At 32.5% G+C, this 131,081-nt stretch overlaps 6 protein-coding genes and 3 pseudogenes across 18 annotated transcripts; 7 read left to right on the top strand and 2 right to left on the bottom strand.

The window, feature by feature from the left end:
* Positions 1 to 3,819: 3,819 nt before the first annotated feature.
* On the top strand, positions 3,820 to 28,312 carry DEK1 (calpain-type cysteine protease family). Of its 2 annotated transcripts, none has more exons than XM_089723759.1 (32): positions 3,820 to 4,159; positions 4,462 to 4,605; positions 6,830 to 7,080; positions 9,197 to 9,379; positions 9,555 to 9,690; positions 10,190 to 10,320; positions 10,428 to 10,542; positions 10,635 to 11,661; positions 11,798 to 11,908; positions 12,605 to 12,663; positions 16,437 to 16,599; positions 16,822 to 17,095; positions 17,231 to 17,381; positions 17,548 to 17,659; positions 17,749 to 17,914; positions 18,056 to 18,126; positions 18,258 to 18,349; positions 18,498 to 18,660; positions 18,850 to 18,921; positions 20,260 to 20,634; positions 20,727 to 20,842; positions 20,953 to 21,250; positions 22,654 to 22,973; positions 23,191 to 23,542; positions 23,630 to 23,947; positions 24,030 to 24,134; positions 24,270 to 24,398; positions 25,895 to 26,275; positions 26,362 to 26,499; positions 26,600 to 26,836; positions 26,940 to 27,408; positions 27,879 to 28,312. In XM_089723759.1, the coding sequence occupies exons 2-31, from the start codon at positions 4,481 to 4,483 to the stop codon at positions 27,243 to 27,245; spliced, it is 6,477 nt and encodes a 2,158-aa protein (XP_089579885.1). In that variant the 5' UTR covers positions 3,820 to 4,159; positions 4,462 to 4,480; the 3' UTR covers positions 27,246 to 27,408; positions 27,879 to 28,312. The 2 variants fall into 2 exon arrangements, with proteins under 2 accessions (XP_089579885.1, XP_089579886.1); XM_089723760.1 differs by having other exon boundaries at positions 26,940 to 27,395.
* Positions 28,313 to 30,010: 1,698 nt separating this feature from the next.
* On the top strand, positions 30,011 to 31,000 carry LOC149494515 (uncharacterized; annotated as a pseudogene).
* On the top strand, positions 30,735 to 34,304 carry LOC149494516 (uncharacterized; annotated as a pseudogene).
* A 20,830-nt stretch (positions 34,305 to 55,134) lies between these two features.
* LOC149494517 (zinc finger BED domain-containing protein RICESLEEPER 2-like) lies at positions 55,135 to 57,827 on the top strand (annotated as a pseudogene).
* Positions 57,828 to 62,568: 4,741 nt separating this feature from the next.
* On the top strand, positions 62,569 to 70,159 carry LOC105641037 (uncharacterized). Of its 6 annotated transcripts, none has more exons than XM_012225480.4 (11): positions 62,569 to 62,688; positions 64,316 to 64,434; positions 64,535 to 64,914; positions 65,050 to 65,294; positions 66,801 to 66,885; positions 67,034 to 67,219; positions 67,293 to 67,460; positions 67,587 to 67,805; positions 69,024 to 69,195; positions 69,320 to 69,491; positions 69,578 to 70,159. In XM_012225480.4, the coding sequence occupies exons 3-11, from the start codon at positions 64,573 to 64,575 to the stop codon at positions 69,669 to 69,671; spliced, it is 1,683 nt and encodes a 560-aa protein (XP_012080870.1). In that variant the 5' UTR covers positions 62,569 to 62,688; positions 64,316 to 64,434; positions 64,535 to 64,572; the 3' UTR covers positions 69,672 to 70,159. The 6 variants fall into 6 exon arrangements, with proteins under 6 accessions (XP_012080870.1, XP_012080875.1, XP_012080872.1 ...); XM_012225482.4 differs by having other exon boundaries at positions 62,602 to 62,688; positions 64,370 to 64,434; XM_012225481.4 differs by lacking the exon at positions 62,569 to 62,688 and adding an exon at positions 63,174 to 63,551.
* Positions 70,160 to 72,163: 2,004 nt separating this feature from the next.
* On the top strand, positions 72,164 to 79,861 carry LOC105641038 (calcium-transporting ATPase 4, plasma membrane-type). 3 transcript variants are annotated; one of them, XM_012225486.4, is made up of 7 exons: positions 72,168 to 72,482; positions 72,909 to 72,963; positions 73,477 to 75,401; positions 75,501 to 75,659; positions 77,213 to 77,384; positions 77,529 to 77,827; positions 79,032 to 79,861. In XM_012225486.4, the coding sequence occupies exons 1-7, from the start codon at positions 72,276 to 72,278 to the stop codon at positions 79,347 to 79,349; spliced, it is 3,135 nt and encodes a 1,044-aa protein (XP_012080876.1). In that variant the 5' UTR covers positions 72,168 to 72,275; the 3' UTR covers positions 79,350 to 79,861. The 3 variants fall into 3 exon arrangements, with proteins under 3 accessions (XP_037491919.1, XP_012080876.1, XP_012080877.1); XM_037635991.2 differs by lacking the exon at positions 75,501 to 75,659 and having other exon boundaries at positions 72,164 to 72,482; XM_012225487.4 differs by lacking the exon at positions 72,909 to 72,963 and having other exon boundaries at positions 72,342 to 72,482.
* Positions 79,862 to 83,121: 3,260 nt separating this feature from the next.
* On the top strand, positions 83,122 to 87,142 carry LOC105641039 (putative disease resistance RPP13-like protein 3). The gene is made up of 2 exons (XM_012225488.4): positions 83,122 to 86,010; positions 86,717 to 87,142. The coding sequence occupies exon 1, from the start codon at positions 83,336 to 83,338 to the stop codon at positions 85,970 to 85,972; it is 2,637 nt and encodes an 878-aa protein (XP_012080878.1). The 5' UTR covers positions 83,122 to 83,335; the 3' UTR covers positions 85,973 to 86,010; positions 86,717 to 87,142.
* A 2,257-nt stretch (positions 87,143 to 89,399) lies between these two features.
* LOC105641040 (disease resistance RPP13-like protein 4) lies at positions 89,400 to 93,083 on the bottom strand. Its single transcript, XM_012225489.3, has 2 exons — positions 92,926 to 93,083; positions 89,400 to 92,149 (listed from the first exon to the last, which is right to left on the bottom strand). The coding sequence occupies exons 1-2, from the start codon at positions 93,065 to 93,067 to the stop codon at positions 89,553 to 89,555; spliced, it is 2,739 nt and encodes a 912-aa protein (XP_012080879.2). The 5' UTR covers positions 93,068 to 93,083; the 3' UTR covers positions 89,400 to 89,552.
* A 16,392-nt stretch (positions 93,084 to 109,475) lies between these two features.
* Positions 109,476 to 119,428, bottom strand: LOC105641041 (putative LRR receptor-like serine/threonine-protein kinase At1g53440). 5 transcript variants are annotated; one of them, XM_020682071.3, is made up of 26 exons: positions 119,254 to 119,427; positions 118,696 to 118,852; positions 118,406 to 118,447; positions 117,782 to 117,853; positions 117,596 to 117,667; positions 117,317 to 117,388; positions 116,444 to 116,515; positions 115,935 to 116,006; positions 115,767 to 115,838; positions 115,419 to 115,490; positions 115,247 to 115,318; positions 115,094 to 115,165; positions 114,914 to 114,985; positions 114,754 to 114,831; positions 114,600 to 114,671; positions 114,444 to 114,512; positions 114,146 to 114,223; positions 113,488 to 113,537; positions 112,937 to 113,265; positions 111,859 to 112,051; positions 111,648 to 111,773; positions 111,436 to 111,551; positions 110,978 to 111,188; positions 110,598 to 110,829; positions 110,328 to 110,478; positions 109,476 to 110,253 (listed from the first exon to the last, which is right to left on the bottom strand). In XM_020682071.3, the coding sequence occupies exons 1-26, from the start codon at positions 119,345 to 119,347 to the stop codon at positions 110,062 to 110,064; spliced, it is 2,910 nt and encodes a 969-aa protein (XP_020537730.1). In that variant the 5' UTR covers positions 119,348 to 119,427; the 3' UTR covers positions 109,476 to 110,061. The 5 variants fall into 5 exon arrangements, with proteins under 5 accessions (XP_020537730.1, XP_020537732.1, XP_020537731.1 ...); XM_020682073.3 differs by lacking the exon at positions 114,754 to 114,831 and having other exon boundaries at positions 119,254 to 119,428; XM_020682072.3 differs by lacking the exon at positions 114,444 to 114,512 and having other exon boundaries at positions 119,254 to 119,428.
* Positions 119,429 to 131,081: the final 11,653 nt, after the last annotated feature.

The following is a 131,081-nucleotide window of genomic DNA, read 5'->3' on the forward strand; positions in this document are numbered from 1 at the left end:
AAAAGTACTTAAAATAATCAACGAGGTGTTGGTTATGCTGGAAAGCAACTTTAATCCCCATAACGGTAATAATACAAAGTTCGATATCTGAGAAGCTCAATTCTCTAAAAAAGCAAAAAATTTTTACGTTTTACGGTCCGAGAAGATTACACTTTCCAAAAGAATTGCCTAAAATTATATTAAAAATTATAAGTAAATGACTTCGTATTTATTTATTTTGAAAGTATATTTTAATTAAATAAAATACTATAGTATCATTGTACATTTTAAAAATGTCTGCGTTGTCCTCTTTTTTAAAACATTTGTTTTAGTAATTTCAATACATTAAATTATTGCTAAGTACTTATTAACTAAATACTTAAACAAACTTTTAAATAGTTTTATCAAACAATTAACTACTTATTTTTAAATTGACTTATGAATTTAAAAATCTCCATCAATTCGATTAAATTTGATAGTTTTTTTTATTTTTTATTCATTAAGATGACACTTTTAGAAAATTAAAACAATATTATTTCAATTTTATTCTAGAAGTGATGTGATTCAATTATTTTTTTTAATTTTTATGAAAAATAAAAAAATGTCAAATTTAATTAATAAAATGGAGGGAGTACAATTTAAGACAAAAGTTAAAAGTAAGCAGCGGAAACACATACTCTCTTGAAAAAAGTTTTTAAAAAAAAAAAAAAAAAACATCTTTTGCAGGAAATTTCTACACTCAAATCCTTAAAAAAAATATTTTGATCCGGCAAAGAATAAAGGACTAAAAAGGTATTTTATTTTAATTAATTAGAATCATAAAGAAAGAAAGAGAGAAACATTAGATTTTTTTTTTTATTTATTAAATTCTTTGTGTTGTGAACATCATCATAAGAGAGAAAACAAATGATTTAAATACTACAAGTGAAGGAACCAATAATTTTGTACATATTGAAAATTTAAAGCAATGCACAGTCTTGAAAACTTAAATGGCATTTACAGAATTACAAATGGAAGTCATTTTGGTGAAAGAAGTAGAAGAATCAATTCAATGGAAGCATTGAAGAATGCATTTTTCATTTGAACTTCAAGATTGTGAATTTTTGGTGGGCTAGTTGATATGTTCTTTATTGCAATTTATTACTTTACCACAAATCATAATGGAGGTATTGTTTATAGTTTTGTACTACTCGTCCCAAAAAAAAAAAAAAAAAAAAAGTCCATCTTTCCTTTTTTATTTGTTTCAAAATATAGTCCATTTTCTTTTTTTGCATTATAATCAATTTTTAAATTATCTACTATACTCTTATTAGATTTTATCTTATTTTCTATAATCCTTATTAATTCTTACTTCTTTTTTCAATATAATAATTGGTCATGTATTATTTAAGACGTACATAATAGAAAAGTTATATGAATAAAATTATACTTTAACTATAATAATTGATATTTCTTAATCTATGTGAAAATAGAAAATATAGTATTTTTTTGGGACGGAGAGAGTAATGTTTAGTTTAATGCATCTCCTTCCTTCTTTTCCTTTCGCAGGTTAATATGAATATTGGTATGGTTTTATATTTAACTAGCAACATGCATGTGCTATGCACAGTAAATATCTTTATTTATAATTTTAGAGATATTATGATAACACTTTAAAATATAAAATTTAATTAAGAAAAAATTTCTAATTTAAATTATTTTTAATTTTATATTTGTTAATTTTGTTGAAAATTATTTAAATTAAAGAACATCTATTTCAAATTCAAAACATTAGACTAAATAATATAAAAATTAATGTCTATAATAAAATTTAAAGAAAAGGAAATATATATTAAAAATCATTGATTTTAATTTATTTTTGAATTAATAAACTTTCTTAGACGATATTAAAAATAATAAAATAAATAAATTAAAATGGACAATAGAAATTTCATCGTAAATGTATACATATAATTTTTAATAATAATTTCATATAAACCGTTTTCTCTTATGATTTATCAAAATTTTCCTAATTAGAGTAATAGAAACTAGAAGAGAAAAAAATATCAATGTTGAAAAGAAATTGTATAAGAATTATTGAAATTACAAAGAAAAAAAATGATCTTACCAAACCTTAAAGAGCTCTCTCTATTTATAGTATAGTAATATGCAATTAATGACAATTCAATATATTATCATTATAACTAATAAATTAAACTATATATTGCAATTTTAAGACAAATAAATATTGAAACGTTTGGTATTCATTATTAATAAAACTATTAATAAATATTTTCACCATTAACCTTCTCTATCATTCTTTTAAATATAAAATTTTTATTTTCATTCATAATATTAAATGATAACAATAATTGATTATAATGATATCCAATGTCAATATTATAATAATGTTAATTTAAAAGATAAGTTATAATACATATTAATATGATAAGCGACATCAAAATTATGATAATTTTTAATTAAAAAATAGATTATAATATTATAATAATTTAATTATTTAATACATATTAATATGATAATTGAATGACAATTAAGACCAATATTATGTAATTTTCATTGAGAAAGATAGGTTACAACAATATAATAATTATAATTATTTACTAACATGTATTAATTATGATAATTAAATAATAATTAATATCAATATTTATATAATAATATAAGTAATAATTAAATTCTATTTGACACTGTTAAAATTTAAGAGTCATATGTGACATTATAATTCATTTAAAAAGTGTAATATGCCAACTTATTGGGAATTGCTTTATGTATATATACTTGTGTGTTTTTTTTTTTTTTTTGAGTATTGGTCGAGTCTAATCTATTGCTAGATTTTATATGTACTTATTACCAAACTATGTCTTTGTGTTCAAAACAGAGAAAGTATTAACTTGCTCATGAATAATGAATTGATAGTTGCTCATGAAACTGGCTTTGTTACAGAGCAATTTTACACTTTATTTGGGAGAAAAAAAAGGGAAGAAATAAAGAAGAAAAATAAAATTAAAAAATATTTTCCTTTCTCTTTGTTTTTTTTAGAGATGAAATATACATATTATTAAATCAAATTAAATTGGATTATATCATTGAGAAGTAAAGGGGAATAAATATGTCATTTTTTTATTAATTGGACTTTGATTAAAAAAATAAATAAATTTAAACATGCTATCCTATAATTTTACATGTGGCTCAATTACTGTCTCAATCTAGTAAGATTGATAAGTTAAGTTGGACATATTTTGATAAATAACATTATTGGTGGAGTATGTATTATTAACATGATGTAATGTGTATATGATAAATAAAGAAATATTATAACAAAAATAATAGCAATTTGGGGAATAGGGTTTCACATGAGTTGTGATGCCTGCTTAACTAATAAACTGTAATTAGTGACCAATTTGGTTGCAAGTCATTTTCTAGCAAGAATTAAAAACCAATCTCCCAAAATTCTTTACCTAATTAAATAAACTGATTGTTTTAAGACACAAATTCTTTAACTACTGAAACAAGAAATTACACTTATTTGCATTCTCCAAATTCACACATTAGACTGACATTTCTTTGCACAAATTTAGGTTAATTGTTTGAAAAATCTCCCACTCTCACTGAAGAGCAAGTGCTACTAACTTATCCACTTACTGAACTCTCATAGGAAAGTGAGTTTCACTTGCTAATGGTGAGAGTGGGTGTAGATGAATATCAGACACAGATGTAGCTGTTGTTTTTTTTATAACCACTCTGCTGTTTCTTTTCTTTTCTCATGTCTCACTTTCTCTTTCTTTTAATTAAAAAAAAAAAAAAAGAAAACTTTTTTACTTCACACTTCACAGTTCACACATTTGCAAGCATTAGGGTTTTATTTTTTACTTTACTTTTTCTCTCTCTTTGGAGCTGAGAAATTATCAAAGAAGATAGAACCAAGTCAATCAAACACCAGACAAACAAAACAAACCCTAAGCAGCTAATTTTTTGCACTTGTTCATCTTCTTCTTTAGCTCCATACAACCAACAGAAACCTAGCTTCCTCTATGTGAGGAGCTCAGTTATTTGGTTTCAGGTGTCATAACCCATTTCCAAAATATGCCCTTTATGCTCTAGTTTTAAACCCTAAATGAGCTATCTTTGCTAAATTCAGACCAAAATGTTATTGCCCATCAGGCGTACTTCACTTTTGTAGGTAAAATTTCGTTCTATCGTTCACTGCATTACTTTTTTTTTTTTTTTTTTTCTATCTGGGTTTCATTTTTTTGGTTAATTTTTCTTTTATGTATTTCAATATTGTGGAAGTGTTGTTGATTTTGATGTTTTATGTTTAAGTATTAAAAAAACAATTCCTGGTTTCCTTCATTTCTGTTCTTCATTTGGGATATTTTTGTTACATTCTTGAATCTTACAATTTTTTTTGCTCGTCTTACATTTTTTTATATATTACTATATATTCTAAAATTGATTTTTATTATGATGCATGTGGGTATTTAGGAGGTTAGAGAGAGCAGCCATGGAAGGAGATGAGCATAGTATTGTATTGGCCTGCGCAATTTCAGGGACCCTCTTCACAGTTTTGGGTTTAGCATCGTTTTGGATTCTATGGGCGGTGAATTGGAGACCTTGGAGGATTTATAGGTAATCCACTCTTGGCTTTTCTGCAAATTTTTAGATTAACTAGTTTTCATACTTTACAGTGTCACTGGAATTCATAGATTCAGTTTTTGGATTAATGGTATCTTTAATATTGTTGGTTTCATGATTTGGATTTGAGGTTTCATTACTGCATATTGCACATTGCCTTCAACTTTAATGTAGTCTAAAATATGATTTATTGGCTTTCCTTTATGGCTTAAATTTGTGATTAATTGAAAGTCACTGGTTTATATAAAAAATCGAAGAACATAATTTCTTTTAATTGAGAATAGGTGGCAGATCATTTTAGACAAAATTCCTTTTAAAAGTCAGTTTCCATCTAAAAAGCCTGTATCTTTGTCGATGTTTAATTATCAATTCAATGGATTTCTACAAATTCTACAACATTATGGAGCTGCTTTTGTTGTGCTTAGTGATTGTTTTGCATACAAGATGGTTGGGTTTGTAAAATGAATTGGCTTTTTATGTCCTCACACATGTTATGTGCATAACAAATGGTGAAATCTGAAATTGCATACAGTTAAGGTACAGTTACCATTTCTGTTTGCATTGTTTTACCAAACTTGAAAGTTGCAGCAAAATGGAATTTTAATTTTCTCTGCAACTCAGTAATACTTACCTGAATGGTATTCAAATTGTGTTTCCTGCTTCTTTCCGATGCTTGCTAATGTTTTTCTGGATACTAAATGAAGTTTTCTCATCTTCTGGTATAACCCTGAATGACAAGCATTTATATTATTGGGCTTCTTGATGCACATTGTCTTAAATTGGAACCAATAGTGGAAAGTTCAACATATTGTACCAACCGTGAAGCATGAAAACAAAAGTATGTTCCATAAGAATATTGATTAGCATATCCTGGAGAAATCTCATAAACCATCTATGATGGATAAAGGTATTCTTAGGGGGAGATTGATATGAAATCTTGGCCTTCATGTAATATTATTAACCATTTTGGGGTCTGTTGGGTGGAAAGTTTCCATGAAATGTTATTCAACTGATTGGTTGTTTGGTAAAAGTGTGTTTCTCACATATTCTAATGGCAAGAAACTTTAGTTGGAAGAGAGAAAGTTGTTATTAGTTCATGCGATGCGTGTAAAGTACACAGAGGGATGTCTGATCATTTACTGCTTTCTGCAAGATTGCAGGAGACTTGTGCTTGATTTCCACCTTGCTATTTTCTGTTCATGGTTATTGCTAGTGTTGATTGATATTTGACTTGTTGCAGAGGTTATGCATGAGTGAGTGAGTGGTTTGATGGAAGATGGTTCCCCTATAGTGTGGAATATTTGGAAAGAGTGGAAGTTTAGAACTTCTATGGGATTTTGGAATTCAGTGAATGAGTTTAGATGGGTTTTGAGAGGGACTAAATTATTTGCTGCCTGTTTTCTTCTTTTCTTGAGCTTTTTGGTTCTCTTCTAGGAGTTTCGTTGATGCTTTTGATTTCAGGGACGAGCCTCTCCGTCTATTTTCTTTCTTTCCCCCTTTGTTTTTGGTGCTCTTTCATATTTTTCTTGTGCTTGTGTTGTGCTTATCTAAAGCATTTGTTGTATGTGAAAAAAGAGGAAAATGGTTAATCGAATTTCGTGCATATGTAAAGGGCCTGAAAGAGATATGAGTTTGATCTGAAGCAGATGCATATAGTCACAAATTGAGACCAGATAATTTGCAATAGCATTTGTAGGGGAAGAGAAAATAAACAGAGAGCCCCCCGGGGTTCGAAGGGAGATAAAAGGATTGCTTGGATCTTAGGACTGCTTTTAAATGAAAGATACCCTGAATTGTACTTTCAGTCTTTTCTATAATTTCCCTTTCGATGCACCGTTTAGTAATTTTGTAGCAGTAGCATGCATTTTCTAGACGGGTAGATGCTGGGAAATTTCTTACAGTAGTTGAAGAATCACGAGTTGTCAGTATATAGGCTTGTTCTCTCTGTTCCCCACGTGAAAGGTAACAAGATAATCTGGAATGAGACTTGCAATTGTTATGAAGTTAACTCATCCTTTTCTTTATCTTTGGTTATTTTGCACTTTATTTATTTCATATTCCAACATACTTCTAATGTTGTTATTGAAAATGAGGTCTAATTATATTTTTGTGTAATAAGACTGAGGTTGTTTCTAGCTGCCTAGTGCAACTTCATATGTGTTGTATGAACCTGTAATTGGTTTTGATCTTTTCATCCTTGGTGCTTTTCTCCTTTCAGCTGGATCTTTGCTAGAAAATGGCCATATATTTTACAAGGACCTCAGCTGGGTGTACTGTGTCGTTTTCTATCTCTATTGGCATGGACGATTGTTGTATCTCCAATTCTTGTTCTTATCATGTGGGGCTCCTGGTTGATTGTAATATTGGGTCGAGATATAATTGGTTTGGCTGTAATAATGGCTGGTACTGCTCTTCTATTAGCATTCTATTCAATCATGCTTTGGTCGAGAACGCAATGGCAAAGTTCAAGTATGTATTTCCTTGACCTCATTGTCATTAATGATTTGTGTTATTTTCCCCCAGAAAGATGCAAACTTTTTTCTTTACAATTCTTTTTTGGGAATTTTTTTTAATGTATCATTCATGTCGTTTTGGAACTTGCTAAGATAATATGGTCCAGCTGCCTGATCGACTTTTTACTTCTTCTCTACATTGTGTTGAGGTTTTCATTTCAGTACTAATATTCCCTATCACATACATGTACAAGTTTTGAAGTAGGCATGTCTAAAGTGAACATGGCACATGGAAATGAAACAAATGAGCAGTTGACATTGCCTTAATCACGCTTGTGTCATAATTGTGCTGATGTGATTTTGACATGAGATAATCGTGGCTAATCATGGATAGAATCATTTTATGAAGTTTGGATGCATATTACATGGTTAACTTTATATATATAGAGAGAGTTACAAATTGAAGTTTTAAAAATATCAAGGAAAATTTTGCAAATTCTAGAAATAAAAATTATGGCAATCAAGTGTATAGATATGCTAGAGTCTTATGGCTTATGTTCATTTTATCTCATGACAATAACCTGGAATTCATTGTGAAGTGACTTGAAAGTTGCCATTGGTTGAGCCTAAGAGTTGGACAATGAGCAGAATGGCAACTAACCAAGCTGCTTATGTAGGTTTTGACTGTTGAGTGTTGAAACAGTATAGTGCTGAACCTTTCAGTCTATGTTGCAATAAAGTTGTAACATAAGAAACAGAAAATATGAATGTGAAAAAGTTCCCAAGGCATATGGTGTGGAGAATGAACAAGAAGTTGCAAAAGAAGCAACAGACCTAAAAGTGGGCAATGGAAAGATGTAAAAGTGTGCTAACGGCAAAGGAGGAGCATTTAGTAGTATTATAAGCTACCTTTTGTTTGGATGTGCACAATTGTAATACAAATATGAGATTGATGATGAAAATATATTAGTGCTGATTAAAAAATTTTGTATGTGCTTGTACATGTGACTTTGCTGTTCTCTATTCTAAGAACAGCCTTAGAATATAATGAATGAGATTTTTTGTTATTAGATGGCTTAAGTATATGGTGCTGTCTTCAACTTGTTAAACGAAGTGTTGTGTATCATTATGGATTTATTTTTATTGTTTTTCAGATTTGAAAATTTAAGTAGAACAGTGAGATTAGCTGCTGGTTCAGTAAAAGTTGATATGAGGAGGTCTATTCAAGACTTAATATTTTTTACCTTAGCAGAAGTACTAAAAAACTAATTCTGATTGAGAAATTGAATGAGGTATGAGAACAAAGCATGAAGAACCAACCCTGGAAATTGCATGGTCTAGTAAGGTACTTCCTATGCCAAGGAGGGAAAAAGTTCATTCTTGACTAAGAGTGTAAAATTTCTCAAGAAATAACTGTTAAACTTAAATCTCAAACCCAATCCTAAAACTGTTGATCTACTCTTTAAAACCTGAATACTTTCTCTTCTACCGTTTGTACTGTTTGAGTTAAAGCCTGACAAAATTCAGTCATCACCCACTGTTTCAGTGATTTACTTTCTGCGTTATAAATATGGAATCATCTCATATTTAATTTCCCATTACATGTTAAACAAGAATTTGATAGACCCTGGCACGTGGCATTAGAACTTCAATAATGTGTTAACAATATTGTTTTGTAAAGCTTTTTTCTTCTGAAAGCTGCTTTATATATTATTGTTGCCTTAATGTCACTTTTGTTGCCAGAAATAGAAGTCTGACATTGCTTTTTGGTTTTGAATACAATTTTTATTTGGTAATTTGGATTCTCTTTTCAATTGCATTGATTGTATGTTTGAGCTGCCCATTACTGAGCATCCATTTCAATACATTCTAATGGGCTTATATGTCATGAAGAAGGTGTGTTCAGAGTGGCAAAGCGCACATTGTTATAATTATTGATATTATCATAAGCAGAATTTCATTTTATTTTATGTTTCTTGTTTATTTGAAACTTGACATGCTGTCCTTCGATTAATTGAATTTAGCTTCTATCAGTGTATAATTTGACTTTTCACATTATTGGGATACATTTTCCTCTGGTTTCTCCTAGGTTCTCAGTATTGCACTGATTTTCTTCATTTGATACCTAACAGGGGTGGTTGCTGTTCTTCTCTTTCTGGTTGTTGCTCTACTTTGTGCATATGAACTCTGTGCTGTGTATGTTACAGCTGGTAAAAATGCATCAGAGCGTTATTCACCCTCTGGTTTCTTTTTTGGTGTTTCGGCAATTGCTTTGGCAATCAACATGCTCTTTATTTGTCGAATGGTCTTTAATGGTAAGATTTTCTGTATTTGTCACAGTAACTGCCTGTATTGCTTCCCTTGTTACAGATATGTAATCACATTCTGATAATACTATTTCATGATTTCCAAGTATGTAATCAGTTGTATTTATTTCTCTCAGTTTTTTGATATAATTAATGCTTTTGCCTTTGTTATTGATACCTACAGGGAATGGCTTAGATGTGGATGAGTATGTGCGCAGGGCATATAAATTTGCTTATAGTGATTGTATAGAAATGGGTCCCATGGCTTCTTTACCTGAACCGCCTGCTCCCAATGAATTGTATCCTCGGCAATCTAGCAGGTAAGCCTTGTTGATAATGTGTTGTGGGCATGACCAAAGTGCGCACACTCTTTCTGTTGATTATTGGTTTCTAATTCTTCTTCTACTTCTTGGTTTATGATAATCATACTAGTGGATGTGTCTAAATGTAGATGATTGCTTTAAGGGCCTGTTTAGCATTGAGTTTGAAACTGCTTTTTGGAAAAACATCATTTTAGATGCTATTGAGAAAAGCAGCTTTGAAGTGCGGTTTAACTACTTTGAAGCCTTCATGATCAGGACATGTGAAATTCGCCTTAACCAATTTTAATGACCTCTAATCAAATTCTGGAACATTTTGCTTTTTATCAACAAAAACTCAAACAGACTCTAAGTCTGTCAAAAATCTTCTAGATTTAACATTATTTAATACTTTTGCTCAGTTACATGATATGTTAGGTGTTCTGCTTCTGAATGGATTATTTCTTTTTTTCTGTTTTTCAGTTCTCCACAGTCTGCTAATTGTGCTTTATATTTATAGGGCTTCACATCTTGGCCTCCTCTACCTTGGCTCACTTGTGGTTCTTCTTGTCTACTCCATTTTATATGGTTTAACAGCAAAAGAATCACGTTGGCTTGGAGCCATTACATCAGCTGCTGTTATCATCCTTGGTATCTCACTTACAGCTGCATTTACACATATTTTTCTATTTGCATTGCTTTCATGCCAATTACATAGGTTTCCTCGGATATTAATTAGTTCATTTAATGCTATTTAGATTGGAACATGGGGGCATGCTTGTATGGGTTTCAGCTTCTTCAAAGTCGTATTGTAGCACTCTTTGTTGCCGGCACAACCAGGGTGTTTCTCATTTGCTTTGGCGTGCATTACTGGTTTGTGTAGACTTTTGTTAAGCATAACTGTAGCTTACCTGTTTTGGTTGCTATTAAATGTCATTGTTGCTATCCTTTTTCTTTTTATTCAGGTACTTGGGGCACTGTATTAGTTATGCGGTTGTCGCATCTGTGCTTTTAGGTGCTGCTGTTTCTCGCCATTTTTCGGTGACAAACCCGTTGGCTGCTAGAAGAGATGCCTTACAGAGCACCGTTATTCGCCTAAGAGAGGGATTTCGCAGAAAGGAACAGAACACTTCATCTAGCTCTTCAGAAGGCTGTGGCTCAAGTTTAAAACGTAGTAGTAGTGTTGAAGCAGGTAACCTTGGTAATATTGTTGAATCTGGTAGCCAGGGTATGGCACAATGCACAGTTGATGCTAACAACTGGAACAATGCTGTTCTATGTCGAACTGTGAGTTCCCATGAGGGGATAAATAGTGATAAAAGCATAGACAGTGGAAGGCCAAGTTTAGTACTTCGTAGCAGTTCCTGTCGTTCAGTGGTCCAAGAACCAGAAGCTGGGACATCTGGGGATAAACATTTTGATCATAATAACTCCCTAATGGTTTGCTCTAGCAGTGGTCTCGATAGTCAAGGATGTGAGTCCAGCGTATCTACATCTGCTAATCAACAACTTTTAGATTTAAATCTTGCTCTTGCACTTCAAGACAGGCTGAATGATCCCAGGATTACATCTATACTTAAGAAGAAGGCCAGGCAAGGTGATAGAGAACTAACTAGTTTATTGCAGGACAAAGGATTGGATCCAAATTTTGCTATGATGTTGAAGGAGAAAAATTTAGATCCAACAATCCTGGCTTTACTCCAGAGGAGTAGTTTGGATGCAGATAGAGATCATCGGGACAATACTGACATCACAATTGTTGACTCAAATAGTGTTGACAATATTATGCCTAACCAAATTTCTCTTTCAGAAGAACTAAGACTTCATGGGCTCGAAAAGTGGCTTCAGTTGTCTAGATTTGTGCTGCATCACATTGCAGGTACCCCAGAGCGAGCGTGGGTTCTATTTAGTTTCATCTTCATCCTTGAAACGATTATTGTTGCGATATTTCGTCCCAAGACAATAAAAATAGTGAATGCTACACACCAGCAGGTGAATACAGATTCTATCTCGTTCTCTAAATTTATGCCCATATTAGATTTCCTCATTTTGGAGTAAGGGACACATTTGTTTAGCTCAAGTAAATAAAGCTTATGGAAACTTTTGACACATTGAAATGTTTTTGCAGTTTGAGTTTGGCTTTGCAGTGTTGCTATTATCTCCTGTTGTCTGCTCAATTATGGCATTTCTTCGATCGCTTCAAGCGGAAGAAATGGCCATGACATCAAAACCTCGCAAGGTAGTGCATTGTTTATTGCAAATTTTAACTTCAGAAATGGGTGAATTTGAATGATGTTATAGTTTTGGGTTTACTTGAAATGCCATTGGCACACTTCAGATATTATGTTTAGAAGTGATTTTACTATTTCAAACTACCAGGCATCATTACCTTCTGGTGTTATGTTAGGATTCAATGTTGCCAGATGTTCTAAACTTGTAAAATGTGTTGGAAGCTAGATGTGGATGTTAAAATGATAAATCTGACACTGCATTGTCTCCCTGCTTCCTTTCTTTTTCTTATATTTTAAATGTTGAACTTAACAAGTTCAAACTTTATGGGAAAAACCATTATGATGTATTGCACCTACTTGAAATTGCTGAACCACGGGCATTGGGAATTTAAGGACTTAGAATATGGGATTCTCTGGTGATCTGTAAAGGAAAGTGGTTAATTTCTCTTCATCGTGGAAGATTTTTTAGCCTTTTTTTTGTTCATTTTATTTTATTTATTTTGGTTTTGTGTATGAGTATGGTGGGGGTACTCTGTCCCAATTTGCTTGTTCTCCTTAGAGAAAAATGTATTTGTGTTGTACCTATCTGCTCTCCTCCATTTGACTTTCTTTATGTAATTTTGTTTTCCCATTTTGTGAATTCATGGAATTTTTAATGGAACTATTAGTTGTCTCACCTCTTCCAAAATTTCTTTGTTTTTCAGTATGGTTTTATCGCCTGGTTGCTCAGCACGTGTGTAGGGTTGCTGCTTTCCTTTTTGGGGTATGATACACTTTTGTACATATACACTTGAACTCGGTATATCTTTTATTTTATATCAAGAAATCAAATGCATTTTATATTCACTGTTGTCATTTTATACTTTTCTTTTGGGGAACTTTCTTACATTGGATATGCATATTGTGCTTCATGAAGCATACTCTGGTGTGTACTAACTGTTACACATTCAATTGAAAACTTGACCATGTGTACCATGCTTGCTTTCTGCGCAGAGTATTAGTATGTGATTTTCCCTATGATTGGTATTGAATTCTACAAATTCTTTCGTTCATATGCCTTTTAGTGGTTGTTAGTTTAGTGGTGCAAGCACTTTTCTTCCAAATCAATAATTTATGCACCTATTTGCTTTCCACCTTGGCGCCACATTATCGTGGGCACATTGCCACATACTCATGTGAAAATGAAAAGAAAGTGATTCAAAGTGACTTATATGAGCTCTTCATGCTCAAGTTTGGTTACATGACATTTGAAAGTGTATCGGGCAACTCATATCATTGCCAATATGGTGCGTCTCTTTGTAAAATTCTCTTTTTCCTCTAAATGAGACATTATTAAATACGTATGTCATTTATGTTATCAAACAATGGCAAATTACTATTTTAGTCCTTGTATTTTTCTTATAAAATCCAATGAAATGTTGATTTTACCCTCAAAGGGTGCTGCAAATTTTGTTCTAGCTACCATTACCATATCAACCCTTTCTATTCATCAACATAAATGAGTTTCTGCAATTTTTCTTTTTTTGTTGGTTTTTCACTCTTGTCATATCTGTCTCTCCATTTGTTCTCTGTTACCTCCCAAACCTTGTCAAAATAATATTCTTAATTTGAGAGAAAAAAACACAATAAAATAAATAAATGATCTCCCAGAATACTCTAGGCAGACAGTTCATTACAATTGTTAATAGAAAAATATTGTAGTTGTATCTCTTGTATATCATCAATCGATTACATAGGTCTATATATAAGGAATTCCTACGCTACCTAGCTGTTTAGGAATACAAATCATAAACTAATTAGGAATATGTGTACTATACTGATTTTCCTTAATACTCCCCCTCAAGTTGGAGCATGGATGTTACTCATGCTCAACTTGTTACAAACTACTACTTTCAGCAAAACACAATACCATACTCAGCAACTGTACCCACTTCATTATAGCAATAAAGAATCCCAAACCAAATAGTAGTAGCAGAATCAAGACAACACACTTAGGTTGTCGAAACAAATCTCACTGAACCAGAAAACAACTCACAGGGCTGTTTCAAGCTTCCATAATCAATGCCTCAAAGAGGAAGCCCCGTAGCGCAGATATTCAGAAACGCAGCAAAGGAAACTCTGGCAAACGGAGCGCACCACTGAAGGCCAAGAACACAATGCAACTCACTGGGGTTGCACTGCACTCGACAAAGGAGAAGGTTCAAAAGCAGAATACCCATAACTGCAGCAAAGGTGCAGTACCAAACCCTAATGCAATAGGGAATCACTAGAAAATCACCGAAAATTACCTAAAACAATTGTCACAACAAAGGAAAAAATAGGTTTCCTCAGCAAATTAAAGCAACAACAGTAGCAGAAGACTGCCCGACACAGCTGCAACAGAATCGCAGCAAACAAACCTATTGAATAAGCCCAAGAATGACGATGCAACTCACTGGGTTGCACGTCTCTCTTCAAGTCAACACCAGAGAGAGGAACCGGAGTGAAAAAGACCACTGAACATGCGCTAGCACATGAACCAGAGCAGGAAGAAAGAGATACCCAAAATCAAATAGCCTTTCAACGCAAACAGGAGAAAAAAGTAACTTGAAACGCCACATTGACAAAACTGAGAACGTCCCTATCAAAACTTCGCTGGATCGGAAAAACAACCTGAGTAGAGTGGAAACGAAACCAGAGGACTATTTCCGATCGCCGAAAACAGCTGGATGCGCCGCCACGCGCCGGCCCGTGTTACTGTCGCAGAAAACAGAATCGGTGCGTGAGGCCCACGTGCAGGGAATCCGGTGGCCGGATTTGGAGGGAACGCCGTTTGGCAGCTGGAGAACATCCCGAGGTCGGTGGTGAGACAAAATACTAACCCTAGAAAGGCTTCCTAGGGTGGCAATGGCTTCTCGCAAGGGAATTTTTGGGAAATCTCTTTCTTTTTTTTTTTTGTTTTTTTTTTTTTAATGGAAGGCTCCGATACCATGTTAATAGAAAAATATTGTAGTTATATTTCTTGTATATCATCAATCGATTACATAGGTAAGGAATTCCTACGCTACCTAGCTATTTAGGAATACAAATCATAAACTAATTAGGAATACGTGTACTATGTTGATTTTCCTTAATAACAATTAATAGCAACAATCTATAAATTAACTAGACTAGTTTTTGAAAAACCTTGTTTAAAAAAAAATAAAAATTCAAACAATGCATTTGATCCTAAGTCTTAAATCTATCAAGTTGTTAATAATCAAAACTCATATTATTTCTATGACTAAATCAAAACATTTTGCACAAAGAAAAACCACATCATCAGATGCCATAGGATTACAAATGTAGTTTGAAATGTTAACAATATTGCTTTTTTGTTCATTTGCTTCACACATATCTTGGCTTGATTTGCAACATTGTACGGCTTTATTACGGTCATGTGGTGACCATGAAGCAAAAGAACTAGAAGGAAGAGGAGAAAGATCAAGTTTCTAAATCTGCGGTTCACAGCTGAATCTATGGTGACCTTGGATGGCCAGAGCTCCAATCTCCTTTGCTTTGAAGCTTGTGACTTTACTCAGCTACTGGAGCAGGCGCCTCAGTTTCACCAATAACTCCATAGCAAATTCCACCCATAACTTTCACCTTTCCAATTTGAAAACCAATTAACAGTTACCAAAACTCAAGGGATAAATCTTCAAATCCCAATTATATTTCAAGTAGATTTATTGTCCAAAACAGAAAACTCATTTCAGGATCCATAAATATCAACATTGATCTTGCGCGAAATAAGTATGTGGTCTTATTGCAAGGACATCAATTAGAGAGGGAATGATAATTTAGTATTGAAATGTTAGCTTTATTCATATTTTTGGTGTTTTTAGATTGAATTTCTTTTGACTTGCAGAAAAATGGCTTAAACCTTAATAGGATTTAAAATCTGGATGGAGTTAAAATAGAGGAATTACTAATTTGTTTTTTTTCCCCCTTGGATTTCTTAACCAGTATTGCTGCACTAGGGTATGAGATTAATCTTGTTTCGAGGTTCGTGGCTGCCCTTCCCATAAAGAGAATACTAAATTAATTTTTAAAAATGAAGGTCTTGACTAGTGTATTTCATTATAATAAACAAACTACATAATAATTAACCCATTAAAAGAGTCAACCTGAAGGATTGCATATGTAAAATGTTGTTGAAGACACAATAAGAATGCTTTAGATTGTGTAAAAAATGGTATTCATTTGAGATTGTTATAATATCACTTATTGGCTTGGTGAAGTCTTGGTCTGTTGAAAATTTTTGATAATCTTAGATATTTTAGAATGAATAATGCTTTATCTACACTCCGTATGTTTTCTATGATTGGAATTTTACATTTGTGCGACCGATAAGTTTATTATGCAAACTTTTTTTTCTTTTTTTTCTTTTTTCTGTCTACCATGATAAGTATATGAATCGTATCCTTTTCAATATGGGGGACTTATTCCGTCTTGCTAATTATGTGGAAGTGCACTAATTTGCTTCGTCATCCATTAATTTACGTGCTTGTTCTGCAGCAAATCGTCAGTTCTCTTGGGATTATCCTTAACTGTGCCGCTCATGGTGGCATGTCTTTCTGTCGCAATTCCTATTTGGATTCATAATGGTTACCAGTTTTGGGTTCCTCGAGTACAATCTACAGGTCCTGCTGGAAATCATCGCCCTTCTGGAACAAAGGAGGTTTGTTTCTTCCTTTCTTTCCCCTTTACCACCTTTCTCCTTTATGTTTATGTAATGTTTAAAGAACTTATAAGATCCATCAAGGTGGAAGTCTATGGTGATACCTGGCATTTCTCACTTTTTAGTCATTTATTTTTATGATTATGCGCTTTCATTGTCTGTGGTGGATGCTTTCTGACATTAATCCTTTGTTTGATCTAATTATATTTTTCTCACTGTCAGGGCATTGTTCTGGTAATTTGTATGATAGTATTTACTGGATCTGTATTGGCTCTGGGTGCAATAGTGTCTGCGAAGCCTTTAGATGAGTTAGAATACAAGGGATGGGCTAGTGACCCAAGAAGTTTTAGCTCTCCTTATGCATCATCAGTGTACCTTGGTTGGGCGATGGCATCTGCAATTGCCTTAGTGGTTACCGGTGTGCTGCCAATTGTTTCGTGGTTTGCCACATATCGGTTTTCCCTATCTTCTGCTGTATGTACTGGTATATTTGCAGGTAATTTATCTGTTGCTGGGTCTTGACTTGTGATTATACTTGAAAATTTTAATGTTTGCAATTGAGGTATCATTTTTGCTTATAAGTTGTGTGGAATAAACATGTGTCATTTTGCTTGCTGTTGCTGTTTGGCAGTTGTTCTTGTGGCATTTTGTGGTGCATCCTATTTGGAAGTTGTCAAATCTAGGGATGACCAGGTTCCAACAAAGGCTGATTTTCTAGCTGCCTTGCTTCCTCTTGTGTGCATTCCGGCATTGCTGTCACTTTGCTCTGGATTGCTTAAGTGGTGAGAGTAAATTTTATTTCATTAATTAAAGTTAGTCCAAATGTATGACTGAAATTTTTTCATTAATGTATGGCTGAAATTTTTTCATACATCTTCAGATGTTAAGACTTCACATTGTAGTGGATGCTTGTCCAGCTTTTGATCTGATGTTAGAAATTCTTTGCAGGAAAGATGATGGTTGGAAACTCTCTCGAGGTGTATATATATTTGTTACAATTGGTCTTCTTCTTCTGCTTGGTGCAATCTCTGCTGTTATTGTTGTAATTCAGCCATGGGCTGTAAGTTACTTTTATTTTGTTCTCCTTGAATTATCACACCCTTTAGCTTATTAGGCCTTGCTAACTGGACTTTTCCATCATTGCTGCAGAAAGGAGTAGCATTCCTTTTAGTTCTTCTCCTGATCGTGCTGGCGATTGGTGTTATCCACCACTGGGCTTCAAACAATTTCTATTTGACCAGGATGCAGATGCTTTTTGTTTGTTTCCTTGCTTTTCTTTTGGGCTTGGCGGCATTTGTTGTTGGATGGTCACAAGGTGACGACAACAATTTCATAAGCTAACTTGTATAACTTGCTTGATCCATTAATCTTGGATTGGCCTCAGTCAGAGCTTCAAGCTACAAATACATCTCCTTTTACTGCTAATAAGGTTATTCTCATTACTTTTCTTTATCAGGTAAAGCATTTGTTGGAGCATCTGTTGGTTACTTTTCATTTTTGTTCCTTCTCGCTGGACGAGCTTTGACAGTAAGTTAGATTGCATTTGCTTCATTGAAGTTAGATCCTTTTGATAGGGTTTCTTCTCTTTTTGTTCTTAAACTGGTGTTAGAAATGAACCTTTTCTGGTGTGTATGTGTATGTGCTTGCATCTCCTGTAGGTCCTCCTCTCACCACCAATTGTAGTTTATTCTCCTCGAGTACTGCCTGTATATGTATATGATGCTCATGCAGATTGTGGCAAGAATGTCAGGTTTGCTTTTCTATTCTGTTTCTTCATTTCCTCTCATTTCTTCGTTGTTTCTATATTTTTCCATATCAATTTTTATTATCTTTTGATTTATGATATTGACAAAGATGCTTCATTTGTTGTTCACGTCTAATGTAATCCCCCTGAACAGCGTTGCATTTCTTGTGCTTTATGGGGTTGCTTTGGCAACTGAGGGCTGGGGTGTCGTTGCTAGTTTGATAATTTATCCACCATTTGCTGGTGCTGCTGTATCTGCAATTACACTTGTTGTAGCTTTTGGGTTTGCTGTTTCTCGTCCATGTTTGACTCTTGAGGTTAGTAAGCTTTTTTTATTTTATTTATTTATTTATTTATGATTTTTCAATTATCATGCTGCTTTATTATGTTGAATACCTATAAAAAATTTCTACTTGTGCTGGTTTTAGATGAGGTTTTTGTGTTGCCTAACATCTTTTAACAGAATGTCATCTGTTTAAGTTGCTGACATCTGCTTTAATCTCCAGACCATGGAAGATGCAGTTCACTTTCTCAGTAAGGACACCATTGTTCAAGCGATAGCACGATCTGCCACTAAGGTGGGTGTTTGATTTGGCTTCAATCTATATGTTTGTAAGACATTTCCTTTGTGATGGTCTTAATATAATATATGTTGTACTAGAATTCTAGGCATTGTGAACTGTCATACTCATATTATATTTTTCTCTGCATAGTCTCTGATTCTGTAATATGTCAATTATTCTGATGTTTATTTTGTTGTTTTTTTCTGTTTTGCTTTTTAGATACTCCAACAATACCATTATGTCTTGTGCTTTTATTGAAGAAAGACAAATGTGTTAGAACTTGCCTGAGGAGCCCTGGGGAGTAGCTTCATGGGCCTTGTCAGGAGCCACACCCATGGGCTTGAAAATGCATTAACTTAAAACCTTAAGGCAATGGGTCTGTAGGCCCTTCTTACCTATATGTCCCTCACTTGGCCCATCCCACCTACACTTGTGTACTTTCTGTTCCAGTAATATTGGATGCTTGCCTATGGCCGGTGTAGGTGTTCTGGGGGTCAAAAGAAAGCATACTTAGGATTCTTAGAATTTTGTAACCCTAAACAAAATAGAACGGAGTAAAGGTGTCTATAACATTAACACAACTAAATTGAGACTGAGGATTAGTTGAGTGTATCTTTATGTCTATATTACTATTTAATATTTATCCAAATATTATGGATATCTGTATATGCATGCTCCATTGAAGAAACCTTTTTGAGTCTTGCTTTCATTTTCTCTATCTTCAATTAATTCCTGCTGGAATGACCTTATCTTAATCTCTACTGGAAAATTTGTGGATAATTGATTCAGACAAGCACATTGTGGTTATGTTTCTTTCAATCTTTTCTACCTATTATTTGATTTGCTTCAGTCATGGTATGACTTATAAGAGAGTTATTTATGGGGAAAAGTCATTTGTACAGAGAATGAAAACAAAGGATGCAAAAATAGGCTTGGTCTTGATGACTTGATAACATATCTAATTGATACTAGCAACTTACTGCAAATCCCTAACTGCTTTGTGAAGGTCATGGATATTGTTTAGGGGAAAAAAAGTATTATGTTGAATGTTGCACTATGAACTTGGCCACTAATGGAAGAAGTTTAATCACGATGTCACTATGTGCTTTTGTATTCTGTATTGTCAATAGTGTTGAGGATATTAACACTTAAATTATAGCTATATCCATGTTTTGATCAGCATTTGCTGTAAAAGATAATACATACCCTCATAGATATATCCTCCCACCTCCCTGTGGTTCTGTTTCTAATCATTTTGAAATTTAACTAGAGGTTGAAATCTTTTATTTTTATAGAATTGGTTTATTATTGTTTCTCGTGTATAATGTGGAAGGTATTATCTTCATCATGCAGACAAGAAATGCTTTATCTGGAACTTATTCAGCGCCACAGAGATCTGCTAGTTCAACAGCTCTTTTGGTTGGAGACCCTACTGCTGCACGGGATAAGGCAGGAAACCTTGTGCTTCCTAGAGATGATGTGATGAAATTGAGAGATCGTCTGAGAAATGAGGAACTAATTGTAGGATCATTCTTCTGTAGAATGAGATACAGGACATTTTGCCGTGAATCAGCCAGTGATTTTGATCACAGAAGGGAAATGTGTGCGCATGCACGAATTTTGGCTTTGGAAGAGGCAATTGACACTGAATGGGTATACATGTGGGATCGTTTTGGTGGTTATTTATTACTACTGCTTGGGTTGACTGCTAAAGCAGAACGAGTGCAGGTACATGAGGATGTGTCTGCTAATTTCTTTCCATGCATATATGTATGCTTTATAGTTCCAATAACAATGTGATTGTACTCTTGATGGATTAGGATGAGGTACGCTTGAGGCTTTTCCTTGATAGCATAGGGTTCTCAGACCTAAGTGCCAAGAAAATTAAGAAATGGTTGCCAGAGGACCGCAGACAATTTGAAATTATTCAAGAAAGGTAGCCACTTTGTTGTATATTTTTGCTCTTTTTTTTTTTTTTTTTTAAGTTCAACATTCAAGTCTTTTCCCTTTGTGTCTAAATTTCCGTTGTGATGAACTACTTTGTAGCTATTTGAGAGAAAAGGAAATGGAAGAAGAACTCTTAATGCAAAGACGTGAAGAGGAGGGCAGAGGAAAAGAAAGAAGGAAGGCTCTTCTAGAGAAGGAAGAACGAAAATGGAAGGAGATTGAAGCTTCTCTGATTTCCTCTATTCCTAATGCTGGTAGCAGGGAGGCAGCTGCTATGGCAGCTGCAGTGCGTGCTGTAGGAGGTGATTCTGTTCTCAGTGATTCCTTTGCACGAGAAAGGGTTTCAAGCATTGCACGTCGGATACGCTTGGCTCAATTAGCTCGTCGAGCTCTTCAGGTTGGTTTTTCATATTTTAGTTATTTTAGTTCTTATGAGAATATTGCCAGCTGTTTCTGCAGAATGACAGTGACAATATGTTTTCTGTATATGGCTTCTCCTGAGTTCTTTTTTTGGTGCTCCTTTATGGTGTCATCATACAAATGCTAGTACCAGCATTTCCTACCATATCCCCTGTGTGTTCTAGGCTGACTAAATGATGGAAGACTATAGAATATGTCCATGACCATCAGCTTCTACAGGATTGTTGTAGGAAGAAATTTTTGGATACTGAATTCTGAAACTAGAACTGGTACCAGAAAACCTCGAACTTACAAACAACATATGCAGCAGAAGCTGTTATAAAAATCCTACTCAAGTTATTAGCAAACTTATCACCAAATCAGTGGCAAGTCAAAGGTCCTCAGTAGGTTCATTTGAATGAGCTGATGTAATTTCTGGATAAAAAAAACTAACAGATTAAGGGTAGGAATTTCTATTTACTTAGTAATAGTTTATGATACTTGACAGTTGACAATTTTAAGTAGTAAGTCCAGCAACCCATTATCAAGGATATGAGGGCATTTGGGGGTTGTTCTCGGTGGAGGCTGAAATGGATCTTTTAATTGCCTAGCAGAAATTGAGATTAAACAAAAAAGAGAAAAACATGAACAAATGAGAACAGAGAAAAACATTAACATATAAGAACAGATTGTCAACTTTTTCATAATGCTTTTGCTAGTAATTTCTGACCAGATTTTTTAGGCATCACAGTAAAGGTTGCATCAGACACACAACTGGTATGGCATCTCACTGCACTTAAAGAACTGAAACTTCACTAATTTCATCTGGAGGCTAAATTTTTCTTCAAGAAAATTTGTGGCCCTTCATGTAAAATAGGTGAGGCTGTGCCCTTGGATTGTTGCGTCCAGACTGTTGAGCAGTCAACTATGCCCCTAATAATAATAACAAGGTGATCCAGTGCACGAAGCATCCCTCATGTGTGGGCAAGCAACTATGCCCTATTACTAATACTAAGACAATGATTACGAAGTGGGTTGAATTCAAAATTTAATGAGCCCTATTGTACTACTAAGAAAAAATTCTTGTTAATCTAAACCTGAATGATCAAACTTCTGTATGTATTTGAACTTTTATGTCGCTTTTTCTTGATCCATTGTGAATCTGCATGAAAGTCTGCCTTCAACTAGCTCTTTTGTATTTATCTGTATCTATATCTTATTAGGATGTTTTACCTGGTCCCTTTGCTGCATTATTTTTCTTTGCTTAATTAAAATATTATAATGTTCTTTCCTAATTGTGCCTCTTCATTTGACTTGTTTTGTTCCTGATCTATTATAGAGATAAATGAACTGTGTAGACTGCATGAATTTTATTGTGAATCTATTAAATGTTATTGGCAGACAGAAATTGCTGGTGCCATATGTATCCTTGACGATGAACCAACAACAAGTGGGAGACACTGTGGTGAGATGGATCCTAGTGTATGTCAAACCCGAAAGGTCAGCTTTTCAATTTCAGTGATGATCCAACCTGAGTCTGGGCCAGTGTGCCTTTTAGGCACTGAATTTCAGAAAAAGGTTTGCTGGGAAATTCTGGTGGCTGGTGCTGAGCAAGGTATTGAGGCTGGGCAAGTTGGGCTTCGCTTGATTACTAAAGGCGATAGGCAGACCACTGTCGCAAAGGAGTGGAGTATCAGTGCAACAAGTATTGCAGATGGAAGGTTTGTAAATTTTTGTTGGCAATTACATCATTTAAGGGTTGTATTTTTTCCTTAGTGCCTTCACATACTGTCATTTACTGCTTTCTTTTGTAGTATTTTCATCTTTGAATAGTGATTGGGACTGCTTACAAATTGATTATTTCATTTTGTTATTGATAACCTATGCCTTTTCTATCTCAAGATATTGTCTTATTGGATTTTTATGATTATTTTGCAGGTGGCACATTGTGACAATGACAATTGATGCAGATTTGGGCGAGGCAACTTGCTACCTGGATGGTGGGTTTGACGGCTTTCAGACTGGTTTACCCTTGTCTGTCAGCAATACCATTTGGGAACAAGGGACAGAAGTTTGGGTTGGCTTTAGACCACCTACAGATGTAGATGCATTTGGAAGGTCAGATAGTGAAGGAGCTGAGTCTAAAATGCATATCATGGATGTATTTTTATGGGGAAGGTGCTTAACTGAAGATGAGATTGCTTCTCTTTACACTGCTATTGGCTCAACAGAGCATGGTATGATTGACTTTCCTGAAGACAATTGGCAATGGGCAGATTCACCCCCCAGAGTATGTGCATGCTTGTTTTTAATACAGTATAAAAAGTATATAGTGTTGAACATGACGACTAATTGTTGCTTCATGCATTTCTATTAGGTTGATGAGTGGGATAGTGATCCTGCAGATGTAGATTTATATGACAGGGATGATGTAGATTGGGATGGTCAGTATTCAAGTGGGAGGAAAAGGAGGTCAGATCGTGAAGTAGTGGTAGAGATGGATTCTTTTGCCAGGAGGTTCAGGAAACCTAGGGTCGAAACACAAGAAGAAATCAATCAGCGAATGCTCTCAGTCGAATTGGCAGTCAAAGAAGCCCTGTCTGCTAGGGGAGAAATGCGTTTTACTGACCAGGAGTTCCCTCCAAATGATCAATCATTATATGTAGATCCAGAAAATCCTCCTTTAAAGTTACAGGTAAGTTTTGTTGACTTGTAAATTGCCCCTAACTGCTGTGTTTTCTTTGTTTTCATAACTTAATCCTCGATTTCTAACCTAGGTTGTCTCTGAGTGGAAGAGGCCTGCTGAAATAGTTAAGGAAAACCACTTGGATTGTTGCCCATGCTTGTTTTCTGGATCTGCAAATCCCTCTGATGTTTGTCAGGTTGGATTGCCTTTGGCTGCATGACATGCAATGCTTTATCATCAGTCTCATGTATCATTCCATTGTTGAGATTTTGAAGTGGTTTATTTTAATGGCTCAAATTTCCTAAAAGGTGATCAATTGTTTATGGAATAGGGTCGATTAGGTGATTGTTGGTTTTTAAGTGCTGTTGCTGTTCTGACGGAGGTATCACGAATATCAGAAGTGATTATCACTCCAGAATACAATGAGGAGGGAATCTATACTGTTCGCTTCTGCATTCAGGTAATTTATGCATAATTTCTCAGCGATTTATGCAGCTGAAACTGTCCCAAGATTTTACATCGTTGATGAGTACATCAAATTTGCGCTAGGAAAATCCTCACTCGTGTGGTCAATTTGTAATTAGCAGCTAGTTTCCAATAGAATATTTTATTTGGATAAAGAACTTAATGACCAAAAACAATTCTGAATTTTCATGCGTTTTAATATTTTACCCATCCTTCTGATTTTATCAATTAGGTAGATAGACCTGTTGTTCTTTTACAATTTTAGCCACCAGTGCCTCTCTCTTTAAATTAAATATCAATGAACCCACATTACAGCTAATAGACGGTTTATTTTTATTTTTCTGTCTTCATTTTATTTGGTTTCTCTATTAAAGGCACGCCTCAGGTGCACCTTACTCAGGTGATTGCCTCTGGATAGTGGCGCATGCCTTTCTAATTTTTTTTTTTTTTCCAGAATAAGGCACCTAAGGCTCTCTTTAAATATAAAATTGTCCAGCTAGCACCTATTTGCATAAAATAAATAAATAAAAGAAATAGAATGCAACACAAAAACCAGTGGTGTGCTCTATGATCCAGCCACCACTCCATCTAGCCACCTACTGTAATCCAACCTCTAGCCAACAGCCATTCAGATGTCTCTCTCAATTTCTCTTTCTATATTTCCTACTTTCTTTGTTTCTTCTTTTTTTTCTTTTCCCCATGTTCTTTATTCCACTCCCATCTATTTAAACTCTAATACCTTAAATGCATGTCTTTATGCTGCTGATTTTGTTTTGATTTGTGTGTGTTCTTTTCCATGTTTTTCTTTTTTTGTTTTCCTGATATCTTAAAATATTATTTTCAGTTTAAGATAATTCTCAGATTTTATGTTTTTCTTTTAATTTTTTTTTTTTTTTTAATTTTGCACCTCACCTTGGTAAAGTGAGTGCCTTTGCCGAGAGGCTAGTGTCTAGACTCTGGCAGTCCTTTGCGTTTTAGCGCGCCTTGCATCTTTAATTATTAGAGTTTCTCGTCTTTTCACTTTCACCATTAATCCAGTCGTACTTCGAAGCACCATTTATAAAAAAAAAAAAAGTCATGACTCCAGTGTTAATTTGGACGAAGTTGTGAGCAGCTGTTAAAATTGTAAAAGAAAAATAATGGGTTCTTGCCATTGTAGAGACAGATGGTTATAAATATTAGACTTTGAACTCCTGGATAACTTTTTGTGAATAAAAGAATGTTTGCTCCTTTGCATGTATATGAGCCTCCCTTTTTTCAAATATGGTTAGCATTTCCTTGGTATAGTTCAATAAGAATTTGATCAGGAAAAAAAAAAAAAAAAAAAAAAAAGAAAATTGAAATGATAGCTAGCAGACATATTGATACTATACTATTATGGTTTTGTGGTCTTGTTATAGGTAAGTTTACATTGCTTGCAATTCCATGCCTTTCCGGTTTCGTATAATTTTGGAGTTCATAATTCCAATTTTTTTTCTGGTCTCTTTGTAGGGTGAATGGGTTCCAGTTGTTGTAGATGATTGGATCCCATGTGAATCACCAGGTAAACCTGCATTCGCTACCAGCAGGAAAGGTAATGAACTCTGGGTGTCTATATTGGAGAAAGCATATGCCAAATTGCATGGCTCTTATGAGGCATTGGAAGGTGGGCTTGTCCAAGATGCTCTTGTGGACCTTACTGGAGGTGCAGGTGAGGAGATTGACATGAGGAGTGCACAAGCCCAGATTGATCTTGCCAGTGGTAGGCTATGGTCTCAGTTGCTGCGCTTTAAACAAGAGGGTTTCCTACTTGGAGCTGGTAGTCCATCAGGCTCTGATGTGCATATCTCTTCAAGCGGCATTGTGCAAGGCCATGCTTACTCTATATTGCAGGTAGAGTTGCATTTTTTACCTGACTATACATTCATATACTAGCTAAAGAAATCAGTGGAACTGAACTCTTGAATAATACTGTTCAGGTTAGAGAGGTAGATGGACATAAGGTTGTTCAAATTCGCAATCCATGGGCTAATGAAGTTGAGTGGAATGGTCCTTGGTCCGATTCATCACCTGAATGGACCGATAGAATGAAACACAAATTGAAGCATGTTCCACAGGTTCTAACTGTGCCTCTACATTATTCTAATTTCTTTCATTCTTTTTCTTCTCTGAAGATGAGGTTTCTTCAATGTGAGCCTGATATCCTCTTCTCAACAGTCAAAAGATGGCATCTTCTGGATGTCTTGGCAAGACTTTCAGATCCACTTCCGATCAATATATGTATGTCGTGTCTACCCCCCAGAGATGCGGTATTCTGTGCATGGCCAGTGGCGAGGCTATAGTGCTGGTGGGTGCCAAGATTATGCTTCTTGGAATCAAAATCCACAGTTTCGATTGAGGGGCACTGGTTCAGATGCATCATTACCAATTCATGTCTTTATTACCTTAACTCAGGTATGCTTGAGTTCTGCATCTTAGGAATATTATTATGCCTTCAACGGTCTTTTTTTTTTTTAATGGAGTTCGTAGATTTAGATTACTAACTTTCTTTGTATAGGGGGTGAGTTTCTCTAGAACAGCAGCTGGTTTCAGAAATTATCAGTCTAGTCATGATTCAATGATGTTCTACATTGGGATGAGAATACTTAAGACTCGTGGTCGCCGTGCTTCTTACAATATTTACCTACATGAATCAGTTGGTGGGACAGATTATGTCAATTCTCGAGAGATTTCGTGTGAAATGGTTCTAGATCCTGATCCAAAAGGTTACACAATTGTGCCAACAACTATACACCCTGGAGAAGAAGCACCATTTGTTCTGTCTGTTTTCACCAAAGCATCAATTACCTTGGAAGCTCTATAATATTCAGTAATGGCTTTTTTTTTTTTTCAATTGTCCTTTGGGCTGAGAGCACATCTGCAAGATTTCGAGGGGCTTGGGATCATGGATCATGCACCACATAAAGACAGGTTTTAATCAGCCACAACACGAATCATTGTACCAAATGGGAAGGTGATATTTTCAGGTTTCTCTCTCTTCCCCCTCTCTGTTCTCTTTCTTAATAGACATAAATTTATCTCTTTACTTATCAATCTCTAAATTTTCAGTAAGTTTCAGTTATACATGGATGTATAATTACACCTCATTCAGTTCATTCTTTGTTATATGACCTTAAACTGACTATCTAGAATTCTAGATTAATCACTCAAATATCACCTTAATATTTTCATTGCGAAAACCAGTGTTTAACAGGAATTGAATTAGTGTTTGGACCCTTTTTCTCTTTTTATAGAAGGGAAATGTGCTATACATATGGTTTACTTCCATCCTGCAAAAGCTGTGGAATATTGTATATTCTTCAGTATAAACCTTAAAGTTTTCATTTGATCCTAGTTCCCTGGTTAGATTCACTGGCATTGATACCTATGATGATCATGGTTTTATGTGGGCATATGTTAGCTATTTGGAGTGATTTGGAGTTATTGGTATTGGCAGGCTGCCAGGTTGTGGTTCTCAGCTGTCAGGATGGACTGTAAGTATGTCACTGGAATGATGCAATTATGAACTTAATTTCTGTGTGAATGCAACTGGCTAGATGTGAAGACTGATCTTATCGAACAGTGTAAATTCTGGAGGCTCCCTCAGATTTGGATGATTTGTGTCCATCGGGGTGGAAAAGTTGTACATTTGTAGGTATTGTAATTGTAAGAAATATAGGTCTGACCATGTAAATGAAAGGGAAAAGGAAGAAAGTTGAAAAGCAATAGGAAAAATAATTACTAACACTAATTCAAGGTGAATATCGAAAAGCATTGTAGCTGGAGAAGTTTCAGCTGCAGTTTTGTTGTGCTTTGTAACCCAAACCATCCGTCATTTGTACAAATATTCCTTTTTGCAATATAATTACCTTTCCTTTTTTGATTTGGTAATCTCAGCTTCTGTACTTTGATTGTTTCTATGTTAATGCTGATGGATCTTTAGATCTTTCTTATATATGATTTTTGCATGTGTTAGAACATTGAACGTAATGTAATATAATTATGCACTAGAAATGTGGAAATACCTTTGGTTATTTTAAACTTTGTCAGTAATCGCAAGTTACCTTAAAATTGACCTTTTGACACATTTTATTTAACAGTATGACCTATTTTAAGCTAATGTTAATTTAGTTGGCAGAATATACACTTTCACGTCACCTGTGAAAACTAGAAATGAAAGTCAGGTGGGCCAAAAATTTTTAAAGGTTAGAGAGCAAAAGTTTTAAAAAAAAAAAAGGGAATAAAAATATAAATTGGTCCTTGAATTATAATTCAAATTAACATACAAGGACTTTTATTCTTAAAAATTAACTCTAATGTTCCTAAATTATGATTTATTAACATTTTGGTGCCTTTGTCCAGAATAGAGGGACCAAAATGTTATCGGAAATTATAAGGGAATGATCAAAGTGCTAAGGAAATCATAAGTTAGGAATTTTATAGTTAGTCTGATTATAATCTTAGGGATCAATCTTTCAATCAATTGATAGTTAAAAGCAGTTGTTTTGGATGGAAGGACCGACGTGTTAACTGTGTTAATCTAATTATGGTTCTGGGAGCAATTTATTTTTTCCCAAAAAAATTCATTATTTTAATCTTTAAAATATATAATTTAAAATTTTCTCGTGTTAATCTGATTATAGTTCGAACCAATTTTTTTTTTAAATCATTATTTTAAAAGATATAATTTAAAATTTTCACAGCTTTGAGAGGATAATTTAAAAAAAAAGTTTTTGGCTAGAGGGTGCGGAGCTGCCCCTAGCCCTTGCTTAGTTCCGCCAATGCCTCGAACTATGCGAGTTACTATAATTTCAACCTAAAATGACATTTTATTGGAAGATATGGGACGATCTTCACGATTCTATGGCTATGATTTTCATGATTTTGTTTTCCTTTTCTTTTCCCTTTCGTAGATACTTTCCTATTGTAAAATCTTGATACTTCATCTTTTAGGAGATTATTCTTATTCCATAAGTTTAGGAATTTACCTTGTACAAAGAAATTATTTGAGCTGTAATCCTTATATATAAATCATTTTATTGTTAATAAAGCGTAGAACTTTCAGCGTTATTTTTTCTCAGTTTTGTTCATGGTATCAGAGCCATGGTTGATACAAAAAAAAAGAAGAGGAGAGTCCTGGTGTAGACAAGAAAACTTCAAATCCTTATATACTGAATTCAAATGACAACCTGGGTAATATAATTACCCAAGTTCAGTTAAAAGGCGAAAACCACGATGAACGGGCATGTGCTATGCGAACTGCATTACGAGCCAAAAAGAAATATGGCTTCATTGATGGAACTGTCAAACAACCAGCGAATGATGCGCTTGAACTTGAAGATTGGTGGACTATTAACTCCATGCTTGTTTCTTGGTTGTTTAACGCAATTGAGCCTACTCTTCGTTCAATCATATCTCACGTGGAGAATGTCACTGAGTTATGGGAGGATATTGAGCAACGATTCTCCATTAGGAATGGTCTAAGAGTGCAACAACTGAGATCAGATCTAGTGAATTGCAAGGAAGATAGGCAGGCCATAGTAACTTATTATGGTGGACTCAAAACAATTTGGGATGAATTGAATAATTATGATAAAATACCAGTGTGTAACTGCTTCGGATACAAATGCAACCTCACTCTTAAATTAGAAAGAAAGCGTGAAGAAGAGAGAGTCCATCAATTTTTGATGGGCTTGGATGAATAAGGGTATGGAGCAGTATGTTCCAATATTTTGAGCACTAAACCCTTGCCGAACCTAAATCGAGTTTATACCATGATTGTCCAGCAAGAACGAGTGCGGACTATGACATGGATGAAAGAAGAAAGAGGTCATCCTATGAGTTTTGTTATCCAAATTGGCAGTCGAAATTTAGGGGGGGATGGAAAGGATAAAACAACTATTTGTTCTAATTGCAAAAAAGAGGGACATGATGCTGATGGTTGCTTTCAGTTGATTGGGTATCCGGAATGGTGGGGTAACAGAGCGCGCACAACCACATCTAGACGTGGTGGTGGGCGCAGACGTGTGAACAATGGAGGACATGATAAGGGAATTGCTCGGGCCAATGCTGCTCAAGCTTCTGGAACAAATAATGGGCATTGTATTGTTTTTGATTCAGATAGAAAAGCACTTAGTGGGCTAAATGAAGAGCAATGGGCAACGTTGTTTGGCATGTTGAGTTCACACAAAAACGGTACTAATGAGAGGTTGGCAGGTAAATAAAAGCTTTTGTCTTGGATTATTGACACAGAAGCTTCCCATCATATGATCGGAACATTTTCATCTTTAAGAGAAGTACGTGACATTAAACCATGTCTAGTAGAATTACCAAATGGGCGACATTGCTTGGCATGTTGAGCTCACACAAAAACGGTACTAATGAGAGGTTGACAGGTCAATAAAAGCTTTTGTCTTGGATTATTGACTCAGGAGCTTCTCATCCAATTATCGGAACATTTTCATCTTTAAGAGAAGTATGTGACATTAAACCATGTCCAGTAGAATTACCAAATGGAGAGGAGGTCATGGCAGTAAAAGAGGGGACCGTGTATCTTGGAGGAGGATTGAAGTTGCAACATGTTCTTTTTGTGCCTAATTTAAAATGCAGTTTAATTTCTGTATCGCAATTTCTTGATGCTCAAATTACATAATTCTAATCACTAAAAAAATTTGTCCTATACAGGACCTAAATTCGAGGAAGCTGATTGGAGTAGTGAACGTCTTCAGGGGCTTTATTTTCTCAAAGGAGTAGCTTCGATGCATGCTTGCAAGATTAATGGTATTTCGTCTTTCGAGCTTTTGCATAGGAGAATGGGTCATCCTTCTTCTAAGGTGATAGAGTTGATTTCTAAATTTAGTGGTTCTAATAGAAATAATAATAAGGCTTGTGATGCTTGTTTTAGAGCTAAACAGACTAGAGAGGTGTCCTTTTCTAGTGAAAATAAAGCTAAAGAATGTTTTAATTTAATACATTGTGATTTATGGGGACCTTATAGAGTTCCAGCTTCTTGTGATGTAATTTATTTTTGACTATTGTTGATGATTGTTCTCGTACTGTGTGGATTTATTTATTGAATAGGAAAAATGAGGTTGCTTGTGTTCTTAAAAGGTTCATTATAATGATTCAAAGACAATTTAATAAAGCTGTGAAAATCATTGAAAGTGACAATGGAAGTGAATTCTTATGTTTGAAAGAATACTTTAATGAACATGGAATTTTGCATCAAACATCATGTATGTGACATCCCAGGTTTGGGGCACAACACCTTAGGCGAATCCCACATCGGCTACGCACAAGGTGGAAGTCCTATACATAAAGGGTGGCAACCTTGAACATGGTAGACGCGTTTTGGGCTGGCAGAGCGGAGGTTTTCCCTGGCCCAAAAACAAAACCGTGAGGGTTCAGGCCAGGTTTGGCACCCAAAGCGGACAATATCTACCATGGGCTGGGCTGTTACAATTTGGTATCAGAGCCAAGCCTTGTCCCTCTGGCCGGTGGTGGGGCAAACCTCAGCGAGGACGCTGAGTCCCTAAGGGGGGGTGTATGTGACATCCCAGGTTTGGGGCACAACACCTTAGGCGAATCCCACATCGGCTACGCACAAGGTGGAAGTCCTATACATAAAGGGTGGCAACCTTGAACATGGTAGACGCGTTTTGGGCTGGCAGAGCGGAGGTTTTCCCTGGCCCAAAAACAAAACCGTGAGGGTTCAGGCCAGGTTTGGCACCCAAAGCGGACAATATCTACCATGGGCTGGGCTGTTACAATGTATAGGGACGCTTCAATAGAATGGACATGTAGAAAGAAAGCATCGTCATTTTCTTAATGTGGTAAGAGCATTGCATTTTCAAGCACATCTACCTATTGAGTTTTAGGGTGAATGTATTCTTACAGCTGGATATTTGATTAATAGAACACCTTCTATGCTATTAAATGGTAAAACACCATATGAAATTCTTTTTGGGCAAGTACCCTCCTATAGACACATTCGGACTTTTGGATGTCTTTGTTATGCACATAATTTGAACAAAGATAAAGATAAATTTGCTAGTAGGAGTTGAAAGTGTATTTTTGTAGGATATCCATTCAAGAAGAAAGGATGAAAATTATGACTTAGAAACTTGTCAGTATTTCATTTCTAGGGATGTAGTATTTGTGGAGACAGAATTTCCATATGCCAATGATAATATTGCAGCTGTTGAGGTAGTTAAAAATAATTCTATGGTTGAGAATGGTGTTGTAGAGAATTCAGAAACACAGGTGGAGAGAATGAGGTAAGTCATGGTGTTGACAAAATAATTGCTGTTGATGGAGGACTTGATATTGAGAATAGAAGGGATGATAGTAAAAAAGGAAATAATATTGTTGAAAAGCAACGTGGTAGAGGGCAAAGGGTTAAGCAACCTTCTATTCGTTTGAAGGATTATGTGACTAATACCATTCAAGTAAGCCCCTCGACATGTTCATCAATCTATTCAAATTCCTCAGGTATTGCTTATCTTATAACACATTATTTGAATTATAATAATTTTTCTTTGCAACATCGGTTGTTTTTGGCAAATGTTACTGTAGGTTGTGAGCCTCTCATATACGCTGAGGCTGTTAACTATGAAATTTGGAGAGAAGAAATGAGAAAGGAGATACATGCTTTAGAGGAAAATGGTACATGGACAGTAGAAGACTAACCTCCTAGAAAGAAAGCAATCGGAAGCAAGTGGGTGTATAAAATTAAATACAACTCAGACAAAAGCATTGAATGATGCAAGGTGCGATTGGTAATACTTGGAAACAATCAAGTTGAAGGTATTGACTACCATGAGACATTTGGACCTGCAGCAAAGATGGTTACTGTGTGCACCTTTCTTGCTGTTGCGGTCGAAAAGAATTGGGAATTACGTCAAATGGATGTACAAAATACATTCTTACATGGTGACTTAAATGAGAAAGTTTATATGAAAATGCTACCTGGTTTTGTTTCTCAAACTTTCGGAAAGGTATGCAGTCTTTGAAAATCTCTATATGATTTAAGACAAGCACCACGGTGTTGGTTTGCCAAATTTGTAACATCCTTGAAAACTTATGGTTTTAAACAATCATATTCAGATTATTCTTTGTTTACTTTTCGAAATGGACATGTTCAGTTGAATATCCTTATCTATATTGATGACCTCATTATTTCTGGTAATGATAGCTTAGCAGTAAAAAAATTTAAGGATTATTTAAACCGTTGTTTTCATGTGAAAGATTTGTTAAAATATTTCTTAGGAATAGAGGTGGCATGAAATTCTGATGATATTTTCTTGTGTCAATGCAAATACGTGTTAGATATCATTACTGAAGCTGGTTCATCGGAGCTAAGCCGACTAAGACTCCTCTTGAACAAAATCACAAGTTGGTGCTTACGAAGGGACTTGATGTTGATGATCCTACACAATATAAGCATTTAATGGGGAAACTTATTTATTTGACTCTCACGCGACCAAAACTATCTTAATGTGTGCATGTTCTTGCATAGTTTATGCAGTAACCCAAGAAAGACCATTGGGAAGCAGCTTTGAGAGTTGTGTGCTATTTGAAAGGAAACTCAGGCCAAGGAGTTCTCTTGCATGTCAATTGTGATATGAAATTATATGCTTATTGTGACTCTGATTGGGTAGGTTGCCCTTTGACTCAACGATTTTTGACTGACTATTTTATTCTCTAGGGAAATTCTCATGTTTCATGGAAAACTAAAAAACAACAGATTGTATCTCGCTCTTCCGCTGAAGTCAAGAATAGATCTATGACGACCACGGCTTGTGAACTCAAATGGTTGAAAGGGTTGTTAGCTTTTCTTGGCGTTAAGCACTCTGGACCTATGCATCTTTACTGTGACAATTAGGCTGCATTGCATATCGCAGCTAATCCAGTTTATCACGAGCACACGAAACTCATTGAAGTTGATTGTCACTTTATACGTGATGAAATACAAAATGGACCCACTTAGACAACGTATGTGCATACTTCTAAGCAACCTGCTTATATTTTTACAAAGGCCTTGGGTAAGGATCAATTTGATTTTCTTCTTTCCAAGTTGGGCATTCATGATCTTCATGCTCCAACTTGAGCGGGTATTGGAAGATATTGGATGATCTTCACGATTCTGTGGCTATGATTTTCATGATTTTGTTTTCTTTTCTTTTCCCTTCTGTAGATACTTTCTTATTGTAAAATCTTGATACTTTATCTTTTAGGAGATTATTCTTGTTCCATAAGTTTAAAAACTTATCTTGTACAAGGAGATTAGGTAAGCTGAAATTCTTATATATAAATCGTTTTATTATTAATGAAAGGCAAAACTTGCAGCCTTATTGTTTCTTAGTTTTGTTCACATTTGACATGTAGGCACTAGGGTTGACAATGAGTTAGGTATTCGCTTAAAATGCACTACGAATCCAAACTTGATTATCAATAAGGTAGCCAAACCGTTTAAAAATTCACTTTTATTATCTGAACTCATTTAAAAAATTCACTTCTATTACCCAAATCCATCTAAAACCCGATTATAATTACTCGTTTAATATTTGACCATTCAAATACCCATTTTAACACTAAGAATTTGAAGACATATCTCAAGGGCCTAAAGGGCTAACCCTTAAAGACAACATGACTATAGAATACTTCTTAAATCTAGCTCTCAACTAATTATCATCAGGCCTTACTGGCATGCCTTTGAACAAAAGGCTCCGATGGAAGATATGATTAAAAGCATATTAAATTATAGGGTTATTAGAAACAACATTAGCCCATATGCAAGACTAAATGTTTGGGTGAAGAAACAAGACCATACATGAAGGATGTGTATTGATTATAGAGCTTTCAATAACACCATTATCAAAGATAAGTTGCCTATTCCTTTGATAAATAAATTATTAGAAGAATCAGAGACTGCATTAGTCTTTTCTATTGTAGATAAACCTTGCATGCATTAAAGCAAGCAATGGTGCAAGCACTAGTTCTGTATCTTCTTGATTTTTATTCAAACTTTTGTAATTAAAATTAATGCTTCTTGCGAAGGAATAATAATTATCTTGATGTAAAATGGTCACCTTATAAGAACTTTCCTCTAAAAATTAAACCTTTTCCACTTATGAAAAAAAACTTTTAACTATCCTATTTGCCACTAGATACTATCCTTCCAAGACTGATCATAAAAGTAAAATACTTATTAGAATAAAATTCATGTCCTTTGACTACGAGATCTAAAATAAAAAAGGACAGGAAAACCATGTTGCAGATGCTTTATCTATAGTTCCTTTTACTAGAGCCTTTGCTATTACAATTACTGACAGCTTAATTCGCAAGTGTACGAATCGCTACAAGTAATATATGATGAGTAAGATATCGTTCCCACGAGGATTGTAATCCAAGTACCAAAATTATGTTATCTTGTTATTATTTAAACGATAAATGATGAAATTTGTTTATAGAAATTAAATTCAACAAGTAAAAATAAGAAGTTAAGCAAGCAATTATTGATTAAAGAAATTAAGGAAGTAAAACTACTAGGGGTTTTGATTTCACTTAACTCTATCCAATTTATTTCATTAGTTCATTGATCAATTTAATTATTCAAGTAGGGAAAACAATTCTGAATTCACTAACAAGCTCTTCCGATATATTGCTAGCTATTTTAATTCCATTTAGTTACCTATCTTCCAATAGCATAATCAAATATGAATTAAATCATTAAGTTATGTAGTTGTTTATGAATTTACAATTTAAGGTTGATAAATCATAAAAAAACCCCATGAGTCAAACCATAGAGCTTCTGCATCAAGTTATTATTCTCATGTATTTTATTAACCTTTTCATATCAAAGATGTGACATCCTACCGAGTCGAGTCTTAGCACTGAGTCGAGTCATTTCATAGAGTGGAGTTGATCGGGCCAAACCAAACCCGGTTGGGGTAGAATGGGGTTATAAGTGGACTTACTTGATTGAGAGAAAAATATCAAAGTATAAGGGTTAGGATTTATTTGCATTAAAAGATCAAGCTTGGGTATTAAGTTATAGCCTTTTGCTAATTGAGGTACCATTTAGTAAGTTTCACATCATTTTTCTTGATATCTTGATGGCCTACCCGTGATAATCATTTTCACTTTCCCATTTTCATCCTTATCTTCATCTTCTTCATCTCCTTCCTTTCTCCATCCATTTTCATGGTAGTTTAAGGCAACCTCAATTTTCTCCAAGTAAGTAGAATTTCTTGAAGCTTTATATTATTCAACCTCTAATTGAGCTATATTGTAGATAAGTTATAAGAATTCTGATGTGTATAGGAGAAGGGAGTTCAAAGGTAGTAGAAAAAAAGAAGTTAAAGAAGAGCTCAAGCTTTTTGGAGTAAAGGTTTGATATCTCTTTTCATTTACCATTTTCTTTGCATGATAATTTGTGTTGTGTGTTGCTAATGAGACAATATTGCTTTATGTTGAGTGGGAGGACTGGTAATGGTGAGAAAACAGGGGAGGAGTTGAATAAATGAAGTAAATAGTGAGTTTATGCTGAAACAGGTTTTGCTGGAAATTTTACCAGTAACTTCATCTTGATTTTGACCCCAATTAATGATGGAATTAGGGAGTATTATAGAAGAGTTATTTGTTTCTCTATGTGTTAGCTTTACATGGGTTTTTGAATCATCCAAATCGGAGTTGTATATTGAGAGATATGACCAAAAGAGTACAAACTGTGCAGGCTGGAAAACGCGACGCGCGCGCGCGAATTGCATGAAGAGCTCGTGACTTGTGCCTGAAACTCACTGACTCTCATTTTGCACTTCTCGCGCTCGCGACTTGTGCCCGATAACTCACTGACCTTCAGGTGTGCATTACGCGCTCGCGACTTTGCAAGGCGCGCTCGCGACTTGTGTTTTCATGCACTTTTGGACTTTATTTTCTATGCAATTGGATTCCTTTGCTCAACTTGTATGCCTCCAATCATTTTACAACAAAAATACAACATTAGAACATGTATCAAAACAACATGCAAGCATACAAATGATATGAAATCAAATAAACATTATGATTTATGAAGTTATGAACTATGAATATGATGTTGTGTTATATTATTGACATACCAACATTAGGCTCCATTGAGGTTAGGTAGAAACCACTTAGATAAGGCTATGTCGCGACATAGGATAACAGATCTGCACCCCATACAGTTTGATACTCCGGCTACAGGCCGTTGAGTGGATATGATTATATATGGGCCATAGCAGCCAAGCATACAGTATTCATCCAGTTTCATACAGTTTTTCTTATCACTTCGGTTTCACTATAACCTTATGGAGCCATACAGATATCTTGACATAACATTTCATGAATCATACAGTATTATAAACAGTACGAAAGATAATCAAGGTATAAGGAAAGGATCATGCTATATGTGCTTATATGTTTAATTATCCATATGCATTTACATGCTTATTTCTATCTATGTATGTGCTTAATTGTTTCTTTATATGATGAGATATCCACTGAGCTTTATTTGCTCAGCGAGTTACCTGTTTAACTCGTAGGTTTTGAGATTAGACCGTAGAGAATCAGCTTGCAACTGCTGCAGTTCATCTGTAGAAGACTCAGTCTTCAGGGTAGCTACTCATTTGGATGTGTATCTTTTGTCTACCCTTTTTATGGCATGTACAGGGCACACAGTTGGGCCCATTTCATTTTGACACTAGTATCATGTCTTGTAAATATAAATTACATTATTATTGTAAACAACATCAGCATGACAAGACATAAAGTCAACCAGTTTGTAGCGTCTCGGTTCGGTTCATTCGGGTTAACGGGTGGACCGGGAAGGGATGTTACAAATTTTGGTATCAGAGCCCTAGGTTTAGTTTCCCCGGGCTTGCATGCATAAGTCAGTATAATGTACATGCCATGACTACCCTGATGAACTAAGCAGTTGTTGTTCTTTTAGGAGGATGTCACAGGAAGGTGAGAGCGAGTCACACGCCTCCAGAGCAGTGGAGGGTGAGGCTCCAGTAGCACCAGGTCAAGCCAGAGCAGTGGAGGGTGAGGCTCCAATAGCACCAGGTCAAGAGGTGTTGTTAAAGCAACTTGCAGATACTTTTCGACAGATTGCAGGGGTGATACCTCAAGCACCAATAGTAGTAGAAAGAGAAAGAAAGCCCCAACTAGAGAAGCTTCGGAAATATGGGGCGAAAGAATTTAGTGCTAACAAGGATGATAGTCCAGAAAGAGCTGAGTATTGGTTAGATGGGACATCGAGAGTTCTGGAACAATTACAGTGTACACCAGAGGACAAGTTGGTTTGTGCCACATCATTGCTCATAGATGAGGCATATACATGGTGGACTACTGTTCAGCAGCGGGTATCAGCAGAGCAGCGTACATGGCAATTCTTCTTGGATGAATTCAAGAAAAAGTTCATCACAAAGGCTTACCTAGATGCGAGAAGGAAAGAATTCTTATACCTGAGGCAGAACAGGATGTCAGTTGCCAAATATGAAAGAGAATTCACCAGGCTCAGCAGGTATGGTAAGGGGATAGTGACTACAGAGGCCGAAAGGTGTAAAAAGTTTCAGGAAGGCCTGAACGATGAGATTCAAATGGGAGTGGTAGCTTCCAGATTCAGAGAGTTCTCAGCTTTGGTAGAGGCAGCTCAGGAGATAGAGCGAATTTAGGCCAGTCAGCGTACCAGACGCCAGCGGTCTCAGCAGAGGAGAGACCAAACTCAGAGTGCACCCAATGCATATCAGTCAGAAAGCAAGAGAGTCAGAGGTGCTAGTAGTTCAGCTAGTTCTAGACCTTCCTTTAGCCAAGGCACAGCTAGGGTTGCTAACGCGCCAGCGGTATCAGTTGTGGCTAGTTCTGCTGGTGGTAGTCGAGGTTCAGGCAGAGGAACTGGTAGAGGCACCAGTAGAGGTGCAGAGTCAGCCGGATATACTTTTCCACCTTGTGAGCATTGTGGCAAACGGCATGGTGGAGATTGTTGGTTGGTGACTGGTAAATGTTGGACATACGGAGCATCAGACCATCAGAAGAAGGATTGTCCGAAGAGGGCAAAAGTTCCTATACAATTCATAACAGGCAGAGGTAGAGGTGAGAGCTCAGGAGGGCAGAGACAGCAGTCAGAGACTGTGGACAAACCTGATACAAGAGGTCCAGCCAGGATCTATGCGATGCGAACCAGGGAAGATGAGGAAGCTCCAGATGTAATAGTTGGTGAGATTTCTTTATGTGATCATACAGTTTATGCTTTAATTGATCCTGGCTCATCTCATTCATACATTAGTGTACCTAAACCTTGGGTTAAAGGGTTAGAAGTTGCATATGTGAGTCAGGGTATGTTAGTTACTAATCCATTAGGAGATGTAGTACAAACTCATACAGTGGTCGAAGGATGTCCAATTGTTATTCATGGGAAAGAGTTTCCAGGAGATCTAATGGAGTTGCCATTTAGAGAATTTGATGTTATTCTGGGTATGGATTGGCTATCCAGACATCAGGCTATAGTTGATTGTGCAAAGAAAAGGGTGACATTATATACAACAGCAGGGGAAGAGATTACAGTAGTCGGGAAGCGGCGAGATTTTCTGGGTAATGTGATATCAGCCATGGCAGCAAAGAGATTAATTCAGAAGGGTTGTGAAGCATTCTTGGTATGTGCATTACAAGCAGAGAAAGAATAGTCAGAAGTGCAAGACATACCAACAGTGTGTGATTATCCAGATGTATTTCCAGAAGAGTTACCAGGGTTACCACCAAGGAGGGAAGTGGAGTTTACCGTAGATGTCTGTCCTGGAGCAGCACCAGTATCAATTGCACCTTACAGAATGGCACCAGCAGAGCTAAAAGAGTTAAAGATTCAACTACAGGAGTTATTGGATAAAGGCTTTATCAGACCCAGTGTATCACCTTGGGGAGCACCGGTATTATTTGTAAAGAAGAAAGATGGATCACTTAGATTGTGCATTGACTATAGACAACTGAACAAACTGACAATCAAGAATAAGTATCCATTGCCTCGAATCGATGATTTGTTTGATCAGCTAAAAGGTGCAGGTATGTTTTCTAAGATCGATCTCAGGTCAGGATACCATCAGCTGCGGATAAAGGAAGAAGATATCTCTAAGACTGCATTCAGGACCCGATATGGTCACTATGAATTTTTAGTAATGCCATTTGGTCTCACAAATGCACCAGCGGTTTTCATGGATCTCATGAACCGCGTGTTTCATTCATATCTGGATCAGTTTGTGGTGGTGTTTATAGATGACATTTTGGTCTACTCCAGAGACAGGGTTGAACATGATAAACATTTGCGGATTGTACTTCAGACACTGAGGGATAAACAGCTGTATGCCAAGCTCAGTAAGTGTGAGTTTTGGCTGGAAGAAGTTTCTTTCTTAGGACATGTGGTGTCATCGGAGGGTATCAGAGTGGATCCTCATAAGATTGAAGCTATTGTTGATTGGAGACCACCCAGAAATGTCACAGAAGTTCGAAGTTTTCTGGGTTTAGCCGGCTATTACAGAAGGTTCGTAAAGGGATTCTCCATCATTGCATCACCTTTAACAAGATTATTGAAGAAAGCAGTTGTATTCCAATGGGATAATAGATGTCAGCAGAGTTTTGACACTTTGAAGAAAAAGTTGACTGAAGCACCAGTGTTGGCTCAGCCAGTGTCAGGTAAAGACTTTGAGATTTACAGTGATGCCTCTCATATTGGGTTAGGATGTGTACTCATGCAAGACAGGAAAGTGGTAGCGTATGTCTCCAGACAATTGAAGCCACATGAATTGAATTATCCAACCCATGATTTAGAATTGGCAGCCATTGTTCTAGCATTCAAAGTATGGCGGCATTATCTGTACGGTGAAAAGTGTTACATTTATACAGATCATCAGAGTTTAAAGTATTTACCGACACAAAAGGACTTGAATTCAAGACAACGGAAGTGGATGCAAATTCTGGCTAATTATGATTATGTCATTAATTACCATCCAGGCAAAGCTAATGTGGTAGCTGATGCCCTTAGCCGGAAATCATTGTTTGCTTTGAGAGCAATGAGAATTAGCATGGAGTTGCAACAGCAGGGAGTTATTCTAGCACAGATGCAAGTACAGCCATCTTGGGTTCAGGAAGTTGCAGAAGCACAGAAGAAAGATGCACAAACAGCACTATGGGTGAAACAAGTACAGGAAGATCATGGTGGGAAATTCAGATTGGATAACAGTGGAGTCTTATTCTATGAAGACAGAGTTGTTGTACCACAGATAGGGGAGCTTAGACAAAAGATTCTGCATGAAGCTCATAACAGTCCATATACAATGCATCCAGGTAGTACCAAGATGTATCAAGATTTGAAGAAAGGCTATTGGTGGCCGGGCATGAAGAAAGATATCGGAAATGTTGTAACAAGATGTTTAACATGTCAACAAGTAAAAGCAGAACATCAACTGCCAGCTGGGTTACTTCATCCAATAACAGTGCCAACATGGAAGTGGGATCAGATCACGATGGATTTTGTTACTGGATTACCTCAGACGCAGCGGAAGCATGATGCAGTATGGGTGATCGTGGACAGATTAACTAAGTCCGCACACTTTCTACCAGTTCGGATGGACTATTCTCTGGACAAGTTAGCAAAAATTTATGTTAGTGAAATAGTTCGACTACATGGAGTTCCATCATCCATTATCTCTGATCGTGATCCAAGGTTTACATCGAAATTTTGGGGTAAACTGCAGGAAGCATTAGGAACGAAATTGCATTTCAGTACTGCATTTCATCCTCAAACAGATGGTCAATCAGAGAGAGTAATTCAAATCCTGGAAGATATGATGAGATCATGTGTTATAGAATTTGAAGGCAGTTGGGACAGATATGTACCTCTCATGGAATTTGCCTACAACAACAGCTACCAATCGAGCATTAAGATGGCACCATATGAAGCATTGTATGGTAGACCATGTAGGACACCTGTGTGTTGGACAGAACTGAGTGAGAAGAAGATTTTGGGTCCAGATTTGGTTAGAGAAACAGAAGAGAAAGTGGAAATCATCAGAAAACGGCTGAAAGAAGCAAGTGATCGACAGAAGTCTTATGCTGATTTAAAGAGAAAGGATATTGAGTACTCGGTCGGTGATAAGGTATTTCTGAAAGTTTCACCATGGAAAAAGATCCTAAGGTTTGGACGAAAGGGTAAGCTTAGCCCTAGGTTCATTGGTCCATACGAGATTGTTGAAAGTGTAGGACCATTAGCCTATCGCCTAGCGTTACCTTCAACCTTAGATCGAATTCATAATGTCTTTCACGTATCAATGTTAAGGAGGTATCGATCAGACCCATCACACGTGTTATCAGCAGAAGAGATTGAAATTCAGCCGGATCTCACTTATGAAGAAGAACCAGTTCAGATCTTAGCTAGAGAAATTAAAGAATTACGGAACAAGAAAATAGCATTGGTAAAAGTTCTTTGGAGGAATCATAAGACAGAAGAAGCAACTTGGGAATCTGAAGACACCATGCGACAACAGTATCCGCAATTGTTCACAACAGGTAAACTTCGGGACGAAGTTTTTATTTAGGAGGGGAGAATTGTGACATCCTACCGAGTCGAGTCTTAGCACTGAGTCGAGTCATTTCATAGAGTCGAGTTGAGTCGGGCCAAACCAAACCCGGTTGGGGTAGAATGGGGTTATAAGTGGACTTACTTGATTGAGAGAAAAAGATCAAAGTATAAGGGTTAGGATTTATTTGCATTAAAAGATCAAGCTTGGGTATTAAGTTATAGCCTTTTGCTAATTGAGGTACCATTTAGTAAGTTTCACATCATTTTTCTTGATATCTTGATGGCCTACCCGTGATAATCATTTTCACTTTCCCATTTTCATCCTTATCTTCATCTTCTTCATCTCCTTCCTTTCTCCATCCATTTTCATGGTAGTTTAAGGCAACCTCAATTTTCTCCAAGTAAGTAGAATTTCTTGAAGCTTTATATTATTCAACCTCTAATTGAGCTATATTGTAGATAAGTTATAAGAATTCTGATGTGTATAGGAGAAGGGAGTTCAAAGGTAGTAGAAAAAAAGAAGTTAAAGAAGAGCTCAAGCTTTTTGGAGTAAAGGTTTGATATCTCTTTTCATTTACCATTTTCTTTGCATGAGAATTTGTGTGGTGTGTTGCTAATGAGACAATATTGCTTTATGTTGAGTGGGAGGACTGGTAATGGTGAGAAAACAGGGGAGGAGTTGAATAAATGAAGTAAATAGTGAGTTTATGCTGAAACAGGTTTTGCTGGAAATTTTACCAGTAACTTCATCTTGATTTTGATCCTATTTAATGATGGAATTAGGGAGTGTTATAGAAGAGTTATTTGTTCCTCTATGTGTTAGCTTTACATGGGTTTTTGAATCATCCAAATCGGAGTTGTATATTGAGAGATATGACCAAAAGAGTACAGACTGTGCAGGCTGGAAAACGCGACGCACGCGCGCGAATTGCATGAAGAGCTCGCGACTTGTGCCTGAAACTCACTGACTCTCATTTTGCACTTCTCGCGCTCGCGACTTTGCACTGCGCGCTCGCGACTTGTGCCCGATAACTCACTGACCTTCAGGTGTGCATTACGCGCTCGCGACTTTGCAAGGCGCGCTCGCGACTTGTGTTTTCATGCACTTTTGGACTTTATTTTCTATGCAATTGGATTCCTTTGCTCAACTTGTATGCCTCCAATCATTTTATAACAAAAATACAACATTAGAACATGTATCAAAACAACATGCAAGCATACAAATGATATGAAATCAAATAAACATTATGATTTATGAAGTTATGAACTATGAATATGATGTTGTGTTATATTATTGACATACCAACATTAGGCTCCATTGAGGTTAGGTAGAAACCACTTAGATAAGGCTATGTCGCGACATAGGATAGCAGATCTGCACCCCATACAGTTTGATACTCCGGCTACAGGCCGTTGAGTGGATATGATTATATATGGGCCATAGCAGCCAAGCATACAGTATTCATCCAGTTTCATACAGTTTTTCTTATCACTTCGGTTTCACTATAACCTTATGGAGCCATACAGATATCTTGACATAACATTTCATGAATCATACAGTATTATAAACAGTACGAAAGATAATCAAGGTATAAGGAAAGGATCATGCTATATGTGCTTATATGTTTAATTATCCATATGCATTTACATGCTTATTTCTATCTATGTATGTGCTTAATTGTTTCTTTATATGATGAGATATCCACTGAGCTTTATTTGCTCAGCGAGTTACCTGTTTAACTCGCAGGTTTTGAGATTGGACCGTAGAGAGTCAGCTTGCAACTGCTGCAGTTCATCTGTAGAAGACTCAGTCTTCAGGGTAGCTACTCATTTGGATGTGTATCTTTTGTCTACCCTTTTTATGGCATGTACAGGGCACATAGTTGGGCCCATTTCATTTTGACACTAGTATCATGTCTTGTAAATATAAATTACATTATTATTGTAAACAACATCAGCATGACAAGACATAAAGTCAACCAGTTTGTAGCGTCTCGGTTCGGTTCATTCGGGTTAACGGGTGGACCAGGAAGAGATGTTACAAAAGATCCTTCTTCCGATAGTGATAATTGAAATAAATCAATCTAGGGAAAAATTCTGCCTAGAAGCATTAAGTTCATTAATAAATTATAACTTGAATAAGGAAAAATAAATCTAATTGCATAAATTGGAAAAGAGATTAAGCTACATCAAACCCCCTAGTATAAGAGTTTAGTTACACATAGTACTTAAATGAAACTCAACAATATTTGATAAATATTTCATAATCAATAAGGAAAATGAAAGAAATAAACAAGATTAAGAGTTTAGAAATAAGAACTAGTGATAAGTTGCTTGGATGGCTTCCTTGAAACTTTGCACAACTCTTGAATACTTAACTTCTAAAAGAGAAACTATATACAAACTAAGAGAAGGAGAATAGATGTAGAGTGGAGTATAATGTGTTGTGAGATGCGCGTGGGATCCCTTTGAGATGAACTCTATTCTTCTTTATGTAGACTTTTTTTGAGAGAGGATTTCACATGGGTTAATGATCAAAGTCTTCTTTTGTTAAGTTGTAAAGCTCTCTTTTAGGTCTCCATTTTCTTCAATCATGACTTACCCATGTACATAGATTGGACCTTGGTTTGCATGTGAGGAAAGTTGTCCAAGATTAGCTCCATAAATTGGTGGAAGTTGGTTGGCAACGTTTGACTAAGTTTAGGATTCCTTGCTTGGCACGGGCGTGCACTGTAGCACGGGCTGGGGCGTGCGCGCCTCTGAAAGTCTTATGCAATGACAGCACGGGCACTGTAGCTCGAGCGTGCTACTGTAGCATGGGCGTGCTTAATGAATTTTTACCTCATTTTTATCATTTTCTTGCAAAACCCTGTATTTTTCCTCAAAATCAAGTGAGTTGTGTTTCAAGGAATCTTTTAAATAAAAACATATCAATATTACATAAAAACTAATTTAAATAAATTAAAAGTAATAAAAATTTTAATCAAAATTGCAATAAAAATACTATAAAAATAACACTTATCAATTACAAACCTAGAAACTTTCCTATGATATGCCTCTTCCATGTTTCCTTGTTGAAACCTACACATGTCCCAGTTTCTGCTCCTACACCACTTCTTGCCATACCAAAAATTTAAGCATCTTATCCTTATGCAACCCTAGACTTACGCTATATGGGAGTTTGCTAGCAGTATTAGTCTGCATTTCCAGCCTTTAATGCTTGAGGACAATGATCGTAGGGGCGTTGAAGAAAAGAGTTAGTAAAATGATGAGTTTGAGATTTTTAGAAAGATGGAAGGTCGTTAGTTGACAATCTATTAGAATTTGTTAAGCTTTTGGCAGGAATTGAATTGAATTAGTTAGGTAGAGAGTCAAAGTAAATTAACAAATAAATCAGATAAATATCAATTCTAATTCATTATAAACATTCATTCTAAAATTCTCTATCAACCAAAGTTGGATTTTCCTCTCTCTTCTCTTCTTCTTTTCTCTCTTTCTTTTGTTTGCAAAATCCTAATTAAAACCAAGTATATCAAGATGGAGTCACACTTTATTTAGTACGTCAATCTACATTGCAAGCTTATGAATTTTATTTAATACCTTCTACAATTACTAGTAAGAAATTATCAAATATTCTTTGATGATATTCAAATTATATTTACAAATCTATTAATGATAATTTGTGAAAATTTTTTTCGTATTTCATTATAGTACTAAAATCAATTAAGAGAACTGAAATATGGTGTCTTGAAAATTAAGAAATGAGAAAGATGTTTTAGTTTATTTTAATGGTAAGTTTTATGTTGAATTAGTTTTTGGGTTAAGTAAATTTAAGATTTATACATAAAACCCACTATTATTATTATTATTATTATTTTATTCTAGGTACTAATCTTAATTTCATTCTAGGGTTGCGTGGTTGATTCCCATGACTTAAGTATGGGTCCAATCCTCCACAATGTAAACTTTTCCCGGCTATTCCCTTTGTCTCTAAAGAAAAGCAGAGATTAGTCAAATTTACTGCGCACCATAAAACGGATATGAATCTGAACACCTCATCAGGTATATATAAAAATTTTCATCTTAGGATGATATCATCTTTAAACTTGATAATAGGAAATTATTAGAATTCGGATGTTTTATGTAGGGGTGTGCAATTGGTTCGGCCAATTCGGCCAACTCAGCTCGGTGAAGAGAAGTTTGGTTAAAATTTTGACCAAAAAAATTTTGATTGTCGGTTATCGGCTAAAGGTTCGGCCAATAACCAATTTGACCGAGTTAATCAAATTAACCGACACTTTTAACGTCGTCGTTTTATGAAGAAAGAAAGTTAATACTGAATCTATTGAAACCTAATGCAAACACACGCTACACACTCTCTGTTGAACCTATTCTCTCTCAGCCACTCTCACTCATAACCTCTCCTTTCTCCGCCACCCTCACTCCAACTTGAAGTTTCAACTATTTTTCTATAATTTTTTCTTCATCTTTTGAAAATCTAAATTCCTAAATATGAATCTGATCCTTTTTTTTTTATGAATTTTAATTTGCTTGAGATGAGATTTTCTTTGTAATTGCTTGTTTTTATTATTTGTTCGGTTGTTTGTTGTTCTCACTGAAGTTGGGTATATCTCGTGAATAAAGAAATAAAAGTTATCACATGGCTAAAAGAAATAAAGAGAAAACCTCTTGATTTCATATCAAGGTTAAAAATATTCAGCTATAACTAATGCATCAAAAAGTATCTGATTTCATACCTGCATTAGTTGTTTACAATGAGTGATTTTTATTTTGCATAAAAATGATAAAATAGAATAAAAATTGCAAGAAATTAGGAAATTGGAGCTGTAATTGAAATTCTCTAGCAGTCTAACTTCAATCAATGTATCTGATTTAATTCATAATTCGGAGAAAATTAAGTTTATTAATAAAAAGTCTTTGGTAATGCTTCCAATGCAACTGCTTCTTTGTTTGTGCATATTAAGTTTATTAATAAGAATTAATAAAAATTGTCAACAAATTAAGTTTATTAATAAAAATTCTAAACTAATGAAAATTGCAACTGCTTGTTTGTTCGTGCAACAGTCAAGTTATCATCAAAGCATATTTGAAAACTGAAAATTTGAAATAATAAAGGACATTTTTTATAGAACATTCATTGCTTCAAATTTGTTGACATACTATAATTTTGTATAGTTAGTGTCACGACCCATTACCTTAGGCCGGACCGACACTAAGACTTGGGAAGACTTAAAGCCACCAAGGCCCATAGTAAGCCCAAAAATATACTAAATAAATTTTATGTTCAAAAGAAATGGCCCTAAGGCACAATATCATCAACATTCACATATTATAAGTTTTGGGCTTGCTTGGCCCGTATCATCATATTCAATAATAAATCAGTTTCCAAATTTTTCTAAGCTCATATCAATATATTAAATAATAGAAACTTCAATAAGTAATACATCAATAATTTTTAAATTTATTATACACAACTATCGTAATTGCGGAACAATCTAAGAATTTAAAATTTTACTTTAATACACTAAACAAAATTACTCAAGGTTTCGTTTTCAAATTTCCTCTAGATGTCGGGGGGGGGGGGGCAAAAAATCACGAGATACTGGAAAACTTGTAACCTGGAAAAATATTAAGGCAGGAATGAGCGCCTAAACTTAGTGAATAGGTTAGTTAACCCTCTCACCCCACGCAATCACTCAAATGCATAAATAAATCAATCTAGTAATCCGACTAGTTATATGGTCATGCAGTCGATCACACAAATGACATAACAACAACAGTCACAAATATTAACACCTTCACACAATCACATCATGTGAAAATTCGTTAGTGGTGACACCAAAATCCTTGACGAGTCATCCTCACACATGGACCGCCCTCTCATCACGTGTGCACCAGGGACTGATCCCCATACATGGTCGATCTGTCTCAACCTCACTTGACCAGCTCTCTCATTTTTTTTTATACTCTCTTTTCTTTTCCATACCAACAGGAGGCCACCCTGTGGTTTTCCATATCATATTTCATCAGATGCACACGGGGGCACCTATCTCCCCATACATGGCCTATAGTATCATAGACCGCCTTCACAAACCCAACAGTGACCCACTTTATTCCAATTCCACATAAGCAAAGCATGTATGAAGCACATCATGTAACAGCCCAGCCCTAATGTGATATTGTCCGCTTTGGGTGCCAAACCTGGCCTGAACCCTCATGGTTTTGTTTCTGGGCCAGGGAAACCTCCGCTCTGCCAGCCCAAAACGCGTCACACTAGTTCAAGGTTGCCACCCTTTATGTATAGGACTTCCACCTTGTGCGTAGCCGATGTGGGATTCGCCTAAGGTGTTGTGCCCCAAACCTGGGATGTCACATACACCCCCCCTTAGGGACTCAGCGTCCTCGCTGAGGTTTGCCCCACCACCGGCCAGAGGGACAAGGCTTGGCTCTGATACCAAATTGTAACAGCCCAGCCCTAGTGTGATATTGTCCGCTTTGGGTGCCAAACCTGGCCTGAACCCTCACGGTTTTGTTTCTGGGCCAGGGAAACCTCCACTCTGCCAGCCCAAAACGCGTCACACTAGTTCAAGGTTGCCACCCTTTATGTATAGGACTTCCACCTTGTGCGCAGCCGATGTGGGATTCGCCTAAGGCACAACTAATTGTGACATCCTACTCCGAGTCGAGTCTTAGCATAGAGTTGAGTAGTTGAGTTGAGTCGAGTTGAACCAAACCCGGTTGGGGTAGAATGAGATTATAAGTGGACTTGTTTGAGTGAGAGAAAAAGATCAAGCATATAGGTGAGGAGTGATTTGCATTAAAAGATTGAGCTTGGGTATTAAGTTGTAGCCTGTTTACAATTGAGGTACCATTTAGGAAGTTTTCCATAAAAGCCTTTGATTTTTGATGGCCTACCCGTAATAACCATTTCACTTTCCCATTTTCATGTTTATCTTCATCTTCTTCCTTTCCTCTTCCACCTTACTTTCAATTTTCATGGTAGTTAAGCCTTAACTTCAACTTCTCTTTTATCCAAGTAAGTAAACCTTTTTGAAGTTCATAATTGAATCATTTGGTGCTATTATTTTAGAATTCATAAGAATTCTTATTTATAGGTGAAGGGAGTTCTAAGAGTGTAGAGAAAAGAAGCTAAAGAGGAGCTCAAGCTTTTGGAGTGAAGGTTTGATATCTCTTGTTATTTTTCATTTTCTTTGTATGAGATTTGTGTGGTGTGTTGCTATGAGACAAATATTGCTTCATGTTGAGTGGGAGGACTGGTAATGGTGAGAAAACAGGGGAAAACAGGGGAAGTATTGAATAAATGAAGTGAATATTGAGTTTATGTTGAAACAGGTTTTGCTGGAAATTTTACCAGTAACTTCATCTTGATTTTGACCCCATTTAATGATGGAATTAGGAAGTGTCATAGAAGAGTTATTTGTTTCTCTATGTGTTAGCTTTACATGGGTTTTTGAATCATCCAAATTGGAGTTTTATATTGAGAGATATGACCAAAAGAGTACAGAGAGTGCAGGCTGGAAGCGCGCGCGCGAATTGCATGACGAGTTCGCGTTGCCTTCTCGCGCTCGCGAATTTGAACTACGCGCTCGCGACTTTCACCTGAAACTCTCTGACTCTCATTTGGCACATCTCGTGCTCGCGACTTGTGCTCGCAAACTCTCTGACTCTCATTTGGCACATCTCGCGCTCGCGACTGTGAAGTGCGCGCTCACGTACTTGGCCTTTGGCCTGTAAGCGCTCGCGACCTTCATCGCGCGCTCGCGAGTTTGGCCTGAGAACTCACTGTCTCTCATTTGGCACTTCTCGCGCTCGCGACTTTCAAGTACGCGCTCGCGACTTTCAAGTACGCGCTCGCGACTTGTGCCCGATAACTCACTGTCTCTCATTTTGCATTCTACGCGCTCGCGACTTGTGTTTTCATGCACTTTTGGACTTCTTTTGCAATGCAATTGTATTTCTTTGCTTCACTTATATGCCTCCAATCATTTTAACATCAAATACAACATTAGAACATGTACCAAAACAACATTCAAGCATGCAAATGATGTGAAATCAAATATACATTATGAATTATGAAGTTATGAACTATTAATGTGATGTTGTGTTATATTATTGCTATACCAACATTATGCCCCATTGAGGTTAGGTAGAAACCATGTAGATAAGGCTATGTCGCGACATAGGATAGCAGATCTGCACCTCATACAGTTTGGTACTCCGGCTACAGGCCGTTGAGTGGATATGATTATATGGGCCATAGCAGCCAAGCATACAGTATTCATCCAGTTTCATACAGTTTTTCTTATCACTTCGGTTTCACTATAACCTTATGGAGCCATACAGATATCTTGACATAACATTTCATGAATTATACAGTATTATAAACAGTACAAAAGATAATCAAGGTATCATGAAAGTATCATAATGTGTGAGCTTATATGTGCCATATATGTTTACATGGTTCTTTCTATATATGTATGTGTTTAATTGTTTCTTTATCTGTTGAGATATCCACTGAGCATTATTTGCTCAGCGAGTTACCTGTTTAACTCGCAAGTTTTGAGTTTGGACCGTAGAGAGTCAGCTTACAACTGCTGCAGTTCATCTGTAGAAGACTCAGTCTTCAGGGTAGCTACTCATTTTAATATGTATCTTTGTCTACCCTTTTTATGGCATGTACAGGGCACTCAGTTGGGCCCATTTCATTTTGTAAACTAGTATCATGTTTTGTAAATATAAATTACATTATTTTTGTAAATAGTACCAGCATGTTATTATATTCAATATACAGTATGTTTTCAGCATGTCAGACCATACAGTCAACCAGTTTGTAGCATCTCGACTCGGTTCATTCGGGTTTACGAGTGGACCGGGAAGGGGTGTTACACATCACAACTAATCAAACCATTTTCAATAGTGTTGGCTCAAGGGTCAATTTTATCTTGCGATTTTGATGATTATACTAAACAAATAAATTTAATATTCTTTTATGTGCTAATATTATTTTATGCAGAAATTATTGTTGAAAATTATTGAAGAAATAAAGTTCCTACATCCCAAGATTTTTATTTGAAGACCATGAAGATTAATGAAGATATTTTCTGTTGGTTGGTATTATAATAAGTCTTAGGAAATTATTGTAGGATAGAGAGTAAATGATATTATAAGCACAAATCTATTTTATCTCTCTCAAAATTGTTTTAAAATGTTTTTGAATAAATTTATTAAGAGGATATAGCCAAAATCTTTACTCTTCACGTTTTTCCATCTAAAATATTTTTGGAGTAAATATTCTTGGTAGCTATTAAATGAAATTCTGCAAAAAGTATTTTCTGATCTAAAAAGCAGTTTCTGATTTAATACAGCTGCTGTTTCTGATACAGTTGGCTGTTTTTGATATAAAGTTACACTGTTTTCTAAACTGAACCTTTTCATCTCCAAACCTTGCATGTGTGAATATTAAATGTGTTCTGACAGGCTTTTTAATTGCAACCCATGCATTGCCTCGATAGTTTAAAAAAAAAACATCAGAAACTTCATTGCTCATTAAAGCAATAATCTCAACGTTAACTTCAAAAGAGAATATCATCTTTTCATATAAAAAATCATTTCCTCTTGTAAAAAGAATGCGGTTTTTGCAAAGAGTATGAGTCCATTGTTCAAAGTTTAAATCTCTCTAAGCTCTCTCTTCAATCCCCCTATTTCTTTTCATCTCTTTGCTTCAAAAAAAATTTTTAAGAGAAGAAAATTTATTAATAACATTTTCTGAAGAACAGTTCTGATCTTTAAATCTGTTTTCTAAATTCGTTTTTTGTTCTTCCTGTGCTTATATTTGCATTTCTCTCTGTCTATATAGATTCTGTAATCTGTTGTAGACAGACTCTTTATTTGAAAAACTTTTGTGTAATAGCTTAGGTGAAAAGCTATGGTGTAATAGGTTATCAAGTGACCTTCTCCTTGTGTGAGATTCTAATGTCTTGATTTGAGTTTCTGTTCTCTGCAAAAACAGAAAGGGTTGAGGTTGACTAGAACCTTTGGAAAATCTAGTGGGATAAAGGTTAGATCTAGGTGTCGATCTATTTTCTTGTATTGTTGGTTTGTGTCTTACCCTTGAAAAGAGATAACATAGTGGAGGATCTCAAGATGCATCTTGGGGAGTGGATGTGGGCGAGTTAGTGCCGAACCACTATAAATCTCTGTGTTTATCTTCTTTTTTCTGAAGCTCTGCTTGATTATATTCTATTTACACAATTGTTCATCTGTTTAGAAATGCAAAGTTGTTAATGAGTTTCTGATTCTAATCGTGAATAAGCTTTATCTTTATAGAACACTAGAACTCTGGATTTCTGTATTGTGATTATACCAAGTTCTAATCTGTCTTTCTATATTCAGTGTAATTCACAATATGAATTATAATCAGTTTTCTAAAATTGCTTAAGCTTTGTGAAGATGTTCTAATCGCAATAGTTGTTCTTCACAGAGTCTTTCTAAAATTGCTCAAGCTTTGTGAAGCTGTTCTAATCGCAATAGTTGTTCTTCACAGAGTCTTTCAAAACTTGCTCAAGCTTTGTGAAGTAGTTCTAAATGCAATAGCTATCCTTCATAGAGTTATTCTAAAAATGCTTAAGCTTTGTGAAGCAGTTATAAATGCAATAATTGTTCTTCACAGAGTCTTTCTACTCTCGCAATAAGCTTTGTGAGGAAGTTCTAAACTTGATAACTAACTCTCACAAATGCTTTCTAATTCCGCTATAATAGAATTCTGATTTTTGTTTTTGAAAGTTAAATTTTTAGAAAACCTAATTCACCTCCCTCTTGGGTTGTGCCATACATAAACGGAACCCACAATATGGTATCAGAGCTCTTGGCTCTTGACTTACCGAAGCTTAAAAGCTTGAGAGAAAAGATCTCATGGCAGCCTCACTTCCTCTTACATCTTTAGAAGGTCAATCTGTTTCTAAACCATCTCTGTTCAATGGTTCTAATTACTCTTACTCGAAAACTTTATAAAATCAATTGATATAAATTGCTGGAGAAATGTTATAACTGGTCCTTGTATTCCTATGAAAACTATTGAAAATGTAAGGGTTCTAAAAACAGAAGAAGAATATAATGATGCTGATTGGAATGACATATCTATAAATGCAAAAACCATTAATATTCTTCACTGTTTATTAGATCCAACAGAATATAATAAAGTTTCTGGATGTAAGTCTGCAACAGAAGTCTGGGAAAAACTTAAAGTTACCTATGAGGGTACTGACCGAATGAAGGAATCCAGAATTAATATCCTTTGGAGAGAATATAAAATGTTTAGTATGAAAGAGGGAGAGACTATAGCTGAACTAAATTCCAGATTCACAAATATAGTTAATCCTTTGAGAACTCTTGGAAAGGAAATTTTAGAAGATGAGCTTGTTAAGAAAATCCTTAGAATTCTACCTAAAAAATGGGATTCTATTGGAAATGTAATGAACTATAAAGAAACTCCAGTAACTTATGATTATTTGATAGGAGCTCTTGTTTCAGAAGAGATGAAATCTTCTTTGACTGTAGAAGATAAGAAAAAGAAAGGACTGGCTTTGAAAGTAGTTTCTAGTGAAGAAAGTTCTTCTGATCTTGATAGTGATGTTTTAGCACTTATTGCTAAGAGATTCAAGAAGTTCTATAAAAAAAGGTGGAAGGCCACAGAAAAAGTTTATCAAAAAGAACTTTTCACCTAAAAATAGCAACTTGCCTAAGAAAGAACATTCTGAAGTGGTTTGTTATGAGTGCAACAAGCCCGGCCATATCAAGCCTAACGGTCCTAAGCTGAAAAAGAAATCAAAGAAAGAAAAGCTAAAGCAAGCATTTGTAGCTGCTTGGAGTGACTCAGACGATTCTAATTTTAAAAGTCAAAGTGACCAGGAGGAAACTGCGAATATCTGTTTAATGGCCACTATCAATTCTGACTCCAAGGAAATCAGCACTCCGACTTCAACACAGAAAGCTGAAAGTAGTGAAGCAAATGCAATAGGCCAAAAATGTGATGAAAACCATTTGGCCGGAGTTAGGCTGGCAGCATCTAACTTCACCGTCTTTCATGGCGAAATTGCAATACAGGACTAGACGCCGGATTTTAAGGAGGGAAAACAGTCGTCAAGTGATGGGGAGTCGATTGAAAGCCTCCTTGAAGGCTGTCTTCGCTGGTAACGATGAGAATCGCTGAAAAAATATGTCTTCACAACATCAAACTCCTTATTCGTGGTTTCTCTCGATCTGACCTTTATTGCATGAACAGTGGCCACCGATGTGTTTGTCTCGTCGAGCTCTAGAGTTTAGAGCCTTCACTCGCCGGAAACAAAGGCCATTTGGCCAGAAAATGGGAAGGAAAGGGGGGTAAGGGGTTGTCAGCGATGGACAGGAGAGAAGGAGGTGCTGTTGGTTTTCTCTCTCCTCCTTGATTTTCTTTAACTGATTTTGATTCATTTCCAAAGGTTTGGTTCAATTATTAGAAGCTTCTAGATTTACTAGTTTGATTTATTTATTTATTCATTAATTATTTTTTTAATTGGTTTAATTAGGTTATAGAATATTTGCTCAATTTACGTAATAATAATAATAATAATAATAATAATAATAATAATAATACTTGATGTTAGGATAATTAATTTAAATAGTAAACACACACATATATATTTTTAATAATTGATTTAATATTTAATGTCCAATATTAATCCTTGAGAAGTTTAGAAGATTCTCGATTAGAAGTTCCGATAATATGCTTTGGGCTTGGGCTTAACTTGCAAATTTGAACTTGGATTAAAATTATTTGGTATTTGCAGCCCATACGATCGAAAATCTAGATTTTTGATTTAATTAAAATTTGAAAGTTTTGAAAATAAAATTACGGGATGTTTCAGTTAGCCATCATTAATATCTGTATAATGAAAATGTGGAGTAACATTTAAAGAAGTGAAGTAGCTTTTTACTTTTATTATATGACAATATGTATGGACTTTTTTATATTTGTATATTTATATTAATGTGAGAATTTTCCCAATATTGTTCAACTAGATAACTTTATACATACAGATAGACAAGTGAATGATCTGATTTCACAAATTGGTTCCCTCTCAACTCACAGTAATGTTCATGTATTGCACTTGGTAATGGTCCACTTGTTGGTCATGTCTTTTTTTTTTTTTTTTTTTTTTTTGTTGATTGAATGAAAACTGAAATGAATTGAAAGTGTTTACTGAAATTATAAGATGAAGACATAGATACTGAAATCATTACAACATTGAACACACAAGGATTAATTATGCCATGAGAGGACCTCACTATTAACCAATGAACTTTAGGAGATAAAAACTTTTTGCAATTGATTTACACATGGATGCTATTACTATTAAGTATATAATTCCAAATAAAATAATTATATAGTTCCAAATAAAATTATTATTTTCAATCAGGTTAATAGTTATATAATTTCAAATAATTATGTAATATTTTTTTTTTCTTATCCAAATTTATATCTCTAATTTATGAATATCAATTTGCTTTTGGTGTTTTTTTAGATGGATTCCAATGAGTGTGAAGAAACACCAATCAGTATGGATGAATCACAACCCATAGAGTATACAAGTGCACTTAGCAAGAAAGGAAAGCGAAAAGCAATAACGCCTAGATCAGATGTATGGGATCATTTCTCCAAATTTAAAGATGCAAAAGAGGATATCAAAGGTAAGTGCAACTATTGTGGCAAAGAGTAGAATCGTGATCCAAAAAAAAATTGGCACCACTTCACTTAAATATCATTTAAGTGCATGCAAAAAAATGACTTCAACTAGACAAACAACACTTAATTTTAAAGCGGGAAATTCAGGGGAGGGAGGCACTCTTACTACTAGAAAATTTGACAAAGGTGCTATAAGGAAAGCTTTAATATTTATGATTATTTTTTAATGAGCTTCTTTCTAAATTTGTAGAGGGGTCGAGATTTAAGTTTTTTATGTCTATTTGTTGCCCTAGATTTAGAATTCCATCGAGGTTCAATGTTTCATGTGATTGCTTTAAGAGATACTTGCATGAAAAAAACTCATTTGCAATCTATTTTGAAAAGTACAAACCAAACCGTTTGTCTCACTATAGACATATGGACATCAGTACAAAGAATTAGTTATATGTATATTACAGCTCATTATATTGACAATGATTGGAAATTGAATAAGAAGATTTTATGTTTTTGTCAAATTTCTAGTCATAGGGGTAGGGATATTGGTAGAAAAATTGAAAGATGTTTATTAGACTAGGGTATTGATAAGATAACTACCATAACTATTGACGATGCAAGCTCAAATGATGTTGCAATTCAATATATGAAAGAAAAAAAAAAAAACTAATTAGGATCATAGTTTTTTAGAATGTGATTACCTTCACATGAGATGCATTGCTCACATTATCAATTTGATTGTTGTTGATGGATTGAAAGATATTAATGTTTCGGTTAGAAAGGTTAGAGACGCAGTGCGTTATGTGCGACAATCTCCAGCTAGATTGAGAAAATTCAAAGAATATGCTGAACATGAGAAAATTCAAAGCAAAGCATTGTTATGCCTAGATGTCCATACTAGGTAGAATTCAACCTACCTAATGTTAGAAACAATAGAGAAATTTAAGAAAGCCTTTGGGAGGTTTGAGGAGCAAGATCCTCACTATTCAGTTGATCTTGGCTCACCTGATCCGCTTAATGGGCTACCTTCACTAGATGATTGGAAAGTGTTAGGAAAATGATCACTTTTTTACAACATTTCTATCATCTCACTTTGAAAATCTCAGGATCTTTGTATGTCACATTTAACATTTTTTTCAAGAGATTTATGCACTTCATCTTCTATTAAATGAGTGGATTTGTAGTAAGAATGCAGAGTTGAGCAACATGGCATGTCAAATGAAAAAAAAAATATGACCAGTATTGAGGGGTCCAAAAAAGATGAACAAATTCATTTATATTGCTGCTATTCTTGATCCGAGATTTAAATTAGAATGGGTTCAATTTGCTTTTGATGATATGTATGATCAACAACTAAGTGTGGAGATGGGAAAAGGTGTGAAAAAGATTGTTTATATACTTTATTTAATGAATACAAGAAAAAATTTGCACCTGAAAGTGAAAGCGAACAAATTGATCAATTTTCTATTGCAAGTGAGTCAAATGAGAGTGACCCTCAAATGGTTGGAAAAATGCAACAATTTAGATTCACTAAAATGAGCGGGAAATTTACCAAGTCAGAGGTAGATAAATATTTGAATGAAGAAATTGAAGACGATGAGGATAGCTTCGATGTCTTACTCTGGTGGAAGAATAATAGTTTGGTTGAACTTGAAAAATTAGGAGGATGGTAACGCATTTTCTTCAATTTTCATTTCTAACTTTCTTCTCATATCCCATTATTAAATATATTTAAATATGAATTAACTTTTTTTTTAAAAGATCTACAAAGTATTGCCATAGAACCTACAATGAATTTGCAAAGCTCTCACTACAGGTATGCTAAACAATTAATTGATTTTATTTTTTTTAGCTTTTTTTATGCTAAACAAGTATAAAAATAAATTTGAACATTTGGCTAAATATAGATTTAATAAATTAAGATGGTGCCCTTTCTAAGAAGAGTTAAAATTTTACGTTCCACTGTGTTGCCAATATATAAAATTAATGAATTTATTATCTAGTGAAGAAAGCTGAAACTATTGGGATAAAAGAAATTGAAATGAATCCCAAATTCAATATTTACTTGCTTTGTAACATCACAACTACATACTCATAGCATAGAAGATGAAGCTTTTTGAAGCTATTATCATAGTTGAACTTATTCTAGTTAAATTAGTTTATTCATTAATTTTAATTTTTAATTTATCCATTCAAATTATGATATGCTTATAGCAAGTTAAACCAAATTGTTATAGTTAGTTTTGTTTGTAAGGAACACTTTCTTTACTGGTTTGATTTCAGGTTATCATTGTCATTAAAAAAAACATATCATTTTGTAGGATTAATGAAGATATACATCAAAATTGAGTTTTCCTAGTAGACAATTTTGAGATTATTGTTACTAAAAGCTTAATATATTTTATGTTTTTTTATTGTTGAAAACATTTTTAATGACTGTTTATCATGATTATTTTATATTTTTTTTGTTGTTGACGACATTTATTTTTAATGACCGTTTATCATGATTATTTCAATATGTTGTGTTTTAATTGACTGTTTATTTAAGTGAACAGTTATTTCGATTAATTCGATTAATCACAAAAGTTCCGTCAATTAATTAGTTCTCTATTTTCTTGAACTTTGGTGCAGTTAAATATTAAAAATAGTTTGGTTAAACAATTATTTCGGTTAAGTTCGGTTAAACAATTAACCGAATTAGCCGAATGCTCACCCCTAATTTTGTTCATTAGACCTAATTTAACCCAATAAAATTCACTTTGATACGCACCGTTTACTTGATCCACTGGTTAAACGCGCCGTTTCTTCATCAAATGATCTCAGATTTCTCTCTCGGATAACCCCCTCTTTCGATCTCTCAGACTCGAGCTTCATCTAGGCATGGCCATATTCCGGGAACCAGAACCGTCGGTTCGAACCGGCCCGGAACCGTTGAGAATCGGAACTGAGCCGAACCGAAACTAGAACCAAAAAATTCGGTTCAGTTCCGGTTCCAGAAAATTAGGAACCAGAACCGGCGGTTCCAGAGAACCGGTCGGAACCGGACTGGAACCGCCCGTTCTCAGGCCGGTTAACCGGCGGTTCTAGCTGTTGTAACTGTCAGATCTGGTTTTTTTTTTTTTTTTAAAGTTTGTTGTGAAATCTCTTAATTACCCCTCCCAACAGCCATAAACGGCTACATAACGACTAGTTTCAAGGGTATTTTTGAAAAAATGAATTTTTGGATTTATTATAAATACCTCATTTTATTTACAAATTCATTACAAAAAAATCTCAACTCTCTCTACTTACTCTCTCTACAATATACTACACTCTCTACTTACTCTCTCTACAATATACTAATTACTACACTCTACTTTATATTATTCATTTATTCTTCTCTACTCTACAATCTCTCTTATTAAGTTATTATTCTCTCTAATTTTTTTTATTCAATTTTTCAAATTATATCTTATTATCATATAATGGCAAGTGGAGGAAACTCAAATTCGGGTAAGGGCAAGGGAAAGATTGGAGAATCATTTATCCCTACAAACGACATCTATGATATGATTCCCGCCCAATTTAATTTTGAGGGTTATCCAAATGAAAATTTGGATATTCCAACTCAAGAATCTGAATTTAATGAGCAATTACAAGAAGATGAAGAGCAAGAGCAATGAGCACAAATTGTTGCAAGAGCAAGACAAAGTTCCGACATATTCGCGATTCATTTCACGAAAAAATTCAAAGGTGAGAAAATGTACGATGTAATTTGCAATTATTGTGGAAAATCTTATAAATTTAAACAAGCGGGCGGCTATGGATCATTTTGGAAGCATTTGGAGACAAAACATCCAACAAAAATGTACGTATTTCAATTTTTTGTGATGTTTGGAGTGATCATTGGCAAATGCATTCTTATATGGGTATTACATGTCATTGAATTGATGATGATTGGAAAATTCAAAAAAGAATTATTGGTTTTCGTGTTTTTGATGATAAACATACTGCAAATAATATTTATAGAGTAATTGTTTCAATTTTAGATGAATATAAGTTGACAAAAAAAATTTTTTTCAATTTCATTTGATAATGCTTCTGCAAATACTAGATCAATTATTGAACTTAAAAAAATTTGTGAACCAAATATTGGTGGAAAATTTTTTCATATAAGATGTGCATGTCATATTTTAAATTTATGTGTACAAGATGGTTTAAAAATTCTTGAATCTTTTATTTCTCCAATTAAAAAAGCTATTTCATATTTATGGACACATCCCCAAGTGATGAAAAGTTGGGCTAAATTTTGTAAAGAAAATAATAAAAGACCAAAACGTTTTCCAAGGGATGTTCCAACTCGTTGGAATTCAACATATGAATTACTAAACGAGTCTTTTTCTTATAAAGAATTATTATGCTTTTTTGTTACTAATAATATTGAGGATATTAATTTATATCCACAAAATTGGGAAATTTGTGCAAAAATTTTAGATATTTTAAAAATTTTTAATGATGCTACCTATAAATTTAGTGGGGTTTATTATCCCACATCTCATTTATTTTTACCTATGTGTATTAATATTGTTACTGCACTCCAAGAATTTCAAAATGATGATTTATTAAAAGATTGTATTTTTTTAATGAAAAAAAAATGGTTATCTTATTTTAAAAATATACAACCCCTTTATCTTGTTGTTATTGTATTTGATCCTAGATGTAGAATGGATGTTTTATGTGATTATTTGACTATTTATTATGAAGTATTAAATCTTGATGTAGAAGATAATGTTAATATAAATGTAGTAATGCATGAAGTTAAACAAAATATTATGCAATTATATAATGAATTTGTTCAAGTTTCTAGTTCATCTACTTCTACTTCTACTTCTTCTCAATCTAATATTCAACAATTTCCAACACAAAGGGTAAGTGGTGTTTGGTGTTGCTCAATAAGTTTTATTACAAAGACAAAAAAGAATAAGGGAATTCAATTCTATTTCTGAATTTGATAATTATCTAACAACTTCTTTTGAGTTTGGTGATGATTATGCAAATACTGATTTTTCAATTTTAGATTGGTGGAGTCGTCACGCAAATACTTTTCCAATTCTTTTTTTATTTGCAAAACAAATTTTAGCAGCTCCGGTCTCCACTGTTGCGGTTGAACAAGCTTTTAGTCAAGAAGTTAACATACTTGATGAAACACGATCTTATATGACACCCGATTCATTAGAAGCACAATCATGCGTGGATGATTGGACCAAGGCCGAACTAAGAACCCAAGAAAATCCAAAAGAAAATGAAGATTTATATGATTTATACGATAGGTCCTCAACGGGAACATCAACCGATGGTGCAAATAGCGATTAAGGTAAAAGGGGTGAAATTGGTATAAGGTAAGTAAGAATTACGTGAACTTTGATTCCTCTAAACCCCAAGATGATATGTAGGCAACTTAATTTTTTTTAAAACAAAAAAAAAATTAAGTTCAAGCCCATTTTTTTTTAAAAATTATGTTCAAACTTTAAAAAAAAAATTAAATTCAGTTGAAATTTTTTTTTTAAAATAATTATGTTCAAGTCTTTAAAAAAATAAATTTAATTGAAGTATTTTTTAATTTTTTAGGTGTATTTTTTAATTTTTTATGTTCAAATAATTTTTTTTTTAAACTGGTCTTCAAAATTTAAAATTTAAAATTATGTTATTCGTCGAAAAACCGATCAGAACCGTCGATTTTATAACCGGAACCGGAACCAAAACCGGAACCGGACGGTTCCAAACCGGAACCGGAACCGCCAGTTCCGGAACCGTGGCCATGCTTAGCTTCATCGGGTTACCGGTTCCTTAACAGCTTGTAAAATATACACAGATTAACAACAACAGCCATAGAGATAGGACTCGATCTGCTTTGTCAGCGCCGATAATCTCCGGCACCAAAAGGTACTTTCTAAACGTTTTCGATTAAGCTTATTCCAATTCTTAATTGCATATTTGCTTCTCACTGTAATCCTAATTTGGGTGCTCATAGTGCTACCCACTATCAATTTTTTTCACAAATTTTTTATCGATTTTTCGATTTGTTCTCAGCTCACTGTTTTCCTTCCTTGTGCTTTATTAGTTATATATTAATAAAAAAAGTAACAAAAACAATTACTAACCCAAAGTTAAACCCTCTCTCTCTCATAAAAGATTATCGAACTCTGGCGCCACTAATCCTTGTTTTTGATTGAGTTTGTTTTCCTGGAAAATTTCTGGTAAAACCCTAATTTTATCATTGTTTTATTTGAATTTTAATTGGTAAATGGGGGTGCGTAATACATAAGTGTTTAATAAAGTTTTAAAATATAATTTTTATATAATTTAAATATTTTTTAGTTAATTTACAATATTAGGATATTTTTCAGAAAAAATCGCAAAGCAAGTTATTTTTCAAAAGAGATTTAGTTTTTTTATTGGGAAATAAAAAAAAAAATCAACCATTAGATAAAGCAAACCCTTTAATCTCAACCTTTGTTTGAAGCCTCTATAAACCTGTTCTCTCACCATCCTTTCCCTCTTTCTCGAAAGTTGTCCTGTCTTCTCCCTTGTCTCGACCATTATAATCACCCGAATCATCGTAATAATTTGTTCTTTTTTTTTGGTAACAGTAACAATAATAACAAGTCCTTTGCCTCTACATAACCGCCATAATCATTTTCCTTTCACTCTGTCTTACTCTAAGAACCGCCAGTCACTACAGCTATCGCCACCTACTATCCCGTTGGAAAGAGCCTCCGGCGGTTACCTTAAATACATCAGTAAAGGTTTATACAATCACTTTTTGAATTTTTGAATTTATATGTTATCAAATTCTTCATCACTAGTTGCCGGCACTTACAATTTGTTTATTTACTAACATAGCAGATTTGGAAAAAGAAAAAAAGAAAAAATCATGTTCCAAAATTTTTTCACAGAGTATTTTTTTTTCAGTTTTTCCAATTTTATACTTTGCTTTAATTGCATACAGAGTGGAAAAATCAATTGATTTCTTGATTGAACTTATTTAGTTATTTATATTTTGACAATTAATGAGTGAAATTGTCTCTCTGCTACTGCAGTCTTTTAATTCTCAGTAGTTCAACTGTTCAAGTGTCTTTGGACTGGGCTTAGTTGTGTTTGGAGTAACAGGGCCTTACTTTTTGAATTAATCTTCTTGTTGTTTGGTTTGGTTCTTAACAGATTTGATTGGTTCTTTGGTTCTTACACTTGCATTCACCTAATCTGTGTCGAAGTATTTTTCTGATCTAGTGTTGGTATTACAAGTGGCAGCACTTCTGGATCAACAATAGAACCTGATTGTGTATATCTTCAAATTTTATTTGTTTCTATCAATTTCTTCTTCATTTGATTTCATCAGTATTAAAGAAACTCTAATACATCTGGTATGTCAAACTTTTGACATAATGTGAAATTTAGTAAATTTCGCTCTTATGAGAATGTCTACTTACCTTCAACTTCTCTTCTCTGTCTAGCCTAACATTTTGTATGTTTTAAATTTCATTGGCTGATGTTTTTTTAATTTTTTTAGTTGCTGGGTACTGTTCTGCTTGCTTCTGTCTACTGTAATACCTGTAAATTTCAGTTGTTGAAATCTGTTCAGCTGCTTCACTTTTTGCAAAGGCATCTTAGATTTAATGTATGGGCAAGGTAAAATGACACTTTTTCTACTAACATTTGCTATTCATTCTTTGATTTGGCTATATTATTATTGTTACTACAACCTGATGTTTTTATATATTTGTTTCAGTTTTCCATATAACTAGCCAGTTCTGAAGAGCAAACAAAATGAAAACAAAACGAGGAGATGATAATATAGATGGTGAGGAGGGTGTCACAAAGCGGCAGAGAGTGCTTGAACAAGACTCTCCTTCTGTATCTCCTTCTCCACAAGTCATTGACAACCCTCTTGTGCCTTATAATGATGTGGATGATGAGGAAGAGGATGAAAGGAGGGGACGTGATAACTATGATAGAGCAGATGAACCTAAACAAGGTGTAGCAGGGAATGGCTATGATGGTCTAGATGATGACGAAGATGATGATGAACAATGGCCTGATCAAGAGAACCGGAGGAACCCAATTGAGCCTCGTGAAGACTGCCCTTACCTTGATACTGTGAATCGCCAGGTAAATTTCTTGTTTTATCTGCATTATATGTGCATTTTGGTTCTTGCAATGTTATGCAAATGCTCGGCTAGATTTTTTTTTTTTTTTTTTTTTCTGGGCTTATTTAATACTTCTTTTCTTTTCTTTAATTTGCAGGTTTTGGATTTTGATTTTGAGAAATTTTGTTCTGTCTCTTTGTCGAACCTGAATGTATATGCCTGTTTGGTTTGTGGGAAATATTACCAAGGGAGAGGGAAAAAATCCCATGCATACACTCATAGCCTTGAAGCAGGACACCATGTCTACATCAATCTTCAGACAGAAAAAGTTTACTGCCTTCCTGATGGATATGAAATTATTGACCCATCACTAGATGATATACGACATGTTCTGAACCCGAGGTATTTTCTCTCTGTTTGTCTGTGTTTATTTGTCAACTCTTTCAATATGATGCTGTAAAATCTTTGTGTCATTTTGTCGTGGATTATAAGTTTTTGCTGACAGTGGTGTTGCCAAGTCAAAAAAGTGAGGACCAGTGTGAGCATTCCCCAAACCAAATCAAAAAAGGAAGAAAAAATAGACTCGTCTAAAAGGAGAAAAAATTAGTTTCAAATATTGTTTATACTTGATTTTCTTGTATTCTATGATGGCCTCTTCAAAAGTTCTCCAATTTCCAAATGTCACTGATGCTTGATTTTATGCCATTATTGCTTTGATATTGTGAATTATATATATTGAAATGATGCAGGATAAAAAGCTTAGAATTTTAGAATTTTTGGAATTTACTTTCACAGTACTGTAGAAGATCACTGTTCAGTTACTGTATTTAGAATAGTCAAGTCCTGTTCTAATAGGATTTACTATTTTGGAATTATTCTAGTGAAATTTACATGTTAATCCTTATTCTATTAGGATTTATGTTTAAAACCTTATTCTAGTCTGATTTTGTGCTATATGAAGGGTTGTATGTTCTGTCACTAGAAGATTCACCCCTTTTTGGTTGAATTATGATCTACAGTTTTCTCTTTCAACTATTGTCTTGTCAAACCTACAACCTATGGGGATAGTTTTATTTTTGCCACATCATTAATTTTGGGTGGAAATACATATACCACTTGTTCCTGGGACATGCTTGCTGTGTTACTTAAAGAAGAGGTGGGTCTTGTGTCTAATCTAGTTGTGCTTGATTCTTGGAAGTTTGGTCATTGATAATTTTACATGTTGGTTGTGCTTACTCCTCAAAGTTCAAACCCATAAATTTTATATTGAATCAATTGTATTATAATGTCTGAAAGAAGGCAATGCCACTCCCTGTCTATTGTCAGTTGCTTGTGCAAGCCATTTTAGGATGGAAATTCATGACTTTTGCCTGAATAGAATTGATTTAGTTGGGAGTAACGCACCATTATTTAGTTTATGCATGCTCTAATGTGTTTGCATAAAAAAATATGATTACATGCATAAATAGATTTAGGCCATGTTTAGTTGGGAGTAAGGAATGGAATAGGGAGTATAATTCTTATTCTAGTGTTTGGTATGCACCATGTGTTAGGATAATTGGATATCGGAGCTTAATTATAATAATCATTGTGTCAGATTGAAAGAATATTTTAGTTACTGGTTGTATTTGTAAGTTTTCTTTATTGCTTATGAACATTACAGCATGGCAGTGATAAAGAAATGGTAACATGTCCAGCTCTACCTGTCTGCGACATAGTGTGTATTTAGTCTTACATTCTTTTTGAATTTCATAGTAACTAGTAAAAATGGTAATTGGGTTCAGTAATATGTTTTATATCACATATTTGACATTTGGTTGGTAGAATTTTTATTTTACATTTACCTGTTATTTTGAAGAACTTTGAAGTATTCTATTGCCAATGTTTATAGGGTATTTCTTTGTGCAGGTTTACGAGGGATCAAGTTGAACAACTTGACAAAAACAGGCAATGGTCGAGAGCACTTGATGGGTCGGATTATCTTCCTGGAATGGTACTCACATCTGTTTTTACTTTTGACATTAATTCTGTTTCAGTATATAATCATTGCTGAATTATTGCCTATGTCAATCTTTGATAGTAGAATGTCATTTTTCACAGTTGAAGATTGACTCTTTTTCCTTGATTTTGGAAATCTTCAGGTGGGCCTGAATAACATTAAAGAGACTGATTTTGTCAACGTCACTATTCAGTCTCTAATGAGAGTTACACCCTTAAGGAATTTCTTCCTTATCCCGGAAAACTACCAGCATTGCAGATCTCCTCTTGTTCATCGTTTTGGAGAACTCACACGGAAAATATGGCATGCGAGGAACTTTAAAGGACAGGTTGGTTATTTGTAATACTAGTATTGGACTTCAGCTTTCTAGTTCATATTTCTAAATGGCTTTGTATTTACAGGTGAGCCCACATGAATTTCTCCAGGCAATTATGAAAGCCAGCAAAAAACAATTTCGTATAGGAAAACAGTCTGATCCTGTAGAGTTCATGGCATGGCTTCTTAATAAACTACATGCGGATCTCAGAACTTCAAAGAAAAATAACAGCATAATCTATGAGTGCTTTCAGGTTTCTCCTTGCTTTCAATCTTAGTAAAATTTATTTATTTTCTTACAAAAATTAGTTAATTACGTTGTTATTTGTGTCTATTATTTACTGCAGTCATGCTCATCTAAAACATTCTTTGCTTGATAGGGAGAGTTGGAGGTTGTGAAAGAGATTCCGAGCAACGCTGTTGCGGAGAAGAAAGAAAATGGTGATGACTATAGCAGCATTCAAAAAACTGCTGATGGTGGGACTGAGCACAATGGTGTTGTCACAGAAACTTCTAGAATGCCATTCTTGATGCTTGGGCTAGATTTGCCACCACCGCCTCTGTTTAAAGATGTGATGGAAAAGAATATTATACCTCAGGTACATTGTACATTCTGTATTAGGTTGAATATATATTTGATTTCTGTTCTCTTCTGTGTCCATGCATGATATCCATTGCTGTGGTAGCTAAGTTTATCAAACAAATCAGTTTGTTTGCTTGGAAATAATTCAACTGAAATATACTGTTTCATTGGTTAACCAGTTCAACCATCAAGTGGATGGCCTTCAATCATGCAAGATGTTATACAAAATAAAAAATAAATGATAAGAGGAGAAACATGTTTGCACTTCATATGTACTGTGTAGCACTACCCATCATTATGTGGTTGTCACTGCTGAATGTCTCTGGTTTGTCATATTGGTAAGCCTGAAACAAATGCAGGTTCCTGTTGGTCAATCTATGAAGATAGATGCTCTATCCTCTTTATGTGAAAAAGGGTTTCTGTAATCATAACAATTATTTAATATTTCTGCTACTGGAGAGAAAAGGGTGTACTGAGTTAATTTTTGAATTTGATATGATCATGTGGATTTTGTTTTCCACAATATGTTTTATGCTTTTCTTTTAATTTTTTGTGTTGATTAAGATAATTTGCTTGAAAATTTTATTATTTTAAGATTTAGAAAAATTTTTTTATTTTAAAATTTAGAACAATTTTAATTTTTGAAAAAAATATGACAATTTTCTCTAATATTTTAAATCATGTTAAATTGAATGCAAAATAGAAGTTGTGTTCTAGTCTAGCCCCAAAAGTTAATGATGGTCTTAATTGGACATTGGTCAAAGGTCAAATTGAGCTTTATATTTTTGTTATATTTGAATTCAATTTCTTATGAATGGCAATTCTAATTTGCTATTAACATAATGGCAACATGTCAAACAGGTGACCTTGTTTTAACTAGTAGCCTCTTAAGGCCACAGGCGCAGTCAGCATATCCTTATTTTGACATGGCGAGGCTCAGTATTCATGGGTAGTTTCTAGGAGCAACAATTTGTAATGATGTCATCATACTTTAATCAACATTATTTTGCACTTAGAATGTAGGAGTGTACTATAATAAATTGGCCATAAGCAGTCTTTAGAATAGAATTTTGCAAAAATTCTATTTAGGGAAGTTGTTGCTAGTTATTTTTTTATTAAATCTTTGTGTCCATTTCTTAGTACTGTGTTTTGACCTTTCACTTGTTCTGCTTGTGCTTTTCCTCCCCTTCCAAAGGATGAGGCAATTCATTTTACTGGTTGTCTCTTATTTTAGGTTCCTCTGTTCAATATATTGAAGAAATTTGATGGTGAGACAGTAACTGAAGTTGTGCGACCGCATCCAGCCCGGAAGAAATATCGAGTTACCAGATTGCCACGTTATTTAATACTCCACATGCAGCGGTTTAAAAAGAACAACTTTTTTATTGAGAAGAATCCAACCTTAGGTGAGCTTTATTTGAGATTTGCATTGTGGGATCCAGCGACAGTAACAATAAATAGTAATAATAATAACAATTGAGGAACTTGACTTTTGTTGAAAAAACTTTTTTCTTAATCTTAAATTTGCAGTCAACTTTCCTGTGAAGAACTTGGAACTGAAGGATTATATTCCTTTACCAATGCCTAAAGAGAATGAGAGATTGCGCTCTAAGTATGATCTAATTGCCAATATTGTTCATGATGGAAAGCCCAAGGAGGGGTTTTACAGAGTTTTTGTGCAGAGGAAGTCAGAAGAGCTATGGTAATCCTGTTCTTAATCATTTTGTTGAGATTTTCAATATAATTAATAACTATCAGGAGTGAAATTTTTTTTTCTATGTTTTCCAGGTATGAAATGCAGGATCTTCATGTTTCTGAAACTCTTCCTCAAATGGTTGCACTATCCGAGGCATATGTGCAGATATACGAGCAGCAGCAGTAGCTTTAGACAAAATCTAGTTGTTGATGAATGTTCATTACGACAGATTTTAACTTTTTTCCGATGGCCGGGAAGACAATGATATGCAGATATACTTGCGCTTTATCGAATGTTTTCTTTGGAAAAAAAAAAAAGAATATTATGATATTATTTCTTTTCATGGCTAGATACAAAAAGGGGTAGCTCTACCTGTTGTAACCCTCTCAACCCTATGCCCCGCGGGATTGGAATGTGAGACCTGTCGAGAGTTAGAACTTGTGCCATTTTTTACGTTCCCTTGGGATGAAGAATGTAGAATTTAGTGTTCCTGTAAAGGGATGGTAGATTTTTGTAGTGGAAAGTAGAACTGTTGTTTTTCTGTTTGGCACGAGTGAGAGCGTCCTTGATTGGAGTCTTAAATTTAATATATGGACAATCTTTCTTTTGGAATATGCAAGATACACTTGAAGCATGTCAATTGCTTGAATGAGATGAAAAAAATTTTACATGCAGATGCAAACGATTTAATTACTGCTTTTCAGAATTACTATTAGCTATGTTTGAATGGCCTCTTCGTCTATTTTGTTGGGAGGAATTGGGGTTTTGATGTGTTCGGTTGGTTCACTGAAAAGCTCTATTCAAATCTATGATGGTGGTGTATAAAAAAATAAATTAAATCAAATCAAATTAAAGAAGATACTTAAACTAACCAAACCTATGTATACAATTTGGTTCGGTTTATATGGAGGGAGTATTTATTTAATTCGGTTTATATGAGGGAGTATTTATTTAATTAAAGGGAAGGTTATGAGGTGAGATTATTCTCCGCTGAAAAATGGAAAAATTTTGGCGGTTTGGCCGGATATTTAAATTCACTTTTAAATTTTATTACTTAAAACACTCTCAATTTTAATTTTGATCAATTGAATATTTCAATTTATTTTATCGATTCTAAAAGTCATGCTAATTATATCTCAAGTCTATATTTTGGAGATACAATCTAAAAATTCTAAAAAAATATTAATATTAATATCAAAATATGTATAATGTTATCAAAAATTACAAGTTTTAGCGCATAATAGGTCATTTATAAAATTTATAGTATTACAAGATTAAAATTGTAAAATTTGGAAGTGAATTTATGTTTTAGCTTGGAAAATTTGTGCACGAAGAATCCACAACTTTCTATGCTTATAATGTCCCATGGAAGTTAAAAAATTCTATAAACGAAAGACTTTCATTTATTATGTTCTGTTAAAAAGGCTTTGCTCTGTCACATGGCAGCAAACAACTCCTCTATTCCTGCTTCGCGTTTGTTCTTGCTAGTGGCGGTGCTCGTGTTGAAGGAGGTAAGGAGTAATTTTCGGTTTTTACTTGAGAATCGAATCAAATTAACTTATTTTGTTCGGATTCAGATAGTTATTAAGAAATTGGATTATCGATTGATATATAAATCTGTTTGATTTTCAGTTTGATTATTATATATAATTAACTGAATTTATTTGGTTTGATTTGAAATAACTCAATCCAAATATATTTAATTCGATTTGTATTGATTATTATTCCATTTTGTTTTGAATTTAGATACTACAAAAACATATTCAGATAAACTAATCTAATTCGATTTGGTTAACTGAATGCACATCCTTAGAAAGAGGTGGTACGCCGTAGAGGGAGGAGATTGAAAATAAATTGCAATTTTTTTTCCTTTTATATAACTATCCAATATTTAAAATTGACTGGTTGGATTAATGAAATAGGTGTTTGCGTTAGTTGACCCACATAGGTAAACCTCCCTATTCAATTTTAACGAAGGGCAAAGATGAAAATTTCTTGTTAGACTTGTATAGATTCCATGTGTCATGTGTGCTGATATGGAGCTCATTTATGCAATGTCGGTCACTAATAGTGAAAAATGAATTTAATAATGATTTAATCATAAGCATTCAACATTTAATTATATTTTTTATGTTCTCCAAATTGAAAAACTTAAAGAATTAGACAAAAAAATACATTATTACTGTGAAAAAAAAAAACTTTTTAAATTTTAAAATAGTTTTTTTTTTTAATGCAACATATTAAGATTTCAATTCAATACTTCAAATCAATATAAATAATGTAGGAGGAGATAATCTCATAAAATAAAAATATTATAACTAAAATAATTATTATTGGTTAATTTAATAAAAAATTTTAATAAAAATTTAAAAATAAATTTAAAAAATTAATAAATTTTTAAAGTGGCCGGCTAAATAAATTTGCTAAATCTGTGGTAGATGACTTAATATTCAAAGAGTATTATTTCAGTGGAAAGGTGTTTTTATAAAAAATTGGAAAGGTGTTTTTGTAAATGAATTATTTACCTTATTATTATTATTATTATTTTTATCGATAAACTTATATTGATTGATAGAAAAACAAATTATATCTTTAATGAATCAAAAGACTATTTACACACGACAAAAAGCTGCTATATATGTCATTTACCATCATTCCGTAAAGGATAAAATGGACAATTCGAGTTCATTTGATTTTTGCTTTTGTTAAAGTATACATCGTCCATGGCTGTTTCTTTGCAAGTCTTGCTGCTGGTCGGCTAGCTAAGGAGAAGCTGAAGAAGATAGTGAGATGAAGGACAGTCGTATAAAGTTGTTTGATATGGAAAATTATCTGAAGGAGAACTTCAATATTCCGGCGAAGCATGCTTCCGATGAGGATTTGAAGAGATGGAGGTCTAAAGTAGGGATCGTTAAGAATCCACGCAGGAGGTTTCGCGGCCTTCGCAATCTTCAAGAGAGATCTCAAGCAAGAGAAAAACAGCTTCGAAATATTGAGGTATATCACTGTTAGTATTTGCTTTGGTTTCTTCTTTGGCATTTCTATTCAGTTTTTTATTGGTGTTTCTGTTAGTATTCTCTCAAGTGGTTAATTTCTTGTTAATTCCCAAGTTTAAGCAATTGTAAGAATGTAGCTCTTTTGCGGCTTCTCCTTCAGTTAGAATAACTGCCTGAGTAGCTGAGTAAAGCAACTTTTGTATGCATGTCAATATAGCTTTTTAGCTAAGATTGTGTTGATTGTGGCTTTTAAATGTATTTTGTGTTAGCTAATTATCAATTTGATTTGACAGGAGGCCTAATGGAATGGCTTATAATCTTGTAAAGAATGCACAAGTGAATCACTTGTTGTGTGTTCTCCTTCTTCTTCTTCTTCTTTTTCTGTTCTCCCTATTTTTTTTGACTTTTCATTTGTGGATGTTGCCAGGACAATATAAAAAATGTCTTTTACAATCAAGATGTGGCACTGTCTTTTACGAATGGTAAAATTTTCAGCTCCATCTGACTTTTATTAGATGGTTGGATTTCTTGCATACTTTTGATAGATTACAACTTAGTATCAGAAACTTCCACTTCACTTAGTACTTGTTGGAGTTGAAACATGACAAGTTAATTTCTGGGTATCTTTCAAATAGTTTGACAGCTAATAATTTATCATGTAACCAATAGAATGCCAGAAATGAAAAAAAGAATGTGTATACAGTTGAGAAAGTATAATCGATAATTTTTGTCACAGTTCTTTGTTTTGTTACAAATATACAGCAAAATAGAGTTTTACGCTTCTCAATTTTTGTATCAGCAGTTCATTTGCACCCGCTGAATGCATAATGAATTTTTAATAAGGACCAGTTTCAATGTATTTAGGAACTTTAAGGACTAAAATCTCGATCTCTAAATATGTAAAGCGAAAATCATATGGTAGTTTAAGATAATAAAATGCAATTCACAGGTTTGCTTCTCTTTCATTCTTCATCTTGTCCATTTGGTTATTGCAGATAACTGGGTATATACACCTCCAAGGGAAGTGGTACAAGCTGGCTTTGGGATTGACAGTGTCATACTTTCGTCTATGGTTTCTGCAGGAAAGATACAGGTCTTGCAGGAACTTGGTGGCATTGAAGGGGTTGCCAGGTTCCTTTCTGTCTCACTTGATAGGGGTATCAGCACTTTGGAAAGACCTCCCATCTCTGTCAGGCAAAAAATTTTTGGATCTAACCTGAATAAGGAGAAGCCACCTAGAAGTTTTTGGAAATTTTCTTGGGAAGTGCTGCAGGATAGAACTCTTATACTTCTCTTGTTCTGTGCTGTTGCATCTATGCTTCTTGGTGTTTCTTCTGAAGGTTGGCCAAATGGCATGCATGAAGGATGGGGTATTATATTCTGCACAATTTTGGTCATACTGATTACATCAATAACTAATTATAGACAACACTTGGTCTTCCGTAGATTAGTTGAAGAAAAGAAAAAGATTTCTGTTTTGGTCACCAGAGATGGTCGAAAACAAAAGCTGTCTATCTATGATTTGGTGGTTGGAGATGTTGTTCATTTGTCAGTTGGTGATCAAGTTCCTGCTGATGGTATTTATATATCAGGTAACAGCTTATTGATTGATGCATCATGCTTGTCAGGTGAGAGTTGCCCCGTTGATAAACATGAAGGGAAACCATTCCTTCTATCTGGGACCAAAGTACTAGACGGATCTTGCAAGATGCTGGTGGCATCCGTTGGTAAACAAACTATATTGGGAAGGTTGATGGAAACTCTTAATGAATGGGGAGAAGATGAGACGCCTTTACAGGTCAAGTTGAATTCTGTTGCTAGAGTTGTTGGGAATATAGGTTTGTTTTTTTCTTTGCTGGTTTTTCTGGTTCTCACACAAAGGTTTTTGCTGGAGAAGGCATCTCATAATGTGTTAATGGATTGGTCCTCTAAGGATGCGTCTAAGTTGCTGAACTACGTTGTGATTGCTGTTAGCATATTCATGGGTGCATTTCCAAAGGGCCTACCATTGGCAGTGATACTGAGTCGACTGTTTGCAATGAGAAGATTAAAGAATAGAAGTGCTTTAGTGAGGCATCCTTCTGCATGTGAGATAATGGGTTCTGTTTCTTGTATTTGCACGGATAAGACGGGAACATTGACAACCAGCAATATGACAGTGGATAAGCTGTGGATTTGTGATAGATTGATTGAAGGCGTAGAGACAAGTGCTTTGAGATCAGCCGTCTATAGGAGAGTTCTTGATGTTCTTTTGCAGATTATTTTTAAGAACACTTCTGCAGAAGTGGTAGAAATAGATGATGGGAAGACAATCCTAGGTTCTCCAATTGAGTCAGCATTACTAGAATATGGTTTGCTTTTAGACTCCGATTTTAATGCCCAATTATCTGAGAGTAATATTGTGAAGGTAGTGCCATTCCATCCTATGAGGAAAAAAATGTCTGTAGTTGTAGCTCTCCCAGCTGGCAATTTGCTAGTGCTCACTAAAGGGGCACCAGAAGTCATACTAGATTTGTGTGAAAAAGTCTTTGATTGCAATGGAGAACCCATTCCCCTTGCAGAAGCAAAGAGGCAGGTTATAATGGATATTGTAATTGCTTTATCACGTGAAGGTCTGAGCACTTTGTGCTTTGCTTCTAAAGAGATTCCTGGAACTTCAGATGAAAAGGAACTACCAACCAATGGCTACACTCTAGTGGCTGTGGTGGGAATTAAAAATCCAGTCCGACAAGGGGTCAAGAGGGCGTTTCAAGCTTGCTTGGATGCAGGCATATCAATATGTGTTATTACAGGTGACAATATGAATACAGCTGAAGCTGTAGCTAAAGAATGTGGCATACTAACAGATGATGGTCTTGCTATAGAAGGTTCTGACTTTCGCAATAAACGCATTGAGGAGAAATCACTGCCAAAAGTCCAGGTACCCAGCTATTTTGCGTTTGCTTTTTTCAGTTTAAGTAAAAATGGGATTAAGGAAAATCATGCAAATATGTATGTTTTTAAAAAGTGAAATTTACAGGTGATTGCACGTTCCTTCCCTTCTGACAAGTATGCTTTTGTGAGTTTGTTGAGACGCAAGTTTGGGGAAGTTATTGCAGTGACAGGTGATGGGACCAATGATGCTCCAGCTCTTCGTGAAGCTGACATTGGACTTGTTATGGGTATCACTGGGACTGAGGTTTTTGTCTTTATCTGGTGTATTCCTCTATTTTAGTGTCATCATGGAACCATCTTTTTCTGCTTGCTTTTTCTACAATCCTTGCAAAATCTTTGTAAATTTAGAAGTTACTCAAACACATTTTTCGACAGAGTAGGCATCAACCACATCTCCCATATACTATTGACCCACTGAATTTTCCTTGTTGATTGCTTGTTTACTTGGATGAAAGAAGAATGGAGATCCTTGATAATGGCCAAGTACATTGGGAGTGTGATTGATCTATCCTAATGGTTGTGCTGGTTATCCTTATCATTGATTATGAATTTAAACGACACAAATCTCATGTTTGTTATTGACTTATCTTTAGGTTTACTGCTTTCCTTAGTATGATCGCAATATACTTTTTCAACCATTTAATAGTTTAAGCTTTTAGATGAGTGGGTAGTTTGACATGACAGTAAAGCAGGAAAGCTTATGATGAAATCTCACTGCCACTCAGTTTAAATGCATCTGTTTGCTAACTCAACAACTCTTGCCAGTCATCTTTAACACTTGCTTGTGAATGTAATGTATCATTTAAGTTAACAGGCTGCCAATGGAAATGTCATATAATAAGGTATGACAATCTCGGTTTCACGTGTTCACAAATGATTGCATGAACTTTCTGCTGTCTGGCATGAGTTCTCTTTACCTCCCTTCAAGTTTAAAATTGATAGTGTGTTGATATGACAACCAGAAATGTTATCTGAATGTTATTCATTTGATTTATGGGAGTTGATTATCCTTGCGTTTTACTATGTGTGTTATATTTGTTTTATTTTCATACTTACTGTAGAATGAAATCTCCAATAAATCACCACTTCTACTCTGGAAGAGTTTAACCTTGTATAATATTTACAAGTTTGTAATATTTTCATGTAACTATTCTTTTATGAACTATCGTATTTGTTATTTATGAGGATGCTGCCAGAACATGAAATGCTCTAATTTAAAGGCCTTATTTGATGGTTCCTTGGTGCCCCTATCATGTTAAGATTTACGTTGTAATATATGAAAGTATTCTGTTATTCTAAAGTGAGATTTCTTGTCTCGTTACTGTGATACTAGCATGTCAACTTATCTATGAAAAGAAAAAAAGGAAAAAAAAAATATTCTCAATATTGAGGTTTTATTGCTGACTTAAAAAGGATCTTTTCTTTGTGGCAACCAGCTGGACTCTATTTATGGTTGTTCCATTTTGGATTGAGAAGTGTTCCTATTTACATTTCATTGTTTACAAGTCCTTAAGTTCAACAAAAGCAGACTTTTTTGTTTTTTTTTTTATCTACCTCCTTGCCCTTTGCTACATAACTCCAATCCTTCCCAAATCTGTCCAAAAAAAAAAAAAAAGGTTGCGTGAGGTGTTCAGTTGTCTGTTTTTACACTTGTGAATTTAAGGGTGAGAATTTTTCTGCTGCTGCTTGCCAGACATATAATCCTGGGCTTTGCACTTGTTAATTTTCACTTTCAAATATATTTTTGGTTTGTATTCTTGTTTTATTGATCCTTTCTCTCCTTTTTTGACTTTGAAGGTTGCCAAGGAGAGTGCTGATGTAATTATGAAGGATGACGACTTCACAAGCATTGTGGATCTCATCAAAACTGGCCGAGCAGTTTATCTAAACATCCAAAAAGCCATACAATTCCTGTTAACAATCAATATAGTTGTGCTTATGCTCAGTTCTTTTTCTGCAATTATTTCATGTAAGACTTCCAATATTTCTTACCTTACAAACTTTTGTTTGTTACCCTACCAGTATTACATGCTCAGTTCATTTCCTACCCTACAAACCTCATCTTCAGACCTGTTGTTCTACCTCTGATGTTTCTACTTTTACCACTTTTCAGGGTCTGCTTTTATCACACCTTTCCAGCTACTTTGGGTGGATATGGTAGTTGGAATTCTTGGATCATTACTTTTAGCTGCAAATCCACCTAGTGATTCTATAATGCAGAGGGTGCCTTTTAGAAAGGATATGGATCTCATCACCCCTACTATGTGGATAAACACAATTGGTCAAAGTATTCATCAAATGGTTGTTCTATTAATCTTTAAAATAAATGGGAGAAGCCTATTGAATCTTACGGGTACAAAAGCTGATTCTGTCCTGGATACATTTATATTCAATACATTTGTGTTTTTCCAGGTAAGAGCGTGGGGTTTTACTCTAGTTTTTGCATTTTTCTATGATAATCAAAATTATATTTTTAGGTATGTCCATAGTGCTATGAAACACATGCAAAAAGGTCCCTTCTATAAACTCATTGTACTTATTGAAGAATAATCAATTGAGTCATAATTGGCCTGCAATTCACTCCACTATAGCATTTTCTACTTTTGCCTACCTAGTCTCAGGCACACCTTGCCTATATTGAAATCCAATCTTTTGAAAACTAGTTTGTTTGTATTGTTGCTTTACTTGTATTGCACACTTGAATAGGTTAGAGATATTCTTAAACTGCAAATTACAGAATTGTCTGAAGTGTACTATCATGGAACTGGGAACTAGATATCTAGGGATAATCTTAGCTAATAGCAATTTCAATTGATATGCTCCAACTCAACCCCATAATTTTTAATATGAAGGGCTTGTTACAAGTAGTCCACGTAGGTACATTGCAATAGTCCTACTAGACGATGGACCTATAGGGACTTCTTGACGCCATCTCCTATGTCTTGTCAAATGAATGATAAAGCCTATTTTGTGTTGGCATTAAAGTGTCTCGAATAAAAAGACAACTAACATGGTCATAACAGAATGTTTGAGTCTCGCATTGGTCAATGCAGGTTTGTGCACTGCAAGATATTCTAAACTGTATGTTTTTAAATTTTGTTTCTGGGTTGGAAGTCACATGATGTAAAATTACTGAGGAGAAATCCAGAAACCCTTCACTTTTAGTTGTTACCGAAGAAATCAAATGTTATTTCGAACTACTTTTAAGCAGATGATTCGGGCATAGTCATGAACCTACCTTTTTTCCTTACCCTCAATGAATAAAACTTAATGTGCTAATAGATAATTACTTAAAAACCTTCATAGCTTAATACTTAAAAAAATAAATATTTTTCTGAAATTCCTGGAACAACTTCTAAGAATGTGGAGAAGGACCAAATTGAAATGGTTCTGCCTATTCAAAAATAAGCATTATTGGCATCTGTAGTTATTGATTCTGCACCATCATTCCCATAACTGGTGTTGTTGGCCAGCAAAATATACACTTGTTAACTAACATAACCAGAGCGTTTGAATGTATTTTATTCTCTTGATCTTTTCTCCTCCCTTTCTATCTATAAATAATGCATATTGAATTTTCATTTTCTTTTGTTCTCCTTTGAATTTACATTGACAGGTATTCAATGCAATAAATAATCATGAGGTGCAAAAGCTGAATGTCTTTCGTGGTCTGTTCAATTGGCATTTCTTTGCTGTCATGGCGTTTATAGTTGTTTCCCAGGTCATAATAGTTGAATTATGGGGTTCATTCTCAAACACTGTACCTCTCTGCTGGGAGTTATGGGTGATCAGTGCATTGCTTGCATCTACAAGCATGATTCTTGCTGCAATGTTGAAGTTGATCAAGCACAATCATTTTATGATGATCACCAAATTTTATAGTCAGGCATTTCGCTATAAGCGTACTTCTAGATGCAATATCAAAGTTGACTGACCTGACCATTTTGACAAGAATGCTTGCCCAACTTATGGTCTCTTAGATTATTGGAAATGCTGAAGCGTAATAACTACGAACTAGCTCTTACAAAATCTCTCTGCTGCTCTCTTGTTAGCTTATGAAGGATGTGGTTGTTGCCAGCCTCCCATTTTGGCATGGATCAGGTCTGTTGATCTAATTCAGTGAGTATTCTCCTAAATTTACTCCTTTTTAGTTCATTTATTTAGTAGAATCAATTCTTTAAAGCTGCAAGAACAACTTTGAGAGATTCAAACCGGCATTCTGTCAGTGCAGAAACATTTATTGTGTGTTCTTTTTTCTTTTGTATATTTTGTATATATTCAAGTGAGGGTTTTTGTCAGAGTAAGAATAGCTATGTGTGTCTTGCTAGGATTTTGCTTTCTATTCTAGAGTTTGAGGTTGTGGCTGCAGCTGCTCTTTCAGTGTATAAATGTGGTTGTATGGTAATCTTGATTCATTTGCAGAGAGACTAATGTTCATTTTTTGTATGTAATTCTTGTAGAAACCAAAAACCGAAAACTGTGTCCAGATTAGGGGTGAGCAAACTGATCAGACTGAACCGAAAACCGTTCGGTTTAACAAAGAATTTCAGGTTCTCAGTCTAATCTAAGCACTCCAAACCGAAATTTTCTTTGGCTCAGCTTGGTTTTTGAAAAATTAAACGAAACTAAAAAAAAGCTGATTAAACCGATTTGAATCCAAAACTTTTACTTTAGGCAATAAATGATTGACAAATTGAAAGTTAAGTATTTAACTCCACACTAAAGCATTATTTTTATTTGAAAACAAACTGCTTTAGTTTTTATTTGAAAACAAACCAAAAAGATAAAAGAAAAGAAAATAACTAGGAAAAACCTACAGACTTACCTTCTAAACTTGGGAGTAATATACAATTTATTTGAAAATTATTATTTTTTTTTTAATTTACCCCTTGAACTTGCACTAAAAGAATGAAAAGCTTAATTTTTTGCCTAAAAAACTAAATATTTGATTTAAATCAAATGTAAATAAAAAATAATTAAATATTTGATTTAAATAAAATATAATTAGAAGATAATTAAATAAAAAATGATAATATTTTTCAAACTATTAATCAATAGAAGCAAATACTTTGCTAATTCTATTATTTCTTAAATTAATTTTTTTAATTATTTTTTAAATTAAAGACAAGACATTGTAATTTTTTAATAACTATCATTATATTTTAAATAATTTTTCTTTTTAAATTATTTTTATTGGTTAAAGATATTAAAATTTATTTTTGAAGAATTGAAATTTTTATTCTTTAAATAAAAATTAAGGGAATAAATTATATAAAAAAGTTTAAATTTTGAGTAAATTACAAATTGCATCCAGCAAGCATTGTAACGTCAAAAGAATATATATAAAACATGCAGATTTTCCCTGATATTGCTATGTAGGATTTCAAATTAATGACACATGTAATGTCTTAATTGGTTATCTTTATATTTATTTCAAAATAAATTAATTTATGATTATTTATTGATTGGATTAAATCGTTTTAAATATTCCATAAAAAAAAAAAAAAGAAATCGTCTTAAACATAATATATATATATATATATATATATATATATATATATATATATATATATATATATATATATATAATCCTGAATAAAAAAATAATTCAAAAATGTTGAAATAGCACTCTATTCTTTGAGCATTCCTGTTTTTCTTTTTTTACAAATTTTTGAGTTTTTTTCCTTTTTATTATCATTTTTACAATTTGATTGGCCACTCGAATATTTTTTAAATTGAAAAATTAAGATTTTATGATATTAATCAATACTTTTGAAATCTGATCTTATCTATTTAAAACTATTTTTTCCTTTTTTATTTTCATTTTTATAATTTGATTGGTCATTAAAATATTTTTTAAATTTGAAAATTAACGTTTTCTTTGATATTAATCAATACTATTCAAATTTAATCTTATCTATCTAAAACTATTTAGTTATATATATTCTCCTTGGTTGAGTCTCAATTCTCAATATTTTTTTTTCTTCCACAATAGTTTCTTCTTATTTTTTTTTTGTTATTTCTTTCAATTCATTGGACGTATTCAATTGTTGGTTGACTTTTTTTTTCATATTTGCAAATAATTGTTATAACATCCAAATACTCCAAAGCTAGGTATGATGAAATCGCGAAGAATGATGATATTAGATTTATGAAGATATTCCAAGTAAGCCCATACAGAAAGTTTTATTCTATTACATAATTTTGAATTTTAAATTGCCGAATACTCATTTATCAATGTGATCAATTCATTTTAGTTTTGTGTAGTAATAACTTAGTTTGTATGTCTTTAATTTAACTTTGAATCAGATTGTAAAATAATATCTGCATAATGCGCAGACCTTCATCTAGTTGATTAATATAACGTGAGATAATGATAACATATTAAGTAACAATTAAGCCATCTTGAATTTTCAAAAAGAAAAAAAGTAATGATTTACATAAAGTCAATGATATGAATAATTATTATTTTATATTAATAAATTAAAAATTATTTTTTTATTAAATTATATTAAATATAATTGATTAATTATAATGTTAGAGAATTAACAACATATAAATTGATGGTTTATACAACCTTTAATTATTTGAAATAAAATTTTTTTGAAAGGAATAAAATAAATTATTTATTCATGAATTTTACAGGAGTTAATTATCTTTTGTATTAATTCTAAAATAAATCAAATTAATGAATTTTACCACCTTGCATTTTACTTTTTTTTTTTTTATTATCTTTATAAATTTCAACATTTTTAATCCATATTCCTGAACACATGTTTATCTATTAAGTTTTACTATAATAATTAAAAAATCACACCTATATTTTTTTACTATTTATATATCTTTATATTATAAACAAAATTTCATTAAAAAATCTATATATATATATATATATATATATATATTCTTTCAATCCTACTTTACTGTTTTTTTTTTTTTTTTCAACCTTGCACAGCAAGGAATTTACAGGGAAAAAAAGTTCAAAATACCCCTAAATTTGAGGTAAAAGTTCAATTTGTTTTCCTTCTCGCCTATGAAAAAAAAAAATCACAATTGAACATTATTAAATTAAAACATTCCCATATAAAAACAAAGAAAATAAATCAACAAACCATTAGGAAAAAAAATGCTTTCTTTTTCTTATTTCTTTAATTTAACCAAACTAAAAAGAAGAAGGAAAAAAAAAAAAAAAAGACCATCCAAAAAACTATGGTTAAATACAAAATAAAATTAAAAGTAAATCTAATTTGGATCCAACAAAATCAAATTTTAAAATGGAGAGATAGAGTTACTTTCTTGTTAATGCAAGACAATCTAAAAAATAATTAGCCATGGTGGAAAATTTCAAGTATGATGGAATCAAAAGGGGGATTGACTGATCAAGGACAAAGGTAGAGACGATGATCGAGAGAAAGAGAGAGAAACAAGAAGTGAAAGACTGAGAGGACGACGGAGAAGTCTCCGGGCATTCTTTTCTTTTTTTTTTTTTTGAATACAAGTCACACACGCCTACCCTGCTAATGTAATTTCACGCGCGCTGACCAATAGGATATATGGACTTTTTGATCTTTTTTTATCAAATAATGGGCTATTTGGCCCAAAATTAAAAAAGGGGCAAATCAAACTTTGGGCCCAAGTTAAATGGTCATTTTGAGCCTTTTTCCCGATATTATAATACACGGTCTTTTCGTTCCACCTGTCTCCAACTGAGAGGCAATGTAAGTTCTTTAGCATTTTCATGCAATAAACAAAAAACGAAAGTTCTAAATGTCCAAAAAAAAAAAAAAAAAAAAAAAAAAACGAAAGTTCTCATCCATTTCCAGCGATCCGTTGGTGAAGCAAAAGAAATTGCGCATCAATCAGATAGGAGTTTGGATTGTCATTTGAAAATAAAAACTTGCAGACAGAGAGATTGCAGCTATGGCAGATGTTCTAGTTGGGTTTCTTCTTGATAACCTGACGAGGCTACTAAGTCATGAAGCAAATTTACTTCTTGGAGTGGAAGATGAAGTCAGGACACTAAAAGACGAGCTAAAGCTAACTCATTCCTACCTCAAAAGCTTCGAAGGCAAATACAATCATCATCATCAAGCTCTAACCGAAGAATACATAAGCCAGATCTGGGACTTAGTCCATGAAGCAGAAGACGTTATTGATGAGTACGTTGCTTTTGATTTCCGAAAACAAGGCTACAGTTTTTGGGAATCGGTCAAATCCAAATATTATCAACTAACTGTTCGACGACGTGTCGCAGAGAAGATCACAAACATCAATACACGATTCAATACTCTGTATGGAAACAGGGACAAGTTCAGGATTCAAGAGCCAAACCCTTCTGAAGTTTCAGCTTGTGCTGAAGCCTCGGATAGTAGAAAACGACTTCCAATTGAAGAAACTGATGTTGTTGGCTTTGATCTCGAAGCAAAAATGATAATAGAGCAGCTAACTAAAGGAAAAGCAGAACGAGATGTTATCCCTATTGTTGGCATGGGCGGCATCGGTAAGACCACTCTTGCTGCTAAAGTATATAATGATCCTATTGTTTTAAGTTGGTTTGATCATAAGGCTTGGGTCGTTGTGTCTAAAGATTATTCGGTTAGAGAGTTATTAGAGGCTGTTATAAAGTCTACTATGTTATTAACTGATGAAATGAAAAAAATGACTGATAAGGAGTTGGGTTTGGAGCTTCGTGGGTATTTGAGAGGCGCTAGAAGATATTTGATTGTTTTGGATGATGTTTGGGAAACTGAACTGTGGGAAAAAATACAACATTGCTTTCCTAATAATCTTAGGGGGAGTAGAATCATCCTTACAACTCGGAAAAAGGAAGTGGCTTTATCTGCAAATCCTAGCAATGACCCTCATTATCTTAAATTCTTGACGGATGAAGACAGTTGGAAGCTTTTGTGTTTAAAGGTATTTGGGAAACAAGAATGCCCAGATTTGAAGCTTGAGGATCCAGGAAAACAAATTGCCAAAGAGTGTGGAGGTTTGCCTTTGGCAATTGTGGTCATAGCTGGAGTTTTGCTAAAGAAAGAGAAGACAACTAGATGGTGGTTTAGGGTGTCATCAAGGGTGAGTAAATTTATCAATGAACACACTGAGAGGTGCTCGGAGATATTCTCTTGGAGCTATAAGGACTTGCCGCATCATTTAAGGCCATGCTTTCTCTATTTAGGTCTTTTCCCTGAAGATCATGAGATTTCTACCAAGCAACTTACATTGTTGTGGTTAGCAGAGGGGTTCATACCAGAAAAGGAACAAATGTCACCTGAGGATGTGGCGTATGACTGCTTGGAAGAGCTTGCTGATCGAAATTTGGTACAGGTTGCAACCCAAAAATTTGATGGGAGTATCAAGTCATGTCGCATTCATGACCTTTTGCGAGAATTCTGCATTTCTGAGGCCTTAAAGAGAAAATTTCTTGCAGTTTATAGGCATGATCATTCTTTATTGCCAGGGAACTCGCGAAGACTGGGGATTCACTCTAACCCACTGCAATGTATCGGTACTAATTGTGCTTCTTCAAACCTTCGGTCTCTTATTTGTTTTGAGCACAATGATGACAAACGACTTTCCTCAAAACATTGGAAATTGCTTTGCAAAGGGCATATGTTGCTAAGGGTTTTGGACTTGTGGGATGTATATGTTGATGATATCCCAAATGAAATCTATAAATTTATATGCCTGAGGTACTTGCGGTTGAAGAGTGACTCTGCCGTCACTTTGCCATTATCCGTATGCAATCTTTGGAACTTGGAGACTCTTGATGTCACTGCTCCATTGATTGAACGGCCTACCATAAATATTTGGAAGATGCGGCAGTTGAGACATTTCTACTTCAATGGAGAAGCTGTTCTTGCAGAGCCACCTAAGAAAATGATCAAGGAACAGGATTATCTGAACAATCTCCAGACTCTGTCAAGCATAAGTCCAGATAGCTGCACATGGAATGCACTCTCTTTAGTGCCAAATCTTGTCAAGTTGGGAATATATGGAGATATAGAGAAAAGCAAGAGTCTGGCTTTCAACAACCTTTCCAAGTTGCAACACCTTCAGAAGTTGAAGCTGATGAGGGATCGCCGGTACCAACCTGCCATAGACATTCCAAGTTCGATCGATTTTCCATCATCACTCATCAGGCTGACATTGTCACAAACACAGCTTATAGTTGATCCAATGGAGTTATTGGGGAAGCGGCTACCAAAACTCCAAGTTTTGAAGTTAAAAGATGGAGCATATAGTGGAGATATGTTGAATTGCACTCAAGGTGGTTTCCCCCGGTTGGAAGTTCTGAAATTAGTCAATCTGGGTGTGACCAACTGGAAAATCTCGCCAGGGTCCATGCCAAGCCTGATAAGAGTTGTGATAAACAGATGTTCAGGTCTCAAGGGTCTTCCATCTTCTATGCAACAAATGCCCACCTTGCAAGAGTTGCAGCTCTGGTATCCCAATGTTTTAGTAGCAGAATGTGCACGTAAGATAGAAACGTGCAAAGGCAAGGATCAATTCAAGCTTTTGATTAATCATGCTGAAAATGGAGATGATATGCACTAAAATGATAATCAAATTGCAGGCTTTCCCCTTCTTCAAAGGTGAGCAAAAGAGTTCTATATTTAATGGATCTTGAATCAGTCATTTTTCTTTACTTGAAATGATGAATTCAAAAAGAGCTTAAGAAAGAAAGAAAGAGCTTACACATATGCTTGCTTGGTAGTTGCTACAAGAAAAATCTGCTTATGAATTTCTGACCTGCAAACAGAAAACTCAAAAGAGTTCAAACTTGAACGATTGTCATCTTTATCTATTTCAGGCCGGCATTTTTACTTTTGTGTGGAATGAATAAATCAGTATATTTTCATAATTTGGCAACACAAACACTAGGTTCTCTTCTTCCTCTTTAAGCAACATGAATCTCTTCTTTTATTTATTTAGTTGTTTGTGCCTTGGTAGCTTACTAATTTTTTCATGTGTTGCACGATTGGCGTCTGGATCCAGGAGAAATTCTTGAATAGACTCATTCGATCATAATTGATCTTGGTAGATCGTGTCTATTTAAGAATTTCTTCCCCTCCAGTCTGGTTTTTGATCAATTTTTCTCAAGTGTCCTTTTGGATTTGGAATATGGATTATGGATACTTCCTAACAAATTAAAAATGATCTAATATTAGAGAGGCTTTCTCAAGTTGTTAGATTTCATGAAAATATTTGTACCAAAGTTGGGAGGGTAGTTAATGCATGCGATTATTTGATTCTTTTCTACTTCAGAACTTGGTATCTAATCTTGATGTGCAATTGCAGGCTGGTTCTTTATTTGAAAATGGAATAGTTTTCTGAATTTGGTTGATAAAGAGATCAATGTCAAGTGATGATCAAGTTTATTCAAATGCTATATTGGACTTGAATGTGTTATATGGTCACTGAACTCTTGAAATAATCAGTGGACAGGAGGACAATAATTCCCTTCTTGAGCTGGCTAGCTTATAGCTTTGGTGCATATGTCCTCCTTGAGCTGGCTAGCCTATAGCTTTGGTGCATATAATGTGGGGATGAACAGCCACACTTGCTAGGTCTTTATATGTATGTAAAATTCAGTATGCACCTTCAGACTTGGCCTAATTGTTAGTGCATATTTTAATTTTTGGAAAGATATTGATGTTCTAATCTCTTTCCTTCTATATATGAAAACAAGAAAAAAAAACGTTCAATACAGTGACTTGTTTGTTAGATAGCTGTGAATTTATTCCAATCATATGCTGGGATAGCAGAATGAGAATGCACTTTCTGTCAAGAACATTTCTCTTAGTTTTTCATAGTTTTGAAAAATAAAAAAGAGGAGAGAAGAATCAGCTGGATACAATCAATTTGGGTATAAATAATAATTGGGATATATAAGACTCCACATAATTGGTTCTACCACAGTAGATGAGAGAGCTGTGGGTCAAAAATAGTTCCTTTCATGAATTTTGTTCTTCCAAATCGCAAATACAAAGCTGCTCTTGTGAAAACTTTTGCCAGACAAGTTTGCCTTAGATGAATAAACGAAATCTGGACCAATATATAGGAAACATAAGTTCTGTCCTTACTCTACATTCCTTGTCCTTGATTTCCCAAATTATAGTTCTCTTTGAACGAGTGGTTTCAATTAAACATAAACTTCCATTAATTTCCACCAACTCCAGTAAAGCTATTCTCATCTGACTAGGCAACAATGTTTCTGTAAACTTGTTTTCTGATAAATCATAAGAGATTATTTCACCTGAACTTGATTTTCTGTTTTAACTACCACGTCAATTGCTCCATTCAGGAATAAGATTGACATGTAAGATAACCCATCGTAGCCTTTGCGGGGATCAATTGTTTTCCAAGAATTAGTTCTAAGTTTCAATATTCGCAAGGTGAAATCTTCTTCTTCAGATGTGATTTCTCTTGGCAGGAAAGAAATTCTCAGCAGTTTGTAATCATCAGCAGAGGAATCATATCCAATACAATGTCTCCATTTGGTCCAACCAGAATCGACAGGCGGGTTCGGAATCACTCTGGTTTCTCTGCTAGATGGATTCCAAAGAATTATTTTGTCACTTAAATCAGATGATAAATCAAGTAAAACCAACCCATCACAAGATCCTTCGACGCTCACCTTGAAATTTCTTAACTTTAATTTTTCTTCTATCATGAGTGATGTTGCATTATGAGAAGAATTTTCAGGCTTTGACAATAGTGGTTCCAAGTCTATGGAGTAAAAAAGAAGAGAGAGGATTTTCCGCTTGAAGGAGAATTTTGTGGCGCTTTTGGTTGAGGATTAACTGGATGAAACGATGATCTGAAATCATAGGTTGCATTGTTTGGATACAGACTTGAATCGCAGCAGAGACTTAACAGGTAATTACAAGAGTATCCCTTCAATAAATTTCAGTGGGAAAAAAAGTAATTTGGTAGTTGCAGCTTTTCCATATAATTTGAAATGGAAAATTGTCTTTTGAGCAGAAGAATGGATCTACGGTTCATTGCTTAAATATATATGATTTCTGCAGTAAAAGGAGTAGGATTGGGATTAGGAAATGAAACCCTAATGAAGTTGGATTTCTTTTCCCGAACAAACATTAGTTAATTTATTCAACAAATACCATATTTATTGTTTTAGTTAGTTGTCAATAAAAAAAGGTTTTTTGTAATAAAATATTATTGTTTTGTTTTTCTACAGTGCCAGAATAGTCATGTTTAAACACTGTTTGTAATTATTTTTGTATATATATATATATATATATATATAAGTAAATTTTTTTATTTTTTTTTATTTTCTCGATATTTTATATATCACTTGAGATATATATTTTAAAATACATAAAATAAAATAGAATATTTATAATATTAAAATAAAAATAAAAAACAATATCAATATATCAATTCAATAAAAATAACAAAAAACATGTTAATTGTGATTCTGAGTTCAATTATGCTGTTTCCAAAGCAAGGAAGGCATGGAGAACCGAGAACAAAGTCAGGAGTGATCAAACAAAATCTCAGTGTTAGATAATGAGATTTTGCTAGAAACTCTCAAGTCTTGTCTATAAATATTTAGTTAATAAATTTGATGATCTAATCTATTTTCCTTCTATATGTGAAAACCTTAAAAAAAAAAAAAAAAGAAAGTTCAATTCAGTGACTTGTTTGTTAGATCTATGCTGTGAATTTATTCCAATCATAAGCTGGGATAGCAGAATGGAGAATACACTCTCTTTCAAGAACATTTCCAAACCTCATCGAGTCCCAAAAATCTGCTCTTCAAGAAAGTTTCCAATGGAGGTATTGGTGTAGCTACTGCCCAACCTCCATATGGGTTATTGTCAAAGAACAAAATTTTGTGAGGCAGTAGGACATCCCATTAGAAAAATTTTCATGGCAATAAAATTTGTTCCTAGAGTAAAACCCAGCTCAGAACATAAAAAAAGTTACCATCCAAAAGAGAAATTACAAATCAAGCTCAAAAAAAGATACAAACATAAGTTCAACACAATGGGATTATAACTATTACATGCATCATTCAACTCAGAACATAACAAGTACACAACATATTCAGTTTCTCTGTAACAACATAATATATTACAATTATTATTATTGATTTTCCATTTTATTATTAATTTCGCCTCCAGATACAAGTCCCAGGCTTGTCTGTAGAAGAGGGAAAATTGACTATTTGATAACAGCCACTCACCTCTGCATAGCATAGTAAAGGCATTTCCTTTCTCAAATTGTTCCAGTCCATCTTTAAGTATGGCAACAGCCTCAACCGCAAACCTTCCAAATTCCAACTACTATTACTGTCATTTGCACAGATTTGAACCAAGTGTGCTTCTTCTATGCAAAGATAAGCTAAATTAGGGAAATTCTCAGGTCTAAACCATCTAGGCATGGTTTCATGATAGTAACCCCTTAGATACAACTCCTTTAGTCCTTCCGGAGGTGAAATATGATCTAACATTTCAACAATTCTCTCCCACTCCTGTATTTCACTGTCAAAATCAATGGCTAGAACTTCCAGTTTCTTCAGTTTTGACAGGACATCCCGTTCCTTTTCTGTTATTTCACTGTCGTAGCTCAAGTTCAATTGCAGTACTCTTAACTCGACTAGTTCTTCAATCTCAACAAGTTGACAACTGCTCTTGTTTGCTTGAGGTGCGAGTCTGAGTCCTGATAGTTGTTCAAGTTGCACAAGCCTCCCTATTCCACGAGGTAGGTATCGAAGCTTATCACAATAGCTCAAGTCCAAAACTAGTAATCTTTTTAGTTGGGTAACTAAAGGGCTTATTTTGTAAAGTTCAGGACATCCAGTTAAAACTAAGAGCTGCAGATTCCGGAGTTTGCATATAGTATCTGGTATTTCTTGGAGCCCCTTCGCTCCGCTTATATTTAGATATGCAAGGCGTTTGAGTGAAGTAATCCAAGTCAAAAGATTCTTCAAAGCAGCATTGTCTAGCTTATTGTTAGACACGTCCAATGCCCTAAGAGAAAGAAGTGAACCCAACCCGTGGTTCAATGGAGCTTTATCACTAGTCATTACAAACAATGCCCTCAAGTTTGGACTTTTGTTCAATGAGTTTCCATTCTTTTCACCTGCAACACCTAACCATCGTGTCTCCTTATCCAATTTTTGCTTGCCTTCTATGTCGAAACAGCAAACTTTCTCTTCATTTGCCATCATAAGAGTCAAGTCTCGCACAAGATCATGCATTTTGCAGATATAGACTCTTCCATCAAATCCTCGCCTTTTCACAACTTCAACAAGGCATCTACTGATAAGTTGAGATAAATGCTCAAAACCCAACTCTATTACGGTTTTCGACTTATTGGCACCCAAGATAAAACCCTCTCCAATCCACCAATATACTAGCTCTTTAGCTGGTATTTCAAAATCTTCTGGATAAATGGAGAAAGATAGCAGACATTGCTTTAGATGAGTTGGAAGTGCTTCATAGCTAAGTCGCAGAGAAGTCATTACGGCAACATTTTCTTGTGGGATGTTGGATATAGAAAAATTATCACAAATACTCTCCCACTCATCAAGAGAACCCAATTTCGATGCAAGCAAAGCTCCTATTGTCTTGATCGCCAATGGATGACCATCACATTGAGCCACAATTTTCTTTCCAACTTGTTCAAAATTTTCAATCATACTCTTATCCTCCCCCATACCAACAAATGCATGCTTTGAAAACAACAACCAGCTCTCACTTTCATTAAGAACATTAGGCTGATGAATGTTGTCAACTTGAATAGCATGTGCCACATCTATGTTTCTTGTAGTGATAATAAATCTACTACCTGCACAATCATTTTCTGGTAGTGCAGAGAAAAAACCCATCCAGAATTTTAGACCTGTCTCCCATAAGTCGTCCAAAATAATGAGACACGTGTTTCTTCTCAGCAGTAAAATAATTTTCTGCAACATTTGATTAATATCTTCTAATTGTTGATCTACAAGTTCAGCTCCTAATTGCTGCAAGATGCTTCTCAAGATCTTCTCCCCGCTAAAACTTTGAGAAATGGACACCCAGATCCTCTTTTCGAAATGTTTATATACAAAACTATCATTAAAAATTTTCATGGCAAGTGTAGTTTTACCCAGTCCTCCCATCCCAACAATCCCAACCTTCTGAAGCTTAGAATTTGGAGCAAAAATCCAATCTTTAATTTTTTTGACATCACTTTCAAGTCCAATTGTATCATTATGGTCATCATCAGATACAGATATTGGATTTTGGATATTCATCTGCTGCTCTATGTAGTCTTCTTCTGCACTTGGACCTTCTACTCGTTTTTTCAAATGCTTGCCAAAAGTATTGTCGAACTCCTTCAGTCTTGCATTAATATCTTGTAATTTCTTGCCTGTTTGAAGGCGAAAGAGAAATTTATTGGGACGAAATAAATTGGAGAGGTGGCCATTTTTAGAATGTTGTTGTGCAACTAAGCAGTCTGTCAGCAAATCATCTGCTTCGTACATTAAATCTCTGAATTGAGTAAAGATTTCTTGGAAGCTTTGTTCATTGCGGCCATCAACGTCACCAAGTACGGATTCTATATTACGAAGCCTCCCCTTCATGACTTGAAACTCGTTTTCAAAGTCAGATTGGTAATTCTGACGCTGAGCTTTAAGGACTGTGGAAAGTTTTTGTATCAGAGTTGAAATCATGGCATCTACTAGAGCCATAATGTCCGTCTTCGTCTGCAGTTCACCTGTAAAAGAAATTCATTATTAAGATTTTCTTTCTACTGTAATTTATTATCATAGCTACAATCAACCATCTCTTGGACTAGAAAGAGGTATTTGCAATTCATTCACATATTTTATTTTAGAAACTATGATTCCTGCTGTCGCCATTGGATTTCATAACAAATAGTCTATACGGCAAAATTAACAATTTTAATAGTAGTTAGCTGTTTTAGTAACGTTTATCTATTATCTATTTTAGTAGCTCTAAACTTTACATGAATTTTACTTCACTAACTTTTAAAAACTAATTCAAACGTTACGTTGCCGAACAATACACAAAATATTATTTAGCTGCAATCATGTATAAAGTAGGTTTACACTGCTCGAAAGATATAGCCACAATTTACGTATTCCTTACAAATAACAACCAACGATTTATTTTGGACAGTTTGAGCAGTTTGGACAGTTTGTGGAAAATGAGAGCACATTTCAAAGTGCATGAAATTTAAACCTTAACAAAATTTATCACCACCGAATACTTATGATATGTTAGCTGAACTAAGCTATCATTTAAGATTTTGAGCTATCATTAACAAAATTTAAACCTTAACCAAAAAAAAAAAAAAAAATTCCACCGTGATTCTGAGCTATCATTTAAGATTTTTATATGGTAATTAATATTATAAAAAAAAAAAATTTTAATGGAACTAAACTATTCTTTGTCTCTAAGAAGAAAAAAGTTGATATTACTTACAATATATATAATTATAATTGAAGAGAAGGGGAAAATGAATATTACCTGCAAGCAAAGAATATATGAAGAGGTGATGAGCAACAAGCCAAAAAATCCAGCTGAAGAGAAATTTGACTCTATGAATGGAGAGTAGAATTGAAATGAAGTGGATATCATATACAATGATTGCTCCTTCTTTATTGCTCATTGGCTGATGCCTATCAATTATTGTTAATGGTACTTTGTGCCAAGCTGCTTCCCACAATATATAGTTTCCTTTTTCTTTTTTTCTTTTTCCCTCCTTTTGCTTTTCTTTCAATGAATTAAATTTGCAAAAAAAAAAAAAAAAAAAATCTAAATTATTAATTTTGAATAGTTTTTTTTAAAAATGATTTAATTCGTCTTAAAATTTAAAAAATGGTTTTAAAACAATTAATTTGATTTAGTTTCTATTTGTTTATAATCAAATTAAACTATGTTATATAAGGTTTTATCTTATATATTTTGTTATTTAAACTATTTAATTTTAAATTTGTTAAAAAATTACAATGGTGGCAAGTTTATTTTTAATAGTTAATAATTTTTTTATCAATGAAAAAATTTTTAAACAATGCAACAATAAATTTACACTTTTTTTATTAATTGATGCATAAGTATGTTTCACTGCACCATACTGTAAATTCAACCGGATCAAACTGTTAAATTATAAGTTAATTTGATTTTGTTTGAAAAATTTTAAAGCTGTAAATAATTTTTGATTTGATTGAAAATTTTTTTTTCATCCGTGTCAAATCAGAAAATATTCAATTCTAACTTTTTATTTGTAAAGGAAGTTTTTTTTTCAAGAAAATAAAAATATTTTTCTTTATTTAAAAAGAAGGAATATATATTCTAGAGTGACCATGTATAAAAAGAAGGAATATATGTTCTATTTTTTTTCTCTTCCTGAACCCATAAAGTTATAATCTCATCAAATTAGAGAAAATAATTAGTTAATGAATTAAAAATATATTTCATTATTTTTCTTTTTTCATTATTTTCTTTCGTCTCTTTCCAAATAAAGCCTAATTAAAGGAGATTACACAGATGCAAATAATTAATAATTATTTTATTAATAATTATAGCAATTATTTTAAATAGAATTAAGTATAAATTATTTATATCAACTCCAAGTCCTTGTCAAATCTATTCTTGTATTCTTTTTCTTTTTCTTCTACGTATTTTTCTGAATCCCAATACTCAAATTATTAAATTATTATCCACTTTCTTTACTTTTTTGCCGTCAGTTGTTTGTTACTTTATAATTAATTCATTGTCCCAATAAAATAATTGGGATTGCATTGTCAGAGACAACTGATAAGACAAATTTCATATTTTAGGATGGTATTTTAAATTTCAAAATTACAACAATTTAAATCATCAAAATTCATAAATAAAAATAAAGTTACTTTTTATTTTTGATTAATAAAAATTAAAACAAAATAACTAAAATTGTTGTCGGAATGAATATTTATATTTATTTGATTTTTCAAATAAAAATATTGTTTTATTGTTTTAAAAATTAGATCAAACCTCAAGATAGTAATTAACCTTAACTCAAACTTTCAAAAAAAAGAGAAAAACTTAGCTCTTATCATGAAAATTATTTACAGTTTTAAAATTTAAGGGTTCATGAAACAGGTACATACTTTTTAATTAAGAAGAAAGGTCGAAAAAGAAGAGACAAAGGAAAAATAAACTATAAGAATGGAAGTTCTTTTAATAAATTGGAAGTTGAGTTTTTTAATATAATATATTAGATTTTCATTAAAAACTTCAAATTACTATAAATAATAGAGGGAGGATATGACCCCTCTCTTAAAGATCAGACATAGAATAAAACTATTACAACTAAAATAATTATTATTATTCGCTGATCTAATAAGAAATCTTAATAAAAATTGTAAGGTGAATTTGAAAAAATTAATAGACCTTCAAGCTGACTGGCTAGACAAACTTCCTGATAAGTTGTTTGGATGAAGGTAAAAAATTAATAGATCTTCAAAGTGAACCGTAACCTTGTAAGCTGGCCTCACTGTGTAATTACCTTTAGAGGACCAATGCCAAATTAAAACATCAGGTACACTATGCCTTAGCAATGGAATCTGTCGAACCAAAGTACCCCCTACAGGTAGAAACAACGTGCAAATCAGCTCCTCATCCCAACGATGTCCATCAACTATCAGGTCTTTTACAAGAAAATTTTCATATCCATTCACAACGAAGAAGTGACTCAAAAAGAATCAGCATTGTCTAACAAAGGAGAATCCCATACACTGATAGAACAACCATCACCACCCACCACCAAGCTTCAGCATTAATAAGATCCTAAGAAGCAAGCAAACCCCTCCAAACATAACTTGGATTATGCCCTAAGATGGCACGTTGGAAAACCCCCTTTGGGTAATATTTAGATTTTAAAACTTGAGACAACAGAGATCGCAGTTTAGAGATAAGACACGATGCTTGCTTGCCCAAGAGTGCTAAATTAACGATTGGAAGGTGACAGAAGCAAAGTCTGCCATTCTCCTTACTCATACACATACGATCCCAAGACAGCCAATGCACCCCCCACTTATTTCTAGTTTATGGGTTGTTTCATTCATCAAATCAATAAAAAAAAATTATTATTTTATTTTTTTTAGTATATTGTCAAAAATACTCTTATTTGATTAAAAGTTGTTTATAATTGTTTGGCATATAATTAATGCCCATACATCAGATGTAAATAAATCTTTCATTTTATTTTACTTTTAAAAAATTTTAAAGTGATTACAACACTAAAGACAAGTGGAAAGTAAATATATATATTTTTTATCTTCTATGGGAATCAAATCAACTTCCAACCTCTCTCGCTTTTCTCTTTAGAGCTTTCTTCCCTCCTCTCCATTGAAACACAAAAATTAAATATGCAAATGTGGAAAGAGGCTGATTCTCGTCTCTTGTGACAGTCCCTTTCTCTTATTTCTAGTTTTATTGTAAATTTTATATTTTTTATTAAATAAATTACAGATCTATATTTATTTGGATAAATCTATATTATTTATGTTTCTGCTAATTTTTGTAATTTATCTTCATCTTGTGTGGAGTATGACCTTTCCATTTTATGTGAAGTTTTTTGTATTTGTTTTGTTTTATTTGAACATATGTGCAATTTTTGGAGAATTTACATGATGATCTTTGTTTTTTTAGAGTCTGGAAGTGCTATATGTTTCTCTATTGAATTCAATGTTCAAATCCTCCGTATTGATCATAAGTAATTAGTTCATGGATAATTAGATCATTTATATAAGATTCATGCTATGTTTTGGAAGAGGAAAGAAGTAAAATAAGAGTGTAAAATTTTACTATTCATTTTTCTCTTAAAAGGAGTGAAAGTAGAGAGAAAGAGTGTAAAATAAATTTATTTCACATACTCTTTAATATTTTCATCCAAATCAAATGAGGGATTTTGAGAATCCCAAGATATTTTCACCTCTATTTCACATCCTTCCTATATTTTACCTTCATCCAAACAATTCATCGGGAAGTTTGTCTAACAAGCCAGTTTGAAGATCAATTAATTTTTTTAAATTCACCTTATAATTTTCATTAAAATTTCTTATTAGGTCAGCGAATAATAATAATTATTTTAGTTGTAATATTTTTATTCTATATCTGATCTTCAAGAGAGGGGTCATATCCTCCCTCTATTATTTATATTAATTTGAAGTTTTTAATGAAAATCTAATATATTATATTAAAAAACTCAACTTCCAATTTATTAAAAGAACTTTCATTCTTATAGTTTATTTTTCCTTTGTCTCTTCTTTTTCGACCTTTCTTCTTAATTAAAAAGTATGAACGTGTTTTACGAACCCTTAAATTTTAAAACTGTAAATAATTTTCATGTTTAGATCTAAGTTTTTCTCTTTTTTTTTTTTTTTTGAAAGTTAGAGTTAAGGTTAATTACTATCTTAAGGTTTGATCTAATTTATAAAACATAAAACGATATTTTTATTTTAAAAATCAAATAAATATAATTTTAGACTTTTATTTTTTTGGTATAATTAGGATGTGTAATCCCCTCGGGTGTGGAATGTAAAGATTTTTTACGCCCTCAACAAATTGCAATTTCGAGAAATTAAACTTATGTTATTAACCTTAAGGAGATTGAGGTCGTCTATTACTCCAATCAATACCTTATTCATAATTTAAACTTCTATTTTAACGAGCGGAAAATAATTAGTTTTTCTTTCAGTTTTTTTCCTCTTTTATTAAATCATAATTAACTTCACCACCACTCATTCTTATAAAAAGGTTTATTTTTCTTTTTGTCTCTTTTTTACCATTTAATATAAATGTAAGTCATCAAACTTTAAACTACAGATCTAATAAACTGAAAATAAAGTTATCATTTATGATAGTATTATTATTTTTTTGAAAGCAAGATAGTATTATTATTTAAACTTTAAACTGCAAATAAATTAATAAGTTCCAATAATATCATTCCGACAACAATTTTAGTTATTTTGTTGTAATTTTGAAATTTAAAAGATCATCCTAAAATATGAAATTTGTCTTGTCACTTGTCTCTGATAATGCAATCCCAATTATTTTATCATGAACTAATTACTTATGATGAACACATAGAATTTGAACATTAAATTTAATGAAGGAACATGCATCACTTCTAGACTCTAAAAAACCAAAGATCATCATGTAAATTCTCCACAAATTGCACATAAGTTCAAATAAAACAAAACAAATGCAAAAAACAAAATAAATACTCCACATAAAATGGAAAGGTCATAAACTCCACACAAGAAGAAGATAAATCACAAAAAATAGTAGAAACATAAATAATATAGATTTGTTCAAATAGACGTAGATCTGTAATTTATTTAATAAAAAATATAAAACTTACAATAAAACTAGAAATAAGAGAAATGGACTGTCACATAAAACGAGAATCAACTCATTCCCATATTTGTATATTTAATTTTTGTGTTTCACCGGAGAGGAGGGAAGAATGCTCTAAAGAAGAAAGTGAGAGAGATTGGAAGTTGATTTGATTCCCATAGAAGAGAAAAAAATATATTTACTTTCCACTTGTCTTTGGTCTTATAATCACTTTAAAATTTTTTTACAGTAAAATAAAATGAAAGACTTACTTACATCCGATGATGAGCATTAATTATACGCCAAACAATTATAAATAAATTTTAATTCAAATAAAAGTATTTTTGACAATACACTAAAAAAATAAAATAATAATTGATTGGATGAATGAAACTAACCCATAAATCAGAAATAAGCAAGACATTTCCCTTTAATAAAATGAAGCGCTGTATTTTTTATTTAACTAATAAAAGAAAAGAAAAAGTAAGGAAGTGAAGATAACCATGTGAGTGTTGGGACCTAAAAGAATTTGTAAAGGCAAAAGAAAAAGAAATATATAAAGACTTGGCAAAGACTTGTTGATAAGGTTTTAGTATAGGACAGAGCAAGTAATTTTTAAAAGGAAAAATATCTAAGATCAGTTCTACTTTACTTTTGTCTGCCACTTCCAATTGCTGAAACTACCCATTATTATTATTATTATTATTATTATTATTATTATTTATTATTTTTAGATTTTGATGGAAATTTGAACTTAAATTTGTTTTTTGGGAAATAATTTTGTTATATATCAATTGAACTTTCTTGAATATTCAATTGGATAAATGCCTATTTGCATTATCACATGTTAATTTTTTTAATTTTTCACAATATCATATGTTATAGCCTATATCTTTTTTTTTTTTTGACTTGGGACAACTAATGATGATACATAGCTCACTTTTCCTTATATTTTTTTTAATCAATATATTCTCATTATAAGAAATTATCAGCATAGCAACGGAATACGTTTCTAAATAACAAGAATCCGTTGCTAAATAACTTATATTGTTTCTTTAATTGATAATAAATAATATTTAAAAATTAATTTTTTGATATATGAATGCTTTTTATTATTTCTTATATTCCATTTTGATAAAAAAAATGTTACGATTTCTAATAGTTTAGGAGTCAAATAAATTGATAGTAGCTTTATTTTAGATTTTATAATTATTTTAAAATTTATATTACAATCAAACCATAATAATAAATATATTCTAATTTTTTTAAATAAAAAGTTCATATATCAAATAATTAATTTTTAAATATTACTTATTATCAATAAAAGAAAGAATTTAAGAATATTAAAAATAATAATAGAGATTATCCTTACTATTAAATTAAACTCCCTGATTCACACAAATGTATTATGTTAATTCAAGGTGAAGAATGAATCTATTTTTTATTTACAATTTAAGTCTTAATTATAATTTATGGTGCTATTATAACAAAATGTTAAAGTTCAGGGTGAAATTGTCATAAATGTCGAATTAGAATAAAATTGCAACAAAAATTCAGGTTGAAATTGGCATAAAGTTCAAATCAGAGTGAAATTGTAACAAAACATAAAGTTGAGGGTGAAACAATATATTAAATCTTAGGTTTAATATTAATTTTTGAGTCAACTTGATAGATTACAGGAACATAGATTTTATTGTTTGTTTGATTTATTACATAATATTAGAGAATCAATTATTATGTTAATGTTTTGATTACATATATAGTATCACTATCACTGACTAATTCTGGGTTTGACGTTTGTAATGTTCAGTGTTGCATTGTCAATGGTTACATGTATGTGATTATGCCACCTAATTGTAAATGATTAGTAGATATAGAAAGTTGTTTATTTTAGAAAGTATTGCATTGATTGAATTTCTTGATTCATGACGTGTAAATAACAGATTGGCATTCAGTTAATCATATCATAAGCTTCGAGTCTCTTAAAACTATACCCACTACCTATAAAGTTTCTTAAAGCAATTATTTAAAATGAATAAAACACACACATCATTATCATTATATATAATATATATAAAGAAAAGATAATTATTGGTTTTCTTTTATCATTATGTCCACCAAAACTCATGTTTCACACTATAATCAATTCATAATTCCTACTAATAATAATTTTAATAAAATTCTCCAAATCCAGCTGCAGAATCCAAAGCTAGAAGTTTAATCTTTACATTAATTCAATCTATACTGTGATCTCTTCAACTAAAGTACTCTCTCTGTTCCATTTTATTTGCATGGTTTGACAAAGTACACATATTAAGGATTTAAAGCTATTTTATCATTTTTTACCCTTGACTCATTGAAGATATTAACAAAAGTCTCTCGTTTAATAAAGGATCATAAATATTATTATGGGAAAAATAATTATTTATATGTAAAAATTTATAAACCTTGTAAACATTTTGGAACATCGAAAAGAAGAATAACAAGCAAACAAAATGGGACGGAGAGAATATAATTTATTAATAAGTCAAATTAATAAACAATTATTTATAGCAAATCATAAAAATAAAAAAAATTAATTTCTCATTTCAATAGAATTAGTTAAATTCTTAAAATTAATATTATTATTCAAAATCATAGCATCTTCGATTTATTTAGAATTAAATTGATAATTTCAACGTCTTTAAAAGAGATTAAGTTAATCACCGATGATATTCCACTGCTAGTTTGTTAAATATAATATTATCGATTATATATATATATATATATATATATATATATATATATAAAAGTCCTATGTATTACTGATTTCAAATCAAAATTATGAATTAGTTCTTGAATTTGATAATAATAGATGCAATACAAATTGTAAATTATAAATTAGATTTTTTCTTTCTTTTTTGTATGTTTTAATTTTGTATTTTAAGTATTACTAATTAACAAATATATATATTTAACACAATAATTTTATATATTTTTATTAATAAATTTATTTAAAAGTCTAATAGATATTTCAAATGTGTTTTTAAAGTGTTCAATAAGTGTTTTAAGTGCCTTACATGTCTCAATTAAATGTTCGAAATTAATAAAAAAATTAAATAATATGACATGTTTTTAAAGCGTTTCACACGTAGAGATAGTTTCCAAAAAATGGAGGGATAGCACATGTGTACGTTGAACTAAGATCTCTGTATAACTTAGCTTGTCGAACATTTTTTTAAAAGTAAACTTAGCTTATTGATTGAACATAAATATTTTAAAATAGATAAAAACAAAAGTGCAGATAAGATTATCTTGCGGGACAATCATTCATCAATTAGGTCCGTAATAGAGGGAACAAAATACAAATGATGTGATTTTGTAAATATTCAAAATTTTTTCACTGATTCACAGTAAATTGTTTCTTTGACTAATAAAAGAAAAAAAAAAAAAAAGTAAAGAAGTGGAGATACAATGGGATAACCATTTCAGTCTTGGGACCTGAAAAAGAAAAATAAATATAAAATGACTTCGCAAAGACTTTTGAGTTGATAAGATTGTAATGTAGGAATTTGTTTAACAATAAAAAGATCAAACACTGATTGGTTCTACTTTAATTTTGTTTGCAGAAATCACTCATTTGCCTTTTTTTTTTTTTTTTTTTTTAAGATATTGATGGATATTTAAACCTAACTTTATTATTTTGAAAAGAATTTTATTATGTTAGTAAGGACTTTCTTTGAATATTCAATTGGATTAAATGCCTATTTGCATAATAAATTTTTACAATTTCATATTTTTATAGTATATATATATATATATATATATATATATATATATATATATATTTTGATACAGCTAATGATGATACATATCTCATTTTTCTTTATAATTTTTATCAATATCATCTCTCATGCACGGCACTACAAGAAATTATGAGAATAGCAACCGCATTTCGTTTCTAAATTATGAAAAGCACGTTGCTTTAAGTTTAGAAACCGAAATTGTTCATGTCTCTCGGCCACATTTCTAAGGCGCTTTAGCACCAGGTTTACATTCGTTTCTAAACAGCGGCCGGTTTTCTGCTGCTAATGGACGGAAAATAAGTTTCTAATTTTGGCAACATTTCATTTCCCAATCAATCCGTTGCCATCCGTCTCTAAATCGGACCCAACTATTCGGTTCGACCTGTTTGATGGGTTTTATACCAATTAAAAATTCCTTATTTTATTTTGCTATAAGAAATATATAATATTTTAATAGATACCTCTAAATTATTTTATTCTATTAGAGTTCAATATAAATTTTTGAGTCAACTTGATATATTAGGGCAACATAGATTTTGTTGTTTGTTTGATTTATTACATAATATTAGAGAATCAATTACTATGTTAATGTTTTGATTACATATATAGTATCACTATCAGTGACTAATTTTGAGTTTGATGGTTGTAATTCTAAGTGTTTATTCATGTGATTATGCCACCTAATTGTCAATGATTAGTAGATAAAACAAAAAAGATATAGAAAGTAGTTTATTTTAGGAAGTATCGCATTAATTGAATTTATTGATTTATAATGCTATCTATAAAGTTTTTTTTTTTTTTAATATTTACATAAAGTATCCAGATCCGTGTCTATTCTAACTAAGAAACTGCCTATGAAGTTGCTTAAAGCAATTCTTTAAAATGAAATAAAACATATATATAAAGATGATTACATTACAACTTTATGAACTCCAAAAGGGAGACAAGTCCTTGCAAAGTCTTCTTATATTTTTTTTTGCTTTCATACTTTTGAGTCCTTGAACTATATGTTGGGTCCCAACATCAACATATATGGCTATTCCACTTCTCATTATTATCACAATCCTTTTTTTTTTTTTTTTTTAAATCTTTGAAACTAAAGCAATTATTTTAAATGGAATAAAGTATAATCAACTCAAAGTCTTTGTGAAGTCTATTCTGTTTCTTTTTCTTTTTCTTCTACACATTTTTCCAAATGCCAACACTCAAAGGATTGTCCACTTTCTTTACCTTTTTTGTTGTTAATTATTGCTTTGTTACCTTATAATAAATCCATTGCCCCAATAAAATAAAATGACAGCAATTGCATTATCATAAACAACTGACAAGATAACATTTATATTTTAGAATGATCAGTTAAATTTACATCAATATAAATCATCGAAATTAATAAATAAAAATAAAGTTTTATAATTTTGAGTTACTTTTTATTTTTGACTAATGAAAATTAAAACAAAATAATTAAGTGTTGTCAAAATAAAATTATTCGGACTTATTAATTTTAATTTCAAAAATAGAGCTATTATTGAGGTCGGTCCATGATTTAAAGATGCAGGCTCAATCTACAGAAAATCTTAGAAATTGTTTTTTTTTTTTACGTGATAAGGCACAAAGTGAAAATTTTGAGTTTATTATGATATTTTATATTTTAATTAAGATTATGAGACAATTTTATTTTAATGAGGAATTACAATAATTTATTTCCTTAAAAAAATAGACTTTGCAATAACTGCAGTCTAACTAAACAAGATTTTTTAGCAAGGTTTTGAAATGATATTAAAGGGGGAAAAAAAAAAAAACCAAGAATCTCATCTAGATATTTTTATATATGGCGATAACTCCTTTATGCCAAAAGGAAAAGAAGAATCAAGTATATTTACATTCATGCGTGGATGTCCTCTACTGTTCCTCTTTAATATTTCACACATAGCAAGTTCTACATATAGCGGCGTGAAATTCATATACAAATATATTATCAACAAAAACTGGATAACACATGCGCCAATAATAAAAGACAATTTTTGTCTCCGATACAAAGGATAATTACTATTATCAATTTTGAGAACGACTGATGTCCTATATTGGATATGGGATAACTTCTGTCTCCTATACTAATAACAAATATTGCCATAAATTTTGGAGACGATTGACGTCCTATGTAGGATACAATTTATATCTCATATTTTTAAGACAATTATCGTCAATTTTGGGGATAACAAACGTCCTATATATAAGGGATAAAACTTATGTCTCATATATTAAGAACAATTATTGTCTTCAATTTTGAGGACGACTAACGTCCCATATGGAGGGGATAATTTCTGTCTCCTATACTTATAACAAGTACTCATTCTGTTCTCTTTATACAGAGAAACTTTCTAATTTGGGTGTTTCCTTTATATAGAGAACTTTGCTCAAAATGAAAATTTAGAATGTGAGATGAAAAAGACCAAGATGTCCTCATTTTAGCTCTGTAATCTGCGTGCAGATTGTGCTCTGAACGAGAAAAGTGTCAGACAAAAAATGAAAGATATTTAATGCATTTAAGTTTCTAAAGTCTAGAAGGATGACTATTTTGCAAAGTGTATTTTTAACGGTGTGCTCGATTTTTGGATGTAAGCACAAACATGAGCGAAAATTTGCAAAATTATTCAAAATATGGACAACCAATTGGATGCATTACAATTTTGAAAACCCTTTTATATCGATATTACACCTTGTAAATATGTACATGAATTTCGTTAACTCCGAATTATTTAATGTAATTTTATAATGTAACTGAGTATGGATGAAAAATTCGTGCTCGTGTTTTGAACAAGTTGTACAAAGTGGGAAAAAAAATCGGCTATAATTATAAATTATTTGTACCCTAGTTGGATTCCCCTTTAAGTGAAAAATAGATTAGTGGTACCCTATTTCTAGAGAGGCATCACTTACAAACAGTCATCTCAAACCACTTTAAAATCCATTCATTTTTCATGCGCCAGAGAACGAATTGTCATGCGACATCTTAATGGGATTTTTGTTGCAACTCAGAAAAAAGCATGGTGTTTACATAATTCTTTACATGATCTGGTATATTTTCTTTTTGTTTTTTCTTTTCTCATTGCCTAAAACAACATTTTCGGTATGACTCATTTTAGGAACCACCACAATGCTTTCTTCTGCATCAGGTAAGGAGTTCAAGTCTGGAAAACGGAAAGTTGCGTGCATATCATGAGAATGTGTGAGCGACCATGATGCAAGAAATAACATTCCCCTCTTTCTCTTGCCCTTAGTTTGAAAAGCTTATGAATGCAATTACATGTTCACGTTCTGTTTTCAATTCATATAAGTGCATATTATAGAAGTTGAGGAGCCAGTGAGAGCATAAAAAATTTTGGTTCCACATTTTCGTCATATTTGTGCATATAAAATAAAAATTCCTCAGGACTTTATAAAATGAGGGAAATTCAAAATTTCAAAAGTGAGATTTTAATTTGGAAAAATTAGAAAATGGAGAAATTAACTCCATTATCTCAGAATTCCCTCTAATTTCAGCTCAAATCCCCTTCAATTTGACTAAAATCGTGTAATTAATGTTAGTTTGAAAGTCTACTTGTATGAGTTGTCTATGTATCAAATAAAGAGCCTATTTAATGCTGTTTAGGGGTAAAATAGGCATAATTTAGGAAAAATATTCGGTTTAACTACCATCTTAATCCATGTGCAAATTCAGTTATCTCTATATAAAGAGAACAGAGGGAGTATGTCATATATTAAAACGGGAAAAAACTAATCATCAAAGTCGCCATTTGGTGGAATGGTCTAGAGAGTTGGAAGAACTTTTGGGTTAAACGTGCTCGCTTAAGGGAAATTATCGAGAGAAAAATATATGGAATTGATAACAAAAAATAATTTATGTTCTCTGATTTGTTTAATAAGAGTTTTTTGAGTTGAAAGTGTGTAAAAATGTGTGAAGAATTGTCTTTTACTTGTATGTAGTTCTTTATATAGAGGAAAGAGCGGTGGGGTAGTGGAGAGATTCTCTCCACTACTAACTGCCATAATATTTAGTTGAGGATTTTCAGGGATATTGGGTTACATATGATTTTATTAAATATATTTATATATCAATTTAATCAGATATTTTATTTTATTATCAAGAGTCCCCCCCCCCCCTAAAAAAAAAGGGTTTGGTCATTTATGTCCAAATGTGTCTGTCTATTGCAAACTGTTTCTGTGTGTGTATCTGTTTAAGTCCATCTGTCAATGAGCTTTTTGGAGCTCGGCCAAGACAGCTTAAGTCTATAAGTTAGGGAGCTTGTTTTGAAGCTCGACAAGGACTGCTTAACTCCTTACGTCAGGGAGCTTATTTTGAAGCTCGGCTAGGACTGCTTAAGTCTATACGTCAGGGAGATTGTTTTGAAGCTCGGCTAGAACTGCTTAAGTTTGTAAGTCAGGGAGTTTGTTTTGAAGCTCGTATATGACTACTTAAGTCCGTGAGTCAAGGAGAATATTTTGAAGCTCGGCCTAGCAGGGAGCTTATTTTGAAGCTTGACTAGGACTTAAGTCCATAAGTCAGGGAGCTTGTTTTGAAGCTCGGCCTGGACTACTTAAGTCCGTAAGTCAGGGAGCTTATTTTGAAGCTCGGCAAGGACTGCTTAAGTCCATACGTCAAAGAGCTTGTTTTGATGCTCGGCCAAGACTGCTTAAGTTTGTAAGTTAGAGAGAAGCAAGGAGAGTTTTTTTATGAAAATCCTTAGGAAAAACTTAACATATATAGCCATTTCCTATACCCTAGATCGGCATGCCCTTCCGATCTCTCCTGATCCTCTAGTTCGTCTTTCTGCACAAGACGTTCTAACTCTCTTTTGAGTTGCTAGCAAGCTTCAGTGTCATGCCTAATGTCTCTATGGAACTCACAGTATCGACATTTGTCTCTATTTTCGCTGGTATCTTCCTTCAATTTCTTGGGGAAGCTTATCTATACTTTATTACCTTGCTCCAATATCCATGCTAGTATATAAGCATGTGATTTATTTGGGGGGGGGGGGGTGAACTCCCTTTCTTTAGTGAACTTGATCTTTCTGTGATAAGGGGCTTTGACTAGGTAGCTTGTTTTTAGGTGTCTGATGGACGACCTTCCCCTTGTTGGAGATGAGTATCGCCTTCCACTATGTTTATCATTTCGAGGTGAGCTTTTTTATTGTGCGAGGTAGGCTTCATCAAGTTTTGTGTACTTATGAGCTCTTGCCATTAGTTCAGCAAAAGATAGAGGAGGGTAAACGCTTATACTTTCAAAAAGGTTATTATAATTACAGTTCTTTACCATGGTGCTAATGGTGACTTTGTCATTTAAGTTCTCCACTTACATTGCTAATCCTTGAAATTTTACTACATATTGTCTTAATGACTCTCCTTCTTCTCGCTTCAGATCAATGAGGTCAGAGGAAATTTTCTTCTAGGGGACACTAGTGATGAACTGAGCTCTAAATTGTGTTGATAATTAAGCAAAAGATTGGATAGAGCTAGTTTTTAGCATCTGATACCACTCTTGGGCAACGCCTTTGAGCGTGATTGGGAATACTTTGCACATAAAGCCTTCTGAACTGGTCTGCAAGTACATAACTGTTCTGAATGTTGATAGGTGGCTTCAGGGATCGATAGTGCTGTTGTAAGTTTGGAAGATTGGCATCTTGAACTTTAGCGGGAAAGATGAGCTCAGGATATTCGAAGATAGGAGTGATTCATCCCTGAGTCCGAAGTTTTCGATCTCTCCATGCTTCTTACATTCTCTAAAGGTCTGTTTGACAACATTACGAAGATCGGCGTTGTTTGCTACAGGTGGAGCGAACTCCCTACTGTCATGCATATAAGAGCTCTGGTGAGCTTTTGACTCAACCTCCAGCAGCTCGGTTAGAGGTTCGTCCTGAAAAGGCATGTTGTTCTTTTGTCTCTTAGATATATTCGACAGACTTGGGTGCTCTTGATGGCCGTCAACATGCATGCCTGTGCTGTTTGGGAATTGACGCTCATTCTCCTACTGAGGTTTGGTTAGCAGCACTCAAGTATAGTGGTGAACTGCTCATAAGCTCGAGTTAGGGCAACTCCACTTGAGGATCGGTCACCGGAGGAGGTGGCATTGACACTTGATTATTAGGTCTCTCTTACTCTCTCACCACTTCCTCTAAGCTTGGGTTTCTAAGTGAGCTGTTGGACATGGTAAAAAAGGGATTTTGTTTCAGGTCTGAAAGAATCGTGAGGTGTGTTCCATGCTCACTGCACCATTTAATAACAAAAAAAATTTATGTTCTCTAATTTATTTAATGAGAGTTTTTTGAGATCAAAGTATGAAAAAATTTGAGAAGAATTGTCTTTTGCTTCTCGTATGTAGTTCTTTATATAAAGGAAAGAGAGGTGGGGTAGTGGAGAGATTCTCTCCACTACTAACCGCCAGAATATTCAGTTGAGGATTTTCAGAGATATTGGATAAGATATGATTTTATTAAATATATTTATATAACAATTTAATCAGATATTTTATTTTATTATCAGGAATGAAATTTTTTAATAACCAATTAACATAAATAATAAATATTGTTCAAAAACTAGTTGATAAGTATAACTTACTAATTTATGAACATATGTAATCTCCTAAAATAAAGTATTTTTTTAACTATTAAAATAATAATATGGGACTAAATATTTTATGACCATGGTTTACTAATGCTATTTTATTTTTAAAATTGTCTTACTTTTTTAGAAGAATTTTTTTTTAATCTTTGGGATGGAAATATATGTATAAAAGAGAGAGGGACAGAGAGCGACTACAAGTCTAGGAATAGGAATAACTTGTCTCGACGTGATCTATGATAAAGTCTCTATTTTTATTGATTCGATCTATATATATGAGTGGGCTAATAAACCGGTTCTGAACAAATCTAATCCTTTAAAAATTGAATTTTATTGAGAATGCATAATCATTTAAAAATTGTGGTATTACATGGATTAATTTTGTGCAAAAAACTTCTTGTGAATATATGTATTTAATTGGGCATTTTTTATTTTTATTTTATTTTTCTAACTAATTGAGCTCTTTCGAAATAAAATAGTATTGAGTCATTACACTATATATTTTCTCTTTCCCTTCTAGTTGTCTAATTCTAATTTTAATTTGGGGCTGCTGCTCATCATGAGCGGTAGTCCCTTCCTTCTAGTTTTTCTTTTGATTCAACTTCTACTCTTTTTTCTTCTCAGATATATTTTTCCTATAATAAATCTATTTTGATTTTTATTATTGTTATTTTCTCTCTAGGGCTTGAACCCTTCTTTGTGAGGATTTATTAGTAAATATAAGTATAATATTTAATTTTATTTGGTTACAGACCTTAGATTTGATTCGTATATGTGGATTTTTGATCAATGAAGCCTGTACAGTCTATTCCTCTATTGATATGCATAGAGTAAGAACTCATTTGTGTACATTATATGTTGCAATTTCTTGAAAAACAATTAAGGTCCTAATCAATTAAAGGACTAATTACTCGAAGGTTTACATCTTTTGTCAATATCATCTTCAAGCGAAAAGATCTATTATTATATCTTTTTATTTATAGTTTCATTATTTAAAAGAATATATACAATTCTTTAGATTTGTTAAAAGATCAACGAATTTTATTAGCTTATAATGATAGTAAAATTGTTTGATATATATGATTATTTATAATATTTAGTATTATAATTAATGAATTATATTTTTCAAAAAAATTAAGATTATTAAAATTTTTAATATTTATAAGAGAAATTGACATATATTAAATTAGGGATCTGGATGGTTCCTATCAGATGATGAGAGAGAAAATAATGGAAACTTCTTCTACGTCACTGGATCCTATAACATACCAATTCACCCAACATCATCATCAACAATGAAATATCAACTTCATCACTTCTCTATATCTGAGTAATTCTATACATGACACTAAGCAAACCCATTTCATGTTCATATAAAAATATTGAACAGCGCGGTAAGTTGTTTTGGAAACAGTAGTCACAACAAAAATCCAACAAACATGCAAAAGCTACTTTTAACTTTACATAAATATAAACATACTATTAAAAGATCACGTGCACAACTTTCGAAAGGGACAGTGTCGTCTATATATAAATCTCACCCTATACTTTCACCGATTATCCTTATATCCCTTGAACTTTACGGAGAATTTATCATGACTTTACACTTTCACATTTCAATAACTATAACTCGCCAAAATGAAATGTGAAAATGTTTTGTGCCATGATTGAATTCCTTCAAAAGTATTTTCTTTTAGCGAACTCATGGTTATTACCGAAATGTAAAAGCGTAAGATCATAATTGAATCCTTGCAAAGTTCAGGGGCCACAAGAATAATAAGTCAAAATTCAAGGTCAAATTTATGCATTAGACTGGTAGAGAGCCGACCAAGAACCTATATATAGTTGATCGGCTCATTAGTCATTACCTTTTAAAACTTGTTTACGTAGATGTTGATCTATTTTGAAGTGCAGCTACAATTTCAGAAATGGTAGGCCTAAGAGTAGGGACAGGATTGATGCATTTCATTGCCAACTCCAAAATAGTCATGGTCTCATATCGATCATACTCAGTCGACCTTAACTCTTCATCAACTAAGTCCAAAATACGACCATTTGCATGTAAAACACAAGCCTGCAATTACACAACAGAATTAGCTATATATGTTAACTTACAATCTTTAATTGAACATAATGGATATCACTTACTCTATCTACTAGAAACTCATAATGTTCCTTGTATCGTTCATATTCTACGCTTCGCCCACTAACAATTTCAAGCATCACAATTCCAAAACTGTAAACATCAGCTTGAACTGTTATTGAACGTTGAGTGACACGTTCAGGAGCCATATAAGCTCTGCAATATGTATGAGATTGATGGTCAGCTTTTAATAAAAAGGGTAACAAGGATAGCTATAGTTTTATGGAATTTTATTTATACCAAAAGATTGAATATTAAAGGATAGTGTCACTTACAGTGACCCTCTTGCCTTCAAACTCATAAATATTGGATCATCTTCATAAACTGTAGCCAACCCAAAACCTGATAGTTTAGCTGTAAAATCCTTATCAAGTAAAATCTTACTAGCTTTCACATTCCCATGAATAATGTTGGATTGTTTTTCCTCGTGTAGGTACTTCAATCCTTTCGCAATTCCCAGGCATATACCATACCTAGTTTTCCAATCAATTGCTGATGATTTGGGTTCTGCAAATCAAAACATACTTAAGTTTTCACTTGAAAGCATTAAAATTTTCTTTCTCCAGATTTACTATTACCAGTTAACGCACACTTAAGATCGTCTAGGAAGCAAACTTATGGAAAGTTAAACAAGAGTTTAGAACTGAATGATTACCGAACAAGGCTTGACTAAGGGAACCATTTTCCATGTATTCATATATTAGTAGACTGAGATTTTTCCCAGAATAACCACCAAGAAGTTGAACAAGATTCTCATGTCTCATCGATGTCAAGTTGAAAATTTCCCTCTGCAATAGATTTTGTTGTTTCTCCTTCAATTCAGGGGATATCTTTTTCACAGCTAAAGTCAAATCTGGGAGTTGAGCCTACAGTCACGTAGTAGATAATATTAGGGTCATGTTTGGTACACTTTTTATATAGCTTTTAGCGTTTTGACGCTACTTTCATTATTTGTAATGTTAGATGGGATAATGTTTGTACTGGTGTTTAGAGTTTGAGGAAATAGATAACAAAACATTAAACATCTAATGGCTGCTAGTACCACTAATTTTGCAGAACAGAATCCATGTTGTAAGATAAAACACAATTAATGGAGTAGAGTAGAATAGTAACCTTGTAAATTTTCCCAAGATGGCCTTCACCAATCTGCACCTTAGGGCTAAAATTTTGAGTAGCATTTATAATCTGCCTAAGGGTGATCTCTCTGCCTGCAAATCTAATTACTTTTTCTATTAAAAGAGAACAAAGTATCAGTTGAAGTTACCTGCAAATAATTGCAAACCTTCTCTTTAAAGAAATATAAGTATTGCAAAATAAAATCTCACCATTCAACTCCTTATTCCTTAGCCAAACCAATTTCCAGATGAAAGCCAATACAATCAATGGAGTCAAAATAGAACCCAGTGTAATCACTGCAATTTGCCAAGAAGACAATTTCTTTCTATTTTTTCCTGAACGCAAATAATAACAAATGGTGAAATGCAAAACTAATAAAAATTATAAAAATAACATAAAAACAAAAGAAAAGTTGTTTACTTGGAGTTACAGAAAGAGCTGCTAAAATAGGTCCGTTACGACCAACTGGGTTGTATAGAGATCCTTTGCCAGCCCAATACAGTTGAATCTTTAATAAACTGTCATTTACAGTTATTGAGAAACGTTTTACAAGCACTTGGTATGGACCTCCGGCCTCTCTTTTGATGTCCAAATTTGATAACACTCTCACGTCCTAATGCAATGATGAGCAGTTACCGAAGGGAATATAACGTAATTAAACATATTTTAATATTATATTTCATTACTGAGCATAAACATTAAGTTTGTATTCGGTAATAACTTCTTAAGTAGTTTTAAACAATTTGACTATTTAAATGCTAAATGATATTTTTTATAGTATTCAGTATATAATATACTGTTTGAACTACCTTTTATAGGTTAAAATAACTTTTTATAAAAGGTTAATCATGTAACATTTGACTTTTAATGTTTTATGAAAAGCTACTAAAATAGCTAACAGCTAATTTTGCCAAACAAACATTAAAGATTAAATAATAATGACCTATTGCATAAATTTGATCATGTATCTCCTACAATTATCATTGTGGCCTACTAAACTTTGTGAGTAGACCCATTAAGATCTTATACTTTTATGATAATTATGTCATTCTTCAAAATAAAATGTGAAAGTGTAGATTTATGATTGAACATCATAAAGTTATTTCATTTTGGCGAGGAGTATAATTATTACTAAAATGTGAAAATATATGGTTATGATTGAATCCTATAAAATTCAAGAAGCCACAAGGAGAATCAGCCAAAATTAAAAGTCAAATTTACGTATTAGACCAAATGATAATAGTATAAAAAATAAACTTTTCCAAATTATAGATACAGGTCAAATACATAAATTCATTCTTCAAGTTTGTAATTTTAATCTTATGGCACTCTAAATTTTATGAATGACTCATCTCGCCTGAATTTGTAAATTTTGAAAATATTGCACACCTTTTTATACTAAAAATAATGATTTTTACCGTTTTTAGCTTTTACACATAAAATATTAATTTGACATGTAATTAGTGTAACTTTTGGAACAGTAATATAGTGATTTTACCTGGATATACACATCGAAGATCCGTTTCCATACATTGGTGTCATTGTCAATAAAGTGAAGTTCGACGATATAATCCCCTTTGTGTAAACAGAAGGCATAATAGGTGAGAGCAACAGGACAGCAACGAGTCGTTTCATATAAAGAAGTTGTGGAGTTGCTTATGGGGAAACTTGAATTGCCTGATGGTAACCAAAATTGGCCAGAACAACAAGTATAAGCCCAATTTCTTTTTTCACTCACAAAAAAGTTTGATTTTGAAGTATCATTCTCATATTCATTTCCTTCGACTTCTAGCTGTCCACCACCACAATTTATAAACAAGGAATTGTCTGCAATCACAAAATAGAAAAAGAAAATTTAATAAAAATACCTTGGATATGTGTAGAACGTAACTATTTTTGCATTTCGAAATTAAGCAGTTTCACGAGAAAAAGAATTTCACTATTTTCAGTTTTAATATGGACTTATAACAGGAATGAAAATACAATAATTAAGGGTCATACATCGGGTATAAGAAAGTCTTTTCATATATATACGGAGAGAGAACTTACATTTGGATTTGCCGCCACAGGATGTGTTACTCATATTAAGTATTTCATTCCTAAATAAAACAACACATTTGTAAGTAAAAATTTCTATTTATTTTAAATGCTATATAAAAAGGAAATCATCACATATTTATTTGGAACAAATTATATTTATATTTATTTTTATATTTCAAAAATAAATTTTATATTTTATATTTTAATTCTTTTAAGTTTTAATCATATTACTTATTTTAATCAACAGAGTTTAGTGACTGAAGGATCTCCAAACTAAAATTGGCATGGAGAAAAATTACATATATAGCCAATGACGGAGCTAGGGGAGTCTAGAGGTGGCCCCTGCCCCCTCTAAAAAAAATTTTGCCCATAATTTTTTTTATTTTACCCCTTGAAATAGTAAATTTTTTCCATTTCACTTCCCCTTAACTCTTGAAATGTTTTTTAGCCCCTTGACTTTAATTTCTAGCTCCGTCACTGTATATAGGTGATTTCATGTATCTTTCAGGTACGTAGGTTATTTTCAGACAAAACGTGTATCGCTTTAGTAGTTGAGCATAACATATTAAAAGGAAAAAAGAGGAATTTTTTTATTAGATGAAACTTTAATATGAAATTAATATAATTGGTAGAAACAGAAGAGAAAAAAAAAATAATAATCACTTACCTATTTAGTTTTTTCCCACTGGATTTTTTTCCTATGAGGAAATCGTTTGAGGATGCAAAATTGTTGTATGATAAGTCCCTGCATATTAATATAATCCAGAATGTATAATTAAATAATGCAAAATCATTTCTTAATTATTTATTTTGCATGATAAATTAAGGAAATTTTCTTATTTTTCTAAATTTAATTATTGTATGAATTTGCATCTCAAGTAAATAAAAAATTCACCTAAAAGTAAAATTTTTAGAATAATCTATGACATGATAACATTTAATTAGGTTAAAATTGGCGTACATACATTATACTCAAGTTTAGAGCCTTCAAAGATTCTGGAATCTCACCAGTCAAGTTGTTGAAACTCAAGTCACTGTGTAATAATAATAATAATAATAATAATAATAATAATAATAATAATAATAAAATTTCTAGATTTACGAAGAGGAAAAATACTAACAGATATTTCAATGATGACCAATTGCCAATGTATTCGGGAATTTGACCATTAATGCTGCAATTCCTTAGTACCCTACAAAATGAAAAAATAAATAGATATAATAATAATAATAATTTATTATTATGATTATTTTTATATTTCAATGATGTCTTACAGACTGTATATATTTGTCATGTTTGCATGACTGCGATTGGGAAAAGTGAAGCCGCTGTTATTGAGGTCACTAACCCACCTTTTGGGAAAAGAAAATTTTTCATTAATTAATTAATTAATCAATTAAGAAAATAATAATATAAAAAAAAAACTGCACTTACAATTCCCGAAGGTTTGACATGTTAAATATTTCAGGAAACAATTTTCCTTCAAATCCATTTCCACTGAGAAATCTGTGATTTGAATAATTAATCAAGTTGGCAATTCATTTACATTTAATAATTAAATGTGAGGAATTAACATGATATATTAAAAAAAAAAAAGAAAAGAAAAATACGTACAAGGTGGTGAGATTTGTCCAGTTGGTTATAAAATTTGGTATCGGACCATTCAAATTGTTGCCGGCTAGTGCACTGCATATTTTATTTAGATTAGATCCTTAAACAAAAAAACAAAAAAAAAAAATGAAAAATGAAAAATGAAAAAGGATTTACAATAAGATGATTGAGGTAAGTCTCTTGTAACTTGGCGGCACCACCCCAGTCAGATAGTTGGAACTCGCGTCACTACAACACATGATAGTGATGTGCATTATATATATATATATATATATTAATATATTATGGTAATAAAAAATAATACTTTATTTCTGTTTTAGAAACCTACAGCTGTGCAAGATTTGCCAAGTTTCCAAGTTCCTCGGGAAGTTTTCCTGTCAATTGATTCTCTTGCAATCTCCTAATCAAATGGAACCAATGGAAAATTAATATAATGTAAGGTTGTCTTAATTTTGCAAATGCATGTTTTATTATATATAATATAACCATCAACTTATATATTAATCAAGGGTTAATTAAAATAGAGCGGCTTTGTAATCTAGAGGGATATTTAATTGAGCCTCTTTCGGCGTGAAATCCTATAAGCTAGCTTCTTACTTGTGTTTCGGAGCGTGTGAGGAACAGTTGATGTAAGTAGACAGACCCGATCATAGACTCTGTTTACTTATTTACTTACAATTGTTCAAGTGAATACAAGTTTCCAAGCTCGGATGGGATACTACCACTGAGTTGATTTTGTTCAAGTTTCCTATCAACCAATAGATGGAAAATGGTTAAAAATAAAAAAACCAATGCAAAAATAAATATATGACATTTTAGATGAGGAATGAGGATATATATATACATTGTCAAAAGATTAGAGAGACTGCCCAATGTTGAAGGAATTGAACCTGACAACATATTTCCATGCAGTACACTGAAAGAGGAAGAAAAAAAAAAAAAAAGTGAGAAAAGATAATTATTTATTACAATTCAAATTATTTTTCTCTATATCAGAAAACAACTAAATCAATTGCATATGTAAAGAATAGAATTTATTTAGAAATGAAATGATAGATTTTGGTTGAATTACATGTGTTGAACCCCCTAAGGGAATTACATTTTATTTATTTAACTAAAATGAATTAATAACTTAAGTTACGTTTGTTTTCAAAAAATAATTTATCTAAAAAACATATGTTTTAATTTTTTGATGTTTGGGGTGTCTAAGAAAATCATTTAATAGAAAATATTTTTGATTAAAGGGAAAATTAAGTCATTTTAGAAGGAAATGACTTTCCATTTTAAAAAAGGAAAAATATTTACAAAAGATAAATTATTTTCCAAAGACCTAATTTGAAAAATAAAACTTACAGACGTCTGAGAAATGAAATGTTTCCGATAGATGAAGGTATCTGGCCCGTAAATAAGTTCCTATGTAAATAGCTGCAAGGAGATAAAACAACAAACTGTTTAGTCTTCTTGGAAGAGTTAAGTAATTAAACAAGGCCTTCAAATTTTTAGTTCATTGCAACACTTTTAACTTCTAAAATTACATATATTAAATGATACAACTAATAAAATCACTCTATTTTTAATCTTCAAACTAGCAAAATTATATTTATGTGAATACTTTTTTTTACCGATTAGCTCATAAATATACTCCATCTGTTCCATTTTGTTTACTTGTTATTCCTTTTTTGAATGTTCTAAAATATTTGTAAAGTTTCTAAATTTAGATAGGTAAATAATTATTTTTTCTATAATAACTCTTATAACTATTCATTAAATGAAGAACTTTCATTAATATCTTAACGAGTTAAGGGTAAAAAATGGCAAAATAACTTTTGTTGACTAAATTTTTAATATGCGTGTTTTGTCAAATCATGCAAACAAAATGGGATAAATGAAGTATTATTTAAGCAAACTAGGAACAAATTAGTCTTTTTGTCCCAAATAAGTCGTGAAGGTTTTTGCACAGAGATTAAAAGAAGTAATTAATTTTCTTAAATTATAACAAAACTAAAAGTAATTTGGCCAAAAATTACCATTTATTTCAAAATCAATAATAACCTATGATGATAATTATTGTTTCCGATATAAATAAGAGTAATATTGAAACTCTTTAAAATATTTAAAACGATTTATATTTTGAAATAAAAATAAAATTTATTTTGAAACAAAAGTACCAAAATATAGTAGTAGGCAAGTATATGTTGCAGATTTCCAATCGTACAGCAGACTTACAGCAGTTCCAAACTTTGCAGATTTCCTATGGTATAAGGTATCGAACCGGACAATTGATTGCTTCCAATATACCTGATCAATATATGATATAATGTAGATCATGCGATTAATAAATGACATTTTGATGAACAACTAATGGATTTCCTTTTTTTTTTTATTGTTATGCATGGAATAAATTTATCTGGATTGAATTTATAACCTCATTTATAAACCAAATAAACGAGATTAAAGATTTTCTAAAACATTTTTACGAAAAAAAATTAATTCTCATGGACTTACATCGACTGCAAACGTGTCAGGTTTCCAATTGCATCAGGTAGCCCACCAGACAATTGATTGTTTGCAACATATCTGAGCAGCATCAAAGTTCACAAATATGTCATGTTATTTATTTAATAATAATACTAAATTATTATTTTTTATTCACAATTCATCAATTTGTTTAGAAAATCAAATTACACTTACAAATTCTCCAAGTACTTGAGACGACCAATACTTGGATCGATATATCCACCTGTTCCTCCTGCATCCAACATTCTGCAACTCAAACAACCAACTTAATTACTAAATATAAAAATTTATCAAAATATTTTATGTTTATGTTTCCTCAAAAAATTATATTAATAAATAAAAAAGCACTTAATTGAAATATTTATGTTTTCTAACAAAAAAAAAAAATTGAATTATTAATGTTTTGTTTTGGAGTATAGCAGTGAAGTTTATTCTACCATTGAAACCAGTAGCTCAAAGTCTCTACCATCCAAAGCAGTAAACAGTAGTTGTAGTTTAAAGTCTTTGCTTTCATTATCAACAAGGCATTAATTGGAATGGTAAATCGATAAAGTAAGTAAATTCAATTTATCATGTCAACTATAAACTCATCTAATGAAATAAAGTCATGTCAACATGTTGCTTTTTTTGCGTCCCACAAAAATAACTTCTAAACCGATAAAACTAGGCTTCTATCTCTAAAAAAACTAGAAATGTAAAAGAATTAACTGGGAATAAACTAGAAAAAAATAAGCTAAATATTGACATGACTTTATTTCATTAGGTGAGTCTACAACTAATGCAGCAAACTGAGTCTACCTGTGAATTTTTTGGCAAATGATCTCAATCTTCGGATGAAACCTGGTGTAGTTTTGGTAGCCAACACCCAAGAAAATATTTAAAAAATTATTCTTATGAAAAGTTATATTTTGATCCCTAAAAATATTAAGAACTATATTTTTCCCCTAAATTTTTAAAAATTTTATTTCGCACCTCAAATAATTTTTTCTAGTTTCTCTCTGGCTGGAAGCTATATATATATAATCAAAGAAAAATTTAAACTTTTATCTAAGAGAATATGAATAATATTGAGTTGATGAGAAACATACATATCAGATACGTGACATGTCTTGTTGTTATCACCACAGTTGCACCAGATCGTAACAGCATAAACTCCTTCATTTGGATTATCACAATAAGAAGGACGACTAAAGGATGGTGTTGGAACTATCCCCATCTTAGATAACACTTCTCCAAGAGCATCAACTGCAAAAATTCACATCTTGAACTTAAAACAAAACTTGTTGAAAAAACTTTAATATATTCATTCGAATTTTTAATAATTAAATTAATTCTTATGGTTCTACATAACAAAAAATATTTTTATTTTCTAATAAAATATAACATTTCACGATAATTGAATAAAAAAAAACCGTAAGAGTTCAATATTGGTTGGAACTCTTTTTTTTAATCAAAGATCTCGAATTCTGCAGTATTTAAACTGAATATAGTCAGCACCTAATGGACTTCTCACTTTGGAATACTGGTCGATGGTAGGAAAGTAAATCAAAATTTTCTTGGCTGTTTTTTACATCATAAAATTCATTTTAAAAAGGAAAGACAAAATAATTAAATAATTAAGAAATAGATTTTATAATAATTAGTACCTTCATCTGGAGGTAAGTCGAAATCAGTATTCCCAAATCCAAATAAACATAAACAGAGGAGGATGAAGAAGGGAGCAAAGTTAGTGATGGCCATTTTTTTCTTCACTTGCAGTTTAACATGTAACTCTTCAAAGATATAGGATATCACCGCTCACCTCCAAAAGCAATACCTTTCAATGTCTTCTTTTACTTTCTCTTTTAAAAGTTGATCAAAGAGCATTGGGTATATTATTGGTCCACGTTACATCTTGGATTGGACTCAATTTTATTTGTACAATTATAGATATTTTCAGGCAAATTTACATTGTCAATCAGTATAGTTTGACTCGTCTTCTTACTTATGTGAGGATTAAGAGATTTTGAGTTCGAATCATTTTTAATATATAAACTTTCTTCATTCAGCAGAACAGTTACATGCAAACACTGCAATAATGTTACCTGGAGATGGGAAATATGATTTAATAGAGACTTCGTCGTGAGTAAATTCTAGGTTTTTTTTTTTTTAATTTTTTATTTTACCCAACTTTTACTACAACTGAGCAAAAACCTCAACTATGAGCTTTTTTGGAGGGTTTTTGTTCTGATTTTTTTCCCTCTCAAATATTATTGAGAGAGATAAATAGTTCCATTCAAACATTCCATAGCGTCGGAATTATACCCTATCGATGTATGTGATATAAGTCTTTGCAAGTCCTTATATATATATTTTTTCTTTCCACTATTGTTTCAGCCCTCCTGATTATTCAATGATTGTCTGAAGAGATAATATCATTCCCACTTTCTTTGTTTATTATTTAAATTATTTATTTCACAAGCTCGTCGTGATTGTTAACCCTGAATTCAAAAAAAAAAAAAAAAAAAAAAAAAAAAATATATATATATATATATATATATATATATATATATATATATATATATATATATATATATATATAAAGTGATTGCATGATAAAAGACAAGTGGAAAGTAATTACTCTTTTTTATGGGGATTAAATGAACTTCCAATTTATTAAAACAATTTCCACTCTTATAGTTTATTTTTCCTTTCTCTCTTCTTTTTTCAACCTCTTTTCTTTCCTTTTACCTTAAAAAAAGAAAACCCAGAAAAAAAAAACCTCTTTCCTTTCTTTTTAATTAAAAAATATGAACGTTGTAGAAAATTGTAAATCATTTTCATGTTTAGAGCTAAGGACTGAGGTTACTTATTATTTAATTCTTCAGGTTTGATCTAATTTATAAAATATAAATCGACCATTATTATTATTATTATTATTATTATTATTATTATCAAGTTTTGTATTTTAAAAAATCAAATGAATATAAATTTTCACTTTATTTTTTTAGTATAATAAAGAAGTGCAATACCTGAGGCAAAGTACCATTTTCAGAAATCAAATTAGTATTCACACCCTTATCACCTCAATTAAGATGCTATTGGTAATTTTAGACTTTTATTTTAACAAGTGGAAAGTAATTTTTTTTTTCTTTCTATTTTTTTCCCTCTTTTATAGAATATAATTAAACTTCAAATTCCATAAAAATATCACCCCTACTCATTTTCATAAGGTTTATTTTTCTTTTTGTCTCTTTCTTATCATTTAATATCAACGTGAGTCATCAAATTTAAAGTATAGATCTAAGAAATTGCAAATAAAGTTATTATTTAAGGTAGCATTATTATTTAAACATTAAACTGCAAATAAATTAATAAGTCCCAATAATTTTATTGGGACACCACTTACTTACTTTGTTTTAATTTTCATTGGTAAAAAATAAAAAATAACAATTATAAAACCATTATTTTATTTATTAATTTTGATGATTTGAATTTTTTTATAAGAAAAAAATATATTATTAAGAAAAAATAATATTGCTAATAGAAAAAACTCACATTCTCAGGATGCTAAACCTAAGCCATCAGACTTTCCCCTCTATATCCAAAAGACCTAACCTGGATATGAAAAATAAAAACCTATTGCAAAATCAAAAACACTAAACAAATGATTACCAAAAACTTATCAAAAACTGCAGTTACTTTTCATGAGGAGAGAAAAGCAGATTTGCGAAGAAACAATACTAACTGTTATTTTTATTCATTCTTTTAAAAAATTTGCTTCAGTGCATCAAAGAAGGAAAGATGAACCAGTCGCTAAGAGAAATAGGAGAAAATGAAAAATTAGCTTTAATCAACTCGAAACTTCTAACTTTTATTCTTTCTAGCAATTGATCATCTTCTAACTATGTTTGCTTAAAAATGAAAAGGTTTCTCCTCCACCAAATGGTCCATAAGGCCAAAGTATAAGATGAACATCCATATTAAAGAATTTCCTTTTAAGATTAGATTTTTCTATTGTCAAGCTAAATCTGTTACTTTTGATGAAGGAGTTCTGAAAGCACTCGACCAATTAACAATTAAATTCCAGATTTTGAACGATTTGGAGCAAAAAAGCAAGCAATGATCAGTGTCTTCGGGCTGAAAATCACAGAACGGGACAATGGCAATCAACTACGGAAGAAATGATTTTCCTCTTGAATAGATCAACTCTGCAGGGAATGATATAAAAGTAATTTTAAAATTTAAATGATCGCCTTTAAATATAAATTTGGTCTTTTTGTATATGATAATGCAATCGCTATTATTTTATTGAGACAATGATATAAAGTAACAAAGCACTAACGACAAAAAAAAGTAAAGAAAGTGGATGATAATTTTAGTGCTGGGAATTCGGAAAAATGTATAGAAAAAAAGAATATAAGAACAAGACTTTACAAAAACTTGGAGTTGATATAAATTCTTTATACTTTATTCCATTTAAAATAATTTCTTTAGCACTAAATAATTTTACAAGAACACTTCAACATATTGTCTAATTGTAAGTATATATATATATATATATATATATAATCTGATAACAAATTTATATTTAACTTTTTGAATGATGGATTTTTATAAACAACTTTTAAAATAGTAGGATTGCAACTTAATGAAATAAGTGGATATTATCTCCATTTTAAAATATTTATTATATTTAAAAAAATAATTTATTCTAAAATATTTATTAAACAGACGAAATAGAATATAAGAAATTAAGAGATAAAAAAAAAAAAAAGGGTGAGAAACAAATAAAAAGCAAAAGTAATGGAAATTTCCTATAATATTCTAGAATATCTAATAAATAGATTTGAATGGACTTGTACTTTGCTTTGGCGTCAACAATTACAAAGCATTATTGATTGCTTTAGAAGCAGAGACTAAACAACTTTATAAGAAAAGAAAAAGGAAGGCGATGATGCATGAGATTATCTTGTCGGATAACCATGTTAGTGTTGGGACCCAAAAATAATAAAGCAAAAACAAAATATAAAAGGACTTTGCAAAGTCTTTTCTCACTTCTTGAGTTCATAAAGTTGCAAGTATAATCATCTTCATATATATATATATATATATATATATATATATATATATATATATATATATATATATATATATATATATATATATATATATATATATATATATATGGTGGCTAGCTGGGTAGTAAAACATAGTTAACTAAATTGTAACTATATAATTGTAATTATAACGTAATAAAATTATTAATATAACTACATATAGTTTACACAATTTAAATGTTTTACAAGATATAATTCATAATGATTAAACTAAATATTTTCCATCTCCTATATAAAATTGAACCTTTTGTAATTTATATTTCTTATAGCAAAATAAAATAAGGAATTTTTAATTGGTATAAAACCCATCAAATTGGTCGAACTGATCGGTTCGATCCGATTTTGAGACGGATGGCAACGGATTGATTGGAAAATAGATTGATTTGGAAATGAAATGTGGCCAAACTTAGAAATTTATTTTTGTCCATGCATTAGCAATAGAAAATCGGCTGCCGTTTAAAAACGAATGTAAACCTGTTGCTAAAGCACCTTAGAAACGCGCCAAGTGATACGAACAATTTCGGTGTAATTTCGGTGTTTGATTAGTTTCTAAACTTAAAGCAACGTGCTTTCATAATTTAGAAATGGAAATTTATTTGCTATTTTCATAATTTCTCGTAGTGCCGTGCATGGGAGATGATATTGATAAAAAATTATAAAGAAAAATGAGATATGTATTATCATCGGTTGTAGCAATATATATATATATATATATATATATATATATATATATATATATATATATATATATATAAACTATAAAAATATGATATTGTAAAAATTTATTATGCAAATAGGCATTTAATCCAATTGAATATTCAAGAAAGTCCTTACTAGCATAATAAAATTCTTTTCAAAATAATAAAGTTAGGTTCAAATATCCATCAATACCTAAAATAAAAAAACGACAAATGAGTGATTTCTGCAATTGGAAGTGGCAAACAAAAGTAAAGTAGAACCAAATCAGTGTTCGATCTTTTTATTGTTAAACAAATTCCGACGTTACAATCTTATCAACTCAAAAATCCTTGCGAAGTCTTTTTATATTTATTTTTCTTTTTCAGGTCCCAAGACTGAGATGGTTATCCCATTGTATCTCCACTTCTTTACTTTTTTTTCTTTTTCTTTTATTAGTCAAAGAAACAATTTACTGCGAATCAATGAAACAATTTTGAATATTTACAAAATCACATCATTTGTATTTTGTTCCCTCTCTTACGGACCTACTTGATGAATGATTGTCCCGCAAGATAATTTTATCTGCACTTTTGTTTTTATCTATTTTAAAATATTTATGTTCAATAAGCTAAGTTTATAATCTACAATTTGTATTACATCTATTATTATCAAATTCAAGAACTAATTCATAATTTTGATTTGAAATCAGTAATACATAAGGCTTATATCGATAATATTATATTGAACAAACTAACAGTGGAATATTACCGGTGATTAACTTCATCTCTTTTAAAGACGTGGAAATTATCAATTTAACTCTAAATAAATCGGAGATGCTGTGATTTTGAATAATAATATTAATTTTAAGAATTTAACTAATTCTATTGAAATTAGAAATTAATTTTTTTTATTTTTATGATTTGCTATAAATGATTATTTATTAATTTGACTTATTAATAAATTATATTCCCTCCGCTCCATTTTGTTTGCTTGTTATTCTTTTTTTGGATATCCTAAAATGTTTGCAAGGTTTATAAATTTAGACATGTAAATAATTATTTTTTCCATAATAATATTTATGATCCTTTATTAAACGAGAAACTTTTATTAATATTTTCAATGAGTTAAAGGTAAAAAATGATAAAATAGCTTTAAATCCTTAATATGTGTGTTTTGTCAAATCATACAAATAAAATGGGACGGAGGAAATACTTTAATTGAAGAGATTATAGTATAAATTAAATTAATGTAAAGATTAAACTCCTAGCTTTGGATTCTGCAGCTGGATTTGGAGAATTTTATTAAAATTATCATTATTAGGAATTATGAATTGATTAATAGTGTGAAACATGAGTTTTGGCGGACATAATGATAAAAGAAAACCAATAATTGTCTTTTCTTTACATAATATATATAATGATAAAGATGTGTGTGATTTATTCCATTTTAAATAATTGCTTTAAGAAACTTTATAGGTAGTGGCATAATCATATTAAGAGACTGGAAGCTTATGATATGATTAACTGAATGCCAAATCTGTTATTTACACGTCATGAATCAAGAAATTCAAACAATGCAATACTTTCTAAAATAAACAACTTTCTATATCTACTAATCATTGACAATTAGGTGGCATAATCACATATATGTAATCATTGACAATGCAATACTGAACGTTACAAACATCAAACCCAGAATTAGTCACTGATAGTGATACTATATATATATATATATGTAATCAAAACATTAACATAGTAATTGATTCTCTAATATTATGTAATAAATCAAACAAACAGTAAAATCTATGTTCCTCTAATCTATCAAGTTGACTCAAAAATTAATATTAAACCTAAGGTTTAATATATTATTTCACCCTCAACTTTATGTTTTGTTACAATTTCACTCTGATTTGAACTTTATGCCAATTTCAACCTGAATTTTTATTGCAATTTTACTCGAATTCGACGTTTATACTAATTTCATCATGAACTTTAACATTTTGTTGTAATAGCACCCTAAATCATAATTAAGACTTAAATTGTAAATAAAAAATAAATTCACTCTTGACCTTGGGCTTAGATTAACTTAATATATACATTTGTGTGAATTAGGGAGTTTAAATTAATAGTAAGGATAATCTCTATTATTATTTTTAATATTATTAAATTCTTTCTTTTATTGATAATAAGTAATATTTAAAAATTAATTATTTGATATATGAACTCTTTTTTATTTAAAAAAATTAGAATATAATTATTATTATGGTTTGATTGTAATATAAATTTTAAAATAATTATAAAACCTAAAATAAAGCTACTATCAATTTATTTGACTCCTAAACTATTAGAAATCGTAACATTTTTTATCAAAATGGAAAATAAGATATAATCATATTCTTTTTTTTAAAAAAAAAGAAAAAGCATTCATATATCAAAAAATTAAATTTTAAATATTATTTATAATCAATTAAAGAAATAATATAAAAATAGTAAAAATAATAATAGAGATTGTTCATATTATTAACCTAATTAAGCTCCTTCACTCACACAAATATATTAAGTTAATGCAAGCCTAAGATCAAGAGTAAACCTATTTTTTATTTACAATTTAAATACTAATTAGAATTTAGGGTGCTATTGCAACAAAATATCAAAGGTCATGATGAAATTGATATAAAAGTTAAATTGAAGTAAACTTGTAATAAAAGGTTAAAGTTCAGAATGAAATTGACATAAAGGTTAATTAGAGTGAATTGCAATAAAACCTAAATTTGAGGGTGAAATAACATATTAAGCCTTAAACCTAATAGAATAAAATTACAAAAATTCTTGAGATTGATCTAATTGATAGGTTACAAAATGACATTTTAACAATTAATTAATTTTTAAAGTGAATTATCATCTAGTCACCAATAAAACATGTATAACTTAATTACTAAATTTTAGAAATTAAATAATTTTAGATCTTAAAACTTTTTAAAATTAAAAATAAAGTATAATTATTTTTAAAATCATGCCTTATTATGTTAACATATAAAATAAAGTATTATTATTTAAAAAATGAGTAGTGGATGATTGTTTAGCCACGAATTTGGAAATGGATTCAGCGATGGTAACAATTCGGATTTTATTTATTTTTCTCTAATGTTAGAAATGGAAATCAGCACGAATATAAACGTCTAGAAACATATGTAGGAATGGATTAGCAACGTTCAGAAACAGAATTAGAGACAGATGGAAACGGATTGAATTGGAATGAAACGTCTGCCTTTTAGAAACGGATATAAAATCCGTTGCTAAAAATCTTAGTAACGCCGTCACTTTCGCACGCCAAATTTCGTTTCTGATCCATTTATTAAATTATTTAGCAAATGGTTCTCATCATTTAGAAACGGATATTCCGTTCTATACTGATAATTTCTTACAATGAGAGTATTGATTAAAAAAAGTAAGGAAAAGTGAGCTATGTATCATCATTAGTTGTCGCAAGTCAAAAAAAGATAACACATGATATTGTGAAAAATTTAAAAAAAATTAACACATGATAATGCAAATAGCATTTATCCAATTGGAATATTCAAGAAAGTTCTATTGATATATAACAAAATCATTTCCCAAAAAACAAATTTAGGTTCAAATTTCCATCAAAATCTATAAAAATAAAATAAAATAAAATAATGGGTAGTTTCAGCAATTGGAAGTGGCAAACAAAAGTAAAGTAGAACTGATCTTATTAGATATTTTTTCTTTGAAAAATTACCTGCTCTGTCCTATACTACAACCTTATCAACAAGTCTTTGCCAAGTCTTTTTATATTTCTTTTTCTTTTGCCTTTACAAATTCTTTTAGGTCCCAACACTCACATGATTATCTTCACTTCATTACTTTTTCTTTTCTTTTATTAGTTAAATAAAAAATACAGCCGCTTCATTTTATTTAAGGGAAATGTCTTGCTTATTTCGGGTTTATGGGTTATTTTCATTCATCAAATCAATAAAAAAATTTTTTTAAAAAATATTATTATTTTACTTTTTTTAGTCCATTGTCAAAAATATTCTTATTTAAATTAAAAGTTGTTTGTAATTATTTGGCGTATAATTGAGGCTTATACATCAGATGTAAATAAGTCTTTCCTTTTACTTTACTTAGAAAAATTTTAAAGTGATTAGAAAATCAAAGACAGGTGAAAAGTAAATATATATATATTTTTTTAAGTTTGGAAGTGCTACTTGTTTCTCCATTGAATTTAATGTTCAAATCCTCTATGCTCATACTAAGTAATTAGTTCCTGGATAATTAGGTCATGTATATAAAATTCGTGCTATGTTTGGGAAGAGGAAAGAAGTAAAATAAGAGTGTAAAATTTTACTATTTAATTTTCTTTTAAAAGGAGTGAAAATAGGGCAGAAACAATATAAAATAAATTTATTTTACATCCTCTTTAATATTTTTATCCAAATCAAACAAGGAATTTTGAGAATGCCGAGACATTTTCACATCTATTTTACATCCTTCCTATTTTTTACCTTCACCCAAACAACTCATCAGGAAGTTTGTCTAGCTAGCAAGTTTGAAGATCTATTAATTTTTTTCAAATCCACCTTATAATTTTCATTAAAATTTCTTATTAGATCAGTAAATAATAATAATTATTTTAGTTATAATAATTTTGTTCTATCTCTGATCTTCAAGAGATGGGTCATATCCTCCCTCTATTATTTATATTAATTTTGAAGTTTTTAATGAAAATCTAATACATTATATTAAAAAACTCAACTTCCAATTTATTGAAACAACTTCCATTCTTATAGTTTATTTTTCCTTTGTCTCTTCTTTTTCGACCTCATGAACCCTTAAATTTTAAAACTGTAAATAATTTTCATGTTTAGAGCTCTCCGATTTTTTGAAAGTTAGAGTTAAGGTTAATTAATACCTTGAGGTTTGATATAATTTTTAAGACATAAAACGATAATTTTATTTTAATAATCAAATATATAAATATTCATTCCCACTACAAAAAAAATGGCATTTTGCGACCGACCAATTGGTCGCAAAATGCCACAAAATCGGTCGCAAAAATCCTTGTCGCAAAAAAATTTGCGACCGATTTTTTCGTCGGTCGCAAATTAGAGACCGAAAAATCGGTAGCAAATTTTTTCAAATCGGTCGCAAAATCAGTCTGTCGCAATAATGAAATTCTGTCGCAAATCGGTCGCAAACTGTAAATTTAAAGTTTTTATTTTTTATCGCAAATTTGTCGCAAATTGGTCGCAAAATTGAAAAAAATTAAAAAAATAAATATTATTACAGAACCATAATTTTTTCGCACCTGTGAAAATTGACATATATATATCACAAACCCAATTCAAAAATAATATAAAAATATAATTATTATTATACTGAACAAAATGTCAAAAAACAACTGAAAAACTAAAAAGGTCTAAAATTAAAATTAAAATCAAATCAAAATAAATAACAATTGCTTTCTTGATACCCATTAGCCATTCTTCCTCATCATTTTTATGCTCTTCCATTGGAACTTGAATCTTCCCTTATTATCTTGAATTTGATTGATGACCATTCTTGAAGAAGGCTCTTGTAAATTTCAGTTTCATCCTTCATTAGATCATTAATTCCCAAAATGAGAAATAAATAAATGGGTATTCTTTAATATTCATTAATAAAAAAAGAAAAGAATTCCCCATAAAAAAAAAAAAAAAAAAGCTTACAAGAACTCTTGCTGCATGTTCTGCTTGTCTTAATGTAGTGCAGTAACTTGGACTTTCAAAGATCTCGCCATTGAAGTTAACAGAAATCTACATGTATTTTCATATTAAAACAAAAAGTAGGTGGCAAGAAACAGTATAGAGACAACATTAGAGAGAAAGAAAAAAAAAACAAAATAATAATAATTAAAAAGAAACATCATCTAAAAGTCCATAAAATATTGACCTATATAAGAAATAAGGTATAAAATTAAGACAAGATCAAGAACCTCACCTACTGGCACTGCTCACTTCTTACATTGCCAAAAAATGAGTTTCCTTTTTCTCAATACAAAACCATCTGATAGTAATGTCTCTCTTATGTAATAATAATAATAACAGTAACAATAATAATAATAATAATAATAATAATAATAATAATTCATAATCTAACTATCAAATACACAAACAAATATACCAAAAATTTTGTCCAAATACACATAAATCGCAAAAAAAAAAAAAAATAGAAAAAAAAATCGCAAAATACCTCAACCTGTGTCCAAATAGCAATGGAGTGACCGGAGGGGCTGGAGCGGCATCAACAAGGGCTGGAGCGGCGTCAGGCAAGCTGGAGCGGCGTCAGGAGGGGCTGGAGCGGCGCTGCGAACGAAAGAGAGGAGAGGAGGAGAAGAAAGAAAGAAGAAGAAAGAAGAAGGAAGGCATCTGGCATTTAAAGCCCTAAAATTTGCGACCGACTGGTTGGTCGCAAATTTCATTAATATCGGTCGCAAATTTTAACTCTGCGACGTTGTTTTATTTAGCAATAAAATTGCGACCGATTTGCGACTAAAAACGTCGGTCGCAAATAATCGGTCGCAGAATTTACTCCTAAATTTGAAGCGCGCAATTTTGCGACGGAATAACACGTAGTCGCAAATCGGTCGCAAAATCAGTCGCAAATCGGTCGCAAACTAAAAAATAAACTCGCGGGAATTTTTAGCACTACAATTAGCAACTGTTTGTCCATAGGTCGCAAATCGGTCACAAAATTGCGACCGATTGTAGTCGGTCGCAAAAATCGATCGCAAATTGGCGTTTTTTTTGTAGTGGATCTGACAACAATTTTAGTTATTTTGTTTTAATTTTTATTAGTCAAAAATAAAAAGTAACTTTATTTTTATTTATGAATTTTTATCATTTAAATTGTTGTAATTTTGAAATTTAAAAGATCATCTTAAAATATGAAATTTATCTTATAAGTTGACAAGGACTTGGAGTTCATATTAATAATTTATACTTAATTCCATTTAAAATAATTGCTATAATTATTAATAGAATAATTATTAATTATTCACGTATGTATAATTGATAGGTGTCATTTTTACAGTATTTTCAATGTAGTTTTTATTTGCAATTTTAGTAATTTTTATCACTTTAACTACTTTTTACTTCGTTTTATTTATATTTTTGTTCAAAGCTTCTTTGAATCATAATCCACTTGATCTTAAAGAAATTTGCAGGGTTTTGGCACAGAAAAGAACATCATAAAGCAAAACACTCAGGCTCTGTGATAAGTGTTAATTTTATAGTGTTTTTAATATAGTTTTTATTAGATTTTGAGTAAGTTTTTATTACTTTAAATCACTTTTAGTATAATTATGTTCAAAAGTTTCCTTGATCTTTAATCCGCTTGATCTAAGAGAAAATTTCAGGAATTTGGCACAGAAAGAACTTTATAACACAAGGCACTTAACTGGTAGCACGCCCTGGCCGTGCTAAAAGGTACGGCCGTGCTACAAGGGTCCCTAGGCGTGTCAAGCATAGCACGCCCAAGGCAACTTTAGGCAGACTTCCAGAGAAAAGCACGCCCAGACCGTGCTACCTGGCACGCCCGTGCCTCAATGCTTCACCAGCCAGTGCTACCTAGCACGCCCCGTGCTTTATTGGCCAGACTTCCAGACTAAAGCACACCCAGCCCGTGCCAGGAAGCACG

The sequence above is a fragment of the Jatropha curcas genome, chromosome 7, assembly GCF_041381405.1.
Source record: "Jatropha curcas cultivar XTBG-Jc1 chromosome 7, XTBG_Jcur_1.0, whole genome shotgun sequence".
NCBI classification, from domain to species: Eukaryota; Viridiplantae; Streptophyta; class Magnoliopsida; order Malpighiales; family Euphorbiaceae; genus Jatropha; species Jatropha curcas.

Excerpts from the sequence above, each read along its gene's own strand:
- DEK1 (XM_089723759.1), top strand. The coding sequence starts at position 4,481 with ATGGAAGGAGATGAGCATAGTATTGTATTGGCCTGCGCAATTTCAGGG. Across the intron at positions 18,661-18,849 it reads GTCCATGTTTGACTCTTGAG|ACCATGGAAGATGCAGTTCA; the intron begins GTTAGTAAGCTT and ends TTTAATCTCCAG. Across the intron at positions 21,251-22,653 it reads TAGCTCGTCGAGCTCTTCAG|ACAGAAATTGCTGGTGCCAT; the intron begins GTTGGTTTTTCA and ends TGTTATTGGCAG.
- LOC105641037 (XM_012225480.4), top strand. The coding sequence starts at position 64,573 with ATGAAAACAAAACGAGGAGATGATAATATAGATGGTGAGGAGGGTGTC. Across the intron at positions 67,220-67,292 it reads CGAGGAACTTTAAAGGACAG|GTGAGCCCACATGAATTTCT; the intron begins GTTGGTTATTTG and ends TTGTATTTACAG. Across the intron at positions 67,806-69,023 it reads AAAAGAATATTATACCTCAG|GTTCCTCTGTTCAATATATT; the intron begins GTACATTGTACA and ends CTCTTATTTTAG.
- LOC105641038 (XM_012225486.4), top strand. The coding sequence starts at position 72,276 with ATGAAGGACAGTCGTATAAAGTTGTTTGATATGGAAAATTATCTGAAG. Across the intron at positions 72,483-72,908 it reads AACAGCTTCGAAATATTGAG|GACAATATAAAAAATGTCTT; the intron begins GTATATCACTGT and ends GGATGTTGCCAG. Across the intron at positions 77,385-77,528 it reads TTTTTCTGCAATTATTTCAT|GGTCTGCTTTTATCACACCT; the intron begins GTAAGACTTCCA and ends ACCACTTTTCAG.
- LOC105641039 (XM_012225488.4), top strand. The coding sequence starts at position 83,336 with ATGGCAGATGTTCTAGTTGGGTTTCTTCTTGATAACCTGACGAGGCTA.
- LOC105641040 (XM_012225489.3), bottom strand. The coding sequence starts at position 93,067 with ATGAGCAATAAAGAAGGAGCAATCATTGTATATGATATCCACTTCATT. Across the intron at positions 92,150-92,925 it reads CATATATTCTTTGCTTGCAG|GTGAACTGCAGACGAAGACG; the intron begins GTAATATTCATT and ends TTTCTTTTACAG.
- LOC105641041 (XM_020682071.3), bottom strand. The coding sequence starts at position 119,347 with ATGGCCATCACTAACTTTGCTCCCTTCTTCATCCTCCTCTGTTTATGT. Across the intron at positions 118,448-118,695 it reads ACATGTCACGTATCTGATAT|GTTTCATCCGAAGATTGAGA; the intron begins GTATGTTTCTCA and ends AAACTACACCAG. Across the intron at positions 117,854-118,405 it reads ATTTGCCAAAAAATTCACAG|AATGTTGGATGCAGGAGGAA; the intron begins GTAGACTCAGTT and ends TTTGAGTTGCAG.